This window comes from Homo sapiens, chromosome 1, assembly GCF_000001405.40.
Source record: "Homo sapiens chromosome 1, GRCh38.p14 Primary Assembly".
Lineage (NCBI taxonomy): Eukaryota > Metazoa > Chordata > Mammalia > Primates > Hominidae > Homo > Homo sapiens.
This window is the reverse complement of record NC_000001.11, coordinates 87,988,610-88,132,788: the sequence shown is the minus strand read 5'-3', so window position 1 is coordinate 88,132,788 and position 144,179 is coordinate 87,988,610. Positions and strand designations below refer to the sequence as shown.

The 144,179-nt window shown below is 37.4% G+C and overlaps 5 annotated features.

Annotated features, from left to right (window-relative positions):
• Positions 44,156–44,657: an enhancer, noted in NCBI's record as "H3K4me1 hESC enhancer chr1:88553815-88554316 (GRCh37/hg19 assembly coordinates)". NCBI's record gives its function as "activates a minimal SCP1, AML or CMV promoter by ChIP-STARR-seq in naive H9 embryonic stem cells {active_cell/tissue: H9 hESC(naive)}" and the evidence as "EXISTENCE:reporter gene assay evidence [ECO:0000049][PMID:30033119]".
• Positions 60,082–62,753: an enhancer, noted in NCBI's record as "VISTA enhancer hs1198". NCBI's record gives its function as "enhancer in: other[4/6]" and the evidence as "EXISTENCE:transgenic organism evidence [ECO:0001131][PMID:17130149]".
• Positions 94,665–95,365: an enhancer, noted in NCBI's record as "H3K27ac hESC enhancer chr1:88503107-88503807 (GRCh37/hg19 assembly coordinates)". NCBI's record gives its function as "activates a minimal SCP1, AML or CMV promoter by ChIP-STARR-seq in primed H9 embryonic stem cells {active_cell/tissue: H9 hESC(primed)}" and the evidence as "EXISTENCE:reporter gene assay evidence [ECO:0000049][PMID:30033119]".
• Positions 96,504–97,703: an enhancer, noted in NCBI's record as "MED14-independent group 3 enhancer chr1:88500769-88501968 (GRCh37/hg19 assembly coordinates)". NCBI's record gives its function as "activates an origin of replication core promoter dependent on BRD2, BRD4, P300/CBP and CDK7 cofactors, and independent of MED14, by STARR-seq in HCT116 cells {active_cell/tissue: HCT116}" and the evidence as "EXISTENCE:reporter gene assay evidence [ECO:0000049][PMID:35650434]".
• Positions 96,770–97,471: an enhancer, noted in NCBI's record as "H3K27ac-H3K4me1 hESC enhancer chr1:88501001-88501702 (GRCh37/hg19 assembly coordinates)". NCBI's record gives its function as "activates a minimal SCP1, AML or CMV promoter by ChIP-STARR-seq in primed H9 embryonic stem cells {active_cell/tissue: H9 hESC(primed)}" and the evidence as "EXISTENCE:reporter gene assay evidence [ECO:0000049][PMID:30033119]".

The window sequence follows — 144,179 nt, the reverse complement described above, 5'->3', positions numbered from 1 at the left end:
GTTCGAACCAGCCACATTTCAAATGCTAGTTCAGTAGCCACACGTAGCCACTGGCAACTGAAGTAGATAACAAAGGTCTAAGGCCCGGGTCATGTACCCTCCTTGGAACAGGAGTTCAGGTTCAATTTTCAAACTATACAGACTGAAAGTGGGAAAAAATGAATAGAAATTAAGATCTGTTTCTTGGAAGAGAGAAAATGAAATTTGTAGAGGCAAAATCATTTTTAATACTACCATCATCATCATCACTCCCACAAAGTCTCTTAACTTTCAAGGAATCAAAATCCCTGATCTCCAGGCCATTTAGGTTAAATTCCATTGAAATTAATTCTGTCGTTCAGTGTAAAGGTAGTTGTTGGGCCAGGCATTGTGGCTTACGCCAGTAATCCCAGCACTTTGGGAGGACGAGGCAGGCAGATCACGAGGTCAGGAATTTGAGACCATCCTGGCCATCATAGTGAAACCCTGTCTCTACTAAAAATACAAAACATTAGCCAGGCGTGGTGGCGGGCGCCTGTAATCCCAGCTACTTGGGAGGCTGAGGCAGGAGAATTGCTTGAATCTGGGAGGCAGAGGTTGCAGTGAGCTGAGATCGTGCCATTGCACTTCAGCCTGGGTGACAAAGCGAGACTCCAGCTCAAAAAAAAAAAAGTTTTTGTACAGAGAGAGTGTGCATCTAGGATTTAGGGAATAGGACTTTGGTCCTAGCTCTGTTATCAGCTAGCTGAGCTGGACACTAAAGGTCCCTGGTCTTCAAATTCTTCATCTGTAATATAAAAGGGTTAGCATAGGCATTTTCTATTCTAATACTACTAAAATTAAAGCTATTAGGTATAATTTATACATAACAAAATATACCCATTTTAATGTATATTTCAATGTTTTGACAAATTTACCACTCCTGTAACTCTCAGCATGATCAAGATACAGGAACATTTTCATCTCCCCAAAATGCTACCTTGTGCTTCTTCCCAGGCAATTTTCTGTTGATGGACACAGTGGTTTCTGGTTTTTGTATCAGGTAACTTCCAGACATGGCTGAAGTCAGAACTGAAATAGATTTAGATGGATTTTTCTAATTTATCCCCAGAGAGTGCACTTTTAAGTTTATAAGAAACTGTCAAACTGTGTTCCAGTCTTCGTACCACTTTATACTAGTAATAGATGAGAATTCCAGTTGCTTCATGTCCTTGCCAAGACTTGGTGTTGTCAGTCTTTTTAATTTCATCCATTGGAATGTGTGTGTAATGGTATCTCATTGTGGTTTTAATTTGCATTTGATACAAATAACAACAAACTTCTGATGACTTAATCATAATAAACTTCTTTCCATGTGCTGATTAGCCATTTGTATGTCATCTTTTATGAAGCATTTGTTCAAACATTTTGCCCATTTTCAAAACTAAGTTGTTTTACTGATTGTCATATACAGTCATAGCAATTTTTTTGTTTTTACTTGTCTTTTATTTTTTTAATGGCATTTTTAGAAGAACAAAGACTTTCAATTTAAAGTTATATTTATCAATCTTTTCTTTTATGATTCATTCATTGTGTGTTTTAATCTAATAAATCTTTGCCTATGCCAAGGCTATGGGTTTTATCCTATTTTTGTCTAGGAATTTTATAGTTCCACTTTTCAATTTAGATCTCTTATCCATTTTGAGTTAATTTGTGTATGAAGTGAGGTAAGGACTGAGATTAATTTTTTTCCAAATGGATATTCAATTGTTTCATTTTCTAATCTTTTCCCTATTAAATTATCTATGCAGTTTGTATATATGTGTGTGTGCATGTGTGTATTTCTATAAAATGTTTACATCATGGACTATTGTGTTTATTTTTGTGTCTCTTGCTTAAAGCAATTTAGGAATGAGAGTGTTGAGCATGAATCTCTTTTCTGAATCCAAAGCCTATTCTGAATGCAATAATGAGGAATTAGGATAGTCATATTCCTGGAGCCTCGACTACTGACTCCATCTCACATCTTTGCTCAGGATTCAACTATGGGAGGATGGAAGGTTCTGAGGGTCTTATATAGAAGTAACCTCCAAGCTTCTCAAGGATTTGTTTATCAGGTTTTTTTTCTCTTCTTTCTTCTGTATCCTCCCATCTAACACTTCCTATTCACATGGCCACCATGCCAATTTCAAATAACTTTTCCCCTGGGCTTAAATGGATCTGTATTGAAATGTATAGTGCTTTATACATAAGTAAACTAGATCTGTAGGACTAGAATACTCCAAACTATTCATATTAAACTTGTAAGAGATACAGTTTTTCTATCTTTAATAGTCTTTGAAAATAATTTATATGGTAACCATGGATAGCATATACTCTCTGAGTTAGGATACTTCTTGTTTTAGAATTTCCTTCAGAGAAAATGTTGAAACTGGCCCTCTCTGTCACAATTTTCATCATTGTTTGTATTTATTTTTCATTACATTGAGCTGTTACATTGCCCTAAGCTGTGGCAGATTTGATTTCTTGTAGTGCTGTGTTGTTCTGTTTTTGTTATCCTTCTCATTACTTCTTCTTAGCACCCTGTCCTTGACTTCATAATACTGTGAAGACCCAGCTTGTAAAGCTGCTTTTGGCAGAATAAGATATCTTCATCTTTGAGGTCACGTTTCAGGCTTTTGTTCAGTCACAAGTTCTGTTTGGATTTATCCTCGGTGTGTCTACTTGAATATTCAAAAAGTCATCAGCTAGTCTAATTTGTTTTTTTTTAGCCATGTAAAAGACTGATTTGCTTTGACAGGTGGATCAGAAACAGAATTGGAGCTATTTTATCTGGACCTAATTAAACAACCTTCATTACCGGCAGATATATGTTTGTGACTTAAAATTAGCATGATTGGAATTAAAACTCAAAATATAAGGCATTGAATTCAGATATGGCTGGTTTAAAAATAAATTCCATACATTTTAAATGCAGCAAGTCTGGATTTTAAATATCCTATAGTGACAAATTCCATTTAGGCGTGTGTGTGTGTGTGTGTGTGTATGCATGCACACATGGCTGTGGCCATAGATAATAGTAAAGATATGACCCATATTTTCAGAACGGTTACAGACGAGCATTCTGAACTATGAAACTTTAATAAAATATTTTTTAAATCTCATTTCTCCTCTCCCCAGCCCAAAGTACTGAATTCAGCTTTGAGGATTTTGTGTAGCTTTCTTTGATTTCAAAGGTTACATTCTCTAATCAAATTATTTCTATTCATCATTGTCGAATTTCTGAGATTTTGTGGTTGCCTTTTATTATACATATCCTGATTTTGTGTGTGTGTGTGTGTGTGTAGAGAGAGAGAGAGACAGTGGAACTTGCTTAAAGTGTCCTTCCACATGTAACATTTTAAGTCACATTAGATTTTTTATAGTATTTTATTTCCTTAACCTTTTGAGGAAGGTTTTAAAAGAGTTTGTGTGTGCATATAAATCTACATACACACATCAAGTAATACATTTAGTTGTAGTTGTGCATTCTGGGTAATAATAGAAATTTAGTAATTATCAAATAATTATAAAATACATATTTTTTGTCTTTCTTAGAATTTTTGAGGGTTATTATGTACTGAGATATATGAGCCAGATTTTACCTTATGAAGAAAAATAAAAGGTTGAATAAAACATATTGACATTTCTGTTCAACATTAAGGCTGCAGGAATTATGGTGGATTCCTTTTCCTAACAAACATTAATATGAGATTCCTGGTGTGATCAGAACTGGATATCAAGAATCTAATCCCTCCCCCTGCCTTTGTGCATCAGAAGCCTTCTCCAAATTATTAAAATTCCAGGTCTTTTGTGATACTTCTTGATGCATCGTTGCAATTTTAACTGCTTTAAAATGCAAGTAAGAGCACCTTCTTAGTATTTATAACCTCTTGTGTACCTAACATTTTTTTATAAAATATAAAATAAAGCATTTGTGTTTATCCATGTCCTTTTAAAAATTAGAATTTCCAGATGATCCCTCCTTTTATATATTTTTCCAGGAATCAAAACAACACTTTCTGCAAGTGTTTGTCACCTTTGTTTGGATTTACTTAGTTCCTCCTTGTTACTAATGAGGGATCTAGTTCAACCACTGCTCCTTCTTCTGATCTTTGTTCCATCACTTCCTTAATATAAAAGAGGTACTGACTTAACACTAGTTCACTAGTAGGCATTGCTTTCATTTGTGTTCCAGGTGGAACTGTTAATTTTTGCCATGTACATTGTCACCTTCTTTGAGTCTTGTTTGAATCCCAGGTTTGACGTGATCTAAACTGTAGGTAGTTGAATTTAATTTGGGAGCATCCAGATGAACTCGTTGGCCAAAATGAAATTTAAATCCTTGTTTTCTTTTTATCTTTCACAAGGGTGTTTACTATTCTTTCCTTTTTTCTCCTAATGCAGTGAGGATGATGACAATATCTTTATCCAGGCTTCTTGCTGTTGTCTGGCAACTCCCTTAGTGCTGGGAAAGCCTCTAGAGAGCTGGCCACATCAGATAGCAGGCTGGACAAGGGCTTTCTGAATGGTTGTCTTAAGCCTGTCAATGTGTAAAAGGCTGTGTTTTTGTAAAGTTGTATCAGTTTTCCTTTGTCAAAGCCCATCACATAGCATTCAAAAATTAGATTAATTTTTGGAGTTCATAAGCATAGGTTTGAATTCTAGCATCTCAATTTACAGACTGTATGACCTTCAAAAAGTTACTTAATATCATGGAGCTTCACTTTTCTCATCTGTAATACCAGGGTAATCAGTCCCGCACTCAAGGAGAAGTGAGGTTTAAATAAAGAGAATGTAGCATAGTAGTTGGGAGCAGAAAGGCTGGGGCTGGATGGCCTGCTTTCAAGGGCATGCAACTATTACTTGTCACATGATTTGGGGCAATTCATTAATCTTTCAATTCTTTGGTTTCCTCATTTGAGAATATGGGTTATAATAGCATCCATTTACAGGATTGTGAGTATTAAAACAAATAATACCTTTAAAGCACCTGTAACCTTACTTGGCACATGGGAAGCATCTCATAGATTCGTTCATTTAACAAATATTTATGAGATACCTACAATGTGGCAAGGATTATTTTAGGTTCTGGAGACATCAGTGAACAAAATTCCTACCCCCTTCAGCTTTTATTCTAGTGGGTGGAAGTAGACAAAATAGTAAATATAATAGCAACTATAAACAGCAAATATAAAAACAGCATATATAATAAGAGGTATGGAGTTAAAGCAGAAAAGGAGGATAAGAATGGTAATGGGTGGGGGTGCAACTTGAGATAGGATTGTAGGCTCACTGAGAAGACAGTATTTGAGCAAAAACCTGAAAGTGGGAAAGATCAAGCCATTATTAAATGAGGTCTACGAAAGAGTAAGTGCAAGACCCCTGAGGCAGGAGACTGAGTGAGCAGAGGGTAAAAGTAATAAAAGATAAGGCCAGAGAGGAGATCAGGGCCAGTTCAGAGGGTTTGACATCTACTATTAGGAATTTGATGTTTTACCCTGAGAGAGCAGAAGAGTGACATGATCTGACACATTTTATAAGGAATACCTGGCTGCTAAGTTGTGGGTGGACTGTAAGGGGCAAGGGTAGAAACGGGGAGATGAGTTAAGAACTATAACAGGATAAAGGTGCCCTGCTTCAGAATGGGTCTGGAGGAGGCAGAAAGGGAGCAGAATGGGGATATATTCTGAAAGTGTTGTTGTCGGCATTTGCCATCATCATTACTAAGTGAGATAATGCACAACTCATTTGGAACATTGATTGCTACAGAGTAAACATTTATAAAATGGTAGACAATTGTTTTTAATGAATAAACTGGTTTCAGTCCAAAATTTTTCTTGTGAATTTGGGAAGAAACTGAGACTTCCTAATTAATTGTCTCAAGAGGAGTTAAGTGTGATGTCAGGAAGGACTTCACTCGTATACACAATGCCCTGTGAAGCACTGGATTAAATAACTAGGGAGATTTGAATCTTACTTTTCTGAATCCCTTCATTTAGGAAACTACCTATGTAAATATTTCCTAGTTAAATAATCCATTAGATAAGGAACAGGCAAACTACCCCTCAGGGGCCAAATCTAGCTCATTTCCTGTTTTGTAAATAAAGCTTTATTGAAACACATCCATGTTCATTTATTATGTGTTATCTATAGCTGCTTTCACACTACACATCAGAATTAAATAGTTGTGAAGCCTAAAATACTTACTATCTGGCCCTTTACAGAAACTGCCTTAGATGAACATTTATGCGTGGCTCAAAATCATAAGCACATACTTATTTAGAATATATTTATGAAAACGTATGGCATCTAGCACTTAGTAAAGGCCCAAAGGTACCCATAAATATGTATATTTTGGAGGAACAGTGCAGGCATGCATCCTTGGGAAGGTCTCATCACCATCATAGTACTATTTATCAATGATTTACTACATTCCAGATGACTGTTCTAACCATTTTACATTTACTAGGTCATTTTAGCCTCACAGCAATCATTGGGGAGATAATATTGATATTCTTACCTTACCGATGAGAAAACTGAGGTACAGAGGGGATCAGTGGCTTGTTTAGAGTTGAACTGTATGTGTCTATCCGAGCCAAGGATGCAAACATAGTCAGTCTGGCTTCAGAGCCTACACTCTACACCTCTATGCTTTACTTCTATCCAGGCAGCTAGACTCTGTGTGTGTGTGTGTGTGTGTGTGTGTGTGTGTGTGTGTGTGTGTGTGTGTGTTTGGCTTCCCTATCAACAAATTCCTACATTTGGCTATTGAACCCCACCTTGTGAGATTGTTCAATGCATTGATCATTCACATCTCTGTTTGCTGTCTAAATGGCTACAACACAATGACACCATTCAGCAGCTGAGGGCTGGAAAAACTGCCCCATCCCCAATTGTTCTTTCCTTTTAAGTTGACAGAATAACAGAAAGCCAATTTTGATGCTTGTAAGTGTGAAGTTTCAAAGAATAATGCAAAATTAATTTTCATATGTTTATGAGTTTATCCAAGTTGAGGAGTTCTTAACTCTTGAAACTTCAATGTTCGGTTGTTAAAAGTGGATATCATCTTCCTTTAAATAACAGGTTATTTTAGAACAAGATTAGATCTGTCAGAATTGAAAATAGTATATTTATGCTTCATTGTAAACCTTTCATTTCTTTAAGGGCTCAAGGTTCCCAAGGGAGCATTAAAATCCAAATGATGTCCCCAAGAGCTGGATTTTGCATTTGGATCTCTGATTTAGCCTATATGTGAAAGCAGAAGTTGTCTGATAATCACCAATTGACACCACATTTGAAAAGAAGCAGCTCAACTTCTTTTAGCTACAATCTGCAGTAATGTTCCTCCTTTCCCTCATTCCAAGGCCTTTACTCGATGATAGCTGCAAATAAGTGTGTTTTCCTGGTAAGTTCACCCATTTTTGGTTAACTGCCATGCTAAAGATGCAGCTGCCACAGATCAGAAGCTACAAGGTACGAGGGTGTTGTAGCTGCTTACAAAGTGCCCCAATTCATGGTTTAGATGCCAGAGCCCCCAGTGCTTGTCCAAAGGCAGAGTTTCATCCAAAGCCCATGGATGTGGCTTCTTGGTGTTTCTCTTTTGTTGAAACCTGCCACTTTCTCTCTCACACAAAATCCACTCCCCAGGCAGGGGTCTACTTTTCAAGGATTTCCCCCAAAGACTCTGAGACTTCAATTTGCCTAAGAATCAAGTTGTCCTGATTTAGATGCATGCAGTAAATGACTTGACAATAAGGAACCCACCACACTTTCGTATTCTCATAGAACAGTAGAAATGCAAGAAAATAAAGATGTTGTTTACAAGAGAGTAGATTGTGCAGCATGGTAATGGAGGCCAAAGGTGCTGTTCATTCGTTCCCTCCCTCCCTCCCATCCTTCCTTCCTTCCTTCCTTCCTTCCTTCCTTCCTTCCTCTTCCTTCACTCCTTCCTTCCTTGCCTCCCTCCTTCCTTCCTTCCTTCCCTCCCACCTTCCTTCACTCCTTCCTTCCTTCCTTCCCTCCCTCCTTCCTTCCCTCCCTCCCTCCTTCCCTCCTTCCCTCCTTCCTTCCTTCCTTACTTCCACAAATAGTTACCAAGTATTTACTATGACAGACTGTGATGGACTCTGAAGATACAATTATAAACAAGACAAACAAAGGTCATTGCCTTTGTGGAATTTACTGGAAGAGACAGAAATATAACAAATAATTAACAATAAATTATGCACATAATTATGTGATTACACTAGGTAAATTCTGTGTAGAAAAAGTATAGAACATGATGGGCAAGACTAATGGGAAACTTAGACTGATAAGCAGGTGAGGCCCCTTTCTCCAGGGGGAAGTGTCACATCAACTGACACTTGATAGATAAGTAAGAGTCAGTCAACCCAGAGAAGGCAAGGGAGGAGGTGGGCAGAAACATCCTGGCAGATGAAGAAGGGCCTATGCTAGAAAGGACTGAAAGAAGACCAGAGTGGATTCTGTGCACCATGTGAATTTAACCTGGAGAGGTAGTCAAGGGCTGTGACTTGCTGCTTGGCAGGCCAGATTTTCAAATCTGACCTTTATCCTAAGAGCAATGAGAAGCAACTACAAAATTTAAGGAGGCCGGGCACGGTGGCTCACGCCTGTAATCCCAGCACTTTGGGAGGCCAAGGCAGGCGGATCACCTGAGGTTGGGAGTTCGAGACCAACATGGAGAAACCCCGTCTCTACTAAAAATACAGAATTAGCCGGGCGTGGTGGTGCATGCCTATAATCCCAGCTACTTGGGAGGCTGAGGCAGAAGAATCACTTGAACCTGGGAGGTGGAGGTTGTGGTGAGCCGAGATGGCGCCATTGCACTCCAACCTGGGCAACAAGAGTGAAACTCCATCTCAAAAAAGTAAAAATAAAAATTAAAAAATTAAAATAAAAATTTAAGGTCGTGTGTGTGTGTGGTCAGAAATGCAATATTTGATGGATCTTTCTTGTGTGTTTGAGAACCTCACAGAAGATTCCATGGAAATCTATGATTATTCTCATTTGAGACTTTAACCTTAAGTCCCTAACATGTTATGTGCCAATTTTAGTATGACAAAACTGAACATTGTCTCTCAAATCTTCAAAAGTCTTGTGAACCATCAGGAGTAAGTTTTTTTTGTTTTTTTTGTTTGTTTGTTTTTTTGAGACGGAGGCTCGCTCTGTCGTCCAGGCTGGAGTGCAGTGGCACGGTCTCCGCTCACTGCAAGCTCCGCCTCCCGGGTTCACGCCATTCTCCTGCCTCAGCCTCCCGCCAGCACGCCCAGGTGCCCGTCAGCACGCCCAGCTAATTTTTTGTAGTTTTAGTAGAGACGGGGTTTCACCATGTTAGCCAGGATGGTCTCGATCTCCTGACCTGGTGATCCGCCTGCCTCGGCCTCCCAAAGTGCTGGGATTACAGGCGTGAGCCACTGCGCCCAGCTAGGAGTAAGTTTTGAGACTGAGGTAGTTGGGGCTAGAGTCAGAAGACATAGTAGACAGAGCTTGGCTCACGGATTTTTGATACACCTGAATTGGGGCAACTTTTCAGAATTAGGAAAAGGTGCGGCAGAGCTCTCAAGTTCTTAGGAGGTAGTCCTCTGGTTTTTTATTTTGTTGTTTTGTTTCCCCAATGTGTTTGATAACTGTATATTTTACTATTGATGTCATTTAAATAAATATTTACCCAAGATTTTGACTTTCCTTGCCTAATGTGCCAAATTGTTGGCAGCTCTATACCATTCCCCATCTTCTCTGTGCTAACTTTATTGGAGGGGCTCAAAGCATAAGAATAAAATTCCTTAAAAATATCTGCTGGAAGATTTCCATTTTAAGTTCCACCAGTGAAAGATGCTTGTGCAAAAATTGGAAGGCAAAAGAGAATAAAAATCTGTGATTGCATCTGGCCAGCATTGGGTAGATAGGTGTTTGGGGTATGGAAGATGACAGACCTAAGAATTTTCCAGAAGCTTCTGGATGTTCTCCTACAATTTCTTAGCACTACTTAGGTGCTGAAGATAGCTAAGATCATCAGTAGCAAATTCCTTAATTTATGTATCTCCTGATTTCCTGAATGCTAGTGGTGGCATCCCCTTTTTCTCCCCCAGCCTTTCCAATGTATTTTAAGTTTCTAATTTCTTGTGTTGCAACCATTTCTGCATGAAATACCTAGAGTGTGTCTGTTTTCCTGACAGAGCTTTGACTGATATAAACCATTATTCATCAGTTCGTATTTGTAAAACCGAATTAAATTTGGTTAGTGAATTGACAACTGTCCTTTAAAATAATATTTAACCAGCCTTGATGATTTTATGAATCTTTACTTGAATATTCCATTATTAGTCATGACCTCAACACCCTTTTCTAAGCTCCCAACCCCCATTAAACTCTCTGATAGATAAACACACTCTATACGTTAAAAATCTCAAACTCCTTAACTAGAATATAAGGGCTCTGTTGTTGTTGTTGTTGTTGTTTTCAGATGGAGTCTCACTCTGTCACACAGGCTAGAGTGTAGTAGCACTATCATGGCTCACTGCAACCTCCGCCTCCCTGCCTCAGCCTCCTGGGTAGATGGGACTACAGGCATGCGCCACCACACCCCGCTAATTTTGTATTTTTAGTAGAGATGGGGTTTCACCATGTTGGCCAGGCTGGTCTTGAACTCCAGACCTCAAGTGATCTGCCCGCTTTGGTATAAGGGCTTTCAAAAGCTCCCCTCAACCATATTTTGCTTCTTCACCTCTGATCTTGCCCTCTTGAAGCTCTAGTATCGTAAGTCTCCTATAATTGATGTTTCTGGGTCCATGCTTATGTGATTCTGTCTGCCTAGATGCCTACTTTTTCTTGTTCTCCTATTAAATCCATACATATTCTTGAAGATCTAACTCAAATATCTTTTCTCCTTCTCCACTATTTTTCTCACAACCCTCTCCCAACAACCCCAGCTAAACCTCAAGAGCAATGTATTTGTAAGCCAGATAAAAAAAAATTATATTATTTTCTAAGTATTTGTTTTGTTTCCCATTTTCACTACATAATAAATTCTTTGAGAGATGAAACTCTTATTCATCTTTTGTGTCTCAGAAACTTAAAACTCAATAAATGGTCATGGACTTGAAATATTGTGTTGAAATAGACTGTCACCTATGTGCCATGTGTGCAAAAAAATAGCCAGAAGAACCACCAGAAGCTTTTTTAAAAAGCAAAAAACTTTTCAAATTGATCTAATGCTTCATAAAGTAGCCTAGGGAAAATTTTGACTACTCTTGTCTTGCAAAAAGAAGAAAACTACTGAAGGAATTTTCTTGTTTTTCAAAAACTGATATTTTGAATATGTATTTTTTTCAAGATATAAAAATGTAACTCCTGCTAAAGCCTTTGGGCATATGTACAGTTATAAATATAACATTAAAATACAAGTATACATCATAATTTAATTGTACCATACAACATAGGGAAGGAGAGGTAGTGAAGACTGGCATATGGCTTTCAGGAGAGGCTTCTCCTGGATGGCCGGTGGTGTTGGGTTAGAGGTGATGACACAGAGAATAAGAGGGCAGATGAGGAGTTTTATAGCATTAAATAGGATTACATGGAAGAACAGGCATGAGGAAGTTTTGGCATCCCATCTGGCTAAAGAACCATGCATAAATCTCCAATCACAGCCATCGATCAACCCAAAAGGCAGTTTTAGATCTTCAGTCCTCACTAGGGGAGCATATACACAAAAGGTGTGTTAAAGAACAAAAACTTTTGTCGTAACACTCTCAATGCCAAAGGGACTAAATTCTAAATTTGCATGTCTTACTGACTCAGTGTGGAATTATGAACAAGTTATTTAATATCCTTAGGCCTCAGATACTTCATCCATTTATGGGGATAATAATGTGTGACTTTTACTTACTTCACAAGGTTGTTTTGTACTTCCCTTCTAGACATTTACATATTCTGTTCCAAAGCTGACTCCTGGCAAGATTATGAAGTAGAGAAGATTTTTTTCTTGGTATCTTTCTGTCTCCAAAGTCAGAACTCCATCCTCCTTTCTGATTCCCCATTCTACCATGGTTACTTTTCCCAATAGGCCCTGGTGGATGGCGTGGTAACTGTCCTTTGCATAGCATTTTATAACATATGTGAAAACTTATTTTACTCTTATGGCAGCTTTGATAGGTAGTAATTATTATGATCCCCATTTTCTGGACCAGGAAACTGAGGCATGAGTATTAAAAATCTTGCTCAGAACCACATACCTAATAAATGGTATGTCAGGATTTGCAACCCAATAATTTTATTCCAAAAAACTAGCACTTCTGAGAAATACATGAATCTTAAGAAGACATTCTTGAAGATTTAAAAGTTTTGGAACACAAAACTTTTATGAACTTACTGAAGAGCTCCCTGGGGATAAGGCTCGTATTCATCTTGTTCATTGTTGGATCTCTAGCCGATGGCAAAGTGCCTCACATATAGTAGTTATTAGTTCAAAAATAGTAGGTGAGTAAATGAATAAAATAATAAATGAATAGTACAATGGCAATTATAGTATTGATCTATCCATGTATCTATGAATTTATGATCTATCTATATGTCTATGTATTTACATATTATATACACATTTATGTATAAAAATGTATGTGTGTCTAGTTTTATTTAGTTTTGTTCTTTTTTGTACAAATAGGTTATGCCTTCTCGTTTCATTCTTTTTCTTGACAAAAATGTAATTTTCTACATTTTTACTCCTTTCCTTTACACAATGAAAAAATTCTAGGCAGGTCATTATGGAAATATTTTTGAATTTTTTAAATAAACTTTTTACTTTGGAATAATTTTAGATTCACAGAAAAGTTGCAAAGAGAATACAGAGATCCTTGTATATTCCTCACAGAGCTTCCCCTAATGTTAACCCTTTACACTGCTAAGGTATATTTATCAAAGCTAAGAAAACAGCATTGGTACATTACTATTAATAAAACTCCAGACTGTATTCAGAGTTCACTAATTTTTCCACTAATGTCCTTTTTTCTCTTGCAAGATTAAATACAAGGTAGCACATTGCATTTACATATCACATCTCCTTAATCTTCTCTGGTTTGTGTCAGTTCCTTAGTCTTTCCTTGTTTTCATGACCTTGACAGTTTTGAAGAGTATTGGTCAGCTACTTTGTAAAATCTCCCTCAGGTTTGTCTGATGCTTTCCTCCTGATTAGACTGGGATTATAAGTTTTGGGGAAGAACACCACAGAAGTGAAGCGCCTTCTTCTCACATCCTATCAAGGTGTATGTGTTGTCAACATGACTTATCACTGGTGGTATTAATCTTGATCACTTGATCCAGGTAGTCTTTGACAGATTTCTCCACCATAAACTTAACCCTTCTTCTGTACACTCTATTCTTTGAAAGCAAGTCCATGTTCAAGGGAGAGAATGTGGGTTGGGGGAGGGCATTAAGGACCATCTTCCAGATGGCAGTGTGCACAAATTATTTAGAATCCTATGGGGAAGATTTTTCTCTTCTTATTCATTTATTTACTCCTCCATTTATTTGTAACAATAAGAGCTCATATATATTTACTTTATACTCTGGGTTATAATCCAATACTGTTATTTATTCTGTTGCTCAAAGACCTTTGACAGTCTTTTTTAATATGTGCATTTTTAGGGTCTCTCACTTATCAAAAAGGGTTCTGTCTTATTAGCCTAGTGCCATCATCATTGTTTGGCCAGGGACAGCGAAGGCTCCTGTCACATCCTCATGTTACAATTAGTTATAGATATTTGTCTCTGTGTGCTCAACAATTTACCAAAGTCAGTCCCATCTCCCTTGCTCAAGACCACTGGTGAAGGATCCAGACCATGATCTGGGTTCCTAAGGCTGCTTCTGAAAAGCAAAAATGTAGTGAAAGCTGTAAGGAGCCAGGGCCCTGACATTTCAGCACTTCAAACTGATCGTCGGGAATGCAGGGACGAATGGGGGAAATACATTCCCATGAGATTCCACTCACTGTTCCCTTGACTTCTTTGATTTCAGTACCAGTTGGAGGCTTAAGACAGGTGATGAATTTGGTCCAGAGTGAGGTTAGTTGAGAAGGAAATGAAAACAGAGGTTTAACAGGAAGATTAGTGGACTTTCTACCTCTGGGCAATAAATGTCTGCTTTGGTCCTCACTAATCAGTTTTCCACATGCCTCATGCCATTTGCTTTACTTAGGATGAGTTCTTAAAGCTCCATTAGGAAGTGTTCAAATCACTGTTTTGAACAGGCTGTTTTTGTCAATGCCCTCCTTTTAACCCACTTATTTTTTTCTAAATGTATGCACGTAGAGGGCTGGTCAAGGGGGAAATTATGCTGATTAGGAAGCATGGTGCGTGATGGAGAAATTGCCTTAGAGTCTGAATATATAACTCCAGGATAGAGAGGCCTCTTTAACACTTGCATAGAGCATACACGCATTTCATAGCTCATAGCTCAGGGCAAAGAGAATGGGCATCTGATAAATTTGCATGTAAAAAACTATTGAAGTCAGCTAAACAATAATATATCTCTTGACAGGAAGGAGAAATGGTGTGGTTTTCTTTAGCTCTGTAATATTTAGAAAACATCTACTATTTTTAAGAACATAGAATTGAGATTGAAGAAACGTAGAGCATAAATAGTTCTTAGTTGTCTCCCTTCACACCTGTAACCTCTTTTCTTCCTCTCTCTTCCACTCGCACCCAAACCTTAGTTTTCTCATCTCCTTCCCCTCAATTTCAAATGAGTATTTGCATTTTAAGGTCAGGACTCAGGCAGTGTTGCAAGTCTAAAATGATATCCGCTTTAGGAGGGAGGATAGCAGAGGGACAAGGGACATAAAAAAGTTATTGCTCATTGTGAAATGCCCTTTCAAATGCTCCCCGTACTCTGCTTAGTTTTGAGAGAGTTTCATATTGGTTGACAGATTATGTAATCTGCTCACCCACCAATGTTTTGGCATGGAGAGATTGTACAGGTATTTCTATTTGAGCCAGTCTCTAGTTAATAATCAATAGTCCTGTTGTCTAATGAAGTGATGGCCTTGACACCCTGGCCTTTGTGCAGTGTTAAAATAACATTGATCGCTATCATTATCATATGCCCTTGATATACTGCATAAGGACGTGGATATCAATCTTAGAGCAAAGTAACATTTCATCAATCTTATAGAAATAACCAGGATTGTCCAAACAGGCATATGCTTCTTGACAGCAATGTGACAGAAGAGTCTAAGACACAAATAATTTATAATTTATCTCTAAACCTTGATTGAAAAAAAAACCCTCAAAAGTAGCATTTAGTACAAAGTGTGTTTCTTTATGTGCCAAAAAGGACTAGGGAGCCTTCTGATTTTCTTTTTTAATAGTAGATTACATTGGGAGAAGTACTCCTGTGGCACTTGTGGAGTAGAGGGAGACAGAGCTGAAAATTTTCTCTTGGTTATTCCTTTCTGAACTTTATTTTAAATTTGTATTATGTTTCAACAACTTGCTAAATAGAAGTCACGGAATTTGTGTGGAGAGGACTTCAAGGCAGGGCAGGCTGTCACCCAACTAGGCTGAAGAACTAGGGAAGGAGGATTCGTTTTTCCAACAGACCCTCTTCATCAGAATCTCATATTTCAAACTTTTTCACTCTGTTTGACATTTTTATCTATTCAAAACCAGTTTCTTATTGAGAGAGACTAATTATTCTTGTGATTATTCAGATTATTCTAGTGTTAAGGGGTTAAATTATTCCTTTTTGCTAGATAACAAACGATATGATATCAAGAACATTGGATCAAAATTTCAAGAGAAAATTATTTCTTACTTTGGTAACATCACCCTTCTAAAATAATACACTAATGATTCATTGCCTTTGGTAGATACCTTTACCACAAATATAATGAAACATTTGTTCAGAGAAGTAGTCCTTAAGCTAAACATTTTTTCCCCTCCAGAATAGTTACTGAAAGTTGTGTGAAGATTCTGAGAATCAGGGTGTGAATAATTCACAGCAATTACTTTTAAGTTACAGAATTATCCCTGCACAGTCAATAGAATTCCAGAATGGGTAAACAAGAAGAAAGAGTGCAACAATTCCTTGAAATTTGCTGAATTCTCAAATGGATAAACACATTTAAAGGAGACAAAAGAAGACAGGAGCCTTGACCAGGATGCAGGCAGATGAAACCGGGATGTTTTTGTAATCATCGATTTATGAAGCTAAAGATGTTCTCATAAAAAAAAAATCACCAGTTTTGTTTTTTAAGGCAAAAAGAGGTCTTGCTCATGAAAGGCCAAACTACTGGGTATACTATTGTGTGTTGTGTTTTGTGTATGTGTCTGCGTATATGCACCTGTGTATTTTCAGTTTATCCATATGTGTAGCTCATATTAGTGTTACTGAGGACATGCCCACTGACAGAAAAATGTAGCTCCATGTAAATAGAATGTGAAATAGAAGTTCTGTGAAAATGAGTTTTAACTGTTACATGATATGTATAATATCAGCAGATATTTATTCTGGCTAGTAGTAATTGAAATTGAATGAGAAAAATCCAAGTATAAAGCAATTCTTGTCCCTTCTTAGAGTTCCTTCTTAAAAGACTGTTGTTTTAAGATTTTTATCTACAAGGTTTTTGGATGTTACATTTCAAAAATAGAAAAAATAAAAGGAGCACCACGTCTTTCTTAAAAACCTTGGGGTGGGAGTGAATGCCCATGAATAGATATTCAGTTGTTTGTAGCCTTGTTAGGCCCTTGTGCTTCATTAAAGACACCTAAGAAGAAAACAACTTATATTTGGGCTTCAATAGGTTGCAGGAAGACACACACATGACTAAAGCCAGAAGCCATTTTTAATCACTGATTTGCTCCCCTTAAAAAAAAAAAAAAAAAAAAAAGGAAGAGAGCCCTCGGCTGTGTAAAACCTTTACTCACTAGTCTGCCAAAAAGGTAAATATTTTTAAAAATATATTATTTACTAGGCAGGAAGCTTTCTGGGAGGTGGTGGGGTAGTGGGGGAACACAGATAAATGTGCCAGCCTCACGAGCTTTATGGCCACTCCAGGCCCAACTGTCATTCCTTCGGTACTTCCTGTCAGTCTGACTAAACTCTGTCATCCCTCAACCCGGTTTAAATTAACAGGTAATTTGTAAATGTCACTTCAGGTTAGGCCGCTCATTTTGTTTCTACTCTACCAATGCAAAGTCTAGGACTAATTTTTCTTGTCTTCTTTTAATAGGATTTTCATTTATAAATAGAATTATGTTCTGAAAATAAATTACAGTAAGTGATGCACAGAACGGGCGGCAGCGGCACTCTCATAGAATTTCAAGCACCTACATCAGAAGAGATTAATAAAAACACTTCAAAGGCTAAATTCTATTTAAGCAGAAGACAGCTTTGGTTAATATTTAATCTGAGTAACTGAGATCTTGGTGGAAAATATAATTTTTTAATATCTAAATTAATTTTCAAAACAAAACCATTAATTTTGTTTGGAGAGTTTGTGCAGTGAGAAAGTTCCAGTAATATATTTGTAGAGGAAAAAGTTAATCAATTAATTTTGTAGTGAAAAAATAGCTTTTAATATTGTATTTGTTCTAAATGAATTTCTATTATTTGTTCAGGTGTAGTGGTTTAGGATTCTTTCTCCTAAGCCTTTTCCGTTTCAGTAGGTAAAGGAGAAAGCTCTAGGGGAAAAATGTTGTTTTATAATAACTCTTCCATGGCTGCCATGCCCTTCACCTGGTTCTTTACACAAAAGGTCTCCTGCTAGAACCCTCTACCTGTCCACCCCTAGAGACTGCAAGGCTGGCTAATAGGGTTTATCATACGGAAAGTTTTTGGCATTGTCACTGTGGCAGGTCCCTTGCAATCATGGAATTTTTGCAGAGAGGAAAGTTTGGTGAGAGATGTAGTGGGAAATCATGTCAGTTTGAAAGGAAAAATGAGAGACCTTGCACTCTAAGTCGCATGAGAAATATTCACCAAATGTTAATTGATTGAGATAACGATATCCCTATCTATAGCATCTATATCTGCATCTGTATATGTACTTACATCTAGATTATTGGTGGAACAATCAAGTTGATCATTTGTGCCATCTCATCAGTTCTGTCATTTACTAGCTTTGTGACTTTAGACAGATTATTTCTAAGTTTATAATGACTTGGTAAATTTAATATCTACATCTGGTCTAATTTAACATGGGTTTATGCAGCTGATGTACATTGTCCATGTGATAATCCTATTTTGATAGCTATAGACATAACCAAAACCACAGCTTTTACTACTCTCCTAACCAGGAAGGAATATGGATGCACTGAGAAAGCTTTTGTCTTTTGTCTATCTTGCAGCCAGGGTAACACCATTTTAAGAAGAAGATAAAGGAAATATTTAATGCTTATGATCTGCTGTTAGTTAAAAAAGAAGCTCCAGGGTCAGACCAACTAGCTGTTCCAATAGTGTTTCTCCTACCTTCTCCCACTCTGTCCTATTTTGCTAATATTCTTGAACTGTTTTCTTTATGATGATATAGAGATAAGGAGACAAAGAAATTCAAATTGTGTTTGATCCAAGCCTTCACCAAATTTCTTCTGTACCTCTTCTCTAATGTGTTTTGATGAACAAACGCACTGTGGGATTTTTAATCCCCCAAAGTAATTAACTTCTTACTGGACATAGACTTTTAATAATTAAAGTCATATGATCATATTATAAAAATTTGGAAAATGGGAAAATTATTACCTGTACCTCTGCCACCCTAACACATTGCCATATTTCTTTCAAGCATTTTTTCTATATGTCAGTTTTTAAATTCAAATGTAATTTTAATCAGTGTGTATATGATTTATAGCATTGTCTCTTACTGTGCCATTTCCTTTTCACATGTTTTTATATAGCTTTTATGGCAATCATATTTCTAAAAGAAAAGATTATTAATTAAAGCAAGTATAATCAGAACTCATTTAACAAATGCTCATATTACACTCATTTTGGAATGGTGACTTGGAAGAATATTTGTCTGTTGCATTTTGCTATTGCCAACCAATTTTTCCCAATGACAACTAACATTTTATCTTTGAAAGAGTGCCTCAGTGACCATGGCTCTGTTAGCCCAGTCAGAGGCTTCTCTGCAAGGTGCCCATCTGATACAGGTGGGGCTCTGCATTCCCCATCAAATGCCTTTGCCTAATGTTTGAGCTTGTTCATGTACCTAAGGCCTTCTCTTTGGTAGGTGATGTATGTCATGAAATATTTGGCTATGAAGTAACTCAAAAAGCAAAGGAAGAGAAAGTGAGTGAGAGACAGTGACAGAGCATCTTTTTTCCTTGTTGCCTCAAATAGAGAAAAGAGTACTCTTTATGAGGGACTGTGTTAAATGCACAAAAGAGTGCTACCTTTACCCAGATTTTTTCTCCTTACTTTAAGAACATTTTTACTTAAGGTTTTTCCTCTTAAGCCCTATTTTGAGAAAAAAAATGATGTAGAATGTTAGGGTGGAGAGCTAGGAAAGGTGTGTTTTATTAATAAGTCTCTCAGTCATTATATTAGCTTCTAACAAATTACTCCCAATAAACAGTAGTGAATTGCTATTGATATAGAAAAATAGAGGATTACTTACTCCCTTCTTAGACACACACACACACACGAACACACATGCTTAATTGAATAATTACATTGTAAATTCTCATTAGGTTCAGAAGCATTATTAGAGGTGCTAAGTGACCCCCACACCTATGAATAACTTGTCGTTCTTTTTAAAAATTATAAATGATTTTCAAGTTTGCATTGAAATCATAAGTTAAAAAAACCAAAGCCCCAAAGGCAAAATGTAGGGCTGGTGAGAACCAATCCCACTCTGCCATTAGTTTACCATGCTAGCATGTGGCAAATCGTATTCTTCCCCTCTCCCCCACAGTATTCCTACTTATAACTAGAGCTTATAGCTTCAGGAAACAATTGGTAAGGTAGAGATGCAACATTACCAGTCAAGCTTCATAAAATTGACTTTAAAATCCTTTGAAAAATATGAAGGATATATTTAAGAATAATATTAATTAAGTCTCAGACAGTTTGCATATGGTTTTTTTTAAAAAAACATGCAATAAAAAAGACCTGCTTCTTATTTACACAGGCCAGTACTTTGAAATTTCTCATGGCAGAAAGCAGTCCTTCATGCACATAACCTATGAATTATCCTTGAAATAAAATGTTTAATTACAGTTGACATTTCTGAACCCAATGCAGGTGGTGCCCATCTGAAGAGTGACATTGTTTACTACACTACAAGGCTCCAGGCCTAGTGTCAGAGATTATAAACCAATTTCCATCCCTGCTTTAATGCTGGTTTAATATCAGAAGAAGAACTTTACTGTGTAAATATTAAACATTTTGTTTAAATATTAAGTACCAAAGGTCTTTTCCTTTTGATTATTAAAACAGGAAGAGCCCCAACTTTGAAAGAGGTGCCTTGTTGTATTAAGAAAATGACTGGTTCCTTACCTTCAGGTTAATTATCACTGGCCAGAGATGCATGCTAAGGCAAAATGTCAGTTGTCTGCTTGTGCCACTTTGAATCTTGGTCATTAAATGGCAATAGCTGACCAGGTGTCTGCATCACTAATAATGAACTTATTAAGAATTGTAGGTTTTTCTCTTATTCTTTCCCTAAGAAGTGATCTCATGATAACTGACCACAAGAAATGATGTTTTCTTGCTGGGCGCAGGTAGAGCAGGATGGGGAATCTCAAAGAGATGACTCACGAGTAACCCAAGAGTGGCATTCATTGGATTTGATCATCAGCAAACTACAAAGGAGCTAATCATTGAAGGGTTGACAAGAAGGGTCCATTGTAAAACATACGCTTGTTTGCCCAGCTAAGATTGAAATTAAACCAGGAAATTTATGAATACCTGACCTGCAGACAAATACACAAGATGGATAAGAACTCTCCTCTGAGAGATTGTATCTTCCAAGTAATTGCTATGGGAGCTACTATGAGAATATTCACAGTTCCTTTCAATCATGAAAAAATGAGCTTTGCTCTTTAATTTATAGCACATAGGGTTTGCTAGCTTTGTATCCTTTTTCTTATTTATTGTCTTAAAATTCTGGAGTAGAACACTCTGTGTCTATTAGGTAGGTGTAAGAGATCCAGATGTTGTTCTTAAATTGATAGCTATTGGGTCCGCCTTATTGAAGTACTTATAAGAAGACAAATAAACTTGAGTTTTAGGTTTTTGGTGTTCAAATAAATTCAACACCTCTAAGTACGGAAGTGTCTTTTGAATTCTGTCTGAGGCAGTTCTCATTAGAGGAATGTTTTAAAGCACAGTTGTTCTGATGAGAAAAGGGAAAGGGGCCTCGGTTGATTTCTTTTCTAGAACTCCTGAACCTATTAATATTTACATACAGAGGGATAGATGGAAACATTACAAAGCAGCTTGTAAGTGCTTCAATTTACCAGTACCTCAAAAGCACTTTTAAAATCTTTTCAATTATTCATTCAATTAACATGTGTATATTGAGCATCCATTTTGTGTCTGGCATTGTGGTGAGCCTTCACACATTTAAAATAGATCTGAAAAGTCAAGATTAATGTATTTGATACAATTAGAAAGGTGAATTACATATTAAACTGTTCAATGGTAGAAAAATAAGGTTGGCTAGTTAGGGTGTGATGAGATTTTATAAGACCTTAATAACTGGTGAAATGAGGTCAGGTGTGCTACCATCTTTGGGCTGCATGACTTTGAGAGACTTACATCACAGTTGTAAGAGGGTTATCTGGTAAGGGGAGAGGCTGAGATCAGAAAGTCCTGCTGGAGGCTATATTATTTTAAAAAGATTTAAGTTAGTACAGTGACAGTGGAAATGGACAGGAAGTGGATTCCAGAAAATTTCAAATTTGGTGGTTACTATTAGTTCTTTAAAAATTATTTCTCATTATATTTCCTCAGGAGAGATATAGAAAATGTAGCTCCAGAACAAGAGAATGAGTCAAGATTTGGAAGGCAGACATTGTTCTCTTGTTCAGATTACTGATACTCTGTGTGACTTCAGATTTTCTATAAATCCTGGTTTCTATGCCCCTAGATAACCATGGCAATAATAATGATCTAGCCATTAGGTACAATTTTTAACACTGAGTCATTTTTAACTTTGAACTTCCTATGTGAAAGACTGTTTGGAATTAAAGAAGTTGTTTTTAATGCCCAGGACTTACTTTTTTTCCATTTTAAGCCCCTGAAAGGGAGAAGGGCAGCTTGCATTTTGAATCAAAACTCATACATTATTAATCTTTAAAACATTAGTTTGCCTTTTCCTCATTTATATGTGTCATTTGTTAATATCCTTCAAATATTTCCTTTTTGAAAAATTTAAAGGCCTGCTTATTGAATGTCATAGTTTGATTTAAAATGATCTTATTTTCATTGTCAATACTTTGGTGAAATCTTTGAGATCTTGCCTTAGTTAAGATTACTTTAGTGTTCCAGTGCTGTTTTCCAATATACAAATATATTGTATATATTTGTATAATATACAAAATGCGAGAAACTTTTTATGCTAAGACTCTTCATATCTTCTACTAATAGTATCTCATGCCTACTTTTTATTCAAAAAACATCCATTGACTTCTTACAACAAGGATCTCTACCATGTGCACTGAAGATATACACCACAGTAAAAGAGATCTATTTTTCTAGGTGCTTACCAGCTAGTTGGGAAAATTGACATCTAAACACGGTGATGTAGTTAGGTGGCTTGTTAGTGGTACAAATAATTAGTGATATGGATTCATTCAGATGTATATCTATTACACAGGAAACATATGCCAAGCCTATAATGTACATGAAAATCAAAGGTGAACTCTGACTAAAGAAGTGTTTGAATTGGGCCCTGGGAGAAGGTATAGTTATAATACAGAAGAAAAACATTCCCAGCTCAGGGGACTCCTTTTGCAAACGTATCAAGGCACCAAAGCCCAAAGTGTGGCAAGGGAGAACAAAATGGGCAAGGAGGCTATTTTGAAGTCTGGGCTTAGTTCACTCTCAATACTCACAGCACATGGATAGAAATGTTTTAGAGTATTGCAACATGGAAAGAAAATATGGGGAACATTAATATATCAAGAAGGAAGCAGAAAAGGAATCTGATGAAACTGAACTGTTCCATTGCCTCTTGAAGAAATTTAACTCTTTAGAATTGTGCAATAGGATTTTCTTTCCATTCACCTCACAGGAGAAGATAGCTTTTAGCACTATGTGCTGGACATTTCTTGCCCTCTGGTTGGAGGTTACCTTTTCCAACTCATCAGAAGCAAATGGAGCACCTAACTTCCCTCACTGCTGATTTATGTATCAAGGAATCTGGGAAACATTCTATTTTCAAAAGTATCATTGATAGGAATGCTTCCACTTCACTCCAGGGCTCCTTACAGACCATGACACTTGTAGAAGTGTTAAAAATATTAAAACCCATTCAATGTGAAGGTTGAGGGATAAGTTCTCTGGAGATTCCTGAAACAAGAGTTACTTTAAGAGAGGTAGAACATCCTGGTCTTTTAATATTAGTCTGTGAATACAAATCACAATTATCAATGGACATTCCTTTTACAGAATGAAAATGCTTGTTTTTTAGCTCTTAAGAAAAAGACCTTCATAAATCCACCCATGATTTAGAATAAAACATTAAAAAACCTCACACTGATATGAATATAGAACAATGTTTTCCAATGAGGTCAAGCACATTAAAGAACAAATTAGGCTCTATCCAAAGTTGGCTTTGTTTATGTTATGTTTCTTTCTGCAGACCCCTTGATGATATGCACCACTTTTAAGTTTCTGAGAAATGATACAACATTGCCATTTTCAAGATATTTTTTTTACCTAACTTCCAGTGACCAGTATACATTGGTAAAATCACCTGCAGTTTTTGAATAGAAGAAATACATGTCTTCAAAGTGTATTTGTTTAAATATTGGTGGATTGGATTTGGATGGTTCTATGTTTCACCATGGAGATGTTTCTGAAACCTCTTACCAGCAGTTTTTAAAATTATGACAATTATAAATTAATAATCACAACTCTCCATTAAGTACATCAGTAAAACAGCACGAGATTTATTTTATTAACATATTTTGCTTCAAGTCCTTCCATTTTTAATTTTACTTAAAGCAAACTTTCAGAAAGAATTCTATATTCTAACTAAAGATATTCATATTATTTTAGGATGCCAAGTATTAAAAATCTAAGACTGACCCTCTGTCAAAAGAAATGTATAATATCAAAATGTTTCCTTGGCTATTTCATTGTTTTTCATGCACCATTGACAAAAATCAAATTTTGTTTTAGAAATGATTTCAAATAGATCCATTTTTGTTCTCCTGACATTTTAAACTTGCTTATGTAAAATTATTTCATCTTTTTTATTGAAAAGTACTGAGGATTTCAAAAGTCATGATACCTCCCCTGGTGTGGAATGATTATTGAATCAAGTTTAAAAATATGAAAGATACTAAGATAGGGAAGTGGAATAGCTGGGGCATTTTTTGAATGTGTGTGTGGCATCACTGCAGACAGCATCAGACTAATGAAAAGAATACACACGCAAAATGTGCTGCTCATTTCTTGCCTAAGCAGGTAGAATAAGGAAAGCCATGCTTGCCTTTTCTTATAATTTACCCACGTTTTAAAAAATGTATTAGTAGTTGTTTAACAGCAGTCTTTAAAAAAATTATCTCAAGGTAAGTAACAAATTATATCAGGTGAAAAGGAAAGAAGGCCAATTTATTCTATTTCACATCAGGAATAAAACCTAGCATGAGACATATTGATAAAAGTTGTGTGGGCTGGTAATTTTCGCAACCTACCTACAAGGGAATAATACATATTCCAGATATTCAAATAATATGTATTACAGAGATGTGAAGGCAAGGAAATGGCTCTGTCAGAAAGAAATACAACCGGAGGTACCCTTCATTTGAAGAAATGCACAGAAAAGATCCTCTATTAAAGAGTCCCTTATAAGAATGATTGCTTGTCCTATGTATTAATTCAATCCTATTAATTACAGCAAATTGATTACTACATTTTGAAGAAAATATGATTATTTATTATATATTTCTAATTCTAAGCAGTATAAACTAAGAAGTTTCCTTTCTATTATCCCAAACTTAACTCCCCATATCTGTTTTTCCTTTTTGAGAGGTCTATGAACCAGAAATTACACTTCAACACATTCCATTGATTACTGAAGCTTGATCTTAAGTGGTAAATTTTCAGCGCATAGCAGTGAGATTTGGCTGTGTAATTCCTATTAATACTAATAACAGTCAATTACTGGATCCTGGATTGTACCTGAAGATTTTCTCCTAAAGCCTAAACACATTAAAATGATTTCTTTTAGTCAAACTTAGTATCAGATATAGTGTAAACTTTCATGAACTGGAGAGAAAAGATCTGAATGAAAAAAAAAAAGAAAAGGAGTCACTATTACAAAAAAAAAAAAGACTACTTGACCTTGTTGAACAAATTCATATTGCTTTTGTATCTTAGCAAACATATACAGGGTTGATGGAGAACATTGCAAGAGCCATTTTGCAATGACATATCAACCTTCATGCAGCACCTATAAAAAAGTCATGCCATTCCCATATGCATGCATCAGCAATGTGCATGATGTTTTGCTGCCTCTGATTAGCAGGATTTTCCCAGATCTGTAATAATTTGGAGAGTGTGGCCAAAGCTTAATATATGGGCCTTCATTGAGTTTAGTTTGGTTTTCATTCTGCTTCATTTGACACTCCCATTTCCAATGAAATTGGTAGTCAATACAAATTAATTTCTCAAAAATGTTTCCTCCTACAAATCCAGCCTTGAGGAAACATTTCCTAGAGAAGCGTTGTCCTTAGGCAATATCGTACTTTGTCATAAGCTTGTGGTAGCTACTCTTGGAGTTGGCTATGACCCATTTGGGAGGCATTACACTCTCTACCCGTGAAACTCCAAATCCCCCACTACCAGCCCTAAAAGCCCACTTGAATACTTTGAACATTGATTCTTTCCTTTACCCAGGCATCCATCCACTCTAGTGGCTGAATTCCAGATCCTCAGCCAGACTAAAAACTATATGACTTTTGGACAAATTGATTATCTTATTTGAGCTTTCTTGACTTATCTATAAAATAGGGATAATAACAGTACCTATCTTGTAGGGTAGGTGATGAAATTAAAGAAGTTAAGGAATGTAAAGCCTTTGAAATAATGCCTAGCACATAGTAAGCACTACTAAATTTTAACTATCATAATCCAGTGGATCTTTGTATATCTTCCTCTTATTGTTTACCATAAATATTTACAGCCGTTCTTCTCTCCTTCACCTTATTAGGCAGATGTTGTTTCTGCTGCTCAGTCCTTAGGCACTTGTTTGGCTGTACAGGCCAATGGAAGACAGAATGGGAAGGAACTAAGAAAGACCAGACTGACAAGGATCAGAAAGGACATAGAGCAACACAGAGAACAGAATTTGTTTGGAAGACAGGAAGGAAGAGTGTGAGGAGAGGTATCAGGAAGCCAGAAAATTCATCCATGGGCTAATTTAGGAAGAGAACTTGTGTGAGGAGTGGGAAAGAGAGAGGAAAAGGATAGTGGAGGTAAGGGGCAGGAGAGGAAGAGAGAACAGGAAGGGAGAGGAGGAGGATACACCAAGCTAAGGAAGAGCCTCAGCAGGTATGGGTGAAATCTTCAGCTGCAGGCAGTGCTGTTCACTCTCTAGCATCCTTCTGGAGACTTCGCTAATGGTTTAAATTATTTGCTTTCCTTCCTCCTTTACCTCCTTTCCTCCTTCTTCTCTTCCCACTCCTTTTCATCTTCTCTTTTTACTTTAATGTGAGCTTTATTTTATTGATTTGCGGGATGGTGCTGGTGCAGTGCCATTTTCCTTCTGGGCAGGAGGACTCTCTGGGTGCAGACCCCAACAGCGTCTTGCCCGCCATGTTTCATGGAGCTCTCCAAGGAGGCAGAGCCACTTGCCCCCAAATCACATGAATACTAAGGCTGAATCTGCTGTTTCAGATCTCTTTTTTCACAAACCAATCCAGCAGCCCAATAATACATAACAGTTACATTTATAGCACTTCTGATCTCTGTAGTGTTTACAATGTTTTTGTTCTCATGGTCTCATTTGTTTCCTCCACACAATTTTGTACATTTACAGGCCAGAAGCTATCATTCCTATTTTATAGAAGAGGAAATATATGTCTCAGAGATGTGCTGGCCCTAGCACTAGTAAGGTGCTGTGACTCTTGTTATACATTCATTCTACTCCAGCGCAACATCTTCCCAAATGTTTCCACAGAACTAGAGGGCTCACGTGATCTCTCCATTCTCTGAGCTTCTAGAATTCCCTCGGTGTCTTCGCCAGCATTTCATAGTTTTCCTTTATTTGTGTACTAATTGTTTTAGGTTTGTTTAGCCTCTGTAGCTCAATGATAAAAGCTCCTTTTGGCAAGGGGCTAAGTTTTTTCAGGATGTACAGAGTCTCTATTTGAGGCTGCCGGTCCCAAATCAGGGTTTTTTGTTTTGTTTTGTTTTTTGCTCTGGTGCAGAAGCCTGACACTGGACTGCATCTTTTTACTTTTCAGTTCTGGGAAGGCTTGCTGTGGGTCATGCTACTGATGTGGAGATTAGAACCCACAACCTCTGAGTGCCCTCTCTGTGGTTTAGCCCTTTGAGCCATACTGCATTTAGGTTTAGTAATTAGCACTTAGAAAGCCATTGAGGTCAATCCCCATTGCGCCTGTACAAAATTTGGATTCATTTAATTGTCAAAGCCTCTTAGAGAACATTTCTGTGTAATTTGGTGTATTGAAAAATAAATTAAACTAATGCTATTATCTATATTCCCTTAGAATGGGATGCAGCAATATTATATGGACAGAACAAAAATCTATAATAGTCACATGTGTGGTAAGGTGACATTCAGATGCATCTGTTTCTTCCCATAAAGTCACCTGCTGGAAGCCTACTGAGTAAATGTTAATGAATTTGGGTGTACCTTAGCTGCAAATGGATCAGACCTTCCTAATGTAACATTACAGCAACCTGGATTCACTTGGATTATTCTGCTGATTTAAATTAAATTGAACACCAAAGCCAGCAAAATGTATTAGAGAGGAATTAGATGTGCTACAGAAACATTTAAAGAGTGCTCTTAGAACTCAAAGAAGAGGAGGAAGAATAAGAATATCTTTTTGTTATCCTCTAGCTTAGAGGCTGAGACATGCATTTGGCAAGATGGACACGATGATTCTATTGTGTGAGCAGAATTTGCCATGTAACCTCCATTAATGTTTAAAGATTGCTCCATAGTTTAATCTTTAAAACATCATGCTGAAAGTATGCCATCAAGAGCCTGCCAAATTTGGTTTTAAAATGCAGCTGGTTTTTAGCTAGAGGTGAGGAAAAAACATTAATGAGTTGTTTTGTTGTTGTTTTTACTGTCTCAAAAAGTTAAAACTTAGATTCCTCTTTTGATCAGTTATATGAAAAATTGTATGCAATTGCCTCTCAAATACATTTGGAATTTGTAAGTGAAGGTTTTAAACCTCTCCTCCTATATTTACGTATTTCAGTCTTCTACAATGTCGGGGATCTCTACCATGTCTGGAATAATATGCTGTACTTAAGTCTAATGTATTTAATTAATTTCTACCCATGTCCATTCACATTTACAACCCATTACTTTGTGGCTTCTCATATATGTCATCTTCTCATTGTGAGAATGTAAATATTCAAGTATATAATTCTGGGCTCTGCTTTTCATGTAGCTTCTCACTGTGGTTTTTAAGATTTTCTTTCTAGTGCTTGCTGACTTATTAATCTTATTTGTAAGATACATTTGGTCAGTCAGCAACAAATACAGAAATTCATTTAATTTTGACTATTTTTTTTCTCATAGGGAAGCTTCCTTGTGAAAGTAACCTAAATATGTTCTGCTTGATAATATTGGTTTTCAGATTACTTGTACAATTGTGAATGAAATGAGTTGTTTTTTCAGACTTCATGAGGGATTCTCTTCTCTTCCTCCCTAATACTCACAATCTCACTGGTGATGTCTAGGCCAGAGTCACTGTTTACTATTATTATAGCCTCCAAGGGCTTTCCTTGTACAAAATGATACACACAAAACAATACATAATACATGATGCCTACTCTTAAAGATCTCAACACAGAGTGGGAATTGCATGATAGATGCTGATGTTTGGACAACAGCTGGACAAAAATTTCCAACGTTCAAAAAATTTCAACATGATTTGTTGTAAATTAGAAAAGTTCTATGGTAAACAGTATAAAACAGCCAACTCTGTTTTATAATTACTATTGAAGAGTCATTATTCTGAATCCTTCATCAGCTTATTAACATGAAGCACACATTCTATGGCCAATACTGAGAGCATTGCGCTTTTTTGGTCGGAGTTATGGTTTTCTACCTTTTTTCCATTCCAATGGGATTTTTACTACAAACGAAATATTCTCATGGTGGAAAATGTACAAAACAAATACAGTTGGAGCATGGTTCAATATAAACATTACAGATAGAGTATGTACATATACATTCATCATATGTGATATGTACATACTATGTATATAAATATAAACTTTCTAGTAGGCACATTAAAAAGTAAAAAGGAACAGGTGAAATAATTTTAATAATATATTTTAACTTCAAATATTTAAAACATTATTATTTTAACATGTAATCCATACAAGGTAACTACAATGAGATATTTTATATTCTCTTTTTCATACCAGGTCTTCAAAATCTTGTTTTACACTTACAGCACATCTGAATTCAGACTAGCTGCATTTCCACTGCTCAGTGGCTGCATAATGGCTACCATATTGGTCTGCAAATTTAGATGTAATGGTTGTAGGAGTTGAGAGCACTAAGACTCCCTGTGTTTGAATATTACTTCTGCCTCTGTCCTTCTGTGACCATGGGCAAGTTAATTAAACTTTCTGAGACTCAGTTTTCTAATATGTAAAACAGGAGGGTAAAAATTGCTTCTATCTCATCGAGTTATTATGAGGTTAAAGGAATTCAAAATACCCCAAAAATAGTAAATATACTGCATTAGAGGACGCAAAGGGACTGGTATTACTGAGGGAGTTGCCTGAGCCTTCCTCAGGTAACTAAAGGTTTTTAAAGAAATGCATGATATCATAGTTGTATTTCCATGTTCACCACATTTTGTTACCCTGGCCATCAAATCATGCCATTTTCAATGCTTAGTACCCTTGTCTTCTTTGGGGAGTATCCTTCTCCCACTTCAGGTATTCAGCTAAAATGCTTTATTATGCTTAGTTTTTAAAGCAGCCAAAGGTTGAAAGTAAGAAGTAAAGACTAAGCCTTGTTTGAGCTCTTTTGAGGGTCTATACTTTTTCTTTGGGATAAGTAAGTTGGATAGAAAACTGATTTTTCCATAGTGCTCACTGGCTGAAACTATACAAAAAAAAGTGGAATTGTTTACATTCCTAATTATACAAATATTCTGCTAGATCCAGAGGAAAATATGACCCATTTTTGTCAACACATATCATGACTGCAAAAAGTGGGATGGCAGTGCTTATATCCTTCCAAATTCATGGACACCATGACAGTGTTGTGGAAAAGCCTATTGTAAGTTACAGTATTCGCATAGCTGCCAACCACCTATAAGAAGTGCCAAACATCAATAACTGTCTACATTGTCCAAAGGAAGCAGTAAGGACAAGCATCAATGATACTGTAACCAACATTATAATTGCTTACCAAGGGGACAATGTTAATTCATGACTGCAGTATCCCTTGAAGCTAGCCAGAGACAAATAAAAACAACAGTAGGAATTCAATCAGACCATCCAGGCTGGCTAGGGCCCATAGAGCTATCAGAGGCCAGACAAGACTCAAAATTACCATTCAAGCCCTTAGAAAGAGGGAAATTGCAGAGTATGCTGTTCAAAGGTGGTGTTTCTGTCTGCCATAGAATTTCATGGCTCCTTTTAGTCCTCAGGGAGGTGTCTGAAAAAGATCATTCGTATATTTTCTCCTGGTAAGAAACAATTAGAAAGCCCTGTTGAGATATGAGGAACTTGAGAGTTCACTTTCTCCAGTTCCCTAAATTACATATGAAAAGAGCAAGGCCCAGAGAAGTTAACTGATTGCTCAAAGTCACACTGCCAGTTCCTAAGGATGTCCAGGACGGAAAGACAAATCTGCTATTCTGGCCTTCTGCACATTAGTCTTTCCAGGCTTCCTCATTATTCTCCTTTGATTTTGCTAGGGCAAGAATAATTTTCTCTTTCTCTTCTTATTGTAGCTGTCATCCTAAGAATGGGAGAAGAACTCAAGATGGCAGTGGCAAAAAAATCTTTCTTCTTTGTAGAAATCCCCAGACTGAAAAATCCATTCGGCCAGCCTCTCAGGGCTTACTTTAACAGTGGGCAGTCTTGTGATTCAGTAAACCTAGATCTGGTGACCTCACTGAAGGTGTAGCACATAAAAACCAAAAGAAAGTGTGACCAGGTTTTTGTTCTTGTTGTTGTTTTGGTACTTTTAGTTGTCATGGTACCTGCCTGTTTCATTCCTTTTGGTCACATAAGTTTTAGAATTTATGATGGATTTTTGGTTTAGCAATTATGCCATTTTCTGTGTAGGCATTGTGACTTTTTGAATTAAAGTAAGGAGAAGAACTTTGAGCATTTAGAAATGTCAATGCTGGTATTTTGAATTATCAAAGAAAGACGTTGCAGCATGTTTCTGCAATACCTTCTACACTGTCTCCAAGTTCCAGAGTCTGGATTGTTCTGTGTCAGCATACTGAATTCCATGCAAGCACTGTGAAAGTGCCTGTGAATGCCTAAAATACAATCAGAAAGTATCTTGGAGTTTGGTAAAATGTAAGTCATTAAAAACACTTATTTATCCTTAGAGTTAAATATAGAAAATTTCTCTTTGGTGTTTCCACCAAATCTAGGTAGCATCCTGTTTGCAGAGAGGTTAAGTCTCTAGAATGCTCATCTAATGTTAAAAATTAACTTGTCTTATAAATAATAGTTTATTCTCACAAATACTAGTTTTTTGGGCTGCTGTGGAACTGTGCTGAAAGCTCTGGACTTTGAGTTACAAGAAGTGAGATTTTTAAGGCTCTAATTGGCCACTTATTAGGAAACACTATGTACCTAAAATGTCTACAATTAGGATTCAATAACATGTGAAGCAACATGCAAATTATGGAGCTTTGTACAAATGTAAAGTCATATTATCTTGCTCAAAATCTAATACATATTTTCTTTTACATTTTGAAATCATTTGTACTTATATAAAGTATATTCTATATGATAGTGATTATGTCCATATTGGAGATGTTTATTGATAAGCTTCCTATCTAATTTTTGTTACCCATTTATTTTAACAAAGCTTACTTTATAGCCGACTTAAAATTTGCCTCAAATAGTCAACTGACGATGGCTACAGCTATCAGAGCCACTGTTTATGCTACAAAAATCAAACCGAACATTTTTAAAAATTTCCACAGAAGATTCCAGCTAATGAAAGCACCATTTGTGGTGTGCTAAAACATGCGCACACATAGGTATTGCCCCATTTATCAGACATGAGAGCTAATTACCTCATACACCACTATATCTCTTCCACTCTCTGCATTTCAATTCCCAATATTAACACATAGGTGGTCAAGCTGACCATCGAATAGCCTGCATGAGCATGAATGCATTAAATAATTTAATGTTGGAAGAGTTTATTAAACTGCCACATTCTAATCAGCATGCGTACCTGCTTTCATTAATTTTGCACTGGTCCATGGTGTGTCTCTACAGCCAACACAGAGAGCACTAATGTTAATAGGAGCTCTTAACAAACAGGACCAGTTAATCAAGGAAAATTTACTATTAACCACATGACCATGCATACTGCAATCTAATTACAATCAGATTTAACCCTCACCCTGCCACACCCATTTAGACATCTTTCTTATTATTTGTCAATAAAACTGCAGAAAATTGAGTATCATTATTTCATTAGAGTGAGAAAGATATTTGCATCTGCACATGATTATGAACATGAGAGGGTTTTCTGTTGATACAGTTCCATGTCTGAAAGATTTGATTTTGTTAAAGATCATTTGGGAGAAAGCCCTGGTGCCAGCTCCTAAATATTTTTAATTTTCTGAAAATAACTGATTATAAAGAAAGTTTCTCCAATTGAACTCAATATTCTGAGCTGGTTCAGGAGAAATTTAGCATTTGGCAAATTACAGTTATTGCTGTGTAAACGGTGTGAATATAATTTCAATCATTTAGTTTGACTGTTTAACAAAATAATCTAAAACATTTATGTGAAGTCTGATAAAATAGGTGCTCCATTATTTAACCATGTTTGGTTACCTCAGTGCTAATGTACTGGAGAAACACGTACCATGCTAACCGTTTTGCATATCTAGAAACAGCACATAAAAGCCAAAAGAAAATGTGACCGGATTTCTCTTTGTTGTTATTTTGGTACTTTAAGTTGTCATGGTACCTGCCTGTTTTATTCCTTTTGGTCACAAATTTCCACCATAAGTTTGTGTGTCATTATGATGGATTTTTGGTTTAGCAATTATGCCATTTGCTGTGTAGGGGTTGTGACTTTTTTAATCAAAGTAAGGAGAACTTTGAGAATTTAGAAGTGTCAATGCTGGTATTTACGAATTACCAAAGAAAGAAGTTGCAACACATTTTTTCCCCCAGTATTTTGTCTTATAATCATTTTGCTGCTTGGAATATTAGCCCACACTAAAGACTTAAAAAAAAAGAAATCCCAGGAACTCATGAAGAATTTCTGCTCGATGACTGTTTAAATACTTTCTTGACAGATGTTGATTATCCTGTTTCAGACATTACTTTCTATTGGGGCTGATAAAGACTATCTTCCTTTGGTATATTTTATTTTATTGTAAGTCAAACTACCTTGCTTTAATGATGTAGACAATTCTGTATATGTTGGCTATGGGATCAGATGAACTATAGAGTGGGTTTGGGTAATGGATAGAATTTTATTCTGTATCATACATAGTACAGTAGTTCTTTATCTGTATTATATTTTCTCCTGTAATTCATGGGTTTGTAAGTGACTTTTACAGTTTTACTTCTTAAAAAGCAGCAATCATACCTATCTTACCGCTGTACTATCTAGCAGCCTTACCTGTTGGAATATTAACACTTTCAAATGTACAGTTGGTTGGATAGCATTCTATTTACAGAGGAATGTTACACAAGGACCCTCCAACTAGAATGTAGTCTCGAAAGAACATTTAAAATGTGATGTGACATACAAAAATTCAATGCACATAATTTACCATGAGCCTGTGCATTATTTGAGGTGATGGTGAATTCTTCATTTCTCTAACTCCTCTCTCAGAAACAGGCAGAACAGGGTAGGGGCTGGCAGATACTGCTGCAGAAGTTGCAAGGCCACTGGGAAAAATAGGAGAAGGGTGCTGAAGAACCCACGTCACACTCTTCTGAGAGCTCTGACTTAAGAAAGGGAGACTGAAGAACCATACCTGTCTTTCTTTATTAGAAATCCTAAGAAATTATAGAGTAATAACATAGTTAAAGGGAGAAAATTGTTTTGAATTTAATAAAGAAAAAACATTTTCTGACTTGAGTGGTATAATGTTTTCCAAAATGGTTGATTAAATATGTATGTAAGTAAATCTTTTGGGAGCCAATATTTCACATTTAGAATATCTTTGATTTGCCTATCTGTTGTCATCTTGATTTTTGACTACATCTTATCTGTGTATATGGTTATCTAGGCAAGCCATAAGGTTAGGTGAAAACACTGTGCAAGGAGTAGGGAGATTTGAAATGTGTTTTTAGTTCTGCTTAGTTCCCTCATCTGTAAAGAGAGTGGTAAATTAGCTCATCTTCAAGGATTTCTGAACATGTTAATTTTAAGTATACAAAGTAATAGAATCCAAGACAATACTGCACATAAGATACTCTTCAGAAGTTCAGAAATCTTAGATAGGCAGTCAGGGAAATGTTAAATAAATGACTTTATTTTTTTATTTTTAAAATTTCATGTTCAAAATAAAGGGCATCCAAATTCAGATCCCTTTCTTTTCTTCCAATCCTTGTAAGATGTACAAATTTTACATGAGGGATGATAATGCAATAGTACCCTATATGACTCAAATATAATTTAGTTTGGAAATGTCATATGATAATCCCACATAAAGCCCTATTTATCAAAGGCCCGAGCTGTCAAGTCGTGATGGTGCTTTGATTATTTTACACATTATTTACACAGGGAAGAGCCAAAAGGTGCATTCCACACATGATTTAAGAAAGAAAAAGGGCTCCTTAAAATGGAGAGTTTATCCTTTACACAAATATTGTTAATTTTGAAAATGTGAAAGAATAGGAGCATTAAGTGGGCTAGACCATGGTAAACACACACACAAACTACAAACACACACATAGATGTGTACACATACATATATAGAAACATAAATCACCATTGAATAGGAGAAAAAATTCTGATGTAAGAAATGCATCAGTGCAAGGAATATGAACAAAATAAAATAAATAGCGTTTACCCTGGGTAGTGGTATTCATAGAAAGTATTCAGAAATTAAGATTTCTCAACTACAAGGTGATGCAAATTTGCTTTAATGACCCACAGAGGGTTGGGGCCAGGAGCCAGGAAAGGAGAGGGAGATGGGTAAAGAGGATTTTTGGTGAGTTTGATGCAAGGTTTACAGACTCACCTGCCATCCAGGGAGGATGAGTCCCAATAGGAAAACACTAAGAGTACTCATTTGTGAATGTACATGCATATAGCTCAGCATACATGCAGAGGTGTGCAAGCAAACATCTCAACTAAGTCAGTAATCCATGTTCTTCTGGGGGAAGGTAAGGCTAGGAGAGGGAAGGAACACAATGGAATAGGTCTTTCACCTGCTGCATCTATGTGTGTTTACTGTGTTAGCCCAATATGACACTGGCAATTCTTTTGAGACATAGGTAGGAAAAATGACACTGTGTGGGAAAGAAATTAAAATAGAAGAGGAAATCTTGAGTCCCAGAAATGAAAACTGAAAAGAACACTTTCCATTTCCTTTAGTTATTTTCTCTGCATCTTCTTTCCCTCCTCAGTAACTTCAATTTATTGTGATCCTTCTCTAGGGAGCACCTACATAGTTTCAGGTGGAGCCCCAAATTGAACTTGTCCTTGGGTCATACTTGCCTGGGGTAATATCACATCCTGTATGGTGTAACTACTCTGATAGTTGTCCAATTCAGGATATTTCTGGACCTTAATGGTAAATGAACCACAATATGAGATTTGCTTTGCAAGAAGGAAACCTCTAAAAATTCTACTACAAATCTACCATGAAGATCTAACAAACAATATTTTTCATGATACAGTTACCATTGAGAGTACCAAGACTGGATCAAATATTCACAGAAGATATGGTATAAGATTATCATGCTAAAAATGACTCCAAAATGCCAAAAAGAAAACCATAGAATGGATTTTAAGAAATCTATTAAATGCCTACATGATGTGCTATCATGCCAACTTAATTGTTACATTTAGTGTTCATTAAAACTTCACTGCATTTGAAAACAATTTGTAGGTTTAGATTTTCTCATTGCAAAATTTCCATCCATGCATGATTGCTGAGAGCTCATAACAAATTGTGAATCAAGTGAATCACTTATAGCCAAATAATTACCAAAAAAGTTTTACAAATATCCTTTCAAAAAATGACAACAATATTAGGCTGAATGGGGGTCATGGGTACACTTTTAGAAAGTGTTGACATGTTGCGGGGAAAGGTCTCCACGTGTAAGAAGGCCTAAGACCAACGGAGATCTGAAAAAGGACCTGAGTAAGGAGTCAACTGTCTTAAAGCAGTTTCCCTGAAGGTACTGGTGTTTTAAGGAACTATTACTGGAAGAATTTTCTCAAGGTGACAAAGCTGCATTCTTTATTCTCAAGTACTCTCAACAGAGGGCATCAAGTTAGTCTCGAATATCTGTAGTGATGGTAGATGATTATCTGAAGCCCTTGCAGCAGCTTGGCTCTCCCTGGGGCTTGAAACAGCTCTTGGATACCAAGCACTCCCTGAAACACAGTTGTTAACGATAATGATACACTAGACGTGGGCTCACTTTGACTTTCTACACTCTTCACATGAGCTATTGTAAGCCTGTTCTACTTTCACAGAAAGGCATTCAGCTGAAATTTTCTCTTATGCTGCTCAGCATGTCTTGATGGGAATGCTTCTCTCAGGACATCCCTGGGCTTGGTGTGTCAGTCATATTAGGAAAATGTTCCTCAAGTCAACCTTAGACAGTTTCCTGGAGGAACTCTTTTCCAGGCAGGAGTTTTTTCTTTTATTTTAGGTTCCATCTTCACCCCGATAATTTTTGATAAATTAGAGTTGGCAAATGTTTATTTACCTCAGACTAGTTAAGAAACAGTAAATGATGTTCCTGAGCCGCAAGATTAGGATCCACCTGGATCCTCAGACAGAACGTTAAATGAGGCTGGTAATTTTTTAAACATTTACTCTGAGAAGCCACACAGTTGGTGACTGTTAAAACTGTGTTTTGTTTTTGTTTTTGTTTTTGTTGTTGTTTTTGTTTTTCCTTGAATTGTGTTATGTGCTGGCCTGGAATTTATTTTCTGAATTGTACTAAGTGGATGATAGTAATTTACATTATTACATTTTGGGACACAGCACTATCTCTACTTTCTCTCTTCATCCTCTTCCTTCCTCTAGCTCCTCTCTCTCTCTAATCCTGCCTTCTACTTTGACTTGCTTTTGGGCAAAGTTCTATTAGCAATCTTTGTTATCTCTCTCAGGGTCTGCTTTCTTCTAGAAAAGACTCATTCTTATAAAAATCATGATAGTTTGACAAGCTGAGGGCAATTACCTGATCAATATCAGTCAGAATGAGAAGCCCATGATGGATGCCCCTTTGGATTGAAAGAAAAGCAGCAGAGACATATTAAATTAAGCTAGTCTCATTTGGCCCATCACCAGAAGATACTGAAGCAACGTAATTTGACCTTTAAAAAATCAAGAGACCGTCTGCATCATCCCAGCATGAAGAAAGGTCTCAGACGTGGTAATTAGAGAATTGCAATAATTGCTGGTTTTGCAACAAAGGATGTTTTTCAAGTCTTTGGGTCTCAAACTACAAATTTAAAAAAATTAGTGAGCTCATTTTCTCAGTTGCTATAGAGTATGTGGGGATAGTGCATGGGGCAAGGTGGACATAAGACAAAATTGGGAAGAAGGCATTGCCAACTCTTCAGAAACTGTAAGTCTTAACCTACTCTCTCTAACTTGGCAGGCTAATAAATGTTTTAATTATACTTTTAGCTTGATACTACTTCTAAAGCCAAACAGTAAATCTCTTTAGATTATGTTGTCATTGGCTGTTAACATAGCTAACAAGGCAATAGATCTCAGATATTTAACCATTATTACTTCTCATTGGCTCAAACCATCACAATAAACAACATGTACACTCAGAAAAATTAATATATCCTCAAATCCAAACATCACTATGAAAAGGTCACCTTCACCCAGTAACTATTCACAACATTTTTCATGTTTGTACAGTTATGGAAATGAGCAACACTGTAAAATTTTATTTAAATCATCTCCCTTTCCCTGTGACAATATCAAAAGGCATGTTTCTCAACTTTTTTCTCTTTATCTGATCCAAAGATCTATGGCCCTGACAGCAATAAACAAAAACACACAAAATTGAACATTCTGGGGACCTGGCATGGGAAACTGTTCATAGGAATCCAGAGTCAGAGGGAGCCTTAAAAAGCTGTCTTTCTGTTCCATATTCTCAAACTTTAGATGTGTAAAAATTACCTGGACAGCATTATCCACTATGCCTGGGTAGGGTCCAGGGACCTGTATTTTCACAAGTGTCCCCCGGTGATACTATGCTGGCGGTCCATGGACCACATAGTGAGGAGCACTACAGAAAGTACACAAGCTTAAGAAGGTACAGCAGCTTAAAGTGGTGAAAGTCAGTCACTTTTTGCAAAGGCTACCATGGAAGTGGACTGAGACTCATTCAGTCAAGTAACACATCCAACGCTTTGGCGTTCTGTCACTTGCCTATTAAGAACTGCCACTTTCCTTTTTCTAGCTAGAATCTCTTTGTTTCGTTTCAGTCCATTTTGCTTAAAGGTATTCCACTTGTAAAAGTGCTCCTAGGGACGATGATGTGTTTTATTTTCATCTTTTCCTATCAAATAAGTGCCACCCCCCCTGCTTTCCATATAGCTGACTTCAATATCCCAGACTTCCAGATACTTCCTAAGTGCAGGTCACTTTCTTGCCAGGAAGAAGAAACATTTGTTAACCTATTTTTTTCAGAGTAAAAGCCAGAGTCCTTGTGACATCAGCACCTCTATTCTGCCTCTCACCCTCTCACGCCAGTCGCAGTGACCTCCTTGTTCCTCAAAAATGCCAGACATTCTCCTACCTTAGGGCCTTTATTCCAGCTATTTCCTCTGTTTAAGACACTCTCCTCCTAGATATCCACTTCAAGTCTTTGCTTAAATCCCACCTTCTCCTCCTCACCACATTATTTAACAGTGAAATCCAACCTTTCTCTCTTTATTCTTGATCACCATTACATGATCCATACGTTTTGTCTTTTTTTCCCATAGCACTTCCTTATAGCATATGATATAATTTACTTTTAAAATATTGTTTATGTTTGTTACTCCCTATTGCTATTATAAACTCCACGAAAGTCAGCAGCTAGAACAGTGCCCAGCACATGGATGAAAGCATGAGTCTAATAGCCTGTGATAGTTGCCGTTTTACAAGCATTTGCATCAAAATCTATGACAGGCTGGAGGAGGCAACAGTCATGAAGGTGGAAACTCACATATTCTTCAGATTCACATAAATTCATATGTGATTCAGAAAATATATTTGATTAGTAGTCATTCTAGATGGGTCTTAAATTACACTACAAAAATTATTAACCTCTCAGCCTACTTCTCCAGTCAGCTGTTTCAAACTCTTTAACGTGAATACTGATTACCACTACAACAACTGAGGACAGAGTAATCAGAGAAAGTAGCCACCTATAAGGAAAAAGTTGCTTGATTGAGAGCCATAATTAGCATTATCCAAATTATATCAAATATATTGTTAGGGACTTGATGTTATCTTGGCGTTTTTGGACACATCCCTAATGGTACCTATTTTGCCAAATTTATGGGAATAGCTACCTTTATGGAGAACTTGGGATGTATTATACAAGATGCTAAGTGCTTCACAAATGTTATCTCCCTATTTCTTTAAAACAGCCCTATTAAATGTAGTGTCATAATTCATTGGCTTGCAAGTGAGAGAAAATCCAGCTCGCACTGTTTTAACTGAAAACAAACAAAAAAGAGAAAAAAGAGTGTATGTGGTTCATGTACCTAGAAAGTCAAGAGAAAAAAAAATGTATTGCTATCGATTACTCAAACACTAAAAATAACATAAGCGAAGTAAAAATAATGTCAACTAAACATTTAAAAATGAGAAGTCGAGTAATTATTCTAGAATTATATTCACATGCTTTAATTCGTTTTAAGCCATGTCTGTCTTAGCACCGTGTAACAAGTGTTTTTCAAAAGAATGCATTTTTTCAATATTGTCTTTTTTTGTTTTGTTTTGTTTTTGAGATAGAGTCTCACTGCTCTGTTGCCCAGGCTAGAATACAGTGGCACAATCTTGGCTCACTGCAGCCTTGATTTCCCTGGGCTCAGGTGATTCTCCGACCTCAGCCTCCCAAATGGGCAGGACTACAGGCATGTACCACCATGGCCAGCTAAGTTTTTTTTTTTTTTCGTAGAGATGGGGCTTTGCCATGTTGCCCAGGCTGGTCTCGAACTCCTGGGCTCAAGTGATCCACCTGCCTGGGCTTCCTAAAATGCTGGAATTACAGGTGTGAGCCACTGTGCCCCACCATAGTTTTGTTTTGTTTTTGTTTTGTTTTCCATAAATGCAATCTTCTTCCACGTTGCATTTTAGTGTTAATAAATTTGAAATTTTTGACATTTCCAATAAATTTTTCTCTATACATCATATTCTGAATTGAGAATAAAGTTTTCCACATAAGTGTTGAGGTACTGTGTAACTTCAGAGCATGTTCTACAAAATGGAGAATATTCTTAATTTTTTTGTACTGAAATATGTAAATATTTCAGACCAAATATTTTCACAGGTACCGTCTTTGAGGACCTTTCTATGATAAATATTTTCACACAGCAAAACTCATCAAATGAGTATTCTCTATGATTCTTATGAATGTTTTCCTAACTATAGATAATATAGACACTATAAGATCATAAACCTTCTCAATTTCATCGAATTCCAGTATATAATACAGACTAATCTGTATTATATATAGGAACTTTATCATACAATCTTCCCACAAATTGAACTATTCCAAAGCACAATTATAAAATTTCAGACTTAAATCTCGCATGATGTTTCAGCTTTCATTGTTTTATTTCTTCACTTCCTCCTTTGCTTTTGTAGAAATAAATTTCATCATTTTATGTCCACACTTCATGTTCATAATAACTTGTGTTCATTGTTCACAACAAAACAAAATTTGGAATCATTTATAAAAGTGCACAATATCTTATGAAGCAAGAAGGCTGATTTAAAAAGCAGTACTTCAAAGGTACAAATGTTTCTAAAACCCATTTTATAATGGATAGCAAAGGGAGGAAGCTTGTATTTTCATGTTGAAGTATTTTCTTTTCTGTATTCAACAGTGTTATCATATTTTGTTGTTCAGTTATAGTGTGTGTGTATTTACAGCTAAAAATTATATTTTCCTTGGTGGAATATCCCAATTTATTTGTGATTATGAATTATGTGTTTACCACTATAAATTCCAAGTAAATGTCTGCTCTATAAGCTTCTTAATTTAGTAAGAGCTGTGCTTTACCATGAGACAATGTTCTTCTGAATTTGGCTTTTTAAATTATCACAGCAAAGAAAATAACTGTGGCTTAATATTTTACTTTTAAACTGATATTACAATAGCACTCATAATAATTTCAAATGTTTCTTCTTTAACAAAATGAACTTCCAAAGCCTTCCTTTGATTCCATGAATTGCATGAAAAAATTGAACCATTAGAATTAGCTGACTTTCTATCTGACACTGATAAGAAACTAACGTCACTTCTGGTAATGAACCCAACATATTAAGAACTACTGCTTTACTTTTCATTCATGTTAAAAACAAAACAAAACAAAAGAAAACAAAAAACTTGGCATTGAAAATAAACACAATTAATTAAAAATAACAATCCTTCGATCTGAATGAAAAGTCATGGCTCACAAAGTGACTCATAAACATATATTCTGCAGCTGCATCAGTTAACTTATCTCTTGGGGGCTTAGTCTTTAAAATAAATACTGTTTAAAACAGATGATAATGTTTCTTCAGCAGATTTATGTCTATGGTTTTCACATGTCAGCAATATCATTTATGGCCCCCAAAGTAAGCAGTAAGTGTTGATAAGCATTAAAGATAAGTTCAGCATTCCCATCAACATAAGAAATGAAAAATCAGCACTTTTATTTTTATTTAGGATGCATTTTTAGCTCATTGCTGTTGAGATCCTTTATTTCAAAAATGTAAAATAAATTATAAATTTATATATTTAATATCAAAAAATTAAATATAGAAATAGTTGTAGATTCATACCAAGTGATAACCAAACTTCCATACTAAGTGTATTCAGTCTGTACTTTTTAATGCTCCACAGGATTCCTCAGTCTCATTTTCTGGATATATTTCACATAGACTTAAACCATAATTTCTTTCACTTGTCACTGACCCCTAATAGGCAAGTTGGAGACTTCATGCATCTCACAGGCTGGGGCTGGGGCTCCAGTACAGCAAGTGGTTGGCATAGGTGGCAGCCTCATATGTTTCCTCCACCACTACCTGAAACTAGAAGAAGTGAGCATTCCCTAGCCATGTGCTTGCAGGCCCACTGCATGCCCCTTTGAAATGAAGACCTTAGTTCCTCTGCATTGGGGAATGAGAGTGACACATGGTTCTCCATTTTTTATATGTTGTGGAAAGTGAAAACTCAATTCACTGTATGTGTGTCTCACACAGTACCAGACAAGAGTTGGAATTACAAAGTGGAGGCCTACCAAACATTCCAATTTATTTTAGTGAAACTTAAATCAGGGACTTATATCGTCAAACCAAATGAAACATCAGATCAGCCGATAAATATTGGCCTCTAGGCAAAACCAAATGTCTGATTGTCCTTGGCACAAGGAGCTACAAGTGCAGAGTGGAGAACAGAACTAGCCTATGTAGGGTTCAGTAAGCACCAGATAGAATGGAAATGAGAGAGTGACAGAAAGATACCCAGATGCCAGTTCATTTAGAGTCTTGCTGGCCATGACAAAGATTTTAGCTTTTAGTTTACATAATCTAATAAGCCTCTGGAAGATATTGATGTGATTAATATTTAAAAGGTCATTTGGAGGGTGGGCCAAGATGGCTGACTAGAAGCAGCACCCTTCAGAGGCTCCCACTGAAAAAAACCATAATAAGCATGTGAATCCTTCACCTGCAATCAAGGTATCCAGGTTCTCTCATCAAAATTGACTAGAAGGCTGGCGTGACCTATGGAGAGAAGGAAGAGCAGTGTGTTGCGGTGGCCCACCTGAGGAGCCACACAGGGAAGGGGAACCCCTTCCCCCCAGCCAAGGGAAGCAATGAGTGAGCTTGTTATCCAGCCAGGGAAACTGTGCTTTTTCCACGCAACTGTGCAACCCACAGATCGGAAGATCCCACTCACAAATCCGTGCCACTGGGGCCTAACATCCCAACCCCAGAACTTTCAGATTCTTAGAGCCTCTCAACTGGATTCTGATTAACCCTACTGAACTCCCAGTGGGAGGAGCGACCAACACCAGCTGCAGCTGCCTGCTATTGAAGCCATTTGAGCTCCTTCGGGGGAGGGGCAGCAGCCAGCACTGGGACTCACGACTGCCTAACACCCTAATCTCCCTGGGTGGGGGAAGGGCGGCACCCATTTCTATAGCTCCAGGCTGCGCTTTTCCCCTGCTGGAGCCAGGGAGACTGGACAGCCTGGTCCCAAGACTTGTCCCCACAGCCCAACACACCAGCTGTGGCCATCTGTGGCCAGAGTGCCTTTTCAGTTCTAAACCTGACCCACCCTTCCTCAGTGGGCAATGCTTCCCTGCAGGATCTCCAATAACTCCAGCCATAGGCTCAGGGACAGAATTCGGATCTCCCTGGGCCTGAGCCCCTAGCGGGAGGAGTGGCTGCAGTCTCTGCAGACCAGCAGACTTAGCCTCTCCTCCTGGTAGTTCTGAGGAATCCGGGCAGCCCAGAAGAATGGGTTTCCCCCCAGCAAAACACACCATCTCCACCAAGGGACAAAGTGCTTCGTTAAAATGGTCCTGCTCCTTGTGCCACCCAACTGGATGAGATCCTCCAACAGGGGTTGTCAGACACCCTATACAGGACCGATCCTACTGGCATCAGGTTGGTGCCCCTCAAGGTCAGGGGTCCCAGAAAAAGGAGTAGACACCCATCTTTGCTGCTCTCCAGCCTGCTTGAGTGACATCTCCAGGCATAGGAGCAAATCAGATGAATCCGGCCTGAAGTGAATCCCTAGCAAACTGCAGCAGCCCTATAGAAGAAGGACCTGACTATTAAAAGAAAAACAAACAAGCATTAAGCAGCAACAATGGCATCGACAACCACAAGGCCCCCACAAAAACCCCATCCAAGGGTCAGCAGCCTCAAAGACTGAAACTAGACAAACTCATGATTCTTTCTGAATTAACGAAAAAATGCCAAAACCCCAAAAGGCCAGAGTGCCTCTTCTTCTCCAAATTATCGCAACATTTCTCTATCAAGGGCACAGAACTGATGGAGGATCAGGTGGATGAACTGACAAAAGTAGGCTTCAGAAGATGGGTAATAAAAAACTACGATACACTAAAGGAGCATGTTCTAACCCAAAGACCTGTCTTACATGCAAAGACACATACAGACTCAAAATAAAGGGATGGAGGAAAATTTACCAAGCAAATGGAAAGCAAAAAAAAGCAGGGGTTGCAATCCTAGTCTCTGACAAAACAGACTTTAAACCAACAAAGATCAAAAGAGACAAAGAAGGGCACTACATAATGATAAAGGGACAATTCAATAAGAAGAGCTAACTATTCTGAATATATATGCACCCAATACAGGAGCACCCAGATTCATAAAACAAGTTCTTAGAGACCTACAAAGAGACTTAGACTCCCACACAATAACAGTGAAAGATTTTAACAGCCCACTGTCAGTATTAGACTGATCAACGAGACAGAAAATTAACAAGAACATTCAGGACTTGAACTCAGCTCTGGATCAAGTGGACCTAGTAGACGTCTACAGTACTCTCCACCCCAAGTCAACAGAATATACATTATTCTCCGGGCCACATGGCACTTATTCTAAAATCGACCACATAATTGAAAGTAAAACACTCCTCAGCAAATGCAAAAGAATTGAAATAATAACAAACAGTGTCTCAGACAATGGTGCGATCAAATTAGAACTCAGGATTAAGAAACTCACTCAAAACCACATAATTTCATGGAAATTGAACAACCTGCTCCTGAATGACTACTGTGTAAATAATGAAATTAAGGCAGAAATAGATAAGTTCTTTGAAACCAAGGAGAACAAAGAGATAACATACCAGAATCTCTGGGACACAGCTAAAGCAGTGTTAAGAGGGAAATTTGTAGCACTAAATGCCCACATCAGAAAGCTAGAAAGATCTTGAATCAACACCCTAACATCACAGTTAAAAGAACTAGAAAGGCAAGAGGAAACTAGTCCAAAAGCTAGCAGATGACAAGAAATAACTAAGATCAGAGAAGAATTGAAGGAGATAGAGACACAAAAAACCCTCCAAAAAATCAAATCCAGGAGCTGGTTGTTTGAAAAATTAACAAAACAGATAGACTGCTAGCTAGACAAATAAAGAAGAAGAGAAGAATCAAATAGGCACAATAAAAAAGTGATAAAGGGGATATCACCACTGACCCCACAGAAATACAAACTAACATCAAAGAATATTATAAACACCTCTATGAAAATAAACTAGAAAATCTAGAAGAAATGGATAAATTCCTGGATGCATACACCTTACCAAGACTAAACCAGGAAGAAGTTGAATCCCTGAATAGACCAATAACAAGCTCTGAAATTGAGGCAGTAATTAATAGCCTATCAACCGAAAAAAGCCCAGGACCAGATGAATTCACAGCTGAATTCTACCAGAAATACAAAGAGGAGCTGGAACCATTCATTCTGAAACTATTCCAAACAATTGAAAGGGAGGGACTCTTCCCTAAGTCATTTTATGAAGCCAGCATCATCCTGATACCAAAACCGGGAAGAGACACAACAAAAAATGAAAACTTCAGGCCAACATCCCTGATGAACATCGACGCGAAAATCCTCAATAAAATACTGGCAAACCGAATCCAGCAGCATGTCAAAAAATGTATCCACCACGATCAAGTCGGCTTCATCCCTGGGGTGAAAGGCTGGTTCAACATATGCAAATCAATGAATGTAATCCATCACATAAACAGAACCAAAGACAAAAACCACACAATTATCTCAATAGATGCAGAAAAGGCCTTTGATAAAATTCAACATCCCTTCATGTTAAAAACTCTCAATAAACTAGGTATTGATGGAACATATCTCAAAATAATAAGAGCAATTTATGACACACCCACAGCCAATATCATATTGAATGGGCAAAAAACTCAAGCATTCCCTTTGAAAACCATCACAAGACAAGGATGCCCTCTCTCACCACTCCTATTCAACATAGCATTGGAAGTTCTGGCCAGGGGAGTCAGGCAAGAGAAAGAAATAAAGGGTATTCAAATAGGAAGAGAGGAAGTTAAGTTGTCTCTGTTTAAAGACGAAATGATTTTATATTTAGAAAACCCCATCATCTCAGCCCCAAAAGTTCTTGAACTGATAATCAACTTCAGCAAAGTCTCAGGATACAAAATCAATGTACAAAAATCACAAGCATTCCTTTACACCAACAATAGGCAAACAGAGAGCCAAATCATGAATGAACTTCCATTCACAAGTTCTACAAAGAGAATAAAATACCTAGGAATAGAGCTAACAAGGGATGTGAAGGACCTCTTCAAGGAGAACTACAAACCACTGCTCAAGGAAAGAAGAGAGGACATAAACAAATGAAAAAAAATTCCATGCTTATGAATAGGAAGAATCAATATCGTGTAAATGGCCATACTGCCCAAAGTAATTTATAGATTCAATGCTATTCCCATCCAACTACCATTGACATTCTTTACAGAATTAGAAAAACTATTTTATGTGGAATCAAAGAAGACCCTGTATAGCCAAGACAATCCTAAGCAAAAAGAACAAAGCTGGAAGCATCACACTACCTGAATTTAAACTATATTACAAGGCTACAGTAACCAAAACAGCATGGTACTGGTACCAAAACAGACATATAGACCAATGGAGCAGAACAGAGACCTGAGAAATAACACCACACATTTACAACAATCTGATCTTTGACAAACGTGGCAAAAATAAGCAATGGGGAAAGGATCCCCTATTCAGTAAATGGTGCTGGGAAAACTAGCTAGCCATTTGCAGAAAACTGAAACTGGATCCCTACCTTACACCTTATACAAAAATTAACTCAAGTTGGATTAAAGACTTAAATGTAAAACCCAAAACCATAAAAACCCTAGAAGAAAACCTAGGCAATACCATTCAGGACATAGGCATGGGCAAAGACTTCATGATGAAAATGCCAAAAGTAATTGCAACAAAAGCCAAAATTGACAAATGGAATCTAATTAAACTAAAGAGCTCTGCGCAGCAAAAGAAACTATCATCAGAGTGAACAGGCAACCTACACAATGGGAGAAAATGTTTGCAATCTACCCATCTGACAAAGGTGTGATATCCAGAATTTACAAGGAACTGAAACATATTTACAAGAAAAAAACAACCCCATCAAAAAGTGGGCAAGGGACATGAACAGACACTTCTCAAAAGAAGACATTTATGTGGCCAACAAACATGAAAAAAAGCTCAACATCACTGATCATCAGAGAAATGCAAATCAAAACCACAATGAGACACCATATCACGCCAGTCAGAATGGCGATTATTAAAAAGTCAGGAAACAAAACATGATGGTGAGGCTGTGGAGAAATAGGAACTCTTTTACACGTTTGGTGGGAATGTAAATTAGTTCAACCATTGTGGAAGACAGTATGGTAATTCCTCAAGGATCTAGAACCAGAAATACCGTTTGACTCAGCAATCCCATTCCTGGGTATATACCCAAAGAAATATAAATCATTCTACTATAAAGACACATGCACATGTATGTTTATTGCAGCACTATTTACAATAGCAAAGACATGGGACCAACCCAAATGCCCATCAGTGATAGACTCAATAAAGAAAATGTGGTACACATACACCATGGAATATTATGCAGCCTTAAAAAGGAATGAAATCTTGTCCTATGCAGGGACATGGATGAAGCTGGAAGCCATCATCCTCAGCAAACTAACACAGGAACAGAAAACCAAACACTGCATGTTCTCACTCACAAGTGGGAGTTGAACATTGAGAAAACATGGACACAGAGAGGGGAACAATACATACCAGTGCCTGTTGGGGGATGGGAGGCAAGGGGAGGGAATTTAGAGGATGGGTCAATAGGTGCAGCCAACCACCATGGCACATGTATACCTATGTAACAAACCTGCATATTCTACACATGTATCCCTTTTTTTTTTAGAAGAAATAAAGAAAAATCCCCTGAATGACAACAAAAAAGGTCATTTAGCTGCTATGTGGAGAATAGACAGTATAGAGTAAGAATAGAGGCAGCAAACCTGCTAAGAAGCCATTGCTATTGTCAGATACAAGGTGATAGTGTTTGGATTGGGATGAAATGTGTAGATATGGTGAGAAATGGTCCACTTGGGAAATATTTTAAATGTGTATTTGACAAGATATGTTGATGAATTGAATGTGGGAAGTGAGAGAAAGAGAGGAATCAAGGATGAATCCAAGATTTTAATATTAGCCTCTAAATGAATGTTGGCACCCTGTACAGGTATGAGGAGCATTGTGAGAGGAGTACTTGGTGGGAAGAATGGGGAGTTCACTTTGTTTGTAAATGTTAAGTTTGAATTGACTATTACACATCCAGGTGTAAAGTGAAGTCAGTATTTGGACGTATGCATTGAGGTCTGGTTGGGACAAGAATACAAGTGGGAAATTAAGAGTATAGAGGTGGTACTTATAGCCACAAAAATAAATAGGATCACTGAGGGAGTGAGTGTAGATAGAGAAGAGAATTGCAGACTGAGTCCCAGAAATGATATTTTATGCAATTAATGCATTGCCATAAGCCATGTTAAAATTACCACATGCTTCTTTGGAAAAGCAACAACAAACCAAATTCTTTGTTTCATGGGTTATTTTAAAAATATAATGGTGTGTAGAATTAGGGTACTTGAGTTCTTCTTTAATTAGTCTTCTGAAATAATTTGTATTTTTCAATGCTTTTTATAGTACTTTGTGCAGTATTGCAACCTAATACAATAATAGATGACTCTCATTTTACTTAATTTTTAATCCCCTTATTAACTATAAAATATATAGAAGGTTAAATATTATAAAATTCATAGTTCTGGATGGCTAAAGAGATGTGAAAAATGCTTGGAGAAACATTCTCAATTTGATTCAGAGATCTACCTATCACAAAGGGTGTATTTCCTATCTATATTCATAAGCCTGATTTAATAAAAAATAGTTTTACCAGGCCATACCAATCAGTAATTGGCACTTCAAAATGCTTTGTTTGAAAGGGATTCTAATAAATTCTAGTAATTTATTAAGCATCTAATGATAGTTTACTAATGATGCAAGAGGATACGTAGGAGACAACGGACCACAGAAACTGGCAAATCAAAGAGATACAGAAATGTGTAAGCCATTGACTTTAGAGAGAGACACATAGAGAAGTAATATAAGATGAAGGACTTGAGAATGGAGGGTAATAAAAGGAACCACCAAATGTGTCTAATTATGGAAGTAGCCAGCCGCAAAAATTCCTAATTGGAACTCTGATGTTATGCTTTAGCAAGGAAACTTAAATTCCATTTCACTGGTGTGGTCAAGATGAAGAGCCTTTTTGATCTTGGAGAAGAAAAGCCAATGAGCTGGCATAACCATTTGAAATCTTATGCCATCGATATACTCAATGCTAGGCAAGAGCAAAAGAAAGAAAAATGAGCCAAGTGAAAGAGTTTTCTTAAAATCTATCCCATGATGATATGAATGGTAATAATAATAACAACAATATATTAAATTTATAAAGAACCATTAACAAATGATCTTATTCGAGTACCATTATAAATCAATGAGGTAGGTTGTATCTAATTGTCTTTAATATGTCCACTTTACAGATGAGCAAATGAGGCTTGGAGAGGCTTTGCAATTGTCAAGAGGCACACAGTTTTTAAGGGAAGCATGACCAGTCATCTTGTCTGTCTGGCCCCACATTGCATGCACATTGAGAAACATAGGGCAGCAGGTGTAAGCACAGCCCTGTGCAGCTCTAGCTCCTGGTGATACATGTCTAATGTGCTGTCTTGAGCATCTGAGCACAGTCTCTTTTTATGCTTTTCTTTGCAAAATATTCTTAAGAGAGAGGGTCCTAACAGCAGACTTGGATTTTCTTTAAAGTGGCATTTAAATTGTTCAGAGTGAGAGCTGAGTGCAGTGGCACACACCTGTAGTCCTATCTGTTTATAAGGCGGAAACAGGATGATCACTTGAACCCAAGAGTTGCCGGCTGTAGTGCACTGTGATTGTGCCTGTGAATAGCCACAGGACTTCAGCCTGGGTAGCATGGCAAGACTCTGCCTCTTAAAAAAAAGTCCAGAGTGGATCAAAATGGAATTTGATGGATGATTATCATTGATTACTTCAAATAAAATCTTTTCTCAAAATCGGATAAATGTGTTTGATTTAAAAAATGGAATAACTAGCAAAACTCAAGTCCCAAAAGCATGAGAAGGGTACCTAAACTTTGAAAGGTCTTTATAAGATTCTTCCTACTTTGCCATATCCAGAACACATTATCAGGAACCAAGACTAGGATATATGGTTTTCACAGTGCTTTGAATACTCCCCCAAGTAGCCCATTTTCCTTTGAAAATTCCTTGAGTCACCAGTTGTTTCTGCTTAAGGTGGCTCTGCTTTGCTCCTCATTGCATCTGAGCTGGACATTTTGTCAGTTTCTGCTTCTCATGGGAATTAAAGTCAGGCTACCACACACACACAAACCATAGACTGGGTGACAAAGCAAGACTATCTCCAAAAAAAAAAAAAAAAAAAAAAAAGGCAATCTTTTCCTCCTAGAGAAATTAGACTTGAAATTGAATGACAGTTATGAGTTCTTTTATCACATATTACTGAGAGCTATTTTCCTGAGTCATCTGCTATAAACAAACAATACAACAGGCTGTAATGAGAGTCAAGGTTCATCCACCATGAATTGCTACATAAATTCTAAATAATATATTTATATATCTGTTTCCCAATTTATCAACTTTAGACTGCATCTATTTATGCCAAACTATAAAACATTGGGATTTTAACACACTTATCTCTCAGTTTTATTAGTTATATTATTAGTACTTCTAGCCATTACATTTATAACTAAATAATATATCTAGGCTTTTATTTATTCTTTATTCATCAATTTAGAGAGCATCTATTGAGTCTTAACTAGATAAGTGAGGAAATTAATGAGCCTACTTTTTTTCATCTATTTTTCTCTCCCTTTCTTCAGATCCCAGTACAATTAATTATACTATTACTCTTATATGTCTTGTAATTATAATTGTCTTCTTTGGTTTGTCTCTGTAAGTTGATTTTATAAATTGAAAATCAACACCTATGTAATATCATTGTAATATAAATATTATTTCCAGCACAACGAAGTGAAGTGATTGGATTCACAGAGAAGTATATGTCCATCTTTGGACAATTTCAATTTCCACCACTTAAAGGAGACTGTTGAGTCTAAGCATCAAGAGCAAACAGAGTCTATTTTCCTGGCTATACTTGTTAACTTCCTTAGAATGAGCGCATTGTTTGGATGATGGCTTTCATTGCATCTATTTATTCGTAGAATTGCTAAATACCTTTATTTTTCATATTGAGATAGGGAAAACGCAAGTGATTTTATGTTATCATAGAGAACTTTCATTTTTGGATTATGCAATTTGTAAAAGAATCAAGTTGCTTATTAAAGATATTTTTTACATAGCACTCTCACTGATTTTACACATTGCTTATTAGGGCTGCTGCACAATTACTGTCTTTTTGTATTGCCCTGTGTTAGTACCATTGTGTTTCAATTCCATGTCATAATTTCAGGATTCCTGTTTTGTTTCATTGAAGTGCATCCTCTAGTAATTTCTTTTACTTTTTTTTTTTTTTTCTAAGAGAAGGCTTGTATGAGTTCTCCAACAGAAATGACAGTTTGGCTAAAACTTTAAAGTTGCCTGTTAACTAGCTTTTACTTCTGATTAAAAAGTGTAATGTTGGTATATTTTTTGTCCTTTGTTGATAATCTATTTTTTCTCTCTGGGACTTCTTAGGATTTCTCATTGCTCTTAAGTTCTGAAATTTTATAAAAATGCATCTAGGATTTCAATTTGCGTAATCAGTTGTGCCTTTAGCTCAGTCAAATTTTTTTCTATCATTTATTTGACTGTATTTCCCATGTGTGGGAAAGAATATTATTTCCCTCAAGAATTCTAGATACTTTGATCTGTTCTGAATTGGCATTTGATGAAGCATTGTCCCATAGTTTCCATTCCTTTGTTATTTAGTTCTGGAGTATTTTTCTCAACCCTATCTTCCAAATCACTCAAGTTCATTTTTCAGCCGTGTTCATTCATTATTGAGTTCTTTTATTCATTTCTTTACCTTTTAGAAATCTTATTTAATTTCTTAAAAGTCTGTCTTACTTCCTGATTACTTCTTTTTGGAGTGGTCTAATTGTGTTTTAGGGATATAATATCTTCTTGAATATATACTAGGATACCAATCAAATTTTTATGTTTTCTTCTGTTCTTAACACTAGCTCCACTTCCCTAGGGTCATTTGTTCTATTTGTTTATTTTTGATAACCTTATTTTATGCTATTGGTTAGGTAACTGTCAACATGGATAAATGAGGATCATGCAATTAGCATAAGTTAATGGTAAGATTTTTGTGGTCATTACTTGATTTACCAAAGGCCCCCTCCTCTTCCTGGTAAGGCCACCAGGGGGCTGTGCTTCTGACAGTCAAGCTTCCCTGTGGAATGTGTAGGAAGGAAATAGGCATGTAGCATCAGTTCTCCCAACATCACCATTGAAAGGGAGAGTTTACTCTGAGGACAGAATAAAGTAATTTATTTATTTCATTCCTGTGCCAGCCTGGAGCTGTCTTTTCTTCCCACCCCGCAACTCCACTCACACTTTGGACTGTTGTGTGGGTCTAGAGTTATCTCTAGCTCTGGTCTCTTTTCTCTATTCCCAGTTCTCCAGTAAGGACTCTTGGAAAGACAAGTTTAGAAATCAACTCCCAAGGACTTGATTAAAGTGGAGGCAAATGCTACTCTTTACCCTTGTAGGAGGTGGAGGAATCACCAGTCCCAGCTCTTTTATAGAAATATTTTTATTTAATTGTCCTGAACCTATGTACCAAAGCCCACTCCTGATCCTCATGCCTGTCAACTCCAAGATTGACTCTTTCTGTGCTTCCCTGCGAAGAATGTCTCTCCATCTCATTAAATTGTAATCACTATGAGAGCAGAAATAAACTCTAATTCCCATGGTGTACCCAGAGTCTATGAAAGTGTCTGACATATGATTGGCATTCAATAAATATTTGTTGAATTAATGGATGAACAACATGTGAATTAATAGATATTGATGTCTTCCTCTTGATATATTTTCATTGTTATTTTAATGAATTTTTGAAATGCAGATAGGTGATTGGATCATTTTCAAATTGATGGACTTTTTAATGCATTAAAATCATGACTGAAAATTTTGTACAAGTTTATGATATAATATTACACAAAAGAAAATGCTTAATTGTATACATGCTATGATTACCTCAGATATTAGTTTGTGTGTGTGTGTGTGTGTGTGTGTGTGTGTGTGTGTTTGTGTGTTGTAGGCAGGGACTAGGGAAAAACTCACATAAATGGGAGTTTAATTTGATGTGTTCAATTGCTAGAGACTTGGATTTGTGTTTTCTTTTTGTTTCAATTTCTTGTAATATTATTTATACAATAATAAAATATCAAATTCAATTAAATTCCAAAGGAAAGTGATGCCACAATTTTCCTGGGCAATATAACATGAAAAAAAAATAGTTTACTCTGACTTTTAGAAGGCCTTCTAGGGCTGGGCGCGGTGGCTCATGCCTGTAATCTCAGCAATTTGGGAGGCTGAGGCGGGTGGATCACGAGGTCAGGAGATCGAGACCAGCCTGACCAACATGATGAAACCTCGTCTCTACTAAAAATACAAAAATTAGCCAGGTGTGGTGGTAAGTGCCTGTAATCCCAGCTACTTGGGAGGCTGAGGCAGGAGAATCACTTGAACCTGGGAGGCGGAGGTTGCAGTGAGCTGAGATCGTGCCACTGCACTCCAGCCTGGGCGACAAAGCGAGACTCCATCTCCAAAAAAAAAAAAAAAAAAAAAAAAGAAGAAGGCCTTCTAACACCTAATCTAAAACTTTCCCCTATCTCTTTCGTGTAAGTTGCCCTCCCACTGACTACCCTGACAAACTGTCTTTGCCAAATAGACCTCATCACTGTTCCCAAAGATTCAATTTTATTTGCTTAGACTATCATTATACCCATTCCCTCAAGAAATTTTAAATCAATTTTTCTAGGTATATGCTAAGATCTGAGGATACAAAGATAAATTAGTCTCTTTATTTTTAAAGAGATCATAGTGATACTTCATTGAGAATTCAGAATGATTATTACAGTCTTCTTTGTATATTAGCTGACTTTTGAGAAACTCTCTACAACCTTCACTGTGTCTTTTTTCATAGATCTAATTATAAATATTGAAAGTCTAATTTTCTAATTGCCAAGGAAAAAGAACGTAAAGATAAGAACGACAGGGAAAGAGAGAATAACTGAAAAGGACAAAAAACAAAGAAGGAAATAAAAGCAATAATAGAAATTATTCTAATGAATAAAAACATATAGGAAAATTCAGTGAAGGTGTATTTTTCTTGGGTAAATATGATCAACACAATGAAAACTTTCCATATCACACAAATATTTTTTTCACATTGCAAACTGCATACTCTCATGTTGTTTCCATGTTCTTATGTATGTTTCTACCTACTCTGTGGGGTCATTCATTTGTTTCTGTATTTTGCTTTATGTCATTATTTTATGGCCATGTAAGTGCTATGTAAGAAAGTTATGTTAAGAGGAAGAGTAAATAGATGGTTTTGATTGAGAGTTTAGGAACTTTTCTCCATCAAAGCTCATAGATTTTATGATGTGTATTTTGGCTTCCATGGAAGTATTATCTCTTACTTGACTCAGTTCTACATCAATGAGTCTCCCAGAAAAGTAAGCTATTGCAATAGACAAGGCATTGATGTACTGTCAGTGGAATTTCCTTATGGATTTATATCTCTGTAAGCTCAGGGGGCTAAATGGCATCTCTGTCCATCCAGTTCCTCATGCTGGAACTCTGGAAGTAGCTCTTGACATCTGCCTCTCTTTTCATCCCTCTTTCCTGTCCATCACAGGTCTCGTTGACCCCACTTTCAAAATGGATATTGAATCCTTTCAGTGTTCTTTATTTCCACCATTGGCATCTTGATCTTGATGCAAGCCTCGATCATCACACAGATGGATTACTGAAATAGCTCCCTAGTTACACTTCTAGCTGTTCCTCTTGATCCCATCAACACATTTTTCATATAACAGTAATAGTAGTGTTTTTAAAAACTCAAATTTAACCACATGGCTCCCCTGCTTAAATCTCTTCAGTGACCTCCGTTGCTCTTAGGACAAAACCCTAAGTCCTTGGCCTGATCTTCATGAAGTGTCCTCTGTTAGTCATAATCCACTTCTTTTGGTGAGCATAAGAGCTTTCTGCTTCAGAAATTTAAATATATATTTCTTCTTTACTTGAATAAATCGTATTCAGATTTCTGATTAACTGCCATTTCTCAGAGAATTCTTCTTCTCTCTGTCTTCCATAGGTCCCACATAGTAATTATATGTGTAATTAACAAGTTTTCGGCTGTTAAGTGCCTATCTCTCCCACAAAACCTCAAGCACCATGAGTGCACAAATCATGTCTATTTTGTTTGCTGTCATATTGACAGTGATTAGAACAACATTCAGGTTAGAGTAGTTGCTCAAAAAAAATGTTTGGTGAGTAAATGAATGATGGTCCTTGGCCTGGCAGATGTGGCAATGGAGAGTTAGGTCTGGCCTCAGATATTGGTCAGCTGAGTGCCACAGCAGCTGCCCTGGATGGCTTTCTCTCAAGCTATTCTGAATATTTGTCCCGTCATAGATGTGGTCATTCTGGTTACAAAAGGTTTTTATGTTTGTTTTCTGAAATTAGAAAGGGGTTCATGGCTCCTGAAACAACCTGGGGAAGTAAAACTCAGTATTTCATAATCAAGAATAAAGAAAAATTACCCAATACAACAAATGCCTGATGCTTGTGCTTGTCTTTTAATTCATAAGGCAGCATGCATGGGTAATATATAATAACCATTTATCAGTGTGCTAATAGTGTTTGAAATTCTATTAGGTGACATGATGAGGAAGCTCAGGATGGATGGAGTTTTTATATATTTGGTGTCTTGAATGTGCCTGCCAGAGCCTTTAAAGTCAGTTTAGTGGCCTATTAATGTGTCCATTATGAACCCAATTTCTTACCTTAGTCATTTTAAATCTCATCTGTCTATAACTTAGTATATGTTATTAGCCTAAATTCAAACGTTTTATACCAACTATAATTCTTAGTTGTTAAACTGGTTTTGACTTATTGGTGCTACATTAAAACCTAATAGGTGGAATAATTGACTCCCATAACAATTCGGAATAAGAGAAGTCCATGTTGAGCGCTGTTTCCAGATACATGAAAAACTATGAACAAGTCCCCTTTGCCCTCTACTGCATATCCCTACCCCTGCTGATTCCACACTCCCCCAGGTTCCTAAGCCAGTCATAACTGCATCTAAACAGGAGCCATTAAACCAGGCATGGCTCCAGGGAAACACTTTCAAGGGTTTCACAGGGGAGCCTTTCCCCAGGAGCAGCCAACATCCACCCCTGAAGGACCAAAACGGATAGGCTTTAGATGTTCTTGCTTCAGGAGGACGAGCTTGAGGCCATTCTCAGTGAGAAAAGTGATTTGCCAAGCCCTCTCAGCACTCAGTGGCCATATAGCATTCCAGTACTTCTTTATATTTTAACAAGATGTATGAGAATCTACCTTCCCATCAATTTGCATGCCTTTCTCCTCTCTGTCTCTTAGTAGCACTCTGAGTTTCACCCACCATATGAAAAGTTCAGCTTTCTCCCCACAGAGTGGACTCCTAGGTACAGGTCTCTTTGAGTGGTAATCTTGCAGCCAAGAATCGGGTAGGCCAATGCATGTCTAAGTGCTACAGGCTCAGATATCTGTGTTCCTGGCTCTTGAACCTGTTTATCTTTCTTGCCTACCTGCAAAGTCTCTGGTGCATGCTGTATGTCTTTGAGTGCTTCTCCCCTCTCTGAGAGAAGCAAAGCCTTCTGGGGCGCAATAAAATTGCTTTAGGAAGGCAAGAAACAGATGGAATATAAATGGGTTCAGGTGCTCCAGGGACCTCAATGCTGCTGCAGAAGGCAGGCAACAGAGCATCTAAACAGCAAAAGAATATTTGCTTTTTTTCTCTTAAATGTTGTGTTGGGGCAGAGGAAGTTTCAAGGTTAAGAATCAAAGGTTCTCCGCTTTGTACAAATGATATATACACTGGATTCTGTTTAAAGCCAGTTGCTTTCTAGATTTCAGGAGAAATTTACTGGTGGCTGTAACCTATGTGCAGGGTGAAAGGTAGGCCCTAAATTTAATTCATGGTAAAGTGATTCTTCTTCTACTTGAAGAACTATTTTATAAGAGTGTCTTTGCAAGACTAAAGGGTTTGGGGTTAGACAGAAGCCAATAATGGACTCAACACATGCTGTTTGTCTCACCTTGGACAAGTCACCTAAATTCCCGGAGTCTCCATATTCTAAATTCCAAAATGGAGATAATAAAAGTTGTAATGAGGATTTTTTGGAAGTATATAGGTATGTGCATGTCAAGTACTGGCAAACTGTTAAAACTGCAAGATCAACACATGCCTGAGGTTTACAGTTAACTGCTCTCCCCCTTCTCTCAGATAAATGATGGACAACCTCTATGGTATCACCACTGTCTTCATTGCTCCATTTTACACTTCTCATGAAATTTCTAAGGGTCACAACTTTTAGCCCCTCCTGTCTCACTCTTCTTTATTTCCTTGCAATTTTCATCAATAAGCAAGAAAAATCCAACCAGCAATAAGGCCTAGGATAAGTTTTTCAATTTTGGAGAATAACTTTTGCCATGGAATCAACAGCCTTAGTGAACAGTGTTCTTGCCAAAATGCGCTGCTTCCAAGAAACAATTAATGATAAACAGTGTGTATTAAGTGCTCACTGTGTGACAGGTAATGTTGTAAGTGCTTGACTTGAATTTACCAAATTAATCAACCCCAAAATGCTATGAGGAACATCCGATTTTTACTCCCATTTTACAGATGAGGAAAGTGATAGATCAAGAAGTTAAGTGACTTGTCCAAGGCCAAACAAGTGAAAAAGGGAACTGAGGTGCTGACCAAGGCAGACTGTCTCCAGCACTCATGTCTGTAACCACTAGGAAGGCTGTAATTTAAAAAAAAGAGAGGAGATTTGTCCTGCTTGCCTGGACTTTCGAGCTAAATATAAATCTAAACTCATGCAGAGCAACAGGTCCAATATAGTTTTACTGATACACTCTCTGTACTATAACTTGTATACAATGGCCCGGGGCAATGGGGGAACATATCCGCTGAGGTTTATTGCCTGGCAGCCTAAGATTTATAACCTACATATGGTGGTGGTGTGTTTTTAACATCCCCCTCATGTATATTTTCTTAGCAAGATAGTAAGTTTCTCAAAGGTTGGTGTACAGCTTTTTATTTATCTTGCATATCCCTTATTTACAACACTTTGGGGCTCAGTAAATGGTTTTGATTGGCTGCCTGAATTTCAGTGACTGGGTATGGTGATCACAATGACTACATCTGCAGAATGAACAAAGAGCTAGGGGCATGGTTCATCTGGGAATTAGGGATTTTATTTCAAGTTCTGGGACTTTATCCCTAACTTGGTCTTATAAGATAGCGTATCAGTAGACATTCAAGGTGTATTTCTTGAGTGTTCATCATTAGCAAAGGCCAAGGCTAGGTACTGTGAGGACAAAGGCACACCAGACAGGGCTGTTACCCTCTAAGACCTCACTATATAATGGAAATTAAGTCCAACAATATCCCCCTGGAGAAGTGGGAATCAAACTGGAAGAATCTGGAATGGCTCCTTGGAGGAGGTGGGATTTAGCTAAACTCTACAAAAAGCAATAAGATCGAGAAAAATATATGGATCAAGGAAATGCCAAGAATGCTCCACTTGCCATTAAACAGGGGTAGAAATTTAAGCCTGAGTTGATGCACCCACCTCAGAGCAGAGTTTGTCTTATTCCTACCCTGGAACTTTAATGAGGACAATTACTTCTTTCAAAAAAGTTCTGTAAGATTTAAGAGAGAGAGCTAATCATCTCATGATTTGCTTGGTTTGGGAATTGGGAGGACCAAATTGTTAGATGCCTCGTGTGTATAAAGCAACGTTAAGTGCTTAACAATTAAATAATACATTTTTTAAAAGCACAAAAAAGTATTATTTAATCCTCACATTGGTTACAAATGAAGAAACTGAGTTTTAGAAAAAAATAATTTGCTCATGATCGTGCAGGTAAGTGGCAGAGCAGAAATTCAAACCCAGGTCTGTCTGACTCCAGAGTTCATACATTTGAATAATATATACCTTATTCTGTCAAATTATCTGAGCCTTATCCTGGTGTGGGTTCTTGTTTATTCTTCTCTGCAAACACTGCATTTATAGAAAAGTAAAAAACACCTACAAATTCAAAGTTTACTTTTATTCATGTATCTTGTAGTTTCACATTAACTGCCTATTTTTCTTTTCTTTATCACCCCAAAGTTTTTCTTTTTTATTTTTTTAACTAGAACTTTTCAACCTTCTGTGATCTCTTTATAATTCCCTTTAGAATGCATAATTGTGCTCGATCAATTTGTTAGAGGCTTTTGAAGTGTTAAAAAAACTACATTAAAATTATTTTCTTTCAGGTTTTATGTTAATGAACATAGGTGCTATTCAGAGCAAAGTCAGAGTGTCAAGGGAACTTTAGTTAAAGTTATTCATACATAAACTAAAAAAGGAAACATCTTTAGTAGAGGAAAAATACATTTAATGAGTAAGTACGGCACACAATTCCTCCTTTCAAAAATGTCAGCTCGTATTGAACCTCCATTCTAGATATCGTACAATTACTTTGTCAACAGAAGGTAGAGTAGTGATGGATGACGCATTGGTTCTTGAAACCAAACTTTCTGTGAGTTACTTAGGCTGAAACTAAGTGCTTTTACATTCCAGTCTTATTGATGATAGTGGTTTTATATTTATCACCCTGTCATTTCAGTTGACTGTATCAACCTCTTCCCTGTAAGAATATGGACACTAATGGAGGTGTGTCCTTAGTGCTCTGAAGGGTCACAGATTCATTCTGTGAACACAGTCAGGGCACAGGCTGCTTTGCGTTGAAGCTCAGAGGCAGCTTTACCCATTTCAAAAAGGGATCAGCAAAGAGGGCCTTAAAAGGCCTTTGGAAATTGTGTTCTTATTGGCTCTCTTTTGACCATGACCCATCCTTGTGGTGCTGCACACAGAGGCTTTCGTCTCTCACTAATGGAGCATTACTATTTTGCAGCCTCCCCTATAATAGGAAGAATTCTACCAGGACCTTGGCAAGTCGGGGACCTGATTGCAACACTTTATTTATAAGAAATTCTGTCAAGAATCAATAATAGTCTTGGGTCTCAAGTTCTTTCTTTAATAATACTTTGATATGATTTGTCACAAGCTAGCCCAGAGTATCCTCGAGATTTTATTACTTAGCTTGCAGCACAGTGTCTTATCTTTGAGTCATGAGATCAGCCATGGGGAGACCTTTAAAAAGCTGTATGCTTTACTGTTTGGTTATTACAGAAAGTCTATATTACTCAATAATACCTTTTATTATAGGGTGTGCTGTCACATCTTCACAGAGATGTTTAACCCCAATGTAGATATACTGAATGCCTGGAGGCCATTTTAGTGACATGGACATTGTTTTTCATGACTGGATGCCTGATGTATCAATAGCAGTGAAAAACAGAAAACAAATGGAACTATACAAAAATAAAATCACCACCACAACAGAAAAACCCACTACCACCGTCACAAAAAATGTTGACTTATTTTCTTAGCCTGACATTTCTGACCAGATCTCAAACTAACTGTTCATTTTGACAAAGATTTTGTTTAGAGTCCAGAGTGTTAGATTTTTATTACCTGAAAGCAGCAGAAATTTGGAGAAGTCAATTTAGATTCCTTTCTTGTGTGCAAGCAGCTCCTTAGGTTTCACCGTACATCTCAATAAACACAATCCTACGACATCAGTAGCATGCTGTAGAGCAATGGCTCTAAATATGTTTTATGCTGCTCAGCCATGGAATTCATATTGTTACAGCTAATGCCTGTTGGTAAATGCTTGTATCGTTACATGTTGTATTTACAAAACTATATATTGTCAGCTTAGAGTTTCGTCTCTCCAATCTGTTTTTCTTCTTTGAAGGAAAATAGCAGAAAATGTACTAATACTCACTGTAGACAAAACACACACATACATACACATGGAAACACACACATACACACGCACACACAAACCAAGATTTTAAAATGGTAATCATTTTGAATTTTGAAATTAGAGAAAATGAGGGAGAAACACTCCTTGGAAAGTTATTATTTTAGATCTTTCATCTGTCTCCAAATTGGTACTAATCTTCCATGTAGATTTAAGAAAATTGTTGGTATGTGAGCAAACATTTTATTTAAAAGTTTTCTGTTTTGTTCTTGCGGCTGCTGCTGTTGCTGTTGCTGAAGGGGAATCTCCTTATGCGGCCAGCTGGCTTTCCCAGCAGCTCCCATCCTGGCTGACGTGTGCAGGGCACAAGGAATGAAGCTCTGCCCTGGGCTCAGCATAGACACACCGCCACTGCCCAGAAGACATCCTGGCTTTATTTCCTTGCCTTGTGCAGCATAAGCAGAGGCAGCAGTGGTCACAGCTTCTGGCTGTGACAGGCTGCTCTGAGAACTTTGTCTTTCTCCTCTCACAAGGCCAGGTGTGCCTTCCAGTCCAGAGACTGAAGGTACTTCTCGTCACCCGCTCATATTCTCTGCCCACACTGGGCTTCTGCTGTGGCTTAGGGCTAATGGGTGACAGGCTTCTCCTCCTGGCATTGCTCCATTATGCAGCTTCCCCAGCACTGAGCAGTGCTACGAATGTGTGATAACCTGCCTCGAGATTGACCTAAGAACCCTAGCTTTACCTGTAGGACTTTGTCTAAGGGCAGGAGAAAGGAATCTGTATTTGCTAAATATCTATCGTGAGCCAAAATCCGAGCTGGACCCTTGACATGCATTGGCTTGTTTAATATTCCTATCACTGTCAAGAAAGTATCATGCCCTCTGTGATGCAAGTGAGGAACCCTACATTCGGAGATTAGAGAGTTTGCTGCCATCATACAGAGGACAGTGTAGGAACTGGCCAACAGGGTGAGGGAGATTGAACTTCAAAATTCCTACTTTTGCTACTAAAAACCATGCCACCAAATTAACCATGCTGCCAGCTTCTTCCATATTCACATGGATGACTGTTCCTTTGAGATTCTTATAGCCTACTCTCTAGCCCATTCACCACACCATCCAAGCACTCTTCTCGCTTCCTATCCAAATCCTGCCATTTTTTCAAAGCCAAGTTCATTCCCACTTCTCCATGAACCCTTCTCCAGTAAACCAATTCAGATATTGTGTCTAAACTTTTATTTTGAAATAATTGTAGATTCATCTACAATTATAAGAAATAATGCAGAGAGAGCTTGTATATCCTTCACTGTATTAGTCTGTTCTCCCACTGCTAATAAAGACATACCCAAGACTGGGTAATTTATAAAGGAAAGAGGTTCAATTGACTCGCAGTTCAGCATGGCTGGGGAGGCCTCAGGAAACTTATAATCGTGGCGGAAGGGGAAGCTTCAAACACATCATTCTTCATATGGTGGCAGCAAGGAGAAGTGCTGAGCAAAAAGGGGAAAAGCCCCTTATAAAACCATCAGATCTCGTGAGAATTCATTCACTATCAGGAGAATAACATGAGGTTAGCTGCCTCCATGATTCAGTTACCTCCCACCGGGTCCCTCCCACGGCATGTGGGGATTATGTGAACTACAATTCAAGATGAGATTTGGTTGGGGACACAGCCAAACCATATTATTCACCCAGTGTCATTCAGTTTTAATATTTTATATAACTATGGCACAAAATCACAAAGAAAATATTGACGTTGACACACTCTATCAACATTACTCAGATTTCACCAGTTTTACATGCATTTGTGTATGCGTTTATTTAGTTCTATGGAATTTTATCACATGTATAAATCTGTGTGACTACCACCACAATCAAGATACAGAATAATTCCATCACAAGGATCTCTTGTAATACCCTCATATAGCCATAGTCATCTCCCTACTTCTCTTGTAATACCCTCATATAGCCACAGTCACCTTCCCTGCCTAATCCTGGCAATCAGTAATCCATTCACAATTTCTATAATTGTGTTATTTCAATAGTGTTATATGAACTGAATCATACAGTATGTAATCTTTTGAGAGCAAACCTATTCAGTTTGGGAACTTCTAATCTTGACTTAAATACATTTTGTGTGAAATCACTCATTCATTCATCCATTCAAATATATTTATAGGACAACTACAGTGTGATTGGTACTATCTGAGATACTAGGAATACAGTAATAAACCAAAGTGACAAACATCTCCTTGTAATATATTTTGTTCTTTTTTCATAGTGACATATATTGCTTTTGAGAAATTTCTTGTTTGCATTCTTATCCCAGCAATAGATTGTAAACTCCCTGAGAGCAGACAACTCATCAAACAAGTCTGTTGTTTCACATATAAGGCCTAGAGAGGCAAACCTTTACCAAGAATATAGAACTTGGACTTACCCTGTGGAGAGACACCTATAGAGGTCATCTGGTCCATTCTCCTACTAAAAGATCATTAAAAGAAGAGAAACTATTACTCTCTAACACACGTGAAGGGCTTTGCATTGAACAATAACATGTAAAGTAATCTAAATATATCAGCTCCTTTCACCACCCCATCAGCCTTCAGCACCTCTCACTCACAGACATCACACTATCAATCTTGATGCCTCCCACTCAGGGTAAGCTCAGTAGCTCCACTTTGATTTGTTACTGGCCTGTGCCACAGATGCCCGCATCCTCTGGATAAAGAACTGCACATCAGAAAAGAATAAGGCCTGCTATCGTGTATGTGGTACAATTGTCTCACGTATATATGCTCCTCTGCTACATCTGACACCAAGCTTCCCTTGTAGACCATTGTTCAGTCCTTCTCTTCTTGTACACAGGGCAAAAAAGCAAGTTCTTCCCTTCTTCTTAGCATAAAGATTCTGCTAGGGCCTGTTAATATTCTCTCAATCTGGTGCAAAGGAGGGAAAAATGAACTCAGTGAGTTTGGTAAAGGTTGATTGCCCTCTTGAAATAGGTCATCAGCAAATTTAGACCTATGGAAACATACAAATTTCCAATATGGAATGTGGCTGTTATCAGATTATCATAGATTTCTATTGAGTAATAAACCAAGCAGAGTGAATTCTTTTGTAGGATTCTTAGTCAAAAATTTTATGACAACAGAGTTGAATTTCGCAGACGCAATTATTTAAATTGAGTTATTTTCCTCCTGCATAATTACGGCTCTATTTTCTCTTTATTATACAATTGTTGACAAAGAATGGAAAGTTAAAACCTCAGTGGTGAATGTTGTATTCAGTTTTCTGCATAAGTGAACTTCTAGAAACTCCAGGATACACAGTAAATTTGTTTTAAAAAATAACCACTGTCCTGAGGGGACGTTTGGGGCAGTTTTTACTTCAGCACCTCCAGAATATCAGACTTGGTACAGTAATCATTTATTAACTCTAGAAGGATAGAATGAACCCTTGTATCAGATGATACATTAGAAAGATGAGAACTGAAGTATTCCGTAGATTTGAAAAGGTTCCTTTATTCAATATGTGATGTTCAGAGGATTGAGTTGTTGGCACCAGATGAAGCAGACAAGCTTATTGGCAAAATGAAACATGTAGACTTTTATGCCTGGCTATTGATGAACTGGCTGGCCTTGCTTGCTACCCAATGTGAGTTTTTCTTAGATTTTGTGCTTTAGAAATCATAATTTCATTGGAGGATAAAGTGGTCTAGATTTGGCAGTGAAACATTTTTATGACCTCTAGTGCACAAAGGAAATTTTAGTATAACAAAATGGGTTCAGTCCATGATTCATTTGGACATAATTTCTGAAGACACTCAATCCTGAGCTGGCCACTATCTTCCATCCATAACACGTATCACTCTTTGTCCATCATTCAGGAAAAAGGGTAGAGAATCCATCAGGAAATAGACTTCTGTATGGTAGAAATCTACTTGGATTTCACAGGCTGTTTGAAACTGCTCTCTTTGGTTGGAACTGGAAAGAAAGAAACCATCTCTGTCAAGATGGAATGGGGGAGATATGCCCTTTTGTTGATCAACACAATTGAGTGTAACAGGTGGAAAATCTTGCTTTTTGCAAGTTACATAGAGTATAATGAAAATTGGTGCACATTAATAAATTATTTGGATCCCATAGGTTCTGAAATGGTTTCAGGAAACAAAGTTTCCAGAACAATAAGCAAAACTAAAAAGTGGTCTGAGATATTTTTAGCAAATTCTTTCACTTACTATTTAGAAGAAAGTAATTATAGCATTCCAGAAAATTATTAAAAACCTTGTAGGAAAAGTAAAACATTTTTATTCTTCAAGTTATCATAATTTTTTCTTGGAAATAATTTAATATTTTTGCCAGGCCCTGGAGGGAAAATATCTAAAGAACAATGGCATGCTGACAAAAGTTAAATCTAAAATTTACTGAGGTTATTTCCAATTTTGACAGAAACCAAGTATCTTTTAAGAATGGGACAAAAGCCAGTCTTAACTGATGTTAATGTAGACGAGATGAATAAAGTTTTCAGAGCAGATACCCTCATGTAGAGTATGCAGAGAGATTATCATTATTGTTTTTCTTACCGTCTTCAATCCAATCAATAGATTGAGACTATGTGCCACGAGGGGGAAACAACATTAGGGGAGTAGCATTGCATGCCCTAAAGTGGAATAGTGGGGGATTTGTTGCTGGAGGTACAATTTGAACTGCCAAGTTGCTTGTTTTCACTCTAGACAATTGTAGATAAGTAAGAATTTGCTATCAGATTTTTGGTAGGTGCATTCTTCATGATAAACCAACTATATTTCCAGATTATCTGTCAGGTAATTGGTTATGACTAACCTGACTGATTGACTTTTTATCCTTTTAACAGTTATCATGCATTTTTGTGTTCATTATGCTAAGTTCTTCATACACATTTCATCCTTCTAATATTATTGTCACTTCCATTTGTTAAGTGTTAGAAAGCTAGAAAAAGCCTAAGTTCCAGCCATAAATAGAATTGACCCTCTAGATCTTGTTTCAGCCTCAGCTATTTTCCTTTTTAAAAAAATATATACAGCTAAAGTTAATCATTCCTGATACAATGACCTATTAAGATTCCAGGGAAAAGGGAATTAGGACAAATTTATGTGCTAGGCAATTTACATGTTATTAGTCAGGTAATTATTACACCTATAAAAGATATTATATCCCCATGCTACAGTTGAGAAAGAAGAGTCTCAGAAGTTAGCTTACTTTAATGATAAGAACATTGAAATCCAGAAATGTCATGTAACATCATACAGATAGTCAAACAGTGGCCAAGCACAGGTTTCTCTGGTCCCAAATCCTCAGGATATAAAAGCAAAACTTAAAAGGTCCATATATTTACTAAAATTGACTACTCAAGTTGGCTGGGAAATGAAGAGAGAAGAAACAGATGGACCTGTAGTTGCCTATGAAAAGTGATCCCGCACTCACTATTTGTTGAATGAAAGATTATATTGATGATATCTTCTTTTATACTAGTGCTACTTCAAGTGGATATATTTGACATAAAACAATAATGACAACAGAAAAAAACAATTTTTTAATTAAAAGCACCAAAATAAAACAACATGCTTAGAGAGGGCTCAGGGATACTAGCTACACATAAAAATTGGGATGGGTGGGAACTAAAAATTTTAGGATTAAGAGTAACTATTAATAGCAAAATAATGAATATTGAGACCACCTCCTCCACCCCCATGCCAGATGTTTTGCTCTTATGCCCAACTCCAGATGCTAGCAGCAGAGGGGAAATGGAGGAATCCTCCTGAGAAATTAAATCACTATAGAACTACAGATAACAATAGTCAGATGGTCCATTGAAAAACCTAACTGGTCACTCTTTTGTGCTACAGAGAAGCCCATTATTTTACAGTTGAATCAACATACATGGTTTTCCATAAACTCTTTAACGGTTAACTATGAACAGAGAACTAAGAATTATCAGACACTTAAATAAAGAGACATAAATAAACAAAAGAACAGAACTGACAGAAAATGTGGACAATGGAAAGAATGAATATCTTTGGAGAGATGGAGAAGATATTTCACCATAAATCAACAACAGAATGCTATTAAAAACTAGAATAATTTGAGAAAAATAAAGTATTCTTAATATATGGCAGCTAAAATTTTAATGAAAGTGTTATAAATTGCAGTCAAAAAATAATTCCAGAAAAATAAGCAATATTAAGAAATGAACACAGGAAAAGGCAAAAAAGAAAAGAAAATTTGAAGAACCACAAATGAAGCCTAACGTATAATAAAGAGGCATTCAAGAGATAATGATGGAGAAGTGATTTTTAAGAAAAATGCAAAAAAATCCTAAAATTGAAGAACATAACTTCAAAATATAAAGGCCCTCAATGTGCCTACAACAAGGATTGGAAAAATGATTACAACAAAGTGAATTATGATGAAATTTTAGAACACCAGAGATAAAGATGTGGCATTGGACTTCTATATTGCAATATTGCAAGCTAGAAAGGAGAAAAACAATAATTTTAAGTTTGAAGGGGAAAAAGATTTCTAAATTCACCTTTTCCCTAGAAGCGACTAGAGGATATGTTCCAACAAAACAGGGTTGTTAAAAAACAAATCTAACATTGGAGACAGGATAAAGTAATTCCCAGGATGACTCAACGGCAAATATAGGAAGCAATTACTATGTAGCAGGCTTAGAAGTTGCCAGTACAGATTGAAACCAGAAAATGTAGAATTCTGGGAGTTTTGATGAGAGCACAGATATATTACTTATTAGGTTTAACTGGATGGGAAGTTGTATTAAGGGGCACACTTTGGAATATGAGTGAATAATTAGAGATAAAAAGAAGCCAAGCAAAGGAAAAACAATTATTAATTTTAGAAAATAAGCAGTTGTACAAGAAAACAAAGTAGTGTCAACTATTTGGCTTATGAAGGAAATATATGTGTATAGTAACAACAATAGCATTATACATGTGGATTTAATTCCAAATTGATAAAGCTCTATTGCAAGGATTGAGGGAAGAGAGAAAGAGGTTGTGTGCATCTGTGTGGTGTGTGTGTGTGTGTGTGTGTGTGTGTGTGAGATAAAAGCTAAGCTCTTTATCTACCATTATAAGAGATCAATATATACTATTTAAAACTAATAAATCACAATATAATTGGTCAGGAGTAGACATAATAAAAATTATTGAAAAAGTGGCTGCTCTTGGATAGTAGGTAAGCTGGAGACCAGAGGAACTAGTAGTTCTTTTAAAAAAAAAAAATGCAGTGTTTTTATCGTGGTTAATTTCTTAAACTATGTACTCATGTTGCTTTGCTTTTTAAAAAGTTTGTAAAAATTTCCCATCAATGTCACTTGACCACCCCTGAGGCTATCAATTTTGCAATGCCTCCTCTTTCTGTCTCCAAATTTTCCCTTCAATTATCTGGAATTGGACTAATTCAGTATTAGGTACACTAACTGTTCCTAGAAAGCTAAGAATTTATTCCCACAGTGGTGCTTTTTTTCCATTCTGAGCACAGCAAACATGTTATGTAACTTGGAGTTTCAACAAACACCTGGAAATCAGGCTGTATGTATCGCTCAGATGAGACCAGACATGAGGAGATTGGTAGTGACAAGTGTTGTCACTTCTGTCTCTGACAGCAGGCAAGTGGCAAGCTGTATATACAAGGTCTGATACTATGCTCTCAAAATGAAAAAAAAAAAAATACAAGTGAAAAGTAACATTTCAGTAAGAGCTACCTGAGAAAATAATGGCAAATTACACGATTTAGCTATGCTCTTAGCTTTCATAAAGACCCAAAAACTACGAACTGAGCAGTAGAGCCCTAATTAAGTCTCCTCTTGATCTTCTGTGTTGCACACCCAATTCTCAGGCTGCATTTTATAAAAGCATCATATCATCCTCTAATTCAACTGTTCTTTTTCCTGCCTGGCTGTTGTTTTTTTAATTCCCTATTTTTTTCCTTTGAGTAAAAGGAGGTTAATGTGAGTCATTAAGAATTAAAAAACAATTACACAATGAAAGAATATTTCAGATGAATTTTAATTAGAGCCTAATTTAATGGGACTTGAACCCAGCACACTGGAAATATATAGCAGTAACTTTAGCCATTAAATTGCATGGCCTTTGATTAAACTCAGTGGGAATTTAGAGAGATTATTTTGGCTGCTTGAAGGCACCATGTTTTTTCCATTAATGCCAGAGAAATATATTGAGGGACTAAAATATTACTAATAAAAATAAATGTGAAAGTTGTAAATTTCAAACAATGTAAGACTCATAATTGATACCTGGATTTCCAAATGTGTATGTGACATTTCATTAAGCTTAAAGCTGAAGACACACTGCATTATATCTGATCTCTTTAAAAAAGGAACCTAAATATTTCTACAATTTGTCATCCTTTGGAATCTAACAATAATAAGTCAGAGAATGAGAAAGGGTCTGTTCTAAGCCAAGAGAAAGCCCCCATGCAAGCACTCTGGCCTGATGCTCACATGTGAGGCATTACCATGACCTCCCAGCATTCCCAGTTGTTCCACAACCTTCCAATGGGTTGTTTTTCATCCATAAAATGGGAACAGTGAAATAGGCCATTTGGATGGGAGACCATGGGGTAGATTAATTAAAATTAACACCTTTATCAAACATTTTCAGGAATAGTAATGCATGCTGAGAGTTGGAATTCACAAAGGGATCTGAACTCATTATCTTGGAAATAAGTGATTCCATGTGGAACCACTAGGCTGTATGGCCTTCAGAAATGCCCCTGTGTTTTCATCAGAGCTCAGTCAGCCACTGGAGGGAGCCAGTATGACTCTCAAGGCATAGTAGAATATGATGAACTGGTAGAGAAAGATAATTTTAAGATGGCATGTAAGAATGACAGAATTTGAACAAAATCCCTTTTATTTATTTATGCCAAAATCTGTGTGAATGTAAAATGCCATCTTGATCATGCTTTATTTATGGTGTGTGTTTTTCTTTTGAAAAACAGGAAGGAAGGAAGGAAGAAAGGAAGGAAGAAAGGGAGGGAGGGAGGGAGGGAGGGAGGAAGGGAGTGAGGGAGGGAGGGAGGGGAGGAGAGGGGAGGGGAGGAGAGGGGAGTGTTGGCTGGAAGCTCTTCTCAGCCTGAGCCTGGTTCCCAGTGGCAAGTGCATGAGGAAAGCTCAGAGGGTGGAGCAAACCTCAGCACTCTCCTGACCTGCTGTGGCACGTTCCCTGACTTGGCTTGCCTGTTCTAATCTGGACAAGTTTTAAAAGGCTTGTCATTTGGTGCAGCTAGAAATCATGCCTGTGCATCTCCCATGAAGAGAGGGATGTGCAATATGTAAAATTCCTAAAGACAATTTTATTTATAGCTGTTGCAAACAATGTTTATACAAAGTTTATTAAATATGTCACCCACATTGATTTATTCCAACCAATCTCTTCAATCACTAATATTTATGTGATGGGTTCAGTTGCAACAATTATTTTATATGCTGTAGAGTGTGTTATAACTAGGGATTCACCCTGGCAATTATATCAAAGATAAAAAGCTTCCTGAAGACCTCAGGGCAGGCCAGGAAGTATATTATTGGACACAAGGTAGTTTAAACTGAATGCCACAGCACTAAATTTAGAGTGAGAAATGTGGAGCATCTTATGCTTAAATATTAAAGCTAGTTTCGTGTCCTTTCTGCCGTACCCTTGCTGCTGGGAAGGTGGTAAGCTCTTCTGCACATTCCCTTTCCCACATTCAAATCGTGGGACTGGAAATGCTTTTCTTGTCATCTCCTTGAATTTCAGTCTGCTCTTGCTCCTCAACAGCATTTGTCTAGTACCCAAAGTGGGCAGAAGAGCCTACTTGGCATTTACAAACACCTACAAAGGAAAGTAGACACATGTTAGTTGCCCGCAAGGAATTGGCTTCTGATGTAAGTGACTGAAGCACTGTTAACAAAGAAACCAGAGTTTTGTAAAGAGCCTGAGGTAACCATTGAAACTATAAGATGACAAACTCAACAGAAAAAAACAAAGTTACTTAAAACCACAATTGAATGCAACTTCTGTTTCCTAGGAAAGACTAAATAGCTCTTTGTTTGGCAAAATTGTCTTGACAGACCCACTTTGGTTTAGAGAGTAAGGCCTCAGGGTATGGTATGAAAGTAGAACTAAAACAAAGAGGTAGCAAAACCATACTATAAAAGAAGTTATAGTACTTTGGGGCTGAAGTTCACTGTGGAAAGGAGAGGGAAAGAGGTTGGTATCTAGGAAGAGAAAGAGGGGTGAACAAGGAGGAGGAGAAGGTGATGGCCAACAAGGCTTTGTGTTAGTAAGGCTGGAACATGACCTTTAAGCACAGGTATGTGTAATATTCAGTTGAAATGCTTTGTTCTCTTGTAATATACGTTTCTCATCTTTTCCTCCAATCAATGTTTTGGGAAGTAGGAAGTCTGAACTTAATTGAACAGTTTCAGAAAATCACATTATAATAATCAGGAAACTGAGATACTTTGGTCAAATCAGGAATGCCCGGTCAGAGACTGGAAGGAATCTTCATTGAGAGATGAGGGCTCACCTTAAAATAATTTAAATCTCAGGGCACAGGAATGAACCCTTTTGACCTAAGCATAGTGCAACACTTTCCCAGAAGATGAATAGGCTCTTCTAGTATTTCAACAGCAACTCTGCTTCTATTCTTTTTTTCCTTATTATTATTTTTGTTTTATCTAAAAAACATTTATTTTTCTGCCAAGAGAGGTTTCTTCCCCCACAAACTAAATCTTCCTCGTTAGATGACATTGAATTAGAATTTTAGGCTGCTTCATTTTATTTCCCTTTCTAGTGATTAGCAGTACAGGTAATGGAAAAGTTTGGGAGCTTGGGTGCGGGAATACTGATCTTCTGTATAAACAATCACTTTCAAATAGACTCTATTGAACCTATAGAAGTTTTGTGGCCATCTCTTCTTAGGAAAGCAATTACTCATGAGCTACATGAATCAATCAATTTATTAACGATTTATTGAGTGAGCCTGGTATCAGGCTACATGCTGGACAAGAGACCCAAGAAAGACTTAGATCTGTGGGGAGTTTGCATCTTCATGAAAGAGGGAAGTGGTTTACATTCATCTAAGGAGAACTGTCAAAAACATTATGGAGTGATTCTGATTTTATCTGTCCAACTTATCATTCAATGTAAAGAGGAAAGATTTGACTTCAACTTGATTGTGGAATTTGGGCCTTGCCTTGTAGGTCCATAAAACAGTTATCTATGAGGAAAATTTCACAGAACCTGAAAAATAAGAGGCTCCCATTGTGGCTGTTAAAGGAAAAGTTGCAACCTTAATATTAAGTTGGTATCCAGAAAAAATATATATATAACCAATTTAAAGACTTCACAGTTGTATGTGGTACAGTGCTATAGTATCTCGTTATACTCTTCCTATGGGGATCTTGGTTTACAACCCTTGATAAAGAACGTTCATTCAGTAGAGCCCCACAGAGCCAAATATAGGATAATGTTGCTGACAGAATAACATTCCCCAAATTTCTGTGTCCTGTGGGACCATGATGACAGAGTGTCTAGAGCCTAATTTATATATTCCCTCTGAGTTCCACGTTCCATAGAATTGCCAACCCAAATTGCTATCTGATTGCCATGATTCCTTGATATATGAAATGATGATGGAATTTCCTTGGAATTATATATCTTAAGCCATGATAGCATTCAATAACTTCCAGATGCCTTGACAATGATGGTCCACTGTGTAAGGAATTACCGCAGATTATCTCCCTTTTGATTTGTCACAGTTTTGTATGGAGTTTATTACCAGTAGAAATATTAACCTAGCCATATACAGCTGCATATTTATGAGCTCTTTAGACCACATTACAAAAAGGATTCAGTGATTCTTTTTACTGACATGGAAATGGTCAGTGACATCTGCCAAGGTCCCAGAAAAATCAAGTAAAGAACCATAGTCCTACTGATGTGCATCCTGTCCTAACCACAGAACAAAAATCTAGTGCTCTAGAAACTACCCATTCTTCACATGCAGACAATGAAAAGGGAAAGAGAAGTGGTCATATGCTGTCAACAATATACCACACAGGACAGAGCAGGAGTTTTTCCTGTCTGCAATCTACCTCCGCCTTCATGCTCCTGCCACGAATGTGATCTCTGAGACTGCACCACAGTCCTATACAAAACTAATTGTTCATGTGATTTCCTTTCTCAGCCATTGCAGATGTCCCTTTTTGTAACAATTTAATTAACACTTTAAAATAATCATGCATTAATTAGTGCCAAATTACAACGAAAATCCTGGAGAATTACACTTTATATCAACATTAATGCAAAATGAGTTCCTCCTGGATAATTTTTCTTACAATGAATACAAAAAGAGATAATACTAATTAGGCCATCAATTTAAATTTACCATAATTTCAATCTATGTCATTTATCTGTTGTTTAGCACAAAACAATTGTGGTCTACCATACATTTGTACAGCAATAGAGATTTCTGTATAGCAACCGGACCAGGGTCATCTTTGGGGTATTGTGAGATAAGCCTGAATTTTGCATTTTGTGTCTTAGTTAATGAAAACAGGGTGTGTTTGGGGTGCTTTTTTGTGTGTGTGAGGTGGTGGTGGGGGTTGGGAGACAGAGAGTTTTTTAGTAAAATGAAATGCCCTGACTTGAATAAAGTAAAATACTCAATCTTATACTATGTGTGGTACAAGACATCAGGCTCCGTCTATCAAGTTGCATATAATTCACTTTATTTCCACTCTTAGGGTCATGACCCAGGATTTAGAAGAATTGTATCTGCAGGGTCATTTGTTCATGAACCGACCTAAATCACATCTTCCCATTTCCAGAAGTGACATGATCTGTATCTGTTATATTTTGTTTTTATTGCTTCTAATAAGGAGACATTCCTTTCAGTATCAACAAGAGACAGAGGCTCAAAAGGTTCATTTTACAATGTTAATTGAAGAAGGAAAATATGATGGTGACTCCTCTATTGCAACTATTTTCTTTCTGAAGTGGCCCTTCACACTTGCCTTTTAAGTTGGTATCTGGAACATTCAGGATCTGTAAAACATTTTCTTTTTAGGTCAAAACACTACTGACTAGATATATTTTCATAAAATTGTAAGTGTTTTGTTCTTACAGAAGTCTTTCCATGGTAAGAGAGCATGTTGGGGCACATTCCTTCAAGGCTTAATCTTAAATTATACCCTCTCTTTGAAAAGGATTTCCAACATAATGGGATTCTCACCTCTCATATTTAGGAATCCTGTCATATACATTGCTATCATGCCCTGAAAAACATATTTAATAAAATGGCCAATAATAGAACATAGTGGCTGTGGAAATTTGCTGACAAAACAAAAAATCTTCCAAGAACGAGAATGTTTAACTTCAGAAAGGATATAACATCAGTGTGGTCATGGCCCCCTGTACCTCTAGGGCATTTTCCTCAATGTGTTGCTCCTCTTAGCAATCCGAGTTACCAACATGCTCGTCTTAAGATCTCTTTCCCCTTGCATTAAATGACAAGAAAAATTTGGTTCTTTGCAATTTTCCCCATGTTCTAAATCAGCTATGGAAATTTCTGCTTGCCCAGGTATTCTCAAAGAAAGTAGACAATGGGCCTAAATGAAGTCTGGCAGAAATAAATTAATTTTTTAAAATCAATAAGCTCTGCCTTTGTTCTTATTCAGCTTTAGGGGAATATGTATCAGTGACATTTACCTTGGACTGTGTCTCCATGCCTGAAATAACAAGAGCATGGCAGAGCGAATCAGGTGGCATGGGTCATCCATTCCACCTCCTCAGCCAGTTGACTTCCGGCAGTAAGTGATGAAGATGGTTGAAAACTTGACCTTGTAGGGCTATTTGGTATCGTATAGTCATCCTTCAACCATATGTACCTACTAGAGGCATCAGGATTGTGTAATTCAACATGTGTTCTAAGGCTGCACCTATAGAGTATTTCATGAAGATGGTAAAAATCAATGAGCTAGGTCCTCATATTTGTCATTAATTATATGCTTGAAATTTCTTGAGGTAATACCAGAAATTAAAAAGCATATATTCACAGTTTAGCCTGCTACCTCAAATAGTATTTGTTGGGTTTTTTTGGTCCTTTTCAGCATCACCCTTACATCCCCTCCCTACTGTCTCTTCCCCTTACCAGGAAACAGTAATAAAGACTATGCAAGCTTAGGAGCATTTTAAGATAAAACTATTAAACAAGGATATGGATTATGTCACACTGCAGGCAGATGAATGTTTTTAGGTCTGTCCTTTTAATAGTATCTCAGCAAGGTTATTATAAAAAGAAAGTATTTAGGTTATTTCTCACAGGTGATATAATTCAATCCTTCTAGTTTCAGGTTTATTTTGAAATAACTGGATAGTGAAGTTGATGCCTCTCAAATATTGAATTATATTAGGTTCAAAATAGCAACTTCACAAAGAAACAAGCCTCTTTATTGAACAATCTTCGTGATTTTCTCTACCTGCATTCATCAAAACACAGAACCAGCAGGAACCATAAGATTCTAGTGGTGAAGTCTCAACTCTTGAATTAGATAGGAATTCAGATCCCAGCTCTACCTTGGGCAAGCTCCTTGGCCTCTCTAAGGCTTTCGTTTTCTCATCTAAAAAGTAGAGAAAATAATACAAATTGTTTGGAAGATTGAATGAAAGTACTTAAAAATGTTTTGCACACTTAGTTCAGATTCTGTTGGATATTTGAAAATTCATTTGTTGGTTCTGCCAACATTGATTGATCACCTAACATGGTGCTAGTCCCAGTCACAGGGCCCTGGCAATAAAAAGGTGATTAAGATAGAATCTCTATCTAAAAGAACTTCATAGCTTAGGGGCTTATATAGGTACAAAAGTAAATAATTAAAATATGCTGTGCTATAATAGATGCATGAACAAAATGCTACAAAATAACAATGATAACAAAAAAATTAGAGAGTAATTCTGGAGAATTTGGGGAAGGATTCACAAAATATGTGATATTGAGTTGTAACCCAGCAAAAAATATAAATAACACCATTCCAAGAAACAAGGACAGAATAACCAGCAAGATGGCTGAATAGAAGCCTCCACTGATCACTCTCCCCATAGAAACACTACATTGAACAAGTATCCACACAAAAAAACACCTTCATAAGAACAAAAAATCAGGTGAGCAATCACAGTACCTCGTTTTAACATATTATTAAAAGAGGTACTGGAGAGGATAGGAAAAACAGTCATAAACTACTGCCACCATCCCTTCCCCATCCGGCAGTAGCCACATGGTGGGAGAGAGAATCCGTGTACTTGGAGGAAGGAGAGCACCGTGATTGTGGGACTTCGTATTGCCAACTTGGGCTAAAGTGTGTTGGGGTTCTAAATAAACTTGAAAAGCAGTCTAGGCCACAAGGACTGCAATTCCTAGGCAAGTCCTAGTGCTGTGCTGGGCTCAGAGCTAGTAGACTTGAGGGGCATCCAACCTAGTGAGACACCAGCTGGGGTGACCTAGGGAGTGCTTGTGTCACCCCTCCCCTAATCCCAGGCAGCTCAGCTTGCAGATGTGGGAGAGACTCCTTTCCTATCCTTGAGGAAAGGGAAGAGTAAAGAGAACTTTTTGTCTTGTGACTTGAATATCAGTTCAGACACAGTAGGATAGGGTACCAGGTAGAGTCCTGAGGCCCCCATTCCAGACCCTAGCTCCCAGAGGACATTTCTACACACACCCTGGGCCAGAAGGGAACTAGCTGCCTTGAAGGCAAGGACTCAGTCCTGACAGAATTCATCACCTGCTGGCTAAAGAGCCGTTGGGGCCTGAATAATCAGCAGCAGTAGCCAGGCAGTACTTGCCATGGGCCTTGGGTGGAACTCAGAGCTGTGTTGGTTTCAGGTGTGACCTGATGCATTCCCAGCTGTGGTGGCTATGAGGAGAGACTCCTACTTGAGAATAGGAGAGGGAAAGGTAAAGGAGGCTTTTTCTTGCAGCTTAGATACCAGCTCAGCCACAATGGGGTAGAGCACTAAGTGGGCTCTTGGGATTCCCACTTCTAGGCGTTGACTCCTGGATGACATTTCTTGGTTTGCCTGGGGCCAGAAGGGAGCCCACTGCCCTGAAGGGAGATACGCAGGACTGGCAGCATTCACCACAAACTGACTGAAGAGTCCTTAGGCCTTTAGTGAACATCAGTGATACCCAGGCGGTACTTGCCACAGGCTGGAGCTGGGGAGGCAGGGAGGGGGTGGCCACAGGGAAAGACTCCTCTGCCTGTGGAAAAGAAAGGGAAATGTGGGAAAGACTTTATCTTGTGGTTTGGGTGCCAGCTTAGCCACTGTAGAATAGAGCACCAGGCAGATTCCTACGGTTTTCAACTGCAGGTCTTAGCTCCCAGACAGCATCTCGGGACCCACTTGAGGCTCACCACCCTGAAGGGATGGACACAAGTCTGGCTGGCTACTCCACTTGCTGACTGTAGTGCCTAGGGCCTTGAGAGAAGATAGGCAGTAGCCAGGCAGTGGTCACTGTGGGCCTTGGATGAGACCCAGTGATGTGCTGGCTTCAGATCTGACCCAGAGCAGTCCCAGTGGTGGTGGCTAGAGGGGTGTTTGTGTCATCCCTCCCCCAGCTCCAGACAGCTCAGCGGAGAGAAAGAATCTCTTTGTTTGGGAGAAAGTAAGGAAAGAGAACAAGAGTCTCTGCCTTGTAATTCAGAGATTTCTTCCAGATCTTATCCAAGACCACCATGGCGGTATCTCTATGAGTCTGCAAGGGCCGCAGTGTTGCTGGGCTTGGGGTGGCCCCTAATGCAGATTTGGCTGCAGTAACCAAAAACTTAGATCACAATACCCAAGCCCCTGTGAATACCTGGAAAGCCTTCCCAAGAAAGACAAGTATAAACAAGCACAGAATACAAAGATTACAGGAAATATCTAACTCTTCAATGCCCAGATACCTATGAACATCCATAAGCATTAAGACCATCTAGGAAAACATGACCTCACCAAATGAACTAAATAAGCCACCAGGGACCAATCCTAGAGATACTGAGATATGTGACCCTTCAAATAGAGAATTCAAAATAGTTGTTTTGAGGAAACACGATGAAATTCAAGATAACATAGAGAAGGTTTTAGGAAACAAGGACAGATGTAGGAAAGAGGTGGTATCATCACGTGACAACCTACCCTGTGTGGTTGAGTATGGTATACACAGGTTCATAACATCCTGTTTATGAAGACATCAGATTGTTCAAGCAAGATTAGATGTGAATTACCAAACCATATGTTTTTCCTATTTATAATTCTGGGCAGTTTGGTAAACATATAAAAAGCCTTAAATTTTTAAGTATGCTATGCCACAGCATTCCTGTTTCTAGAGATTTATTTTAAGGAAACTGGCATAGATGTGAACAAAGCTTTAGTTAGGAACTTCTGGTTCCTACCAAGATGGGAAACTAGAAGGGCTATTGGATATCCCTGCTCCAAATGCATCCTAGAGACATTAATAAAAAATGGGAAAAAGATTCTAGGAACAAACAGCACCACAAAACTTTGGGAAACCACTGGTAGAACACAAAGGACTTCTGACTTTTGGTTGTGTGCCAATGACTGGATGCAACAAGGGGTGAAGTGCTATAATTGGAGACACAGGGTAACTGGATATGGCTGTCAACATATGAACTGGAGATGAAAGGTTTAATTTTTGTTTCCTCCCATTGTCTGGGGATCTTTAATGCCTTCATTTTGCTGCTGGCCAGGGCATCTGGTTCTGGGGGTACAGGATCAAGGTAGCATAGCAAAAAATCCCTCAAGAGGTAAAAAAAAAAAATTAGGGTAAACAGATTCCTACCCATCAGCCTTTCTCAGGCACTCACTCATCCTCTCCTCTACTCTGAACTCCACGGCTGGTGGACTACAATGTTGGGAGTCTGTCTTGCCATTGCTGCTTGATTAAGCCTTTCCCAGAGGAGTTGCCTGGTGCTGTTGCAGCAAAAGGGAGTGGTCAATGGTGTGCTTAGCTCTCTGCTGTGGGCTCATGCTTCTTTTGCTTCTGAAACTTGCCTGGTCTGACTGAACTAGGACTTTGGTACTTTGGCTCTCACACTGTAAAGTCTACCAGACAGTGCAGCTGACACTCAGAAAAGAACATGGACTTGTGGTCAAAATAAGGAATATAATATGACAGGCAACTACTTAACAGAACACATATACTACATTAAAAAATGTACACCCTTTGTAAGTAAATTTTTTGTATAGATAGATGAATAACATAAAATAAATTGATAAAAATACTTATGTAATTAGGAGACAGGACCAGGAATAATAAAAATGAGTTAAAGAGTTAGATGAACACAGCTGAAAAAAAAATTAGTGAGTCAAAAAATTAGATTAAGAAGCTCTCCCAGAAGGCAGTAGGAAAGAATGAAGAGGTAAAACTCAAAGAAGGTGATAATTTTAAAGGATAGAAGTGCCATTATCTGGATGTAAGGAATCTCAGAAAGAAAAAGAAAAACAGGATGAAATATTCAAAGAAATAATGGCAAAAATGTCCCAGGATTTTTAAAAAGTGAAAGACCTTGGCATGAGGACTTAACACCAAACAAGAGAGATAAAACCTCACACAAGGAATAACAAAAACAAAAAGTAAATTCTACTACCTTTCAGAAAGGAAGAACAGTTCACCCACAGGAAAGAAAAGTAAGGATGATATCAGATTTCTCCATAGCAGCATTGGATGGGAGAAAACAATAAAGTAATATTTTAAACTATTAAAAGATAATTACAAAGATGTTTACTTTGGCATTGCCTGTAATACCAAAATATTGGAAATGACCTGCATGTTAATATAATGGCACATTATGCAACCAGTTAAAAATGCTGTTGCAGAGAAATGTGCAAAAACGTAACAAGGTGTTTGCAATACATATATTGCTTTGTGAATGAAAGAGATTATACACATATCCAGGGTGATCCCATTTTTATATAAGTGGAAAGACTGAAAGAATATATGCGGGAATTTTAGTTTTTATTTTTGAGGATTGGTGGTCTGGATACTATGATTTTATTTTTGTATTTCCTGTTATCCACATTTTCTCTGATAAGCTTTACCACTTTTCTTAGAGAAAAAAATGATACTTTATAACTGATAGAACTGAAAGGCTGGATACTAATTGAGAGCAATTTTAAACACTGGGAAGCTGCTGCAAAGGTCCTGGTGAGGTGTCACAAGGCTCAAGTTAAAGCTGTAACAAAGTGGGTAGATCTGGGAGGATCTATTGGATTGACACCCAAGAAAAATGAATGGGAATTGGTTAGCAATTGGATAGAGGACATGTCAAGGATGACTCTAAAGATTCTAGCTTCTCTGATATTTTACTTATCATCAATTCCTAAATTTAGACTTGAAAGAACTATTAGATATGCCCTTCTAAAAAAATGCTGTGATACACAAGGCAGATATTTATACTACGTTTCCAACAGCTCCTTCTATGAAAGCACTTTTGAAGCTGATTTGTACGTGCACCCACATTGCAAGCCACAGATATTTTATTTTCAAGAAAAACATTTTCTGCAAACTCTTTCCCCACCTGTGTCATTAAGTGAAAGCAATTGCTTTATTCACCACTAACCTCTGTCTGAGTTCTTTTGAATGCAGGTTCAAAGGCACATTCCATGAATATATCTTGTTCCCATGTGTGTTGAAACCTGCTGGCAAAATATGTGTTATTTCATATTCCTAAGGTAAAATGGGCCAAGTACATGAAGAGACAATTTACAATAGAAACAAACAAAGGACGAATATCCATAAGAAAAAAAATATTCAATTACCTTAAATTAAACCTACTTTTTAAATGGCATAATCGCCTTTTAAAAAGATAATATGCAGTGGTGGCAGCATATTGGGAAGATAAATATTTTCTCATATGGTTGTTAACTTTCTTGAAAACTTTATCACTACATACAAAAAGCATTAAAACTATCCTTTTCTTCCAACCCAGAAGTCCTATTTCTAGGAATCTATGCTAGGAAAATAATTAGGAATATAGCTAAGGATTAATTAATGTTTAAGATGAGCAATAAGATAATAAATTTTCTAAAAGCACGTTAAAAACATTTAATGATATGAAATAATGCTGATGCTAAAGAAGTGACAAAACTCAATATGCCATAGGATCTTGATTTTTAAATAGTTTATTTGGTTGTTTAAAAAAAAGGAATGAGAAGAAAGAACTTGAACTATCAGCAATGATTACCTCTGTATGATGGCATTATTAGTGGTTTTTTACTATCATTATTGTCCTGGTTTTATTCAAAGTTTCTAAAGTCAGAAATATGGGGATCTTTAAATCAAACTATTCAAAACAATTTATGTCCAATATAGCTTTATATTGGACATAAAGAATGATGTTGGACATTCTTTCATTCTTAATGAAGCATGTATATGCTGCATACACAAAGAAAAAAATTATATATTTATATAGATATATAAATAGATAACAAACAGATACAAAATTCAGTTCAGTAACTTAGGAAAATTACCACATGGCCATAGTCACATGTTTATTTAAGGACAATGTTGTCTAGGAATTGTCCATCATTTAGTCAACGTTTACTGAGAGGCTGCAGTTCATAACATGCCAGAGGTGAAGAGATTGACAACTAATACAGTCCAGACCCTAAGTTCACTTTCAGTGGGAGGCACTGAGAAGTCACTGAAAGCTCTCAAATGCAGAGTGAAATAATTAGACATTTCTGGTAATAATGTGGACAGTTGATTGGTGAGGTAATAGTTGAGGGACAGGACATCCAGATAGAAAAGTATTTTATTTTAACAATCCAGCGAGGAAGTAATAAAGCCTGAATTGGGAGTGCGGGGCTGGAGAGCAGATGAGGTTTGGGAAAGTATTTAGGAAAAAGAATTGATATAGTAGAGTCAGATTAATTAGGGTGAAAAGGTAAGAGGGAGTTAAACAGAACTGACTTTTCTAGGTTGGGTAACTGCAGAAGGCAGTGTCAGTGCCTGAGATACCCTATCAAACATTTGTCCACAATCTCACCACACTGTGGGCTTTTAATAAATATCAATTCATTAACTACTTAGGCTAATTTTTGGTCTTCTTTTGAGGAACCCAAGTTTGGAATAATAGCTGTTTACTTTTAGCTTCTTGTGAGTTTGAGAAATTTATGAGAAAATAAGGACATGTGAATTGCATTTTAAAGATGCATTAATAAAATTTAGCTAGGATATGCAATATGTTCTGTGCCATTTTTGTCTAGGCATCATTTTTACATCAACAATACCAAAAGCAACTCCTAGAGAAATAAGACAATTTTTAAATTTTCTACTTTATATTAATTAGTAACTAATTTGAAATGTCTTAATGTAAAGGTGGAAGATATTTCTGGTCCAGTCGCTAGCTTTAATTAGTTATTTCTAAACCAATATATTTTCTTCCTTTCTTTGGGCTCCATATGTTCTTCTCCACTGAGATCTAAATGTATGCCCTCACTGAGACACAGTAAACAGGCATATTCATAAAGAGTGCTTTCTTGCAGGAATGCCCTCTTGACATCATTATGCATATAAAAATAATCTTAGAAAATAAGAAATTACAAAAGCGAGGGATGTTTGAATGCATTCTTCTGTTTTACTAAAGTTGTTATAGATTCATCTACCTCAGCATTAGACTGATCTTAAAAGTATTAGATTCCAGCCATTCACCCAGTGCTTGTGCCACATCCCTACCAGGTGGTCAAGTCCTTGTTTAAACACCCCACAAAGGGGCTATTTGCTCTGCAAATATATTGTAAAATGTATTATTTAATTATTAATATATTTTAACTATTAAAATATATTTTAGTATTACCTTTCAGTACCTTGAAATTTATCTTCCTGCAGCTTATATTTATTGATCCTAGTTCTATCTCATAAATCCAGGTCTCCATTTTGTATATTAGTCTTTTAATTACTCACGTTTTTCTAAGTGTTTTCTTCTTCATTCCCTTCACTTACTTCTAATGTGCCTTCATCTCTTCATTATCTGAATTGCTTTATTCTGAGCGTATACTAGATTTGTTCATATCCTTATTTTTTTAAAAACAAACTTGCTTATGAATCTATAAAAACAATATCCTTCTTAACAGTTTCTAAATTTGATAGACAGCTATTTAAAACACATTTTTAAGAAAGGTCATAGGCTGGGCAGGGTGGCTCATGCCTGTGATTCCAGCACTTTGGGAGGCCGAGGTGGATGGATCACCTGAGGTCAGGAGTTGGACACCAGCCTGGCTAACGTGGTGAAATCCCGTCTCTACTAAAAATACAAAAATCAGCCAGGTGTGGTGGCACACTCCTGTAATCCCAGCTACTCGGGAGGCTGAGGCAGGAGAACAGGGTTGAAACCAGGCAGCAGAGGTTGCAGTGAGCCGAGATCGTGCCACTGCACTCCAGCCTGGGCGACAGAGACTCTGTCTTAAAAAAAAAGGAAAGTCATAACTGATCTCTCTCCCTCCAGATATGTTTCTGTTAAATTCAGTTTCCATTCAGAAACTAGACTAATCTATCCAAATTGCATTCCCTACTTTGCTGGTTCAGGTCGTTCTATAAGCAGATGCGAAAACAGAATTATAAGTGTGAAAGAATTATTGAGGACCTTGCCTGTGTGCCTGTGAAGAGGGAACTGCAGAAGGCAGCGTGAGCCCTCAGATTGAGATGCAGGTCTGACACTTGTGAAAAGAGAGGCTGAAAGTAAGGGGATTGAAAAGGAAATGTCTCAGACTTCAGCACTGCAAAAAAAAAAAAAAAAAAACCAAACGAACGGAATACATGCAATATAATAAAAGTCATACTAATTTCAGCTTTTTGCTCTCATGAAACAAAATGATAAAATATTCTGAAGTATTATGTACAGAATTCTGGGGCAAAAACAACAATAAAGTGAGAATTAGTCAAAGATATATGTATTAGGGTTCATTTGGGAAAACAAAAAGTCACTATAGGTATTTTCAACAGAGATAACTTTATACAAATAATTTTTATGTGTGTCTGAAGGGCTGGGATGGTGTCTTGGTTCATTTGGATTGCTGTAACAAATTACCATAAACTGGGTGGCTTATAAACAACAAAAGCTTATTTCCTATAGTTCTAGAGGCTGAGAAGTTCAACATCAAGGTTCCAGCAGATTCAGTGTCTGGTGAGGGCTCTCTCTTTTGGTTCACAGACAGAGCCTCTTCACTGCATACTCACAATGGTGGAAGGGGCAAGGTAGCTCTCTGGGGTCTTTGTTCTGTTCTTTTCTTTTCTTTTCTTTTCTTTTCTTTTCTTTTCTTTTCTTTTCCTTTCTTTTCTTTTTTCTTTTCTTTTCCTGTCCTTTCCTTTCCTTTCCTTTCTTCTCTTCTCTTTTTTCTTTTCTTTTCTTTTTCTTTTCTTTTCTTTTTTTTTTTTTTTTTTGAGATGGAGTCTGGCTCTTTCCCCCAGGCCGGACTGCAGTGGCACTATCTCTGCTCACTGTAAGCTCCGCCTCCCAGGTTCACGCCATTCTCCTGCCTCAGCCTCCCAAGTAGCTGGGACTACAGGCCCCCGCCACCGTGCCCGGCTAGTTTTTTGTGTTTTTAGTAGAGACGGGGTTTCACCGTGTTAGCCAGGATGGTCTTGATCTCCTGACCTCGTGATCCGCCCACCTCGGCCTCCCAAAGTGCTGGGATTACAGATGTGAGCCACCGCACCCGGCCTGGGGTCTTTTTTCTAAAAGTGCTAACCCCATTTATGAGAGCAGAGCCTTCATGATCTAATCACTTCCAAAATGCTCTACCTTCTAATACTATCACATGGGGGATTAGGTTTCAACATATGAATTTGGTGCGGGGGACGCAAACATTCAGACCATAGCTGATAGCAGAAAGGAGGGTTGGAAGAACAAAGATACAAAAGGGATTATACCAAGAGATCAGAAGCTGGTAAGACACCCAAGCTGGAGTCAATGAGTCTGCCCCTTCTGCTACCTGTTGGAGATGGTGTTTCAGTTGGTTCTGTATCTGCCAAAGGTGTATTGCCTGGACCAGAGCGAAACCAAGAAAAAGATGCTATCTGTGCCCTCGCTGCTAGAGTCCGCTATCAACACACCCCTGCTGCTAGTACAGCTACTAACAGTAATTGACAATGGCTGCCATACTGTCGGATCCAGAAGGAGAAAACTTTACTGTTCCTGATGTCTTTTTCTCTCTCACTAGTATCTTCTATTAGTAGAACTCATCAGGAAGATAGCTGGTAAAGAAGGTCAAGAAACAGCTTGTAGACTTCTAGTCTTTAATACACAGAAAAGCACAGAAGGGTGGGAATAGGAGCTGAGGGCAAAGAGTCAAATGGCTGGTATAGTATATATGCTAATCAACAATGAACTCAAGAATGTTGGAGTTATAGTATAAAATGAACATTGAGAATTTAAACTACATATAGAATTTCTAGTTTTATTGCATTGTAAGATTTTCCCCCATAGTTTTATTTTGAAAATAAGATGTTTCAGCTTTGGCTCAAATATTAGGCTTAAATATATGAATTCTTATATATTTTAAAAAGAACTAGTAACCTGTGCTTCTAGAGTATAAAAGATGCAGATAATACACACACACATGCATGTATTTATAATATTCTTAATTACTGTCATTAACAATTTTTTTCTTTGTCCAAATCCCCGCTTCAAATAAGCAGAAACATGGATCACAATTTTCAAAGGAGATTCTGGTTAATTGGGCTAGGCAGGGGGATCAAAAGGAATTAACCATGGGCTGTAAAGCATATAGTCTTGGAAGATCTGTGAAAGGAATATCAGACTCCTCTTGATGTCCTGAGTAGCAACCTCTTTGCCTCACCTCTAATTTCAGCCATGATAGCAGCAGACCGTTCCTTGAGCCTTCCACTCATTTTGTGCTGATAGTGCCCTGCTCAAACGATGACCTAATGTCTGCATGTCTTTCACTTTCTGCCTGGCTTCTCTCATTTTACAGAAACTAGAAGGAGCAACCAGCCTGTGAAAACAGGAGATTTCAAGGAGTTAATGCCCTTAGGAGCATCTCCCAATCCATGCTAGACAGAAGCTGAAATAGAAATAATGCTTCTCATTTACCCTCTGTAACACCATTGTGAGTTATTTTCTATGCTCCTTAGACAGTTCTGGGTGGGATTGAGCCACATGTGTCCTCCATGCGGTCCTTAAAAACACACCCTTATATTATCTTTTCTCTCTTCTTTTCTTCCCCATTCCTCATTCCTACTTCCTGAGGAGTAGGAACACATGTCCTTATTTTGGGCTTTGTTTACCAAGGAAACTAAAGCTAAATTATAAGGTAAATTAATAACTAAGATCCAACTAAGCCACATTTTGAGGAGTCTGAGCAAAAAGAAGAAATACCTTATGTGACCCTGAGGCTTTAGTGGCATTGAAGAAGGCCCTTGTTTTTATAGATTCACAAAAGGCATTAGTGGAATAGGACAGAGGAAGTGGGGCCTGACAGAGTGTTTCCAGATTTCCTGCCACCTTTCACACTGGAAGCAAGAGAGCAGCTAACATTATTCAGAAAACACTGTCATTCTCTTCCCTCCACATCCTCACTTCTTCTTCACTCACTGACGTTTTGACTGATTATTCTGAAAGTAAAACATAACACATACCTGCACATGTGCACATATGTGCACACAGAGCAACTATCTAGCATCTGTCTACTGCTTATCATTTATCCATATTTATATCTATAAACACATACTATATATAATACATTATATATGTATTGTATATGCATATAAGCATGTATATTCTTTATTCTTTGTCATGTTTACATTTAATATTCCATTTAGTAGACTTCAATACCTCATTTAGTCTAAGCTGCATTCACTTTTTTCCTCCATAGTGGTTGTCCTCTTATTCATGTAATTCTATGACTTCGGTTGACCTTTAAATTACCGGTTATTAAGCTGCCTTATTTTTCTTTCCTGAGTTTCCATTTTGATAAAATTTGTAAGTTATTCAAAGCACTCTTTTAAGTAAATTTATGAACTGTAATTTCTTAAATTTTGTGAAAACTTGAGGTTTGTTCCTGTTTTCTTTATGCACAAAAGGTAGCTTATTTAATAATGCAATTTTGGAGTCATAAACAGTTTTTTGAGCTAAATTGCTTTTTTTCTTAAAAAAAAAAAAAGCATTTGTTGCAGAAAAGAAATCTGGGGACAATGTGATTTTAATTGTTTTGCTGAAAATATACTTGACTTCCTACCTAGCCATATACCACCACAACCACTCCTGGATCACTTAGCCAAAGCTAACTTGCTCAGATGTTCTTTTAAACAAAATAGTTAAAAACTAGTTCATTTCTTCAATAAGCATTTACTGTATATTGCATAATGCCTCTTGCATAATGCCTATTGCAATAGTCATTTATTGTATATTTATGTATATCAGACAGTATTTTAGGTAGTGGGCAAATAATAGCAAACCAAGAGACAAAAATTCCAGTTTTCCTGGAGCTTAAATTCTAGTAGATAAAAAAGACATTATATAATATAGGTAAACATTTATAATATTTTACATGGTAGTAAGTGCTAAGGATTCACCTTTCAAATTTAAGTAACTTACCATGTTATTTGTGTCTCCTTTCATTACTCTGCTTCTTACACTTCTTTCCATTTTAATTCTAAAATCTTTTATAAACTTTAGAAACTCTAATCCATTATATTCTCTCCCTAACTTTACATTTATGTTTTCTTTTTCTTCATTTTACAAGTATTTTCCAAGAATGTCCTTTGAAATACTTATTTTCTGCAGTATCAATTAGCAACTTCCAGATTCCAACAGCGATTTATCTTCATTCTTCTATCATTTTTAAAGTCATCTTTTTAAATAATAGAAATTCGTTTGCTCACTCAAAAATATTTACATTTATTTTGTTCCAGGTGCTAGAGAATACAAAGATGAAAATACTGTGAGTAATATATGTATATGCTTATAGTGAGAATACAAAGCAAACATCTTTTAAAGCAATTTCCCTTTTCTGTGATCATCTAAATCTAATCATGGGAAGAATTTACACTTCTGTACTGCTGATTTCTTTTTCACAAGTTATATGTTGACATTTTCTGTTTACTTGTCTTTGAACAAAAAGATTTCTGTTTAGTCCATGGGTTTAAGGATAGCCAGGATATAAGGATTAGACTCCATTCTACACAATAGACAAAGATACTGGCAAGCTACCCAAATGCTCATTGAAACTGGAATACAACTTAAAGGGCTAAATTGTTAGCCTTGGCTAAATGATATTTATTCATTCCTTTGTTCATTTCTTTTGTTTGTTGGTTTATTTGTTCATCCAACCAATTTTTGTAATGGAGTCCAATCTAAAGAACAAGAAAAGCTACTAGTAGCTTATCAAATTTACTGTGGGACTTTGAAGCATATGGAATATGAAAACTGGTGGAAACTTTAGGCAGAGAATTTTGCTTGTATGTGTACCTTTAAAAATGAACATTTGCTCAGAGGAAATCTGTGGTGCTGGCATAGAAGTAGGAACATCCTGAATCTGTGGCTCAAATAATCTGCTTGATGCAAGAGTTAAGTGAGAAAAATGGAGAAGGCTTAGAACTAAGATTCTTAGTCCTAACCCATTAGAAGAAAGATTTGAAAAATTCCTTCCAGAACCTGGTTTCTCATTTCACAGCAGTATTACTGGTTTCTCATTTCAGAGCGGTATTACATTGAATATGGTGTCTTTTCCAGACAGTTTCATAATTATATTAAGATTCCATAGATTGCTGGTCCTTCAAATCCCTAAAGGATAAATTTTCCATAGTGTGAAGTATAGAACTCCAAACCAATTTTTGATCATTTTATCATTAAAAATGTCAAATATAAAGTATGATAGAGATTTTTTATAATAGACAGAGTAAACTTTGTTGTGTGCTTGAAATTAACATTATATTGGACTTGTTTTATCATAATATATACTCATATATCCATCAATCTGGCTATTCATTAATTCATTTTACTTTTTAGAAATATGTCAACATATTTCTCCTTAAATATTTCAGCATCCATTGCATTAGAGTTCAATCCTTTTTGCACATTTTAATGTAAAATTTGTACAGAATAAAATGCACAAATATTAAGTGTATGTTTGGTGAATTTTGACAGATTCTGTGTAACTCAAGTTCTTACAAAGATATAAACTATTACCATCAGAAAATCTTTAATAGAATTTTTAGTCAATTCCTTCCTTTATGCTCTCAAAGTCAAAAGTTGTCTTACGTTTTTCTACCACAAATTAGTTTTGTTTGTCTTAGAACTCCAAATAAATGAAACCACACAGTGTGTACTATTTTATGTAAGACTTCTCTTAGCACAGTTTTTGATATTCAGCCATGTTGTGTGTTTCAATAGTTTGTTCTTTGTATTGCTGAGTAACATTCCATTGTATAAATATACTACAGTTGATTTATTCTTCTATTTACATACATATGGTTGCTTTCAAAATTTAGCTATTTTGAATAAATCTGAAATTTTATTCAATATTTTGTTTCAGATGTTTGCATGTATGTCTATGAGGGATATTGATTGGTAATTTTTTTACAATTTTTGTCAGCTATTAGTATTAGGATTATACTGGCCTCATAAAATGAATTACTAAGTGTTCTGTCTTCCTCTAATGTCTGTAAACCTTTGTATAAGCTTTGTACTTTTTCTCCTTATATATTGCACATAATTCACAAATGAAACCCTAAAGACATGCAGTTTTCTTTGTAGAAAGGCTTTAATAATTGGTTTATTTATTAGACATAGGGATATTTAGACTTTCAATTTCTTCATATGTTGATTTTGGTAAGCTACCTCTCTCTGCTCTCTGCTTCCCCAGGATTTCTTTATTTCATCTAAGTTGTCAAACTTATTGGGTAAATGTTTTCAAAGATTGTCTCATTATCCAATGTCTCTAGGACCTGTTGTGATAACTACACTTTCATTCTTCTTGCTGGTTTATTTTATCTTATATTAGTGTAGCCACTCTGGCCTTGTTACGCTTACTGTTCCTTTGGCATATCTTTTCCATCACTTGCTTTCAATCTAATACATTCAGTCTATTAAATGTATCTTTAAATTTAATATGTATTTGAATGTATCAACTCATTTAAATTGAGCTTCTTGAAGATAGCAAACAGGTGAGTCTCGATTTTTATACGTTTTGATAATCTCTGACTTTTAATTGGAGAGTTTAGTCATTTATATTTAATATAATTGTTGATAGGATTGGGTTTACTTCCCCTATTTTATGATGTGTTTTTTGTTTGTCCTCTATGTGTTTTGATTCTCTGGCCCTATGTTTTTGTCCTCTTTTGGATTTTAAAATGGCATTTAAAAATGCCATTTTTTCTATTGGCATTTTAGATATACTTCTTTGAATTTTTTAGTGGTTGCAGTATAGATTAAACTACAGGTCTTTACTTTTTCACAGTAGAGTTAATCTTGTGCCATTTCACATAAATTCAGATAATTTGCAACTGTTAAGTTGCATATACTGGACCATATTTATAGGACTTTATGTTGTTCTCCACCCCCCATATTTTTCCTGTCATGGATTTATGCTTTGCTTATATGTACATTATAAACCATATGAGACAAGGTTATGATTTTTGCTTTAAATATTCATGCAAAGTTTTTTTTAAAAGAGGAAATTGAAATAGTAATTTAAGATGTTTTTGCCATTTTCAATGCTCTTAATTCCTTCTGAGGATATGAGAAAGAAGGATATTATTTCTCTTCAGCCTCAGAGTTTCCTTGGCAATTCTTTTAATTTATGTCTGCTGGCAGCAGATTGTCTTAAAGGTTTTTTTCACCTGAAAATGCATTTTCCTCCACATTCTGGAAGAATATTAGTGCTGGATATAGAACTCTTGGTCGACATTTTTGTTTGATTTTTTGCTTTTGCTTTCACCAGCTTAATACTTTCTCTGCTATCTTCCATGATCCAAGGTTTCTAATAAGTAAACAGTAAAATAATTCATTTTAATCTGATGTGTATAATGTTTAATTTTTTTTTTGCTTGCTTTGAAACATTTTTTCTTTTGGTTTTGTATATTTTTTTCTATTATACCTAGGTATGATTTTCTTCATATTTTTCCTGTTTGTAGATTGCTGAGTTTCTTAAATATTTAAATTTATGTCTTTTACCGTTTTGAAAAAAATTAGCCATTATTTCTTCAAAATCAATTCTGCTCTCTTCTCTCTTTTTTTGTCTGACACTCCAATTACACATACAAATAGATCATTTAATATTATCCCATAGGCCAATAAAGCTTTCTTTCTTTATTTTTTGATCTTTATGTTTTCTAGTTCTTAGAGTGAATAATTCCTATTGATCTATCTTCAAGTTTACTGGATATTTCTTCTGTCTTCTCTTTTCTTCTGCTAAATGCATACACTGCATATTACATGTCAGACATTTATAAGTCAGATATTTTAAGTTCTATAGCTTTCTTTATTTGGTGTTGCATATATTTCTCTGCTGAGGTTTCCTATCTCTTCATTCATTGCAACTATCTTTGTATTTACAGCTTTAAAAGAGATATGGTAACTGCTTTAAAATCCCTATATGCTAATTCCATACCTAAATCATTTTGAGGTTGATCAATGTTGGTTATCTTTTCTAGACAATTGGTCACATATTCCTGTTTCTTTTCATGTTGTGCCTTTATGGATTCTAGACATTGGGATTGCCATGTTAAAAAGAGAAGTTAGGTCTTCTTGTTTAACTGAACCCTTTACCATTATGTAATGCCCTTCTTTGTCTTTTTTTTAAATCTTTGTTGGTTTAAAGTCTGTTTTGTCTGAAATTAGGATTGCAACCCTTGCTGTTTTCTGATTTCCACTTGCTTGGTAAGTTTTTCTCCGTGGATGTCATTGCATATTAGATGGGGCTCTTGAAGACAGCATACCATTGGGTCATGATTCTTTACCTAGCATGCCACTCTGTGCCTTTTAATTGGGGCATTTAGCCTGTTTACATTCAAGGTTATTAATATGTGCAGATTTGATCCTGTCATTGTGTTTTTAACTGGTTATTATGCAGAATTGTTTGGTTACTTTATAGCATCAAGAGTCTATGTACATGAGTGTTTTTCTAAGTACACTTATGTAACAGTCTTTCCTTTCCACATTTAGCATTCCTTTCAGGACCTCTTATAAGGCATGTCTGGTGGTAACAAATTCCCTCAGCATTTGCTTGTCTGAAAAGGAACTTACTTCTTCACTTATGAATCTGAGTTTGACTAGATACAAAATTCTTGGTTGGAAATGCTGAATATAGGCCCCAAATCTCTTCTAGCTTGTAGGGTTTTTACTGAAAGGTCTGCCGTTAGCCTGATGGGGTTCCCTTTGTAGGTGATCTCCCCTTTCTCTCTAGCTTCTTTCAACATTTTTTCTTTCATTTCAAGATTGGGAATTTGATGTTTATGTGTCTTGGGGACAGACTTCTTGTGTAATATCTCTTGTAGGGGTTCTCTGCATTTTTCAAATTTGAACATTGGCCTCTCTAATGAGGTTGGGGAAGTTTTCATGGATGATATCCTGAAATATGTTTTCCAAGTTACTTGCTTTCTCTTTCAGGGATGCCAATGAGTTGTAGATTTGGTCTCTTTATATAGTCCCATATTTCTTGGAGGTTGTATGTTCTTTTTTACTCTTTTTTCTTGATTTTTTCTGACTGAGTTATTTCAGAGATCCAGTCTTCAAGCTCTTAAGATTCTGTTCCTCAGCTTGGTCTATTCTGTTGTTAATACTTGTGATTGCATTAAGAATTTCTTGCAGTGTGTTTTCCAGCTACATCAGGTCAGTTAGTGTGTTTTCCAGCTACATCAGGTCAGTTTGCTTCTTTCTTATAATGGCTATTTTGTCTATCAGCTCCCATACTGTTTTATTGTAATCCTTAGATTCCTTGGATTGGGTTTCAACTTTCTCCTTATTCTTGGGGATCTCGGTTCCTATCCATATTCTGAGTTATATCTCTGTCATTTCAACCATTACAGCCTAGTTAATAACCCTTGCTTGGTGTATTAGTCTGTTCTCATGCTGTTATATATAAGGACATACCTGAGACTGGGTAATTTATAAAGGAAAGAGGTTTAATTGACTCAGTTTCACAGGGCTGGGGAAGCCTCAGGAAACTCATAATCATGGCAGAAGGGGAGGCAAACCCGTTCTTCACAAGGCAGCAGGAGAGAGAAGAATGAGCAGAAGGGGAAAAGCCCTTTATAAAACCATCAGATCTCATGAGAACTCACTCACTATCACGAGAACAGCATGAGGGTAATTTCTGGGCTATGATTCAGTAGATGGCACTTAAGCATAATGGCCAGTAGGTAGGCTCTTGCTCAGCCACGTGGCTCCTCTGTATTTCTTCATGATTGCATCCGTGCTCCCTCTCAGTGCTCTGAAAGTGTGGGCTCCTCTCCCACTGGAGTGCTAGCTGCAGATCATGGCTTGACATTCCCAAGCTGCACACTGCAGCTCTGAGCTGAGCTCAAGCTTTCCTTAGCAGTGGTTGTTGCAGAAGGTCTTTCACTTTTCTCTTGGGACTCCACTCCAGAGAGATGTGGAGCTGCTATCCATCACCTGAGGTGGGATGGCTGCACTGTGGGCCCAAGCTGTGGGGGCCCTGCCTGGTGATTGGAAGGGTTCAGGTGGCTCCCATGGGAGACAGACTGGCCTCTTCTTTTTACGACAACTGAAGCTTGCTGGAGGTATGATCAAGGCACTCAGGTTCTTTGCTCCTTCCCCAGTCTGAGAGCAGCATGGGAAATACCACTGCAGTGGCAGCAGCAGTGGCAGAAGGGCTTTTGGTTGCCTCTGGGAGCTCCACCTCAGAGAAATGTGGAGCTGCTGCTACTGGAAATGTTCAGCCAAGGGGTGTGGCTGCTGCACTGCTGGTGTGAGCTATGGATTCTACATGTTGAAGAGCTGGGGGTCCAGGGCTCATATGGAGGACAGACTGGTCCCCTCGCTGTATGGTGACTGTGGCATGCTAAAAGTGCGAGTGAAGGCCTTGGGCTCTTTGTTTCTTCCCCAGACCAAGGGCAACAGGAGCAGAACCACTTCTGTGGCAGTGGCAGAGGGACTGTCAGTTGTCTCTGGGAGCCCCTCTCTAGGTAAACTCTGAGCCACTACTAGTGGGTATGCTCAGCTGTGGGTGGGGCAGCTAATCTGCACTCCTGAGCTGGTGGCCCTGCCTGGTGAAGAGTTACGGGTGAAGGCTCACAGGGAAGAGAGACTGGGCTCCTCTCCATGTGGTTGCTTCTGTGTGCTGGAGATGCCAGTGTAGCGACTAGGTCCTTGATTCCTTCCCCAGAATGAGGAGAGTTAGGGTGGTACCACTGCAGCTGCAATGGCGAGGGGCTGTGAATTGTCTCTAGGATTTGCTCCTCAGAGAATTGCAGAGCTGCCTCTGACTGAAGTGTTCAGGCAGGGGCAGGGTTGTTGTGCTGGAGTCTCCGGTCAGGAGGCCCCACCCAGTAAGGAGAAGTCGGGATGGGGACCCACGTGGAGAACAGCCCAGCCACTATTCCACAGGGCAGCTGCACTGTGCCAGGGATCCACGCCAGTCCCTAATCACCGCACAACCTCCGGGGCCTGAGGGCTGCCAGACGGCAAATATGGTGGCCTGCCCCTCCCTCTGGGAGTGCTGCCCCAGGGAAGTACAGAACTGCCACCCAAGAGCCCCCACAAGGGGTGGCTGGGATCCCAGCTTGGGAGGTCCCGCCAGTGAGAAGCAGAATTGAGGACCTGCATAAAAAATAGTCTGGTTGCTTTTCTGTGGAGCAGCTGCACTGTACTGGGGCCCTGCACCATCCTCTAATCATTGCACACTCTCCAGAGCCTGAAGGCAACAGCAGCTAAGGCTGTGAAGTAGCAAAAATGGTGGCCTGCCCCTCCCTCTGGGAGCTCTGACCCACGGAAATGTAGAGCAGCTACCAGTGGAGGGCGGTTAGAGTCTCAGGTTGGGACGTCCTGCCCAGTGAGAAGAAGCGGGATTGAGGACCCACATGAAAAACAGTCTGGCTGCTTTTCTGTGAGGTGGCTGCACTGTGCTGGGGGTCTGCTCCAGTCCCAGGTCACCAGGCACTCTCCAGAGCCTGACGGCAACAGCGGCAAGGGCTGCCAGATAGCAAAGATGGCAGCCTGCCTCACCTGCTGCGCACTCTGTCCAAGAGAAGTGCAGAGCTGCTATGGGCCTGAGAGCCCCAGCTGGGGGTGCCTGTCGTCCTAGGCCAGTGAGCTTTATTTTGTGAGGTTCAGTGGAGGCAAAGGCCTGCAGTCCATCACTGCTCAGCCCCCTGGATTTGCCCTTTTCGTGGGGGCATGCAAGGGAGCCCGACTTACCCCATTGCTGGAGCTGGAGCTGCTAAGGCTGGGATGCCCAGGGATCCAATGCTCTGGGGACTCCACATGTGCCTTAGTGGCAGCTCTGCCCAGGCACTGATATAGGCAGAAGACAGCCAAATGCCTAGGCAGATAGGGAAAGGTCCCTGTAGAATCTCCAACCCACCCTACAAGTCTTTACACCAGATGCTTTGTGCAGATGGGGAACCCGCACAGGCAGCTTGTCTGGGCATGCCCCTCGAGCACTGCCGGGAATGGGGTGGAGCCACCAGGAATTCGCGCCTTTGGCCAGGGAGGAGCCTGGCCTCCTCAACTCCCGTGTAGTGGCCTGACATTCAATTCTGTGAGATGGAAGCTTGGGTGCAGGACCCCTCTCTTTGTTGAGAGCTTTCCTTTTGCTTAATAAATTCCGCTCTCCTCACTCTTCAATGTGTCCTTGAGACAAGAACCCGGATTTAGCTGAACTAAGGAGCAAAAAATCCTGCATAAGCACCACATAGGTCTTCATATCAGTCTGAAGGCCCTGGTGGGATGAGTTCATGAGGGGATCTCTTGAGCCCAGGGTTGCAAAGGTCTGTGTCAGAAATAGGAGTCGCCAGGGATGCTCACTCACTCACTGATTCCCTGCTGTGGTGGAGCCTCCCCTGGTTCTGTGCCACTCCCCATGGGCAGTTGTCCAGTCTCGCTCCTCTCCATTCTCCACCGGTAGAGCTGATTCCTTGATTAATCCCAAGGTGTCCATCTGCATATTTAAGTTGAAAATCTAGTATTTACGCCTCTCTTTTTCTTTTCTGTGTCAGAGCGGCACATGATAGCTGCTTCTAGTCAACCAACTTGAAGCCCTAACCGAGTACTGATATTTTCATTGTAACAGGCAATTAAACTGATTGTACTGAAATTACAAATGCTGTTCCTTGGGCAGCAGCTCAAATACCAGTTAAGAGTTCCTTTTCTTTTTAGTTTTGTTTGTTTATTTGTTTTAACCCTTATGTGTGCTGCTTTGTGTTTGTCTCAGGTACATGTGGTTCAGGACTCAGCAGGAAATTTAAGCTGAGTCTATCACAGAACTTGGTACCTCTCCAGCTTGAAGTATCTCTCATTTCTAATATTTCTCCCTTACTCTTCAACAGCTATGGTTTTCCTGAACTTAATCCTCTGGATCTTCAGAGCAGAGAAAGTGTGAGTTTCCTTTATTCAACTTCAGCTTTTCCTCAGGCTAAAATTCCTAAAACAGAAAATTCAATGCATGTAAGACGCGTTTTCCAAGTTTATGGTCCACTCCACCATCTGTCTTGTTTTGTTCACGTTTTTTGAAGTTGTTTGTTTTTGTAATTATCTAGAGTTGTGGTTGATGTATTTAAGAATGTCAGACTAGTAGGAGCTTGATCAGCCTTTTAGGAACCAGAACTCACTTCAAGCTATCTTGAGCTTATATGCCATCAATCTTAAAATATGATGAGCTGAGCATGTCCTTAAAGTCCCAACTGCTTGGGAGGCTGAGGCAGGAGAATTGCTTGAGTCAGGAATTTGAGGCTTGTACAGTGTGCTATGATCATGCCTGTGAATAGCCACTGTACTCTAGCCTGGGCCACGTAGTGAGACCCCTATCTCTTAAAAAATAAAATGATAGCATGCAATTCAATAATTTTTAGACAGTTTTATTTAGATAAAATCCACATACCATAACATTCATCCTTTTAAAGAATACAATTCATGTTTTTTACTATATTCACAGTTACACAGTAATCACCATTATCTAGTTTTAGTACATTTTCATCACCCTACACAGAAACTCTGTGACTATTAGCAGTCATTCCCCATTCACCCTCCTTGCAGCCGCTAGAAATCACTAAACTGCTTTCTGACTATATGGATTTTCCTATCCTGAATACGTCATAGAAATGGAATCATAGAATATATGCTTTTTTGACTGGCTTCTTTCCCTTAACGTAATGTTTTCAATGTTCATCTATGTTGTGCATGTATTAGTAATTCATTCACTTTTATTGCCAGATAACGTTCCATTGTACAGATATGCCACATTTTACCTATACAACAGTGGATGGACATTTGGGTTGTTTCCAGTGTTTTGCTATTATGAATACTATGAACATCCCAGTACAAATATTTATATGTACATATATTTTCATTTCTCTTGGAATATAATTATGTGGGGGGATGACTAGGTCATATGTTAAATCTTTGCTTAACTTTTGTAGGAACTGTCAAACATTCCAAAGAGGCTTCAGTATTTTACATTCTTAACAATGTATTACGGCTTCAGTTTCTTCACATTTTTGGCAACACTTCTTATTATTTGTCTTTTTTATTTTTGTTATCCACTATAGTGAGTGTGAAGTGTGTCACATTGTGGTTTTAACTTATATTTCTCTGTTGACTAGAAATGTTAACCATCTTTTTATGTGCTTGTTGACCATTAATGTATTTTCTTTGGAGAAATGTCTATTCTAATCTTTTGCCCATTTTAAAAAATTGGAGTATTTTTTATTTTTATTGTTGAGTTATAAGAGTGCTTTGTATGTCTTGAACAGAAGTTCTTAGGAGATAAATGATTTGCAAATATTTTCCCCCATTCCATGGGCTGTCTTTTCACTTTATTAATGGTGTCTTTTGAAAATGCAAGTTTTTACATTTTAATGATGTCCAATTTATCTATTTTTTTTTCTTTTCATAGTTGTACTTTTGGTGTCATATTTAAGAAGCCATTACCTAATCCAAGGTCAATGAATAATTATCATTATTGTTTTCTTCTAAGAGTTTTATAGTTTTAGCTCTTATATTGTAGACTATGATCCATTTCGAATTAATTTCTGAATGGAATGTGAGATAGGGGTTCATTTCCATTTTATTTTACATGAAAATATCCAGTAGTCTCAGTGCCAATTTTTGAAAAGATTTCTTTTCCCCTATTGAATTGACTTGAAACCCTTGTGAAAAATCAATTTACCATAAATATAAGAGTTTACTTCTGAACTTCCAGTTCTATTCTGTTGTTTTATCTATGTCTACTTAGGCCAATACCACGCTGTCTTGATTACTATAGATTTCTGGTAAGTTTTGAAACTGAGAAGTGTAAGTCCTCCAACCTTGTTCTTTATTTCAATATCATTTAAGTTATTCTGGGTCCCTTGCATGTCCAAGTAAATTTCAGGGTAAGCTTGTTAATTGTTGCAAAAAATGAAGCAGTAGGAATTTTAATAATAGTTGCATTGAATTTATAGATTAATTTAGGGAATATGGCTATATTAATATTATTGTCTTCCAATTCATGATCATAAGATGGTTTTCTGTGTATTTCCATCTTCTTTAATTTCTTTCAACATTATTTATAGTTTTGCCTACAAGTTTTGCACTTCTTTTGTTCTTTTAAGTATTTTATTCTTTTTGATGGTATTATAAATGGATTGTTTTCTTGATTTTATTTTCAGATTGTTCATTGCTGGTGCATAGAAACACAATTGATTTTTGCAGATTGATCTTTTAGTCTAAAACTGTGCTGAGACACTGATTAATTCTGATTTTTTTTTTCCTGAATTCCTCAGGATTTTCTGTATACAAGATGATTTGGTGGTATTCTTTGTGCAATCTAACTCAGATAACTGTCAACGCTGTGTTTTTTATAGATGTTCTTTACCAAGTTGAGCAAGCTTTTTTCCAATTCTAGTTTGTTTAATATTTTCATCATGAAAAAATACTGGAATTTGTCAAAATCTTTTTCATGTCTATTTAGATGATCATGTGGTTTATTCTATATTGATATGATGCATTTTGTTAATTGATTTGGGATGTTAAGTCAATCTTTTATTTCTGGAATAATTCAAATTGGTTATAGCAATTAATCATTTTTATATATTGTTATATATTGCTAGCATTTATACATTGTCAGAATTTTATTGAGAATTTTTGTATTTGTATACTTAAGGGAAATTAGTTTGTGGTTTTCTTATAATGTTTTTATCTGATTTAGAGATCAAAGTAAAACTAACTTCAAAAATGAGCTAAAAATATCCTTTTTATGGAAGCATTCATGGGGATTTGCTATTAAGTCTTCTTTAAAAGTTCAGTAGGATTGATTAACGTAGCCATCTATGCTTTTGCCTTTTGTTATGACAAGCTTAAAAATTATTAATTTTATCTCTTTCCTTGTTATAATAGCTCTATTCAGATTTTCTATTTCTTTTTGAGTCAGATTTAGTAAATTCCATCTTTGTAGGAATTTTGCCATTTCATCTACAGTATCTAATTTGTTGGCATATAATTGTGTATAATATTCCCTTATAATGCTCTTTATTTCTGTAAGGTCAGTAGTAATGTTCCTTCATTTATAACTGATTTTGGTAATTTGAGTCTTTCTTCTTTCTTTTCCTGCTCAACCTAATTACAGATTTGTCAACATTTTTGATTTTTTCAAAGATCAGCTTTTGATTTCATTGATTTTCTATATTGTTTTCCAATTTTCTGTTTCATTTATTTTAGTTCTAGTCTTTATCATTTTCTTCTGCTGCTTGCTTTGAGTTTAGTTTGTACTTCTTTTTATTTTTTTAAGGTGAAAGTTTAGGTTATGGCTTTCAGGTCTTTCTTATTTTTTAACGTAGGCAGTTATTATAGCTATAAATTTCCCTCTGAGCACTGACTTAGCTACATCCTATCAGTTTTATTACATGTTTTTGTTTCCATTTTCATGCATTCATCTAAAAAATTTTTTCCTTTTCTTTTTCTTTCTTTCTTTTTCTTTTCTTTTTTTTTGTTTTTGAGACAGAATCTCGCTGGAGTGCAGTGGTTCGATCTTGGCTCACTGCAACCTCTGCCTCCAGGGTTCAAGTGATTCTTGTGCCTCAGGCTGCTTAATAGCTGGGATTACAGGCGTGCGCCACCATGCCCGGCTAACTTTTGTATTTTTAGAGGAGACGGGGTCTTGCTATGTTGACCAGATTGGTCTTGAACTCCTGGACTCAATTGATCTGCCCGCCTTGGCAAGCAGATACTACCTTTTAGTTTAATTTTATTTTGTTCTTTGAATGGTATTTGACTTAAAATCTTTGTCTTGTAAGTCTAATATCTGTAGGGTTTTTTCAAGCCCCAGTTTCTATTGATTGTTTTCTTTCCTATGTATTGGACATGCTTTTCTATTTTTTCATGTGTCTTGTAATGTTTATTGAAACCTGTATATTTTAAATTAAATAGCATGTCAACTCTGGGAATTAGGTCTCTGCCCCTTTCCCAGAGTTTGTTGTTGTTTCTTTTGCTGTGTGTCTGTTTCTTTGTTTAGTGACTTTCCTGGATGAATTCTGTAAAGTCTGTGTTCTTTGTTGTGTGCAGCCACTGAAGTCTTGTCACCACTCAGTTATTTTGGTAGTCGGATAATGATTGCACAGAAATTTCCTGAAATGCCTTGAACCAATATGTCTCTCACCCTTTGCAGAGAGGCCTAGCGGTGTGGGTTGGGGTATGCTTTCAATGCTCTAGCAGTTTACAGCTATGCTTTATCTCTCATTTCTTGCTTGCAAAGAGCCTTAGTTCAGCCATGGATAAGCGATCTTCTCAAGTCTTTCCTTGGCATATTCCAGCCCTGCACATGTACTTCTAGATTCCCAGGAACATGTTAGAGCTTTTCAAAACTCCTTATGGAGGTCTCATTTTCCTTACTTCCTTTTTGTTTTTTGGCCTCTTGATTATCCCAACTGGTGTGGTGACCTTAGGTAGCTATGATGTGTAGCAGTTGCCTCTGATTTTTTTTTTTTAACAAGTGCCCTGAACACAAAATTTTTTCACTCAGTGTGCTCCAAGTCAGTTCAAATAAAAAGACAAACCTTGAGAATGGGATTTTTTTCAGTAGCTCCAAGACAGTTCAAATAATAACAATTCTCTGGGGATGAAGATTTTGGGGGAGCTCCAAATTCACTCTACTCCCTCCAGTGGCTGCTAGACTGCTGTGTTTCACAGGTACTATCATTGCAAACCTGCTGACTTTCAAGCCTCTTACAGAGCTCAGAGAAAGGAAATAGGAATTGGGCAAGTTAAATTGTCAAAAAGCTGAATATTCTTACCAAGACTCAACCAATTTCCTTGAATAAACTTTCCTTGTATTGCAAACCTTTAGTTAATTTCCAGAGCACTTAAAAAGATGATTTTAACAATTATTTATCAGTATTCTTATTGATTTTATGGAGGGGTGGAGTTTTAAAGGTTCTTACTTTGCCAAACTTGCATTCCGATAAATTGAATAATTTACTTAATGTGTAAATATTTGTATTTACTATAGTAATGATAATTTAAGTACATAATAAAGTATTTGTAAATAAAATTTAAAACAAATGTGATAAAAAATAAATACAAATAAAAGTTCTAATATTCCCTCTTATACCTCAATAGAACATCTTTCTGGGATATGAGCTTCCCATTTTGGAGACGTTTGTCAAATTTCACTTCTGGTGTGACTAATATGTATAATTATCTGTATTTTTTAAAGCTTTTAACTTAAATTTAATAAGAAGTATATGTTTAAACCTTCAAACATCAGAGCATATTCAGGAATTCTCTTTTTAAAGCAACGGTAGTAATGAACACAATACTCCATACTCCATGGAAACTTTGGCTCTCACAGAGTAGAGCATGAATCTGCAAATTACAGACTGTAAGTCAAATCCAGCCCACTGGGGGCAAAGTCTGGCCAAGCCTCTCTCTTTTTTTTTTTTTTTAAGTTGCTATTCAAAGGCAGACATGAGTAGTTGCGACAGAGACTGTATGGCCCACAAAGCCTAAAAGGTTTATCATCTGGCCTTTTACAAAAAAATGTTTTCTCATGCATGGAGTAGAACAAGACCCAGAGTTTATACTGGACTTCAGTGGAACAAGACTCACAGTTTTCTCTGAACTTTAGTTCTTCTTAAAACTTGGGATGCAACCAAATTATTAACTGTATTTCAAAGTAAGTACAGATTGTTAAGTCCTACCCCAGGAATCATAACAACAATGAAATATTTACTCTCTGATTTTCATTTCAGCTTGGTAGATGTTGAGCACTGTTAGGAGACTAGTGGTAGATAGCCAAACTAAGCTTCATAAATGAAGGAGAAATAAAAGCATTTGCAGACAAGCAAATGCTAAGAGAATTTATTACCGCCAAACTTGCCTTACAAGAGGTTCTTAAGAGAGTGCTAAACATGGAAATGAAAGAACGGTACCATCCACCACAAGAACACACTTGAGTCCATCAACCATTGGCATTATAAAACAACTACATGATCAAGTCTACATAACAACCAGCTAACAACACGATGACAGGATTAAATTTGCACATATCAATATTGACCTTGAATGTAAATTGTCTAAACATCACACTTAAAAGGCAAAGAGTGGCAAGTTGGATAAAGCAAGACCCAACTGAATGATGTCTTTGGGAGACCCATCTGACATGCAGTGACACCCACAGGCTCAAAGTAAAGGGATAGGGAAAATTCTATCAAGCAAATGGAAAACAAAAAAGATCGGGGATTGCTATTCTTATTTCAGACAAAACAGAATTTAAACCAATAACAATCAAAAAGAACAAAGAAGGACCTTACATAATGATAAAGGGTTCAATTCAACAAGAATTGAAGGACCTAACTATCCTAAATATAATATATATGAACCCAACACTGGAGACACCCAGATTCATAAAACGTTCTTAGAGACTTATGAAGAGACTTAGCCAATGCACAATAATCATGGGACACTTGAACACCCCACTGACAGTATTAGAGCATTGAGGCAGAGGATTATCAAAGATACTCAGGAGATAAACTTGATACTTTACCAAGTGGACCTGACAGACACCTGCAGAACACTTCACCCAGCAACACAATATACATTCTTCTTATCTGCGCATGAAACATATTCTAAAATCAACCTTGTGCTGGGTAACAAAGTGATGCTCGACAAATTATAAAAACCAAAATCATACCAACCACATTCCCAGACCACAGCACAATAAAAACAGAAATAAATACTAAGAAGATCTCTAAAACAATATGATTACATGGAAATCAAACAATCTACTCCTGGGTGACTTTTAGATAAACAGTGAAATTAAGGCAGAAATCAAGAACTTCTTTGAAACTAATGAAAATAAAGATACAACATACCAGAATCTCTGGAACACAGCTGAAGCAGTGTTAGGGGGAAAGTTTCTAGTGCTAAACACCTACATCAAAAAGTGAGAAAGATCTCAAATTAATAACCTAACATCACAACTAGAGGAACTAGAGAAGCAAGAACAAACCAATCCCAAAGCTAGCGTAAGAAAAAAAAGATGAAAATCAGAACTGAACTGAATAAAATTGAGACATGAAAAACCATACAAAAGATCAATGAAACCAAAAGTTGATTATTTGAAAGTATAACTAAAATTAAAAGACCACTGGCTAGACTAATAAAGAAACAGAGACGATCCAAATAAACACAATCAGAAATGAGAAAGGAGATATTATCACTGACTCCACAGGAATACAAACATCCCTCATAGACTACTATGAGCACCTCTATGCACACAAACTAGAAAACCTAGAAGAAATGGATAAATTCCTGGAAACATATGACCTCCCAGGATTGAACCAGGAAGCACAGTCCAATAAGGAGTTCTGAAATTGAAACCATGAGCAGACCAATAACAAGTTCTGAAATTGAATCAGTAACAAAAAACCCACCAACCAGAAAAAGTTCTGGACAAGAGAATTCACAACCAAATTCTACCAGACATATAAAGAAAAGGTCGTACCTCTTGAAACAAATTCTAAAAATTGAGAAATAGGGACTGCTCCCTAACTCATTCTATGAGGACACCATCATCCTGATACCAAGCCTGGCAGAAACACAAGAAAAGGAAACTTCAGGCCAATATCCTTAATGAACATAGATGCAAAACTCCTCAATAAAATACTAGCTGATATGGTTTGGCTCTGTGTCCCCACCCAAATCTCATCTTGTAGCTCCCATAATTCCCATGTGTTATGGGAGGGACCCAGTGGGAGATGATTGAGTCATGTCAGCAGGTCTTTCCCATGCTGTTCTCATGGTAGTGAATGGGTCTCACAAGATCTGGTGGTTTTAAAAATGGGAATTTCTCTGCACAAGCTCTCTCTATGCCTGCTGGCATCCACATAAGATGTGACTTGCTTCTCTTGCTTTTCCGCCATAATTAGGAGGTCTCCCCAGCCACGTGGAAGTGTAAGTCTAATAAACCTTTTTCTTTTGTAAATTGCCAAGTCTCACATATGTCTTTATCAGCAGCGTGAAAACTGACTAATGCAATAAATTGGTACCAGTAGAGTGGGGTGCTGCTGAAAAGATACCCAAAAATGTGGAAGCAACTTCGGAACTGGGTAACAGGCAGGGGTTGGAACAATTTGAAGGGCTCAGAAGACAGGAAATGTGGAAAGGTGGGAAAGTTTGGAACTTTCTAGAGACTTGTTGAATGGCTTTGCCCAAAATGCTGATAGTGATATGGACAATAAAGCCCAGGTTGAGGAGGTCTCAGATGGAAATAAGGAACTTGTTGGGAACTGAAGCAAAGGTGACTCTTGTTGTTTTGGCACAAAGACTGGTGGCATTTTTCCCCTGCCCTAGAGATTTGTGGAACTTTGAACTTGAGAAAGATGATTTAGGGTATTTGGTGGAAGAAATTTCTAAGTGGCAAAGCATTCAAGAGGTTACTTGAGTGCTGTTAAAAGCATTCAGTTTTAAAAGGGAAAGAGAGCATAAAAAAGTTTCGAAAATTTGCAGCCTGACAATGAGATAGAAAAGAAAATCCCATTTTTGACAAGAAATTCAAGCTGGCTGCAGAAATTTGCATAAGTAACAAGGAGCTGAATGTTAATCACCAAGACAATAGGGAAAATGTCTCTAGGGCATGTCAGAGACCTTTGCAGCTTCCGCTCCAATCACAGGCCTGGAGATTTAGGAGGAAAAAAATGGTTTCATGGATGGGCCCCAGGGTCCCTCTGCTGTGTGCAGTCTAGGGACTTGGTGCTCTGTGTTCCAGCTACTCCAGCTGTGACTAAAAGGGGCCAAGGTACAGCTTAGGCTGTTGCTTCAGAGGGTGGAAGCCCCAAGCCTTGGCAGCTTCCACATGGTGTTGGGCCTGTGGGTTCACAGAAGTCAAGAGTTGAGGTTTGGGAACCTCTGCCTAGATTTCAGAGGATATATGGAAACACCTGGATGACCAAGCAGAAGTTTGCTGTAGGGGTGGGGTCCTCATGGAGAACCTCTGCTAGGGCAGTGCAGAAGGGAAATGTGGGGTCAGAGCACCCCCATAGAGTCCCTACTGGGGTACCATCTAGTGGAGCTGTGAGAAGAGGGCCACTGTCCTCCAGACCCCAGAATGTTAGATCCATTGACAGCTTGCACCATGCACCTGGAAAAGTCATAGACACTCAATGTCAGCCCATGAAAGCAGCCAGGAGGGGGTCTATACCCTGCAAAGCCCCAGGGGCAGAGCTGCCCAAGGCCATGGGAGCCCACCTTTTGCATCAGTGTGACCTAGATGTGAGACATGGAGTCAAAGGACATCATTTTGGAGCTTTAAAATTTGACTGCCCTGCTGGATTTCGGACTTGCATGGGGCCCGTAGCCCCTTCGTTTTGGCCAATTTCTCCCATTTGGAATGGCTGTATTTACCCAATTCCTGTTCCTCCATTGTATCTAGGAAGTAACTAACTTGCTTATGATTTTACAGGCAGAAGGGAATTGCCGTGTCTCAGATGAGACTTTGGACTGTGGACTTTTGAGTTAATGCAGAAATGAGTTGAGACTTTGGGGGACTGTTGGGAAGGCATGATTGGTTTTGAAATGTGAAGATATGAGATTTGGGAGGTGCTGGGGTGGAATAATATGATTTGGCTCTGTGTCCCCACCCAAATCTCATCTTGTAGCTCCCATAATTCCCAGGTGTTGTGGGAGGGACCTGGTGGGAGATGATGGAATCATGAAGCAGGTCTTTCCCATGCTGTTCTCATGATAGTGAATGGATCTCATGAGATCTGATGGTTTTAAAAACAGGAGTCTCCCTGAACAAGCTCTCTCTTTGCCTGCTGCCATCCACATAAGACATGACATCCTCCTCCTTGCCTTCTGCCATGATTGTGAGGCCTCCCCAGCCACATGGAACAGTAAGTCCAATAAACCCTTTTGCCTGTATAAATTACCCAGTCTTGGATATGTCTTTATCAGCAACATGAAAATGGACTAATACACTGGCAAACTGAATCCAGTAGCACATCAAAAAGCTAATCCATCACTATCAAGTAGGCTTTATCCCTGAGACACCAATTTGGTTTAACATACACAAATCAATAATGTGATTCATGAGATAAACAAAACAAAAAACACAGGATCCCCCCATAGATGCAGAAAAGGCTTTTGATAAAATTCAACATTCCTTCTTGTCAAAAGCCATAAAAAAACTAGACATCAAAGTAACATGTCTCAAAATAATAAGTCATCTAAAGACAAACCCACAGCCAACGTTATACTGAATGGGGAAAATCTGGAAGCATTCTCCCTGAGAACCAGAACAGGGTTAGGATGCCACTTTTACCACTCCTTTTCAATATAGTACTGGAAGTCCTAGCCACAGCAATGAGGCAAGAGAAAGAAATAAAAGTTATCCAAATAGAAAAAAGGTAAAACTGTATCTCTCTGCCGATGATATGATTCTACACCTAGAAAACCCCATGGTCTCTGCCCAAAGGCTCCTAGATCTGATAGACAACTTCCGTAAAGTTTCAGGATGCAAAATCAATGTATAAAAATTAGTAACCTTTCTATAAACCCATAATGTCCAAGCTGAGAGCCAAATCAAGAGTTCAGTCCCATTCATGATGGCCATAAAAAGAATAAAATACCTGGGAATACAGTTAACCAGGGAGGTGAATGATCTCGACAATGAAAATTATAAAATGTTGCTGAAAGAAATAAGTGGTGACACAAATAAATGGAAAAACATTCCATAGTCATGGATAGGAAGAATCAATATCATTAAAATGGCCACACTGCCCAAAGCAATTTACAGATTCAATGCTATTCCTATCAAACTACCAACTTCATTTTTCACAGAATTAGAAAAAGACTATTATAAATCTCATATGGAACCAAAAAAGATCCTGAATAGTCAAAGCAGTCCTAAGCCAAAAGAACAAAGCCATAGGTATCACGCTACCCAACTTCAATCTATACTACAAGTGTAAAGTAACAAAAATAGCAGGGTACTCGTACAAAAATAGACACATAGACCAATGGAACAGAATAGAGGGCCCAAAATAAAGCCACACATCTGCAACCATCTGATCTTTGACAAAGTTGACAATAAGAATCGATGTGGAAAGGCTTCCCTGTTGAATAAATGGTGCCAGGATAACTGGCTGGCCATATGCAGAAGATTCAAACTGGATCCCTTCCATTTACCATGTACAAAAATCAACTGAAGGTGGATTAAGGATTTAAAGGTAAAAACCTAAAACTATAAAAACCCTAGAAGAAAACCTAGGAAAACCATTCTGGAATCTGGAAATGACTTCATGAATAAGACTCCAAAAGAAATTGCAACAAAAACAAAAATTGACAAGTGAGACTGATAAAGTTTGGATATTTGCCCCCGCCCAAATCTCATGCTGAAATGTAATCCCCAGTGTTGGAGATGCGGCCTGGTGGGAGGTGTTTGGATCATGGGGGCAGACCCCCCATGAATGGTTTGGGCCACCCCTTGGTGATAAGTGAGCTCTCCCTCTGAGTTTACATGCAATCTGGTCATTTAAAATTGTGTGGCACCCCCCCTTCCCCACCCTCTATTTCTCTCTTGCTCGTGCTTTTGCCATGTGAAGTGTTTTCTCCCTCTTTGCCTTCTGCCATGAGTAAAAGCTTCTTGAGGCCTCCCTAGAAGCAGATACTGGTGCAATGCTTCCTGTACAGCCTGCAGAACTATGAGCCAATTAAGCCTCTTTTCTTATAAATTACTCAGTCTCCTGTATTTCTTTATAGCAATGCAAGAATAGCCTAATCCAGAAAATTAATACAGAGGAGTGGGACATTGCTATAAAGATACTTGAAAATGTTGACATGGCTTTGGAACTGGGTAATAAGCAGAGGTAGGGAGAGTTTGCAGGGTTCAGAAGAAGACAGGAAGATGAGAGGAAGTTTGAAACTTCTGAGACTGATTAAATGATTGTGACCACAACGTTAATAGTAATATGGACATTGAAGTCCAAACCGCTGAGGACCTGCGTAGAAATGAGGAACTTACTGGGAACTGGTACAAAGGGCACACGTGCTATGCCTTAGCAAAGAACTTAGTTGTGTTGTGTCCATGACCTAGAGATATGTGGAAGTTTAAACTTGAGAGCAATGATTTAGCATATCTGGTGGAGGAAATTTCTAAGCAGCAAAGTGTTCAAGAGGTGGTGTGGCTGCTTTTAACAACCTACATTCAGATGTGGGTGCAAAAAAAATGGCTTAAAGTTGGAACTTATATATTTAAAAGGAAGCAGAGTGTAAAAGTTTGGAAAATTTGCAGCCTAGCCATGTGGCAGAAAAACAAAAAGCGTTTTGGGATGAGGAATTCAAGCAGGCTATGGAGCAACCACTTGCTAGAGAAATCTGCATAACTAAAAGAGAGCCAAGTATTGATAGCAAAGACAATGGGAAAAAGACTTTGAACACATTTTAGAGACTTTCACTGCAGCGTCTCCCATCATAGGCCCAGCAGCCTAGGAGGGAAGAATGGTTTCTTGAGCCAGGCCCAGGGCCCCACTGACCTGTGTAGCCTTGGGACACTGCTTCCTGCATCCTGGTTGCTCCACTTTGAGCATTGACTTAAAGGACCCCAGATACTATTCGTGCTACCACTCCAGAGAGCTCAAGCTGCCATAAGCCTTTGTGGCTTCCATGTGTCTTCCTTTGTGGCTTCCAAGCCTGCAGGTGCACAGTTGTGCAAGAGTGAATAAGGTTTGGTATCCTTTGCTTAGATTTCAGAGGATGTATGGAAAAGCATGAATCCCAGGCAGAAGCCTGCTACAGGGGTGGAGCCCCCACAGAGAACCTCTACTAGGGCAGTGCCAAGTAGAAATGTGAAGTTGGAGCCCTCACAGGGCACTTCCTAGTGGAGCTGTGGGAAGGGTGCCACCATCCACCAGACCACAGAATGGTAGATCCTCTAGCAGCTTGTGTGGGCCACCTGAAAAAGCTGCAGGCACTCAACAACTCATGAAAGCAGCTGTAGGGGCTGTACCCTGCAAAGCCACCAGGGTGGAGCTGTCCAAGGCCTTGGAAGCTCAGCCTTTGAACTGGTGTGCCCTGGATGTGGGACATGCAGTGAAGGGAGATAATTTTGGACCTTAAAATTTAATAGCTGCCCTGCTGGGTTTCAGACTTCATGGGGTCTATAGCTCCTTTCTTTTGTCCAATTTCTCCCTTTTGGAACAGGAATGTTTACCCGCTGCCTATATCCCCATTGTATCTTGAAAGTAAATAACTTGTTTTGATTTTACAGGCTCATAGGTGGAAGGAACTCATTTCCAGATAAAACTTCGGATTTGGGACTTGGGACTTTTGAGTTAATGCTGGAATGAGTTCAGAGTTTGCAGGGACTATTAAGAAAGGATTATTGTATTTTGAAATGTGAGAACATGAGATTTGGGAGGGGCCAGGAGCAGAATGATATAGTTTAGATATTTGTCCCTGCCCAAATCTCTTGTTGAAGTATAATCCCCATTGTTGGAGATGAGCCCTGGTTGAGAGGTGTTTGGATCATGGAGCAATCCCTCATGAATGGCTTTGGCTATTCCCTTGGTGATAACTCTCCTTCCCCACCCTCTCTCTCTCTCTTGCTCCTGCTTTCACCATGTGAAGTGCCTGCTCCTGCTTTATCTTCTGCCATGAATAAAAGCTTTTTGAGGCCTCCCTAGAAGCAGATGCTGGTACACTGCTTCCTGTACAGCCTGCAGAACCATGAGCCAATTAAACTTCTTTTCTTATAAATTACCCAGTCTCAGGTATTTCTTTATAACAATGCAAGAATGGCCTAATACAGGGATCTTATTAAACCAAAGAGCTTCTGCGCAGCAAAAGAAAATATCAACAGAGTAAATAGACAACCGGCAGAAAGGGAGAAAATATCTGCAAACTATCCATCCAAAAAAGGTCTAATATCCAGAATCTATAAGGAACTTAAACAAAATTAATAATCATAAAACAAACAACTCCATTAAAATTCGGCAAAGGATATGAACAGACACTTCTCAAAAGAAGACGTATGTACAGCCAATACGCATATAAAAAATGCTCAACATCACTAATCATTAGAGAAATGCAAACCAAAACTACAATGAGATCTCATTTCACACCTGTCAGAATGGGTATTATTATAAAGTAAAAAATCTGCAGATGCTGGTGAGGTTGTGGAGAAAAGGGAACGCCATACACCACTGGTGGGAATGTAATTAGTTCAGCCACTTTTAAAAGCAATTTGGAGATTTCTCAAATATCTTAGAACTACCGTTTGACCCAGAAATCTCATTACTGGGCATATTCCCAAAGAAATATAAATTATTCCACAAAGATACATGATGCATGCATATGCTCACTGCAGCGCTATTCACAATAGCAAAGACATGGAATCAACGTAAATGCATATCAACAGTGGACTGAATAAGGAAATGTAGTTCATATACACCATGGAATACTATGTAACCATAAAAAAGAATGAAATCCTGTCCTTTGCAGCAACATGGATGGAGCTGGAGGCCATTATCCTGAGCAAATTAGCGCAGGAAAATACTGCAAGTTCTCACTTATATGTGGGAACTAAACATTGAGTACACATAGACAAAAAGAAGCAAATAATAGATACTGGAGCCTACCTCCTAGTGGGTGGAGGGAGGGTGAGGATTAAAAAAAAAAAAAGACATCAAGTACTATGCTTATTACCTGGCTGATGAAATAATCTGTACATCAAATTCCCACAACACACAATTTGCCCATCTAACAAAACTACACATATGCCTCCTTGAACCTAAAATAAAAGTTGGAAATCAAACAAACAAACAATCCTTTGTGGTTTCCTTAAACCCTACCCACACTTTTATAAACAATTCCTGTATTTAACTCTCTTAAATTATATTAATTTGGGTGTTCCTTCCCATTCAGCTGGAAATCTAATACCTGAAGTCTTTCTACTCTTCGAAGTCCTAAACTTTCAGTCCATTCTTTCTCCATATTATACCTTTTGTCCTCAAAAATACTATCTTTCTCTCTCTGTTTTGTGCTATCCTGAAATTTAATAATTCTATCTCATATTTTTTAACGAAGTTGTTAATATAATTGTAAACAGTTTAGAGATGAGAATAATACCCGTAGAAAGTTACTACAACACTCTCTCCATCTCTCCTGATTGAGTGGATTTATTTATAACATCCTTTAGTGTAATTCAACCAGTTACTAATTTACTGAGAAGGTTTTTGATCTTTATGCCTGCATTTTGGCCATTCTTTAATTTCTATGCCCTTTGATTCCTCCAAAGGCCATATTCATAGAAAGTACAAGATTTCAATGGTTACACATATTTAGCCTCTCTTTATCCCTCAATCTTCAGCTTCTGCCAGGTAGCAGAGAGAAATTCGGATATACTTGCCAAATGGCAGTCTGATGGAAGATTTCAGCTTTTTCAATCTTGGCCTCCCTTTGAAGCATCATGTAGGAAGGCTCTGTGTTGATGCTCTTATGATACTTGCCTTTTTACACCTGATCACACCTGTTGACATTAAGGAGCATCAGCATACTAACAATAGACCTTTCTTAATTTCCCTCTTTAGCCAGACTGCATCACACTGAGCACCGTGAGCTAGAGAATTAAGATCAAGCTGAGGTATCTGTCATTTGACATGACAGCATGATACATTTTATTTAAATTACATATATCTTATGTTTGGAAGTTCTGTATATCTTGATTAGGGATGAGCATAAGCAAAGACAGGTTTTTCAAAATTCTTTGTAAGTTATTGGCTCATAATTGCTTTTATGGAATTGCTCATCAGTAATCTGTCATTAAATCTTCTTGAGAGAGCCTAACACAAATGATCAAAAATAAATTGCTGTTATTATTTTGTGTTTTGGAGGATACTGCTCTTATTTGTATAAGTATATAATATTTTCATGAATCAAAGTCAACTTTGTACTACTATCTCTTTATGAGGTAGGCATTGACAGTAGGAAGGAGGGAAACAAATATGTAGTGAGATTTCAAATTTCAATTTGGTTCTTAACTTCTTCTATAGAGAATAGCTAGGAAACATGTGCAAACTTATTTCACTGTTGTGTTTCCTTCAAGGATTGGGAGCATATTGATTAGTTAATGAAGAAAGAGGTCAATAGGGGACCACAAGTTAAAAGGGCTAAATCATTATTACTAACTAGTGATTCTTCTACCCTTACTTACTATTGTGAAAATGTGACTATTTCAAAAATGAAAAAAGTGGATCGTGTAACATCTTTTTCTTAAGTTTTTCCTTAAATAATAATAATGCTAATAGTAATAGCAAATATTTAATACACAGTTACTGTAGATGGCCCAAAGCCTGGAAGCATTAGCAAATATGCACTAAAATGGTTATTAGTATTACATTACAATACATGATTTGTTCAGAAGCCTTACCTGATACATTCAGTGCCTTGCCTCTCATCATGCTGGATAGGATCATCCTCAGATAAGCTTTGTAGAATTTGCATCTTGTATGGTTGAAAGGCATGTGTTTTAGGAATCACTGGGACAGTTCTGCAAGGCACCTCCAATTCCTTGGATGTCTGGCAAGATGATCTCTTTGGTTGGTTATGACCTTGGTTGGCGATGACTGTTTCCTCTATCTTGTTGGAAATAAATAATTGTTCACAGAAGAGTTTGTTGAACACACTATGATCTTGAATTTTTTAACTAGTTTTCTAATTGTACTGTGGGAAATGGTAGTTCTTCCAAGATGAAATGCAAAGAAGGGCTCTGCAATCATTGTGATCAGCCCTTTCATTTGCTTATGAGTATAAGCTCAATATGTTCATCTTTCATCAACCTTTCAAATGTATAAGAAGATTATATCTATGTTTCCAGATTTTACAGGATACCCTGTATATGCTAGGAAATCTTCTAAGGGAACCTTCTAAGAATTTTTCATTTAACCCTTTTAACAAATCTGAGTTGGCTTCTTTTATTATTTCCATTTCACAGAGGAAAATGTAAAGGCACAAGGAGATTAAGTAACATGCTCAAGATCACAGAGCTAGTAAATGTCAAATCATGGGTCTTGGGTTTTGGTAATGAGAATAAAAGGAGAAAAATAAGTGAAGTAATACTGTGTTAGGTAGTAGAACACAAATATTTTGCTGTATGTTTATACAATCTGATTAAATGTTAATATAACCTGCTTGCTGGCTTGGATATTGGATGTCAAACTTTTAAGACATGTCAGAATGGTTTTCAGAGAGCTTTTCTGATATCCATACTTTCCCATGAAAGTGCTATGTGGCCCTGGACAAATTTTTAGCATCTTCGTGCCTTCAAAAAATAGAGATGATTATTTTAGTCCTCTATCAGGTTAGTTGTTGTTTGGGAATTTGAATGAAAACTATTTTTTTTTTATTTCCTTGGAAGAAAGTCACACTATAAAAGCAAATTTGGGCTACTATAATGACAAGTGTGTGAGTGTACATTAATTTCTCCCTTATGTTCTTATTGCCAGCAGATGGAGGTCGAAATTGAATTGCTGCTGACTGTTGTCCCTTGTTATGGCCTGTGGAGATATGACAATTGAGGGAGAACTTAGAGGAATGCCAAGTAGCAGAGCGTGAAGCTGTGGGTGTGGCCCACTGCCTTGGACATTTTATGGCTGATAGCACTTGGCAAGGAAAAAATGCAGCCTTGAAAGTAGGCTTGCAAATAGATTTCAATATCAGCCATGCCCCCACAATCACCCCTATTTGATTTCTCCTGTAATATACGCTTTGCCAAAATCCAATCTTCTAATACTCACCTACCTCACTGGTCCCCTTGCAAACTACCTAAATAACTAAGTAAATAACACTTGGACAATTTCTTTGTTTCATTGCAAATTTGGGCACAGAAAGTACAGGCAAGGCACATTAAACTTCTTGTCCATCCACTTTTGATTCCTTTTGGGCTTGTCTTTTTTTTTTCCGTCTGTTTGTTCGTCTAACCAGAGATTTTTACCTAGGGAGTCCTCGGATGCTTTTCCAGGGGTGCCTGATCCGTGTGAACTGGAAACACCGTATCAGTGGTGCATGCCACAGAGTTCATTTTTTCCTTCAGAGAGAGAGTCTGTAGCTTTCACAAGATTCTCAAAGGAGCTTGGGACTTCAAAAAGCTTATGAATTCCTGCTTTGGATCTTTGGTTTAGAGGGCAATGAAACTGTATGTTTGCTTTAATGATTGAGACACAGCATTTTATGCGAATGAGAACAAGGGAGTGGTGGAGAAAAACAGCTTGAAGGGCATGATTACCTTTCCCAATCTTTATTTCTTGTCATGAATTATTAATCATGAGGTAACACTTCATCTGATGCTTTGAAAACTCTCCCTCTGGTAAGAACAGCCTAATTGAATTGGAGGAAGTGGAGCAGGAAGAACTAAACATGGACGTTGATGGTTTCACTAAAAACAATTATACACCCTACAGCCTTCTCCACCTGTTTGAAAACCCAAGGCCCACTAATTCTCATACCACAAGGGAATGAATGGAAGAGTAGAAGAAAAATTAAAATTGTTGAGCTTCAAACATACCTTCCTTGAGAGTACTCCACTTGGCAAAAGGGTGTATGTGGGGCTAAGAAGGAGAGTAAGGGATGTGGGAAAGGGTCTGATATACTGGAGATCAGAGTAGAAACCGGTCCAACTTCTCTGGAGGGCAACTTGGCAATGTAACAAAAACTCTATTGCAGGCATACTTCTACTCAGTAATGCCAGTTTTAGGAGGCTTAGTTCAGTAACATACATGGATCTAAAAATTTTAAATAATCCATACGTGTAATAGACTATGAAACAGTCATTAGAATCATGATAAAATCATTTTGACATGAAACTATATTTTTATATTTTGTCTTTAAAAAGGTAATAAACCAGTATGTATGTGTGCAGAGTATAGTATAGTATCCCATTGATAAGAAAAGTAATATGGGATTGGGGAATATGTCCCTTAAGGCACATTTATATATAAGCATAGAAAAGAATCTGAAGGGACATGTATTAAATGATAAATATGGTCCCTAATGGGTGATGCAATTGTGGTTAATTTAGTTTTGCTCAGCTTTATTTTCAACTTTTTTTCTACAATAAGCATGTACTACTTTTGTCATTACATGTACTAATAAAAGTCTAGATAATATCTTCTTTTTTGAAGTTATAAACTCTAGGTCTAACATCAACAATCTTATAGACAGAAACGGCTAACCCTTGCCAACCTTCAAAGTCTGGGTTCCACCCACCAGAAACTGCAACAGAGGATATGGAGAGTGCCCTCCTTCCTCTCTCCAACTGACAGGGAGAGACCAGTCCTGGGCCCTTTCCCTAGGTCTGAACAACTCCCTTCTATCCACAACCACAGATCAAACCAGATAAGTTTCAGCTAGGTTGAATAGTACATAAAAATGATTATAAAGATATTTTAAGATAAAACAAACAAATAAGCTCCGGCCCTAGCAGAATTTCCTACTTCATGCCACTTACATGCTACCTTTCCTTAACTCTCTGCACTTCTCTAGTTGTAGCATTTTCTAAACTATGCTAGAAATACCCTGTGTGTTTTCTTTATGGAATGCAAACTCTTTTCATCTTGATTTCCATTATATTCCTAGTGCCCAGCAAAGGACTCCAACAAGTGTTGAATGAATAAATGATTAAATGAATGCATAGATGAAGACCATCAAGGAAGGACCAACTTAGCTATCTTGGTTTTCCAAAACACAAACATAATAAAATCCAAGACCAGGAGACAGATATGTTTCCAAAGCTAATCAAAATAAGGCAGGCATCCCCTATGGGGTAAGAAATGATGACCCGAAATCATGTATGTGGGGATTTGGAAGGGCTAACAAGAAGGGAAGGAGTGCTGCAAAAACACAGCTGAAATGAAAAGGCAAAGATGAATTGCTGCAGTTATATTCCACCATTATAAATGACATTACCGTAAGGATGGAGGAACAAAGGTTGTTTAGTTTGCAGAGAAGTAGATTCTTGAATGGGTGAAAATTAAATCTGCTGGATGATTTGAAGTGGAGACAGCACACAGGATGATTTTAGCCACATAAACAAGAATGGCCTTGTGCAATGATTTCTATTCAACCCCCTGGCTTCCTGGCCCAAGCTGATTATTATTAAGCATTTATGTGGCATTTCATATGTACGGGTACTTTACAATCATTTATTATTTATTCCTCACAACGTGAGAAAGCCACAAATCAAGGGCAGGGATAAAGTTAATACAATTTTATTAAACAAGAGGAGTGTGCCTAGCAGCAGGCTCAGCTACAACCAAGGAGTGTGACCTCACTGGAGAGAAACAACGTGGCAATTACTTTTTTTTTCTTTTTGTGTTGCAATTTACACTTTTAATCAGTATAAAGTCAGGTGATTCTGCACACCTGGGAGAACTCTTGGGATTCTGGCAGCCTGGTGTGCCAACTCAAGGGAAAGCTTGCCTCTGAATCTGTCACGCCTCTGGACTTTCTCCCTCCCTCTGACCCTCCATTTCTCCCTTTCTTCCTTCTGCTTTTTAGCTTTTATTTCCTATATTTATTTATTCTCTTTCTCTTTTTTCCTTCATGACCACCTATCTCCTTTCCTTCCTTCGTATTTTTCTCTCTCATTTCTGTTTTTATTTCCTTCCTCCTTTTCATCTCTTTCTGTTTCTGATTCTCCTCACTCCTCACTCTGCTTCTTTGCTACTCTGTCTCTATGCGTCTCTGTCCCTCTCTCATACACATACACGCACACAGTCACTACACAAGGAAAAAAGAAGAATCTAAAATGTTGGGAGATGCAGAAGGTCATTTGTCTGTGAGGCAGCACTCCTTCACTGCCTTCTTCTGAGACCTGACACAGGGAAAATTTTAACTCAATTTGTACAGGGAGAATAATGCCACTGTTAATCCAAGTTGCTTGGAAGGTCATTTAAAAACCATTCCAGGTTGTTTTACTCCCACTGCTAGTGTTCTTCAGGCACTTCTCATAAATGCTAATGAATAATTCACCTTGGTAGTATAGACAAACACAGGCTGGTGGTGTTATTTGGAAATCACTCAAATTGACTAATTAGTCATTTCCTTTAGATCTTATTTAACAAAGGAAAAGGGATTTTGAGATATCTGGTGAATCATACATCATTACATTACTAAAATCTTAATAGTCCATATTAGTTTGAGGAAGGATTAACCTAATTTAGTGAAAAAGCCTGAATGGTTGCAAAGGTTAAAAATTATATATGAACTTACTGCAATCTAGGCACAATTTTATTAGTGAACAAAAATATCTTAGCTAGAGGTTTCATTGGCCCAATTTTGAGAAATGGATAATAATCATTTGTCATTAACACATGTATTGAAAACAAAGAACAGTAGATGAATGCTGTACATAAAATTTCTTTAAATGCTATTCATTCATAACCACCTACTATGTGTTGGATGTACTGTTCTACATGCTGGGGGTAGAGCAGGGAACTGCAGAAAAGGTCCTTACTTTTATGGAGCTCAGATTCTAGTGGGAATATTTTATAAAGATAGAGAAAAACAATTTATAGTTGATAGATAGATAATAGATGATAAATGATAAGGATAAAAAGAAAGATGCTAGATAATAGATAAAAAGACAGATAATAGATGCTCGATATGGATAAATAGATGATATATAGATAGGATGAATGGATTTCATATTATGACAAGTGATAGGCAGAAAATAGAATGAAAGTGACTATGTGTATGTTTTGAGATGTTTTGGGTGTTATTTTTAGAGATGGGTCAGGAAAAGCCTTCAGGGAAGATGATAGAGCAAGGATCAGAATATTGAGAAGAAGCCAGCTATAAAGACCTAAGAATTCCAAGGAAATGGATATGGATAAGCAAGGCTGGAAGCAAGTGTTGTGCTGAAATCCCAAGCAGCTATAGCCTAGTGAATAAAAGGATGGTAGGAGAAAGGTGCACCATTTGAACAGGCACCAAATGCTGTTGTTTCTACCTTTTGCTTATCAAGCTCTTGATAGTTAAGAAAAGGAAATTTTCACTTCAGTGACTGAGTCATCACAATTCTCGATTATTTATAGGAGCAAGGTGAGTTTGTTAAATTGTGACCAATGTATTTCTCTTCTGTACACATTCCCTTTAAACCTGTCATTCTCTCTTATTCAGGTCAATAGATGTGAGTCTCCAATGTACCAATAAAGGGAAACCTAGAGAACAAAGAAGTCACATTCTTTGCTTTTCAATTTAGTGAAAGACAGAAAATAACTGAAGTAATATATAACAAAGCACATTCTTGAATTTTGTTCTCCAAGGTGATTATAAGATCCTCCTAGTTAGGTAGATAGAAGATGTCTACACTCTACTTGCCTCATTCCAACCCAAGCCAAATCCGGGAAAGGGAAAATAGATGCCTGACCTGAATAGCTTCCCTCTTGGGGCTGCAGGTGCTTTGCAAAAGCTCTTCTCCATGCCTTACTCCTTTACTAGGAAGCAAGGGTCTGCCCAATTTAAATTAGCCCCCATCTCTGCCAGTCCCAGGGGTCATTAGCCAATAATCTGAGTTATAAGACATAGATGTAGTGGGAAATATGGCTTAAAAGACATTTTGGAGCCAGAAAGGGATGGAGCTTTAATATAATGTCTGATGACATATTGAGGCTTTGATTTAACAGAAGTTACCAAAATAGCAGAGACTAAATTAATTGTAGGGATTGGAGGAAAGCTCCTCTGCATTCTTTTTTTCTTTTTTTCTATTCTTTTCCCTCCACCTGCCTCCTCTTACTCTTCTTTCTCTTTCTTTTTTCTTCTATTGCATTCCAAATGTAGGTTTTAGTGAGCCATTTCTGGAACAACAAGAAATGTAATGCATGGATCAAATTGTAGAATGTCTCCAAGTGTCTGGTTTGCTGTGATCACCCTGCCTTTGTCCCATTGCTTATTAGAAACTGAGTCTCTCACCATCCCCAAACTCCTGAAGAATCTTAGGATCAAAAGCTCATCTTTCCCATAGGCACTGCAGCTTCTGCTAGATTCTCAGTCATTGCTTTGCTTGTAATCACCTGTATGCACTGTTTAGTTTTCATGTCATACCACATTGCTGGATATGATATAGTCTCCCCAAATATTACCTACTAAAGATTATGTATGTGGTAGATTTTACTGAGGATTTTGAATCAGCAGATGAGAGGTGGGATCATAGAGTGGTTGGAAGGTGGATATATCATAGTGGGCCACAGTCAACTTACAAAGAAAAAAATAGATGACTTTGTTCTTAAAAGCCTCAGTCATTACACACTAGGAAATTTCCATTTGTTTTCTCAATCCAGTTTTATCCCCTCATGATGTTGAAGATACGCTTTCTTCCTAGTTTCCCACTTTTTCCCCAGGTTCGCTTGTTACTCCCTTCGAAAGCCATTTGATTTCATAGGCAGAGTGGTTTCTCTCTCTCTTTCTTACTCCTAATCCAAACAGAACATCCTCTAAGAACTATCCAAGGCCAAAAGACAAATTAGAGTGTCTTTTCCCTAAAAAAGTTTCCATAACCAGCTCTTAAACTTACTGCATTTCTCCTTGGCGTGGAAAATTTTGCATTTGTCACCATTTCTTAGTTTCCTCTTTCATTTCTCAAGACAAATCAGGCTTCTGGAAGGTGCAAGCCTGTGTGTTTGTGTGTGTGTGTGTGTGTGTGTGTGTGAGAGAGAGAGGGAGAGTATGTGTGTTTCTGTGCATATAGCAAAAACATGACTCAATTTGGCAGGTTCAGTCTAACATAAATGGGAGAAAACTTTTTTTTCAATCTCAACAATTTTTATAATTGTGATGATACTTAACCCATTGATCACCTCTGCATTTCATATGAAGACCTTGCAGACAATGAATAAAGGAAATTTGTTCATCTCTTCCTCCTCTCACTCCACTGCTCCAAAGAGAATTTATACATGATAACTCCAAAGGAACTGTTTTACTCTTCTTCCTCAAAATATAAAAGGATTTTCATGGTAAATAAAAATGATTGAGCACAAGTAGATCTCAGAGTTTTAAAAAGTATTCTAAAGGCTAGTATAGAGCTCTGAATTTGTTTTTAAAAGTAATGTGCTGTGTTGAAGAATTCAGGAAAAAAGAGTAGATAAATCCGAGGCTGTAATTTCACAGAATCATTTCAAATGTGAAATGCTGCAGTCTTAGCAAGTCACTCTCTTAGTGTGAAGGAGAAGATGTGCCCCATTTACACTTGACCTCTTTGTTTTCATTATACACACATTCTCTAACTGAAGGTGGATTTGTAATACAAAAGTGTTTGTTGGAGATTCATTTATTTTCAAAGCCTGGACTTCTATTTGTTTGTATATAGGTCTATCTGTATGTCTATTACTAGTGGCGACTTAATTTTAAAATATATGTATATACTTACATACATATACGTATGTGTATATACACATACAACTATATATACACACACAACAGTCTGAATTTACAAAACAAATAAATGACAACAGCAATTTCTTTTTGCAGCACAATTACATATATATAATGCAGCTAAAAGCAGAGCTTTTCTTGCTGAAACGGGGGCAGGTGTTGAAGGAAGGTAGAGGGAGAAAATAGAACCTTGCTTGGCTTGCAGCTCACCCCTTGTGTCAGCCTTCTGTAAATACACCTTGCAAACTACTAAAGTAGGAGGAAATTGTACATATATCTGTACAGAATTAAACAATCTTCAAAGTGTTTTTTAAATAGCTATACACTGAGTTTATTAAAATATACCTCAATATCTACTAATTTGCAATTCTGCTTCTTCTGATAAACTACTACCTTTGTGACACCCTCCTGAGGGTTCCCTTGGTGGGAAGGAATCATTTGGTGCCCATAATGTTTCACCAGCATGTCATTACTACACGTTGTAGTGCTATCAATGTTGCATTTTATTATATTGGCACCTTAAAGCCAGAGTCTTCTTTATCTTTGTGTTCAAGAGCCTGATATGATGCCTAGATCAGAGTTATATGTGACCAATAAACACACCTATCTTGTAATTTGTAGAATGAAAGTGTTTTTAAATGAAAAATGCCAGGCTCATCTGTATAGCGAAGAGTAAGAAACTTCGATTTTGAGGTTGCAATGGTATACTATTTCTCTCTTTCAAATTCAGTTGGAATAGACTGGTATATTATCAAATTAAATATAATGTTCTTCACTTACAGAATAAATTAAAATTAATTTTTTCTTAATGCTTAAAATTATATGTGCTTCCTTGAAATAAGTAAGATGTTTGAGAGATTAGGATCTTAGACCTGTCAAATAATTAGTGTTAGAATAGTTGAATTTTTTTATTATTTTAATATGTTTCAAATTAGAAATTAAAGAGAAAAAGTGGCTATGAGGAAGTCATGAGATTACAACAATCCTGTAATCAAAATTGCAGCTTCTTTATTCTGCTGTCTATGTAAAGTAATGGAGAAAATGTGAAGATAATTATAAGAACAAGAGGCTTAATAGATTCTAAAATCATAAGACTGGAAATTGCTTCCCAAGATCCCTCTGTCATGAGCACTTTGAATGAAAGATGGCTTCGGTTTGCTTTTGAATCAAGAAGGTACAAAACATCTACATTTCTGAGTGACTGGGGAAAGGGGAATGGTTAATAGGATTGGGCCATACTCCCTTCTCTTGGGTGCCATCAGATCACCAGTTCTGATTTGCTTTGAAAATCCTCTTCTAATTTATTTTAAATTTTTCTAGTAGCATGAAAGTGTTTGCTAAGAGATCAGCCATGTTTGTGGGTAGGAATCTTTGCTAGTGTTTTGCTTAAGGAAAAAATATTCTATCATGTATTGTTATAACTTGCTAGGAGCTTCCAATTGGTGGATGGAAATGTACTCCACAGACGACAACATGCCATGCTATTCCCAGTTTTTATTTTCCTAGAAGAAAAGCTATGGAAAAGATATGCTTCATTCTTGCTTAATAATTAAACAGAAAAGTACTTCTTGCAGATTCTTTTGAAGTAATCACAAGGCATTTTTGAAATCTCAGCAAAGGGAATGCCCCATGTGTTTCTTTTCCTTTTTTTTTCTGATTCTCCGCCATGGAAAGGATGAAAGAAACGCCCTTAAGTAGAAGACTTAGCTTCTACTTAAACTACTGAAACTTTTAACTTTTTTCTTTTTAGCAAGTATGAAAGCTTAGTAGTCATAGGACTAGTTCCTTAAGAATGCATAGGTACAATTTAAAAAGCTAGAGAAGCTTTTGAGGGGAACCGATGTGAAACGTCAGGAGCACACAAAATTCTAGAAAAGTTCTAAACTGTATATAACATTTGGATTGGAATAGATGAAAAATAATACTGTATTTATTGAGAAAGATTCCAACCCATTTTTGTTTGTCTTATCATCTAAAAATCTTCTTTTAAAATTATGTGCTTAATTAAATGTTTATTATATACTTCATTTAGATATTCAAATTGAGTTATAATTTTTGTTAAAAGTAATAATAAATATTTGTTTTTATAACAGCCATAATGTACCTGTGCAACACACACACACAGTCTTCGGCTTATGTGCTGTTTGGCCTAGGATTTGCACCACTGCTAGTGTGAATCATCAAATACAATCACAGGAATATTTTCAAGAGAGTAAAAATGTTTTCTGAATGCCAGCACTGAAAACTCAAATCCCTGTGTGGGTATTTGGGCAGAAAGAAAAAGTACGCACAGAATACCAAATACTTCTGGCAAACACCTGCCCTGGCTCTGTGGTGCCTCCTTTCTGGTGGGCTGGTGCTCGTGCCTTCTGATTTTTGAATATTATTTAAATTTTTGTAAACTATGAAATTATAAAGTGACAGATGACCCTTCTAAAATTTTCACAAGCTTACATCCATATATATATCTATATTATCATATATAATATATGGATATATATTATATACATTAATATATCTATATTATATATTATATACAAATATATATCTATTATCATATATATATGATGATATCCTAGAAAAAGATAAACTAGTATATTTGCAAGAATGTTCACTGTGGCATTGTTTGTTCTGGGTAAAAAATACGAAAAAACCTACATGCCCATCATTAGGGGAATGTATAAACTCTGGTATACTCTTATTTTGGTACATTCTGCAACAATACAAATGCATGAGGTAAGCTGGGTGTGGTGGCATTCATCTTTAATCCCAGGAGGCCGAGGGAGGAGATCACCTAAGCCTAGGAGCTTAAGGCTGCAGTGAGCTGTGATTGTGCTACTGCACTTCAGCCTGGGCAACTGAGTGAGACCCTGTCACTAAAAAATAAAAATTTTTAAAAAATGCAGTAGATCTATTTCTATTGTCATGGAAAATCTGTAAGATATTTTCTTTGGTTAAAAAAAAGGTTACAAAAAGCAGCTACAGGAAAATACTATTTGTGGAAACAAAACTAGAGAAATTAGTATCACACACATATATATAAATTCAGAGAAAATGGTTCTGAAAAAAACATCACACCAATGACAGGGGTTAGCTTCATAGATGCCACAGGATATCCCTATAGGATATACAAGGATACACAGGATATATAAAGGTGGCTGTGAAACGCAACTTTAATCTTATTTCCTATGTTTTCATTCTCACAAGAGGAATGCATTTAGGCATTATTTGTTAAACTATTTTTTTTCCTTAATAAATTTGTTTACAGGCATTGCAAAAGAGCCCAAGATAGCTGTGGCAATACACTACATGGCTTTTCTCCTTCATACCCAGGTAACTCTTTCAGATATGGCCCAATCTCTAGGGGCAGAACAGGGCAACTGACCTATGTAAAACCCTCCACTCATGCCGGGGCAGAGTGTGCTGGGTAAGGAGGTATGTGGGTCCTTCCAAAATGTTAAACCTGTTTGAAGGTGTTTCACTATGGATACGTAACTGTCCATTTGAGTGTGTTTTCTGTTTTCCTGCCCCAGTAGTTTTTTAAATGTAGTTTTTACTGACTAACAAATGCAAAACATATATTTTTAGAAGACATAATATACAGGGTTTAACAAAACAAGGTATAAACTCATAGATTACAGTTAGTTCGGGTGATCAGAACAGAGGATCCATTGAATAAAAATTTCCTTATTCTGGTAAATCAGCATTCTAGATGTTAAAAAGATAAATTGAGCCATGTACATGGCAGAGAAGATATGTTAACAACAACCCTTGGCCATAACAGACCTTGTATGAAAACCTATCCTTGCCCTGACTGTAGGTAATAGACTTGCTGGTTATATGCTATAACCTTTCCTAGAACTGTCTTTTCTTCCTTCAGTTTGGATAACAAATTAATTGTTGGCTTCTAATAGACAATAAGCTTTAAGAGGGTAGAGACCATGCATGTTTTCACTCACTGTGTGTGTGTGTATATATATACATACATATACACACACACACACACACATATATATATGCACAAAAGTTCTGCTAAGTAATTGACAAATGAATTAATTAATGAATTAAATGAATACAATAGCTGAATTTACATGATGGGGAGGGCAAATGATTCAATGAAAATTAGCTTAAGTTTCCTATTACCTTAGAAAATAAAGATGAAACCACTTTGTAAACTGAAAAGCAATTTAAATGTCATTCTTGCTGTTTTAGTGAAAATAATGAAAGTATTTACTATATGTCACTCATTAGTCTTCAAATAAGGGTTATGATATGATGAATGGACCACAGCACAAATAACTGAAATTACTACAGGGAATTTCACCCTGGGGTCTTCCCAAAAATCTGACCAATTTCACCCTAAAGCCTAGGAGGGTGCTTGATTGTGATGCTATTGCTGATGTCTTGACTTTTGTGTATTGCTCAGATGGCACTAGCATAGCCACAGCAATGACTAGTACTATAAACCCTTAAGTAGAGCTTACTCTGTGTCAGGCACCCTTCTGAGGTCTTGACATGTATTACCTTATTCCATTTTCTCCCTAAAGAGGTAATATCTGCTTATTGTAGAAAACTTGAACTATAAAAAACTGAATTTCTGTTTATCCTTAATGAATCTTTCATTTTAATACTTATAAGGTTATTTTGTTCTTGGAAGATTATATGGAATTTTAAAAAACGTTATTCTGAAAGGCCTAATTTTTAATATGATGTCTAATGTATTTGCATATATTTTGTAACTAATATCATTGGCTGTGCGTTTGCAATGTTTTATGAATTTTAGTTTTTATTTGTTGGTTTTTATTTTTCCTACACTGCTATATCCTTAGTTTTCTGTGTTTCACTATGTAGACTATATCTTGATTTTTTTTCAAAGCTTCTATACGTTTTTGGAAGACATTTGATTTTTAATTCTGCCAATGATTGTCTTTTAGTTTATTGCATATGCAATTCAATCTGAATTTCCCTAATTACCAAAAATAATCACAAAGCGATAACATAAATTTTCCTTGATGTCTAATGGAGAATTTAGCAGGCTGACTAATGTCATGCCACATTCTAATCTTTGTGGATTGTGGTTGTAGATTCAACACACTATTATACAATTATTATTTTTATTGTGTAAGCCTTTTACATTAGTTATTTTTTATTTACCACTGAAATTAATAATCACTGCAGCAAAAGCAATTCATACCCTGATCTGTAGGCATATTTTATTATTCTTTAGCAATAATATTGTTTAATAATAACAGGAAGAAATAGACATTTGATACTTTGATATCCCAAACACAATGCCATATAAACTATTTCATTGTATATTCACCATAATTATATGATGAAATAACTATTTTTCTGTCCATTTTCATAGAAAAGGACCCGAAATTCCAGTTGATTAGGTAATTTACCCAAGGTCAGTAAATTAAGCAAAGAAGTGTCCAAGTTGTGATTTGAATCTAGCACTGTCAACGTAAGGAAGCCTGAACTCTCATAAACTGCACTCCACAACTACATAAATGTTTTATTTATTTACCTCCTTTAATGTCACACTTCAGTTTTTCAACACATAGTGTGAAGTATATAATGTGTGATAGACAATCTATTGGATAAAATGCCGAGTCCCTGCTCTCATTGCCCCAAATCTCATGTTGATGAGAGTCAAACGAAGAAGCCATGATGCTAACGTGTAATAAATGTTATGATGTGAGAATTACAAGTGCTAGAGAATCGCCCAACAGTGCCTGCAACTACTCTAGGCATCAGGGCAGCCACTGCAGAGACAGGGAATTTTTTGGTGGAGAACTGGGAATATGAGGAACTTGATGACTAAGAATGTGGAAGGTGGTGGATATGACTGGAGAGTCAGATCATTTATCATTTTTGATGGAAAAAAATAAAATGACAGACATAAATAAGAAGAACAGATGAGAGATGAGGCCAAAGAGTTGCCCATAGGTTAGTTAATAGAACTTGCTTCTGTCCTGAGTTTTTGCTTTTAACTCAGAATTTTTCTATTTTAGTTTATAGAACTGCTAATGGTTTATGTCTTTTTGTATTTGTCCATGGCTATTAGCATTGCTATTTAGAGCAGGCATATATGGCACTGGAAATTTGCTGTCATGTTCTTCTAAAATTTAACATGAAAATTTCACTTCTAAAAGTATTTTATATGTTGAAAAGGAAATTCTGAGACGACAGCTTCAAATTTACGTTTGTTGAGCTGTTGGAAATGATGAGAAGCTCAGCAGAGCTCATACCCCCATCAAGTTATTAACATGTTCTGTTGGTTTTTGAGGAATAGTCTCCGAAAAAGTCATTGGAATATTAATGAAAGTTTTATGATGAGATAAAAATTCTACAACTAGAACAAAAAATATGCATTAATCAAAAATAATGGTGGGGTACAATTTCCATGGCTACCAAAATATTATTCTGGTTTTCATTAAGCTGAGAAGTGAAATGAATATCTTATAAAGAGGCAAATGAAGTTTAGCTCAGTTACACTGGCTTAGAAGAAGCACAGATCTCACTTTTTTTTTTTACTTTCAAAAATGGTCAACTGAATCTCAAGCGTATAACATAAAAAACTGTAGTAAGAGTGTTTACACTATAAATGTGATATAGGTAAAAAGTGAGCAATATTGTCCAAATAGAACACAATATGCATAAATATTCTATAAATATAATAATTTAACAAGGGTAGAAATGACGAACCCTAACATTTTTAGAGACTCAAAACTACCAAATGTAATGGATGGAGATCAACCTTTCCCTTTCATATTATTTGCAAAATAAATATAATTTAGCCTTAAACCAAGCCTGTAGACAGAAGTAATTGAAAGCCTGAATTTGGAGAATATAAATAGTGACGTAATGCATGTCATATGTGTAAGGAAGACCACAGATGTGCTTTTTCTGCCATCTCTGGTCTCCACCAAAAACAAAACCAAAAACCCCTCATACTTTAATAGGCAATGAGAGGAATTCTTGGAGGTAGGGATAGAAATGGGGGTGGTGTGTAAAGTATGCTAACCTCTAAAGAGGGAGTCTAAAACTTCAGGAATTAGACAAAATATTGGTCTAAGGGATGGATGGAGTAAGGGTTTCTGGAAGATTTACAGCAACTTTTTCTCAGATTATTGGTAAGTGTCTTGGTATTTATTTTTCTTTAAATGAAATAAAATTTCTTTTGCTGAAAGTAAACCAAGCACATGAAAGTCACTAAACCAGAAGCAGGGGAACAATTTGGAGCATTGGACTCTGGGTTTAGACACCCCGGGGACCTAGCTCTGCCATTTACAACCAAGCGCTGTACCCACCTGTCTCAGTTTTTCTTATGCGTTAAAATAGAAACAAAAATACCTAACTCACAGATTGTTGCCAAGATTAAAACTGAGGGAGTATGTAAAGATCGTAGTTCAATGGCAAATATAGACCCTGTAAAAATGATTAGATAATGAAGACACCAACAATGACTATATGATAACAATGATGATGTAAGAAGAAAGCCTCAATTAAGTGAAGATGTATAATCATCAATTCTTTTTAAATGGTTGCTTGGTATTCCTCTTTAGTTGGAAATAATTGGAAACTATAAGGTGTCAACCTACGATAGCAGCAAGAGTTACTGCTTTCAGTAAGAGCAGGTGCAACGTCAGAGATGAGCCCCCAACACCAAGTAACTTTCAGTCGAACCCTGTGAGGCAGTCAGAACCCAGGGCAAGTAATTGAGTCATGGGCTGTAAAATCTGGAAAGTCTCCTCTGTTTAGATCTGCTCTTGGAGCCCTGGTTGCTGTCCACCTGCTTCTCAATCCTCCTTCTTTGCAGAAATAATTTATCCACTTGGTTTCCAGGACACTTTTCTCCCTTGGTTCTCCTCCTACATGCTGACTGCAATTTCTCAGTCTCTATTGCACGATTATTTTTTATACATCCTTCCTCTAGGTAATGGGATGGATGGCTTAGCACTACTTTCTCAGAATTCTTTATTTATTCTGCACTCACTCACTAGGTAAACTTACCTAGTCAGGGCTTTTAAACATGGACTATACCCTGATAACTTCCATATTTATATGTCAGCTCTGACTTCTTCCCTGAAATCCAGATTCCTGTGTCCAGCCATTCACTCATCTGCCCATCTTTCCACTTGGATATCAAAATAGCTTCTCAAACTTCACATGTGAAAAAGAGTTCCACCCCAAATATCCGACCCCCACCAACTTCCTCAGTTTATTAAATTCCAACTCCACTTTTCATTTACTCGGGTCCCCAAATTTGGATTCATCCTTGATTTGTTTTTTTTTCCTCATACCCTAAATACAAGTGACCAAAAAAGTTCCATCCAATTTATGTTCAAGTATATTCAGAAAATCACCCTTTCACCATTTATACCTCACTGTTACCCTGCCCCTTCCACCCCTGCCGAGGGGTCCAGGCCACTGTCTTCTCTTTCTTAAATTATCACCATAGCCTCCTAAGTGTTTCTCTGCTGTAACACTTGCCCCACTACTATTTATGCTCAGGCAGCAACTAGGACTAACTTTCATGAAATAATTTAGATAATATCCCTTCTCTATTCAAAACACTCTGAGGTTTTCAACATTACCCAAAATAAAATTGACCCACATTTACCCAGTTGCTCATTTTCTCTCTGATTCACCTCTCATGGCTTTCTCCTTAGTCACTGTTTGCCAGTCACATTTCCTTCTTTGTTGTTCTTCAAACATTCCAAGTCTACTCCTTTCTAAGGCCCTTTGAACTTATTCTTAGCTCTGCCTAAAATGATATTCCCCCAAATATCCACAGGTCTTGCTGGCTCACTTCATTCAGGTCATTTCTTCTCAAATTTCATGCGATCCTAGAGGATTTCCCTGTCCAGTCCACACACACAAAAAAATCCGCCCCCCCACCCCCTCACCCATCATTTTGAGATACTTTGCTTCACAAAATGCAACATATTTTAGATTGTTTATTCCTCTGTCTTATTTGCTTTACTGCCGTATTCTTGATATACCTAGAAAAGTGCCTGGCTCATAGAAAAAAAAAATAAGTATTTATGAAAAGAGTGCATGAATGCCTAAAATACAATATAAGAGGGCAGTTTTATACCGTCAATGGGAAAAATATCTTCCAATCCTTGGTTGAGATTTTTGAAAGCAAAGTTTGGTTGCACAGTGAGTACTTAGAACAGAATCTACCCAAGGATCCAGTAAGTACCTGATTGAAACTGGACTGCCTTACAGTTTTAAAGTGTCAACTTGTGAGGCCTTTCCCCCTAAAGCTATAATCTTAGTCAGCAGGAGTTTTAATGATCATTTTCGTTAAAAAGAAAAAAAAAAGGACCTCCACACACCTCTTCTGAAGTGCTAGTACATTTTTCTTTAAAATGTATTTATATCATTTCTGGGATAGAAGGCAATTTGGCTACACATTAAAATAAGATTTTTGGAGCCAAGGAATTCTCTACCCTTCTCCCTGAGGTATCTACTCTACCTTCCAGTAAGATCTCTTGGTATAAGCCTGGATAAACAAAGTAAACTGCACATATATTAATAGGAAAACAGCTGTTGCAAGAGCAATATCACCAACTAATATTAGGGCAATATATTTCAGTCTCTGAAGACAAAGAGCTTTTCAGTTCACCTTTGCATTATAACATTTGCACATTCATAAAAAAGGGGGAGGGGGAAGGTATTTTAAATCAAGAATTGGACCCCTTCAGAGGAGACATTGAATTAGGATGCAGATCACTCACACTAGAAGGGAAAAGAACAGAGCCAACACCTTGTTAACCTGTGTTTGTGAAACATTTTTCTTTTTTTCTTGTTTGTTTTAGCCAACATTATTGGTCAGATAGTGTTCCATGGGACTTGCATGCATGGGGCCAACCCTGCTACCAGATTCCCTGGCTGAGCTCCCCCTTCTCCCACCTTGGGAGACCTCTGTCTTGTTTCCTTTCTCCCTGGATCCCACTGTCTCTCTTAATCTGCCCATTTCAAATCCTCCTGATTCCAAGAAGCTGTTCCACATATCTCCAGTATACATTCATTTTGGCTGTGTCTGAATTACAGACTGTTGGTACCCTCACCATCATCTTCAGCTTACATATTCCTTCTATGTGTGCATTGAGTGTGTACATGTGAGCATATGTGAGTGTTTTGTCTCCCCAACTAACTGGTAGCTCGTTGAGATTAGAGGTAGGTTTTATATATTAAGCCATCTCTTAAATAATATTGTAGTATATAGTCTGGGAAAGTGCGTGCGTGTGAGCGTGGGCACTGCATGGGGTTAGTGGGGAGGAGTCTGAGCTTTGCAATCTGGAACTACTGCCTACTCGTTGTGTGGACTTGCCAAGTTCACACATAGTGGGAAATAAAAAATGTCTTTTTCAAGGGTTGGTTGTAGGGATTGAAAGAAATAATGCACATTAATTTAGCTGGTTCAGAGCGCAGCAAATAGCAAGTTCTCACTAAATGTTGACTTGAAAATGAGTGACTAAGTAAGTATAAATTAGTGATGGATTATATGTAGTTATTGCAGAACAAAATGAAGCAGCTAGAGTCACAGAGGGCTCATTTCATCCATTGTGGTATAGGCTAAAAAAATGAAGAAACTTGGTTGTGGAATCAGACCAACCTGAGTTCAGCTCCGCCATTCCCTAGCTGTCTGACTTACAGATATTTTTAAAGACTTTCAGACCTACATTTTCCTCATGGAAACATTAATGCTTATCTCACAGAGATGTTACAAAGATTATGGGAATGTTATGAAAGAACCCCTGCAGAGTTAATAAATGCAAGTTTGTTAATTTGTTTCTGGAGTTGATCGTTTTTGGAGCTACAGTGAATGGATTCCATTACAGCTCAGGACCTTGACTTCAGTTTCTGTGGCAGACACTGTTCACTGAGTGCCCCATTCTGCTGCCTCCTTCTTTGAACACACAGCTAGACTACATTTCCAAGGATCCCTGCACTTAGTGTGGCCAAGTGACTGCCATCTCCCCAGTGGAAATATAAATAGACACATTCCATGCTACTTTCAGAAATGGCCTATAAAAACCTTTCAGTCATTTTTCTCCATGTTGTTTCCCTTCCACCAGCTGGACACAGATGATAACAGTGCACACAAGGATGATGGAACAAAAAGATGACAGACAGGAATCTGGCTTCCTAGATGAGCAGATACTAGCTGCTTCACTAACCTGAACACCTGACCAGGACTCCTACATGAGAAAATAAACAGACAAACTTCTTTTCATTAGCCATTAAAAGTCCTAGGTCTCTCTGTTATTGCAGATTAGTCTATCCTAATTTAATTTACTCCTCTTGTTCTATCCTCCAAATTCTAGCTTTTAAGACTATTTCTACCAGCAGTACATAAGCATATTATTTCTATACCAGTTGACTTTCAAGGTTAAAAATACTACATCTTTTATAAAATAAGATTAAAATTTTTATATATTATTATTATTATTATTATTATTATTATTATTATTGAGACAGAGTTTCACTCTTATCACCCAGGCTGGAGTGCAATGGTATAATCTCGGCTCACTGCAACCTCTGCATCCCAGGTCAAGCAATTCTCCTGTCTCAGCCTCCCGAGTAGCTGGGATTACAGGTGTGCACCACCAAGCCCAGCTAATTTTCATATTTTTAGTAGAGACGGTATTTCACCATGTTGGCCAGGCTAGTCTCAAACTTCTGACCTCAGGTGATCTACCTGACTCAGCCTCCCAAAGTGCTGGGATTACAGGCGTGAGCCACCATGCCCAGTCAATTTTATATATTATTAATGATTTACGTTCTGTTTTGTGGGTGCTGTTTGTCATGTAATTACTTCATTATCTATTGAGTTATTCATATTATTCTGCAGAGATTTATAAAACTTTATACAAATAATTATTATCCTTTTGTTGCGTTTTGTTGTTTTTTTACAACCAGTACTTAATGATACATAGTTATTACACTGACAAATCTTTTCTTTATGGATTATTCAATTGCCTTCATGTATTAAAAGTCCTTCCCTGCTCTAGGATTAGATATGCATTTTTCCTCTTTAAAAAAATTATCAGACTCAATGCACACTATTCTACCTATACTTGGATTTCTGGGCTTTTATGTAACCTTGCCTTTCAATGTACTTAATACTGATCCCTAGCATCTTTTTAAAATATGACAACTTTATCTTAGTTACTTTCTTTTTCTTTCTAATTAAGCATTTGGGATCTAACTGATGTGAGGAATATTTTCCTATCTAGTATCCTTTTATTTTGTCAGTATATCTCTCATATCTCTTTAAGTTCTTTGTCTAACTTATTAATATTCTTACCAGTGCTTTGAAGATTTCATTAACATGCTGTTTATCACTTCAGTTGCTATTAGTAAAGACGGTTCAATAAAACAGAGATAAACTGACCCCCCATTATCTGATTAGCCAGTCTGTACATTCCAACCTGACACCTACCTTTCTATATTATATTCATCTCATGTTTGCTATATTCAGATATTTAAGATCTACATATTCAACTAATTTAAATTAATTTAGCTATCAAGATTTCACAAGATGCTGCATCCAGCACTTTACTATGTGCACTATCAAGACACAAGATCAAATAATCATCTAACACATTCCCTTTGGCTAATCTAATCTCTGATCTCAGCCAAAAAGTTTCTAGTTAGTCTAATCTGTCTTATTCTTTGTGAATCTAGGCTATTTATTGCCAGTGGCCTTGGTTTCTCAGAGTTGGATTATCTCTTAGGAGGATTCTGGATATATTTTCTTCAATATAAGGCTCAGAATGAAATATTGAGAAGGCCAGGAGTCTAACAGGAAACAAACTGAGCAAAAGAATAATCTAATTCCAATATCAATCAATCAATAAATGAATCAAAGTTTTTATTGAATCAAACATGAGCTCTGCACAGTCCTGAGTGTTAAAGGAAATATAAACATATAAGACATATACTGTTTTAGTCAGGGTTCTTTTGGTTGCAAGTATCAGAAGCACAGCTCAAGCTAATTGGAACACCAGAGGAATTTACTGGAAGATTCTGGGTTACCTCACAGAATTGAAGGGAACAATTTACTATAGCCATTACCTAGGAACATCAGAAGTGAAATAAAAACTGGAGACTTGATGCCTTGAAGTTGTGTCTCTCATTCTCTCTTCCTCTTATCTCTAGATGTCAGCTTATTCCCTTTTATTTGTTTGTTTATTTATTTATTATAAGGAATTGTCTCACAAGAGTATGGAGGCTTGCAAGTCCCAAGATCCCCAGGGAGAGTGAGCACGCTAGGGACCAAGGAGGGGAGATGATTTAGTTTTAGTCTGAATCTGAAGGCCTGAGACCCAGGAAGAGCTGGTGTTTCCATTTGAGTCCAAACACAAGGGGAAAAAGCAACTTTCTAATTCAAAGGCAGTCAGAAAGGAAGAATTCTCTCTTACTTAGGGGATGGTCAGCCTTTTTGCTCTAGTCAGGACTTAGACTCATTGGATGAGGCCCACTTACATTTGGGAGGGCAATCTCTTTTACTCACTCTATCAATTTAAATGTTAAACTCATCCAAAAATACCCTCACGGAAATATCCAGAATAATGTTTTACCAAATGTCTTGTGCTCCATGGCCCAAGTGAAGTTGGCACAAAAAAATTAACCATCATAGAAAGCATCTGCCATTAGCTAGGAAGTCCCATCCTAACATCTTGAGAACCAAAGAGACAGGGTATCTTTCCTTCCCTTCCAGCTCCCATTTGGAAAATCCAAGAGAAGAATTCTCATTAGTTACCCTACAAACAAATCACCATGTCTACCAGGATGCAGTATTATAATTGGTCTAGGCTTGGTGATCTGGTTATTTCTGAGATTGGAGGGATGGGGTAGAATATTTAACTAGCACTTTTTATCTCCAACAAAAACATATATCTAAAATTGGCAAAAGGCAATTCTTCCAGAGAAATGGAGATGGAGCAGTAAAGTGAAGCCAAAACAGTAAGTAGCCACAATACCTATTATGCTCTCAAAGAGCTTGCAGCTATTTAGGAGAGCAAAGTCAACACAGTGATTCATGAGCAGCATATAATGATGTACCCCACACTGACATATCCAAAAAGTGCATAGTGGTTCATAAAATAGAAAAGTCCAAAAAGGTTGTTATACAGTCGGAGAATGCTTAGTAACAAAGGTAGAATTCAAACTGGTCATGTTAAGACTTAGATATACATAGGAATACTAATTGAAGCCTTTGACGTGAGGACAGTAAGGATAGAATGACAAGCTATTGAGGAGAATTTCTACAGCAGAAAGAAAGAAGGGCAGTGTCATGCAGTCAGTTATGGAGGAACTTGAAGAAGCACACATACAAACATACCCCAGAAAATCCCTTCATTAACCTTCTTTTTACATCATGGATCTAGGCATGAAATATTTTTCCCACCTTTTTTTGTTAGCTTGGGTGTTTTCTACAAATCCATTTTTTTCTTAGTTAGGGTGACTATATGCTTTATCATTCAGACTGAAACGCTTTTGGCTTACACTGGGAATGGACTCGATAGTCTTCTCACTCCTCATGTGACTTCTCAATCAATATTCCTTTATTTTCAAGTAAAAGTACCTAGTCACGTGAGATCATGATCATTGCTGTTTTTAACCAACTCATTTTTTCCTAGCTCTTGGTCACTAAAGACTTTGAAACAATCTTCATAGTCTACCCCAAGTTTAGTAACACCATGAATCCATGTGTAGTAACCATGCAAATACTCTAAACCCAAGGTTTCTTGGCTTGTTCTCCTCTAAAGTCTTTCTCTACTTTTCATTTCACTCTATCTTTGCTATAGACACTCTCTGAAGTTGTGTCTATCCAGAATGGACTGTGTCACTTTTATAATCTTAAATTCAGTAAGGCTGTATCTTAATTATTCCTATCATAACTTCCTATTTCTCTAATCATGTTAAGTCACTCACTAAATCACTGTTAAGTTATTAGAGACCTCAAAGTCCTTGAATCTTCTATTTTTTCCGTCTGTTAGCCCCCTTCTGACCTCTGACATTTCTTTTCTAAGTCCTACCAGCAGATTTTCTTTATCCACAATGTGACTCATCTCCCTTTTTCTAGTTCTATAGGACATGGCGTCTCTAATGTTCTAAGCCAACCTTCCACCTTTATTCTTGACTCTGATTCTTCATTTGCCCACGGAGGCTTTACTCCATTTCTCTTCATCTTTACCATAAATATCTTCTACTTTATTTTTAGGATTGCTTCTTTGAAGCTTAGAAACATGTTCAGTCTTCCATTGATCCCATATAGCTTTCCTATTATCATCCTTTAAAATATATATACAGACTATTTCCCATTTCTATTGATTTCTAATTCCTTCCCAAATCCTACTGCAATATTCCTTGTTGTCAAACCCAGTTGACCTTTTTTAGATTATAGCTTACCAAAACTGTGCTTTTGACACTTCTGTTATTATCACCATATTAGTTTGTTTTCATACTGCTATAAAGAACTGCCCACAACTGGGTAATTTATAAAGGAAAGAGGTTCAATTGACTCATAGTTCAGCATGGCTGGGGAGGCCTCAGGAAACTTACAATCATGGCAGAAGACGAAGAATAAGCAAGGCACTTTCATCACAAGGCAGCACGAAGAAGAAGTGCTGAGCAAAGGGGTGAAGAGCCCTTTACAAAACCATCAGATCTCGTGAGAACTCACTCACTATCATGAGAACAGCATGGGGGAAACTGCCCCCATGATTCAATTACCTCCACCAGTTCTTTCCCTTGACATGTGGAGATTATGGGGATTATGGGATTTACAATTCAAGATGAGATTTTGGTGGGGACACAGCCTAACATATCAATCACTTTATGCCACTATACTCCACTTTGTTCTCCTTGATCATCTCTGGTTTTTTTAATGTCTAATTTGTGAGTTCCAGTCTTAATTTTGATGCTCTCCCAGAAAACAACTCTTCCAAAATTTCCTTTGTGATCTCACTCCCTTCCATAGTTTCAGCTGCCACTTATAGACAAATGGTTTTGAAATCTACAAATCTATATTTTAAGTCTAGAATTCTGCTCTGAGTTTTAATCCCAGATATTCAATTTTTCCTGGATATATCTATCTGGATATGCCCATGATGCTTCAACATCAATAAATACAAATTGAATGAATTATCCAAATGTGCTCCTCCAGTAATATCCTCCTCAACTTCAGGGATCTCACTCACCCAGGCATTCAGTTTAGAAGCCTGAGAATCATGCCTCGATTCTTCTCTTTTTTCATGACCACACTGAATTGTTCAACAAGTATCATTAATTGAATACCCAGAATATCTTGTGGTTTGTTCCCTAGTCTGATCTCCTTTACTCTTTCTTTAGTTTCAGCCTTCATTAACTTTCTTCAGGAATACTATTTCTAAATGGCTTCCTAGCCTTCCCTTCTTTTACTAATACATCACCTGAATTTACCCTTTGTGCAGTAGACAGAGGGATTTACCTAAAATTCATGTATAATATCCTTCTGTCTTTCCCTTTTAATATCCATCAATGATTCTTTCCATTACCTTCATATAATGTGACTTCATACAGCTTAACATTGGACACAAGATCTTCCCCCTCTCATGGCCTTAACAGGAGTAAAAATTCTTATTTATCTCTCCAACCTCATTTTTCTTAACTTCAGTATATAGTATTGAATATAAATCCCCATGATGCTGTTCCCTACCTTTGTTCATAGTGTAAACTCTGGAATGTCTCTTCCCCTTCACTTCTCTTATTTTATTCATTCTTTTAGACATAGCTTAGGTGTCACTTTGTACAAGAGGTCCCTCCCCATCATCTCCTGATTGAGTTAAGCATTTGTATCAGTCATATTAGTGCAGAAACCAGAAGTTACTCCAGGCATTTCAAACGGGAAGGAATTTAAGACCAGAAATATATTATCATTACCAATTTCTGTACTTGTCAGGAAAATCTAGTTTATGTTGTAGAAACAAATTAACCTTACAACCTGTGGCTTAGCATAACAGAGTACTGCCTTTTTTTTCTCATGACAGTGTCTGGCTTAGCTCATCAGCAGGATATTTCCTCTGCTTTACACAGTCACTCAGAGACCCACGCTGACAGAAACTGTCCCCAGAGGAACTTCTGGTGGTCTCGTTGCTGCAGCCAGGAAAGACTGATTCTAGAGAATTTCACTGGGCTTTTCCTGAACAGAATGTATTCCTTCTGCTCAATTCACTGGCCAGGATTTGTCACATGGTCCCGTCCAACTATGAAGTGCTGGGATGTGCAGTTTTCCATGTGCCCAGAAAAAAAGCGGGGCTGGATTCTAGTGAGTACTGCTGTAAAGATGTGGAAACTGAAGCTCAGGGAGGTTAAGAAATTTGTTTTTCTTTTTCTTTTTTTTTTTTTTTTTTGAGATGGAGTCTTGCTCTGTCACCCATGCTGGAGTGCCGTGGTGGGATATCAGCTCACTGTAACCTCAGCCTCCCAAGTAGCTGGAATTACAGGCATGCACCACCGTACCCAGCCAATTTCTGTATTTTTAGTAGAGACGAGGTTTCACCATTTTGGCCAGGCTGGTCCCAAACTCCTGGCTTCAAGTGATCCACCTGCCTTGGCCTCCCAAAGTGCTGGGATTACAAGCATGAGCCACGGCGCCCAGCCAGGTTAAGAAATTTCTCCATAGTTACAGAGTTGATACTTGGCAGACTGGTGTTCAAACTGTATTATTATTCAAAGTGTCTGCTGCCCTTCTCTTTTGGCCTCTCTCTATTAGGTTCCTCCCTAGAAGAGAAGGACACTTCCATCCGCTCTGATGGTAGGCTTCCCTGGGCCAAGTGAAGGAAATAACACATGCTACTCCCAAGCAGAGGGTTTGGTAAGCTTCATATAATTGCCTCATTGCTCTTTTCTGCCTGCTACAAGAGTAGCAGTTTTCCAAACAGAAGTTACACCTTCATCCTGGAGTGAAAAGTATAAAAAGCCGAGCTTCCGGCAACCTACAGCCAACCTTGAACATGAGCAAGATAAATATTTCTGTTGTTGTAAACCATTAAGACTTTGGGGGTTTTCCTTTCCTTAGCATAACCTTGTGCAATCTAACAAATATAAATACTGAAGAACTCACAAAATCCAATGAAAAACTGAGCATCTTGGATTTAGAAAGGGCTAGAGTCTGAGGCTATAAGGAATCTTAGTTGGGGCCAATGAACAAACTCTACATGGCCTTGAACTTAGAATGATTTATATCAAGTTTCTGATTATGTGTTTCTCTGATGAAGATTCAAATTCCCAAGGAGCAGAGAGAGAGAGAGAGAGAGAGAGAGAGAGAGAGAGAGAGAGAGAGCCTCACTGGTCCAGAATGCTCACATTCCTGTCTACCACTTTGCCAAGGAGGGTGGGGTCTGGTTGAGGGCAGACCAAAATGGTTGATAGTTTCACATGAACCACATGGGATAGAAAAGTGGTGATTTCCCAAAGCAAAACAAGATGGTGACATCCAAAAGGGGAAGAGTTAGTATCCCTAAGAACAGTCCACTGGAATATCAGTAATTATAATTTGCTTACCCCCTTTATCATCCCTCTCTTTCTTTCTCCTTCATAATCACATAAAACCATCTTCCCACTCTCTGCTTCCCAGATTAAGCATCTTTAACAACCTTGCAGAAGCTTTTTATTTGGCGATGCCCAGCTTCCCATCCCCTCTGCTCAAATCAATAGGAAAAAATAAAGATGATCTACATTAATTTGGTTGCAGTTGTTTTAACATCCCCTGAAACCTTGAAGTTCAGCAGTACTGGGCCAGCTTGAAGAAAACCTTTCTGACAGGAAAGCAAGTTTCAGAAAAATGTTCCCCAGTTTGCTGGGCTTATAAGCCCAGGGCAAGTTTAATTAAACTCAATGGAGCATTTTAAAGTGAAGAAAAAATTAGGACAGCAAGAAAAACGTGTTGATTGTTTCCTAATTATGCTGTGGACTTTCTCTCTAATGCATCCCCCCTCCTTTCTCTCCCTAAATAAAACAACTGGCACGTTAAGTTTGCACATAGAAGATTGCATCTCAACCATGCATTCTGCACCAGCCAGGCACTGTTCTTCCCATTCCACTGCTGGGTTTGCTTTTTGGATATATTAGTGCTATTTTATTTCATAGAGACATTTAGCCACATACAAGAAAATGAGGAAAATGCAGGGAACACATTAGACTTCAGCAATTTGCAACCTTTTAGTCAATGAGGCTCCCTTTGATTAGCCCCTCCTTCAACATGGACTCATATTTTAAAAGATATAGTCCACTGAACAATCTGTATTTTTTAAAGACATGATTAATTTACTTTCCCATTTTTATTCATGAGACATGCATTAACACAAACTGATCTTCTTTCCAGAATAGGATAAGCACACTGCTGAAATAATTACATCCAAAAGGAAAGAAGCAAAACCAGCAGTTGTAATCCATTCATTTTATTAACAACAACCTACTATGTGCCAGGCACTCTACCGGTAGCCTAGTTACAAGTAAGTGAATGATTTATACTAGAATTTGAGAAATAATAAAGAAACTCATGATCTTGGGGGCTCTGGAGCCCCTGGTTGGGAACCTGTGTGCTGCAGCATGAAGTGACTGTTATAGCTGCCTAAAACCCCTAGAGGACCAGTGGGGAGAAGGTCATGGGTCTGGGTAGGAAAGGACCTTTCCAGGACTTCAGCTCAAACCCTTGAGCGAGGGAGGAATCCCCTGCACCATCAGCATGTAAAGAAAAACCAATACATGTCTTAAATGGTGCCACAAAATTATTTTAAAAGAAATAGTAATATATAACATTTAAATAGTAATTAAATAGTACTTACTATGTGCCAGCTACTGCTCTGAGCGATTTATATATATAAACTAATTTTATTATCTCAACATTTCTATCAAGCACAGAGAAGTTACATGATAGGACCAAGATTATCTGGCTAATTGGTGCCAGAACCAGGAGTCGAAGTGATGTAGTCTGACTCTTAACCTAGTGTTAAGTTTGCACATAGAAGACTGTTAACATGTCCTAGTAGAGGAAAACATGACAAGCACATTAATTCAGCAGTTTCCAATCTTTTGACCGCTAATAAACCATTTGTTTCTTTTTTGCTTACCTGAGCTCCTGCGTGTTGAAAGATTTTTAACTTGCTACATCAAAAAAGGTGGGCAGGGGGAAGTCAAAATGAAACTGATTTAATTGTATTTAAAAATAAATACATCATGTAGAATTTTGGAAGACTCTGGAAGACCAAGTGTCATGAGAGTACCTTAATAATAATACTACAGTGCTAAAACTATCCCTCAGTGTAGAAATCCAAGTAAGTTGAACTATAAAGTCACTTTGGAATGTAATAGGTTAGATTAGACTCCCTGTTAAAGTCCATATTACTGTCTCTCAATCTTTTTTTCTTCCCACTCAACAATGGTTCTGTAAAGCAGGGATTCTCAGAAGTTTGGGAATAGCTGCTTCGGGATATCTCTAGGTGGTATATTAGAATCCCAAAGAAATATGTTGAATTTGAAGAAAACCCGCAAGTGATTCTGAAATGCCCACAACTGAGTGTGGAGACATGGCTGCTCCCTACATCATTGTCCATAATACTCAGAGACCAGTGGAGAGGCACAGAGAGCTGTCAGTTATCCTTCCTCCAATCTAGCCTACATGGAGTCCTACATGTGAGCACTTGTTAAAGACAGGCAACCCAATGCAAATTAACACCTTAAGAATGCACATGGTAGCACCTCCTGGAGTCAGCAAAGAGTAATGGCGAAAGAATTAGGCTGAGCATGAATGGAAATCCCAGCTTTTGCACAACTGGCTCCGTGGGTGTGGTCAACTTGCAAGATGCTGGGCTTCAGCATCTTTACCTGTCAAACATGGACATGTGACCAAAGGATGTCTACAATCTATTTTCAACTCCAAATTTATTTGATTCTGAAATAAAAGAACAATATGTACACCAGGGCCTAAAATTATTAGTTCTTTTAACATTTACCAATTTGGTGTTTCAAATGAATAGTCTCTGACAGCTATAAAGCAAATTGTCTAGCCTGATATTTGAGGCCTTGATAAGTTTGTTTCCTTTTTCCCGCCTACGTCCTACTCTTCAAATGATTCTAGCTGTTTTGTTTACAATTGGAGCTCCCCTTAGACCTCAACATAGTTTTAAAATATGACTTTTTCTTCCTTTTGCTAGAAAGCTATTCTCCATTTCCTATAACTCTTTTAATTCCCAGCTTTCAAACTCTCATATGAGTTTTGTGGAACAGTCAAATGGTACGTTCTTCTTGAGACCTTTACAAATTAGATTTAACCCCTGAACAGAGGTGAATTTTACTTTTCCACCGTCTTTTCCTTTGCCTCCTCCTATTAAATATGGGCTATAGTGGCTTGAGTGGAAGTCAGGTTTTTTAGCCTTGGCACTGTGATATATGAAGCTAGATAATTCTTTGTTGTGAGGGCCGGTGCTCTGTATTGTGAGACATTTAGCAGCATTTATGGCCTCTACTATCTAGATGACAGTAAAACCACCCCACTGATTAAAACAACCAAAACTTTTTCCAAACTTTGCCAAATGTCTCCATGTCTCCTGGGGGCAAAATTCCACCTGGGTAAGAACCACTGGCCTAGATATTTGTGTCTCTATCTCAGCTTCTCTTCCCCACAGGACTTAGGACAGTACTTGTTAGCATAA